Here is a 144,179-nt window from a genome sequence, read left to right as displayed (position 1 = left end):
CTGAGTGGGGCTGGGGGAGTCTGATCTGAGGCTGATAGGGTCTGATGATGGGGGCTGGGAGTCTGATAGGGGCTGATCTGAGGCTGATGGGGGCTGTGGGGTCCCATTTTCGGCTGATTGGGCTGTGGGTCCAATCTGAAGCTGATGGGGGCTGATCTGAAGCTAATGGAGGCTGGGGGGGCCTGATCTGAGGCTGATGGGAGGCTGATCTGAGGCAAATGGAGGCTGGAAGGTCTGATGGGGGCTGAAGGAGTCTGGGGAGGGTCTGATCTGTGGCTGATGGAGGTTGAGGGGTTTGATTTTGGGGTCTGATCTGAGGCCTGATGAAGAATGAGGGTCTGATCTGAGCTCTGATGAAGAATGAGGTCTGATTTAGGGGTCTGCTCTGATGTAGAGGTCTCATGGAATATATTTTCTTGCTTATTTTCCTCATCCAAATCCTAGGTACATTTTATAATCCGGTGCTTCTGATAGTCCAGAAAATACGGTAATTAGCTCAAGAGGATCTACTTTCTTAAAAATTGGGATGTTGACTGAAAATGATGACATTTTCAAGAAGGAAATAGATACCCCAGAATCAGAATAAATTGTTGGCATTTAACAGCACCAAAGCTTTATCTAACTGCTCAGGATGTCAGATGAGAAGCTGTGGAAAAAAACAGGATGAACCCTATTTTGGTGTAGAAGAACCTTGAGAATCTAGGTACAAATCAAGTATCCCTATTGACCCCACACAGCTCTATGTACATACAATTTTTATGATCAGTAATTACAGTTCAGCCCATTTCATGATAATAGCACCATTCCGCAAATGCCACTTAATGGCTTAGGGTTATCTGTTTCCTCCATTTATGCTTGGCGATGTAGTTACAGTAAGCGGTCCTACTCCATCTTAGGAGGATCCATACTGTAAGGCAAAGTGACCCCTGATGCAGAAGGCTTAAGGCAGAAACAAAACTGTGACTCAACCTGTAAATAAAAAGGTTTCTGGTGTGTCATGGTCACACCAGTGCACTTTTTATCCTGGTCAATAAAGGGTAAAGAGAGCAATAAAAACCAGTGAAGTTAAATTGTCAAAACCCAAGAATCTTCAGATTTAGAGGCTCAGCTATTGTCTGAATTTTACTTTCACACTGACGTTTCTGGGTCCGCTTGTGAGATCCGTTTCAGGGATCTCACAAGCGGCCCAAAACGGATCAGTTCAGCCCCAATGCATTCTGAATGGATAAGGATCCGTTCAGAATGCATCAGTTTGGCTCCGTTGCACCTCCATCCTGCTCTGGAGGCGGACACCAAAACGCTGCTTGCAGCATTTTGGTGTCCGCCTGACTATGCGGAGCCAAACGGATCCGTCCTGACTTACAATGTAAGTCAATGGGGACGGATCCGTTTTCACTGACACAATATGGTGCAATTAAAAACGGATCCGTCCCCCATTGACTTTCAATGTAAGTCAGGACGGATCCGTTTTGACTTAGACTTTTTTTTAAAAAAGAATAATGCAAACTGATCCATTCTGAACGGATACAAGCATTTGCATTATTGGTGCGGATCCGTCTGTGCAGATACAAGACGGATCTGCACCGAACACAGGTGTGAAAGTAGCCTAAGGGGCTATTCCCATGTCAGCATTTCATGGCTGAGATCAGAATAACCCTCATAAGCAATGGACACGGGTAGTGTGAGTTACCAAAACCAAGTGGGTTGTGCTACTCTGTTTCTGTAACTCTCATACACATGAACTGGAGCTATGCAGACAACTACAGGAGTTATGGAAACAATGTAGCACAGCCCTCTCTGCTGTTTCCATATCTCCAGCCACCCCGATGACTGATTATGAGGGTTATTCTGATGTCAGCTAAGGCTACTTTCACATTTGCGCTTTGGTTTCCGGTTTTAAGGATCTCAAAACCGGACCAAAATGGTTCTGTTTGATTTAACACATCAGGATGTTTCCGTTCCGTTAGGATGCGGTTGTGTTAAACCAAAATGGAACAAATGTAAGTCAATGGGTGATGGATACATTTTCTTTTAGGATCCCAAAAAAAACGGATCTGGCACCATTGACTTACATTGTTTTTAGTGACAGATCTGGTTTGTTCTGTTTCGATGACCAAATACAAAGCCGCAGCTTGCAGCGGCATGAGTATGGTCACAAAACTGAATGCTGCCAGAATGGAATGCATCCTGAATGGAGCATACCCGTTTCACAATACATTGGCCCTAAACGGAACCGTTTTTGCCCGGTTTTGAGATCCTCTGCCGGATATCAAAACTGGAATGCCAAAAGGCTGATGTGAAAGTAGCCTAAGATGGGAATAACCGTAGCCTAGGGTGGAAATGTAGGGCTGGCTTTAGGTGTATGTGAGCCATGGGCAACAGAGTAAAAGCAGGCCATCAATCTGCCTCACCTTCATGTAACTACATAAAACATGTTTCCTTATGGTTTCAAACAGTTGGCCCTGCCACCTCCTGAGGTTTGCCTAGTGTAGGGAAACAAAATATCTTACAAAAGAAACTGCAAATATGCATCTTTAAAGTTTCTTGATTGACAGGGCCAGGCAAGATGATTATATAGGAACTTGGCCTTGTCTGGGAGGGGCTGGCAGAAGAATAGGAGGAGCAAGGGTGCACAGAGTGGCTTGGGCCCACCATTAGTGCACTTAACTGCCTATTTGCATTCTCCAGAATGAAGCAACATATCGGGTATGATTACCTTCATTTAAGCTAGCCCTACAAGGTATTGTGTCTGGTTTAGCCGTTAATTTCCTGGTGACAGACTCCCAGTAAAAACCAACGGCCATGCATGAAGACTTATCTAATTAGTGGGTCTGACTCTAGGCACCGCCGCCCATTAGCTGAATAAAGGGACCAAGATGCTCACCTGGTTGGACTGTACCTGGTACTGCATCTCAAAACAGTTTAGTCCCATATAAGTCAATGGGACTGTGCTGTAGTACCAAGCACAGCCAAAACCAAATGTACAGTGTTGTGCCTGGCAAACAATGAAGAGCACCACACGCTCATCGAAGGGGATGCTGGAAGTTGGGATGGTCTACCTCCTAGACTATCACATAGACATTTGGAGTACATTTGTTCTCTGGGAGCAATTGGGTTTCCCAGGTCTTATACCTTGAATCGTATTATCTGATTGGAACAGAGCTGACAGTAGCTCTCCAGAGCAAGTGAGAACCAGTAGTAATAGAGAAGAATGAAAGCAATCATTAAGAAACAGGTAAAATAAAGACGATACAATTTCAGAAGGTGTTACTGAAATCAGGCAAATGTGGCACCTGTGGCCAACATACAGTCAGGTCCATAAATATTGGGACATCGACACAATTCTAAAATTTTTGGCTCTATACACCACCACAATGGTTTTGAAATGAAACAAACAAGATGTGCTTTAATTGCAGACTGTCGGCTTTAATTTGAGGGTATTTACATCCAAATCAGGTGAACAGTGTAGGAATTACAACAGTTTGCATATGTGCCTCCCACTTGTTAAGGAACCAAAAGTAATGGGACAATTGGCCTTTTCAGCTGTTCTGTGGCCAGGTGTGTGTTATTCCCACATTATCCCAATTACAATGAGCAGATAAAAGGTCCAGAGTTTATTTCAAGTGTGCTATTTGCATTTGGAATCGGTTGCTGTCAACTTTCAAGATGAGATCCAAAGAGCTGTCACTATCAGTGAAGCAAGCCATCATTAGGCTGAAAAAACACAACAAACCCATCAGAGAGATAGCAAAAACATTAGGCGTGGCCAAAACAACTGTTTGGAACAGTCTTAAAAAGAAGGAACGCACCGGTGAGCTCAGCAACACCAAAAGACCTGGAAGACCACGGAAAACAACTGTAGTGGATGACCAAAGAATTATTTCCCTGGTGAAGAAAACACCCTTCACAACAGTTGGCCAGATCAAGAACACTCTCCAGGAGGTAGGTGTATGTGTGTCAAAGTCAACAATCAAGAGAAGACTTCACCAGAGTGAATACAGAGGGTTCACCACAAGATGTAAACCATTGGTGAGCCTCAAAAACAGGAAGGCCAGATTAGAGTTTGCCAAACGACATCTAAAAAAGCCTTCACAGTTCTGGAACAACATCCTATGGACAGATGAGACCAAGATCAACTTGTACCAGAGTGATGAGAAGAGTATGGAGAAGGAAAGGAACTGCTCATGATCCTAAGCATACCACCTCATCAGTTAAGCATGGTGGTGGTAGTGTCATGGCGTGGGCATGTATGGCTGCCAATGGAACTGGTTCTCTTGTATTTATTGATGATGTGACTGCTGACAAAAGCAGCAGGATGAATTCTGAAGTGTTTCGGGCAATATTATCTGCTCATATTCAGCCAAATGCTTCAGAACTCATTGGACAATGCTTCACAGTGCAGATGGACAATGACCCAAAGCACACTGCAAAAGCAGCCAAATAGTTTTTTAAGGTAAAGAAGTGGAATGTTATGCAATGGCCAAGTCAATCACCTGACCTGAATCCGATTGAGCATGCATTTCACTTGCTGAAGACAAAACTGAAGGGAAAATGCCCCAAGAACAAGCAGGAACTGAAGACAGTTGCAGTAGAGGTCTGGCAGTGCATCACCAGGGATGAAACCCAGCGTCTGGTGATGTCTATGCGTTCCAGACTTCAGGCTGTAATTGACTGCAAAGGATTTGCAACCAAGTATTAAAAAGTGAAAGTTTGATTTATGATTATTATGTCCCATTACTTTTGGTCCCTTAACAAGTGGGATGCACATATGCAAACTGTTGTAATTCCTACACCGTTCACCTGATTTGGATGTAAATACCCTCAAATTAAAGCAGACAGTCTGCAGGTAAAGCACATCTTGTTCGTTTAATTTCAAATCCATTGTGGTGGTGTATAGAGCCAAAAATGTTAGAATTGTGTCGATGTCCCAATATTTATGGACCTGGCTGTAATTCCAAATCAGGAGGCAAAAAATAAACTAGGTTCAGACAGGCCTGGAGCATGCACAAATAAGTAGCATAGAAACAAGAAATGCAAAGATATAAGGCCAAAAGGTCAGGCACGTACAGAAAGCAGGTAATTATGCCATTCTGGTGCCACTGTGCCATTTAGATACAGCCATCCTCTGAGCATAAAGTCCACAGCATTTGAGCAACAGGAGCAATTTGGAAACCTTTTGTTATATACTTTCACTGTAAATGATGCAGGTACAGGTAGTACTGCCTCCCTGTCTCTCCTTGTAAATTATGAAGGCACAGATAATACTGTCTTCCTACTTGTAAATTATACAGGCACATATAATACTGCCTCCGTGCCTCTCCTTGTAAATGATGTAGGCACAGATAGTACTGCCTCCCTGTCTCACCTTGTAAATTATGTAGGCAGAAATAGTACCGCCTCCCTGTCTCTCCCTATAAATGATGCACACACAGGTAGTACTGCCTCCCTATCTCTCCTTCTAAATTATACAGGCACAGATAATTCCGCCTCCCTGCCTCTCCTTGTAAATGATGCAGGCATAGATAGTACTACCTCATTGTCTCTTGGTGTAAATGATGTAGGCACAGAGAGTACTACCTCCCTGTCTCTTGTAAATGATGCAGGCATATAAAGTACTGCCTCCCTGTCTCTTGGTGTAAATGATGTAGGCACAGATAGTACTGCCTCCCTGTCTCTCCCTATAAATGAAGAACACACAGGTAGTGCTGCCTCCCTGTCTCTCCTTGTAAATGATGCAGGCACAGATAGAACTGTCTTCCTATCTCTCCTTGTAAATGATACAGGCACAGATAATGACGCCTCCCTGCCTCTCCTTGTAAATGATGCAGCATAGATAGTATTGCCTCACTGTCTCTTGGTGTAAATGATATAGGCACAGAGCGTACTGCCCCCCTGTCTCTTGTAAATGATGCAGGCACATGTAGTACTGCCTCCCTGTCTCTTGGTGTAAATGATGTAGGCACAGATAGTACTGCCTCCCTGTCTCTTGTAAATGATGCAGGCACATGTAGTACTGCCTCCCTGTCTCTTGGTGTAAATTTTGTAGGCACAGATAGTACTGCCTCCCTGTCTCTCCCTATAAATGATGCAGGCACATATAGTACTGCCTCCTTGTTACCTCCCTATAAATGATGAAGGCATAAATAGCCGTGCCTTCCTCTTGTGTATGATGTAGGCAGAAGTACTACTGTCTCCGTATCTCTCCTTGTAAAAGATGCAGGCATAGCTAGTACCGTCTCACTCTCTCTCCTTGTAAATGATGTATGCACATATAATACTGCCTCCCTGTCTCCCATTGTAATTTGTCTAAGCAAAGAAAGTAGTGCTTTCCTTTTATCACCCTGTAGGCACTTATACTGCCCCCTCCCCCTCATGCCCCTTGACAATAATGTTGACTCTAATGGGGAGTCAGAAGTGCTTTCCCAGTGCTGTTGCCATCTCACCTTACTATTTGCTGGGGTCAAAGTGGTTGGACCCTCACAGATTGCATACTGATGGCAAATCCTAGCTTTGCACAAAAATGTGTCATGGGACACCCCATTAACATGATAAATTCTAGGTTGATATAAACCTGATGCAGATACATTGACAAAGGAACATAGGAAAAGTACACTATGTGCTACTACACAGCAAAAAAACCAAACTGGAAACCTATGCTGGTGCCAGTTAATGCCAACACCTTACCCCATACCAGCACAAAACCCCTCTATTAGCTAGGGTTGTCAGCTGCATACTACAGGGCTCAAGACTCTGGAAGACCTTTGATACCTACTGAAAACATGGACAACGAATTTGTACATCATACATCTGATCATGAAAACTCAGAGCATCAGCTTATATATATATATATATATATATTTTTTTTTTTTTTAAATAACGTATTCTCTGCAAATTTACAATGAATTATTTATAGAAATGAATAAGGCATGTATAACAATATTCAGAGCAGGAGAATCATATAGGAAATATGGCACAAATCAGTATAGACAAGGGTACAAGCCATAGGTTTCTTCTGAAGGGGACAGCAGCAAAGAAGGGGTTAAGGCGATGGCATTGTCTGCCTGCTTCTTTCTTGTTGATTCAGTGGCTGCCTCCGAGACAGCAATGGCAACTTTCAAACTGAAGGAAAGAAAAGCCTTTTGAGGAGACTCTTTTCCAGCACAGGACCAACTTAACAGCGGGTCACCCCTAGCAACCAATCAAGTTTTTTTTACTCAACTATGAGAAAACTTTTTTTATTCTTTGCCCCTTTTTTTTCTCCCCTTTCTGGTTACTTAAGATTTGTACCAACCAGTTCATCATACATTATTTCTATCTTTATGCTTGCCTCTGTTTAATTACATAAAGCGACCGAAACCAGAAGTTACATTTAGTAATTTTTCTCAGTTACATTTTTTAGATCTAATATATTTGGGATCCTGGGTTGGAATCCAACCAAGGACAACATCTGTATGGAGCTGGTATCTCCTCGCTGTGTTTGCGCGGGTTATCTCCGGGTACTCTGGTTTCCTCCCACACTCCAAAGACATACATATAGGGAACAGATTAGGAGCCCCATTGGGAACAGAGTGATGCTAATGTCTGTAAAGCTCTGCGGTCTGCGGAATGTAGTAGTGCTATATAAGCGAGTATAATAAATACATTTGGTGCAATCTCTTGGGGGTTAGGCTGATTGCAGGGGAGCAAAATTAGCAAATTGGGGGTGCACTCTCCTACCTAAGAAGACACCAGTATTCTAGATGACACACACTAGTGATACTGATACACATTTTGCACATGGACTCTAGTTCCACCTCTGGAGGACTTACAGGGTGGGTGGGGTGGTGCTCTCCCACTTTGCATGCTGTTGAGATTTATTTTACTCACCTACAGTATATAGCACTGACATTATGATCACTTGCTTTCCCCAATGGAGCTTACAATCTAAGGGCTCATTCACACGACCATATGGTTGCTATTCCCGTGTTGCGGGTACCGGCGGTGTGAACTCCGTGCTGCAGTTGAACGGGTCCGCTATCCGCAAAAGATAGGACACGTCCTTTGTCCTATCCATGTGGAAACACTCAGAAGCCCTTCTGTGGGCTTTCGGGTCTATGCCTCCGCACTGCAAAAGATAAGACATGTCCTATCTTTTGCTGTATCTTGCGAATCGTGGACCCATTCAAGTCAATTTGTCTGCACCGCAGCACGGAGTTCATGCGGCCGGTGCCCCTTTATTGCGAACCTGCTGTTTACGGTCACGTGAATGAGCCCTTAGTATGTCTTTGGCGTGTGGGAGGAAAGCAGAAGAAAAAGCCACACAAACACAGTCAGATTCAAACCTAGGACCCCAGCACTGCACGGCACCAGTGATAACCACTGAGCCTCCGTGCTGCCTAGAAGTCAGCAATATCAAAAGATGGAACAGCAAAACGGATGGTTGTCAGGACCTTGTAGTTCTGCAACAGCTGGAGAGCACACCTCTGGTAGCGGCTTAGGTCCTGGAGGAACAAAAGATCAGGGGTGTTGAAATCCAACATGCCCAATCCTTATTTTCTCTCACATCAGCTGTCGAGGGAGAGTCAGGATACCCCCGTACTATACATAGCTGTAATCAGCAGGATTGATAACGTTTCCTCTAATGTAATAGCCACCTTTAGTGCAACTACATAATGCTCACCTATAGGGTGCATTCACATGACTGTAGGTGTTTTGCGGTCCGTAAACTGCAGAACTCCTCAAAACGCGGATACTGGATGCATGCATGTCACAGTGCAAAACGCAGATACTGGATGCATGCATGTCACATCACGGTGCAAATGGTTCTGTGGTCTCCATGTTGCAATAAAGTATAGGACATCTACTATAATTTGCGGCGCTTCCATGTGCTACCACATCTGTGCGGCCTCTCTGCAAAAGATAGGACATGTCCTATACTTTGCCACTACATGTAGACCACAGACCCATTGAAGTCAGTGGATCCACATCATAATGCGGCATGCACATAGCAGGTATCTGTGTTTTGCAGATTTGCGGTTTCCAGACCGCAAAACACTTATGGTCATGTGAATGCATCCTTAATTTGAATTGTCCTGTTGACAGATTTCCCTTAATACAAGTAATATATTTTCACTATTATTAGATACGATGATATGTTTGTTGCTCTAGATATCATCATAGACCTCCATCTTGTGGTAGCTAGAAAGCATTACACCTCCCTCAAATCTGCAGGGAGACAATGGACATGAACTCATTAACTGCTGCTTAGTAAACTTTAGAGAATATCCATTTTTTGGCCACATGAAACCTAAAAAATCAGATCAAGTCGTGTGATGCCTCCTGTTCGATGATGTGACAGTTATTGCCATTTGTCTTAAACTGAGAGGGACACCTCCTTGAACAGAGAGACCCTAGTTTATCACTCCAGCAGTCCACTATGCACCTAGACCGTCAGCATTATTCAGCTTTGTCCTGGTGGTTGGGAGCACAACAATGAACTGGAATGACAACAAGAGGTGAACCTGTGCACGGACAGATTGTCTGATTAGAAGAAGGCGCGTAGTAGTCCACACGAACCATCAGAAGGTGTTTTCACAATGCTGGGCTACAAGCCAGATGTCCAGATACAGGTGTTCCATTGACCTCATGCCCCCTCGCTCAAAGGCTATCATGGTGCACTGCAAGACAGCAATGAAGGCTAGAATGGAGGTCTGTCCTCCAGCTATAAGTCCTGCTTTTGATATCTGGAGATTCATCTGGAGACCACAATAAAGAAGCCTTCACAATACCGGTCGTACTCCCAGGATTATGTTGTGAGGTGGCATAATGTATGGTAGCTGGACCCCTCTGCTTGTCATTTCAGGTACACTAACAGCTGGGCATTAAAGGAAATCTGTCACCTGGTTTGACCATATTAAGCTCTCACCATTGCCATGTTTGATAAAATACCTTATCTCCTGCAGTGGTTTTCTTTCTTATATTCATGCTTTCATTTTGCTAAAAAAGTGATCTTTGTGTTATGCAAATGAACCCTGAAGGTGCCCAGAGGGGCGTTATTCTTCACCCTCTGAGCCTAGTAACGCCCCTCTGCAGTGCCTAGCCCGCCTTTATTTAGAGCCCAAGCACACCTCCTCGCTATGTAGTATCATCCCACAGCCTAGTTTAACGGTGCCGCCCCCTCTGCTATGTCAGCTAATTCATTCAAGCCACGCACCTGGAATCTTCAGTTAGTCCGGCTGAAATCTCGCGCAGGCGCAGTACCGCCTACTGCCTGCACCTGTGCGATCTGACCGCTCCTGAGGGCAACAGACTCAAAAGTGTCACTGGGCATGCGCCAAGCCCAGTGACGTCTTCTTATCGCTGTTGCCCTCAGGAGCGGTCGGATCGCACAGGCGCAGGCAGTAGGCGGTACTGCGCCTGCGCGGGATTTCAGCCGGACTAACTGAAGATTCCAGGTGCGTGGCTTGAATGAATTAGCTGACATATCAGAGGGGGCGGCGCCGTTTAACTAGACTGTGGGACGATGCTACATAGCGAGGAGGTGTGCTTGGGCTCTAAATAAAGGCGGGCTAGGCACTGCAAGGGGGCGTTACTGGGCTCAGAGGGTGAAGGTCCGGATATTTCATCTGGACCTTTGGGGCCCACTATGGGCTGACCTGAGGAACCTCTAGTACTCTGGTGGGTCAGTCCGACCCTGCATGAAAGTCATGTGTTACATATACTCAAGTGAATGGGGCTGAGCTGCAATACCAAGCAGGGACCACGGACATATATTGGTTTACAGACAATAATTCCTTGTGGAAAGGGAAGCATATATAGACATACTGCTGTTCCCCGACTTCTTAAATTATCCATGATGGCATTGACAACTAAATGCATCAGCCATAAACTTTTCATCTCTGATGTGACTTGTTTGTGTCATATTCCAGGGCCTTCCTGCCTACATTAACATTGCATCAAGGACATAAACTGACAGACATGTCAATAATGGAGCATGGCTGTCTATTAATCAGGAAGAGAAGTTTGGCCGTTTTCCCTGCTCTACATTAGTGTACAAAGTAAGTGGCTCATTAAACATGATAAATCAATAACCACAAACTGTAAATTATCTAGATTGCAGGAGTTGTGCAGAAAGTTTAGAACAACTGACAGAACATTAAAGCAAAGTCACAATACATTGGCAGATTAATTAGTGCAGGAAGGTGAGCAGATTACATTTAGGTCAATGATAACAACTTGGAGCCGCATCCATCGGTTAATGCATCAGTAAATACAGCATCAATAAATAAGTCAGACCTTAAAATCGCACGGATATGAAATATGAATAAAAAGTTGAATCACTTTGTAAATCCATTACATTACTCATCCTGTACTGATCCTGAGTTACATCCTGTATTATACTCCAGAGCTGCACTCACTATTCTGCTGGTGGAGTCAGTTATATGCATTGAGATAGGGAACCTGTCGTCAACTTTATGCTAACTTCACTGAGGACAGCATAAATAGTGACAGAAATGCTGATTTCAGTGGTGTGTCACTCATGAACTTAAAGTAAGTGGTTGCTGAGAACCAGCATCATAATCATTGCAGCACAGGCCTTGAAAAGAGTCAAATCTAGAAGAGAACTAGAAATTGAGAAGAGTCCTGGTTATTATAATCTCCTGCTCTCTCACCCATCTGCTGATGATTGGCAGTTCTCTCCTAGAGAGAAAGGGAGAAAACTAGTTAGAAGACTATAAATCATCAGAAGGTGGGCAGGGAGAACAGGAATTCATGAATAACCATGACTCTTCTCAGGTGGCCGTGACTCTTTTCCAGGCCCATGATGGATGCCCAAAAAATAAAAAAATGAAAAAATAAAAAAATTGAGACAGCACGTCCAAAATGCGGAATTTTATTCCAGATGCAACGTTTCGGCTTAGTGATAGCCTTTGTCAAGCTATCACTAAGCCGAAACGTTGCATCTGGAATAAAATTCCGCCTTTTGGACGTGCCGTCTCCATTTTTTTTATTTTTTTGACATCCATCAGTTGCTTTTTGGGGGGCTTTTTACCACCCCCCCTGGAGACGAGCACCCGCAGCATTATTACTAAGGAGTGCTGTTCACCCGTGTTTGTGTCTTTTCCAGGCCCAGTCTGCAATGATTGTGATGTTGGTTCTCGACAACCATTTACTTTGAACTTTTAAATGACAGACCGCTGAAACCAACTCACCTGTCTTTACTTTATTCTGCTGTCAGTATGGGCAGCATACAGTTGATGACAGGTTCCCTTTAATTTTCTTAGGATACAGGGGTGTATGGCATCTGGACCTGGTGATTTGCCCTGTATTATACCCCAGAGCTGCACTCACTAATTTGCTGATGAAGTCTCTTTGTACATACATTCCTTATCCTGCACTGATCCTGAATTACAGTCTGGATTATACTTCAGAGCTGCACTCACTATTCTGCTGGTTGCTATTGGAAAGAGTCAAAAAGTTTGTCTTGACATCTTAGCTGAGCTCCTATAAGCTGGCAGTTTTTCTTACATCAGATTACTGTACAGGGGCTTAACAATACTTTCCAGAATGCAACTATAATTGCGCTATGTACAAAGTTGCCAGTATTAAAGGGGTATTACCATTCTCACCTTTCATGACTGAGATGGAAATAAAAACAGTAAGCCCAAAAGGCTCAACTCTGTAACTCCCATAGCAGTGAATGGGGGAGATGCAACCAGCGTAGCACAGCTAGCAATACTTTTTCCGTATTTCCCGAGTTACCAGAAACAGGGTAGGTTGCTGCGCTCCCATTTACACAGGTTATTCGCAACAACCATGAAAGGACAAAATGTAAATATCCCTTTAAGAGTTGGAAATATGATCCAAGACGGCACTATTGCTTACATAGTGCAGCTCTCAGGATGACCTAAGGACATTCATCTCTATATATTCAGCCTGTCCTTAAAGCAATGATGTTCCCTATCAACAAATCCAATGTACCACATTAAAGGTCATCTGTCAGCAGGTACCTATGAAACTGGCTGACCTGTTGCATTTGTGCTTGGCAGCTGAAGGCATCTGTGTTGGTCCCATGTTCATATGTGCCTGCATTGCTGAGAAAAAGGATGCTTTAATATATGAAAATGAGCCTCTAAGAGCAACAGGGGTGTTGACATTACTCCCAGAGGCTCTGCTCTCTCTGCAACTGCTGCGCCCTCTGCACTTTGATTACTACAAGAGAATTTAGACTAGAACCTTCAGAATCACAGGTGCATATTCATGAAGCAAACAAGATTATAAAAAAGAAAATGGCTGCACACCATTATACATACAAACAATAGAGCTAAGAAATGGGGGTCATTCTAAATAAAAGTGGTACAATACCGACTATAAATGAGTTAATGGAAGCTCTTAGCGCACATATTTGATCAAACGTGTGTCGGGCCCATCTACCAGGCATCAAGGTGGCTTCCACAGATGGGTCCCTAACACTAAATATACTGCCTCTCTTTGGACTTACCTAAGCCTACAATATTCAGGGCACTGTAGGAACCAGCTACATATGTACTCTGCTCAGAAGTCCCAGGTAGATGGGTGTGTTCAGTCTAAAAGAGGCGCTACCCTCAATATATACTACAAGAGAATTTAGACTAGAACCTTAAGAATCACAGGTGCATATCCAAGAAGTCCAAAGAGAGGCAATATATTTAGTGTTAGGGACCCCTCTGCGGAAGACACCTTGACGCCTGGTAGATGGGCCCGACACACGTTTGATCAAATATGTGCGCTAAGAGCTTCCATTGACTCATTTATAGTCGGTATTGTACCACTTTTATTTAGAATGAACCCCATTTCTTAGCTCTATTCTCTGCTCTTTGATTGACAGGGCCAGGTGTGGTGATATTTTCACTGTCTAGTCATGTCAATCAAAAGGCAGAGGGCGTGGCAGTTGCAGAGAGAGCTGAGCCTCTAGGAGTAATGTCAACGCCCCCGTTGCTCCCAGAGGCTCATTTGCATATATTAAAATAATTTTTTTCAGCAATGCCCACACCTATGAACATGGGACCAACACAGATGCCTTCAGCATCAGCCAGTTTCATAGGTACAAATCTGCTGATATATCGCATAGATATTGTATCATGACTTACAAAGTTAAGCCTCTGTGCACAGATTTTTTTAAATCTTGGTGCTGATACTGTATATAGGTGGTAAGCTTAGTTTAGTTACTGCACCTATCGAGTGAGATTGGTCCTGTTACAGGATGTGGTTCTTGATCCTGCTGTAGTTAGATAGTAAGCTTGGTTCTGTTACTCTATATCTACAGGGAGTGCAGAATTATTAGGCAAATGAGTATTTTGACCACATCATCCTCTTTATGCATGTTGTCTTACTCCAAGCTGTATAGGCTCGAAAGCCTACTACCAATTAAGCATATTAGGTGATGTGCATCTCTGTAATGAGAAGGGGTGTGGTCTAATGACATCAACACCCTATATTAGGTGTGCATAATTATTAGGCAACTTCCTTTCCTTTGGCAAAATGGGTCAAAAGAAGGACTTGACAGGCTCAGAAAAGTCAAAAATAGTGAGATATCTTGCAGAGGGATGCAGCACTCTTAAAATTGCAAAGCTTCTGAAGCGTGATCATCGAACAATCAAGCGTTTCATTCAAAATAGTCAACAGGGTCGCAAGAAGCGTGTGGAAAAACCAAGGCGCAAAATAACTGCCCATGAACTGAGAAAAGTCAAGCGTGCAGCTGCCAAGATGCCACTTGCCACCAGTTTGGCCATATTTCAGAGCTGCAACATCACTGGAGTGCCCAAAAGCACAAGGTGTGCAATACTCAGAGACATGGCCAAGGTAAGAAAGGCTGAAAGACGACCACCACTGAACAAGACACACAAGCTGAGCCAAGAAATATCTCAAGACTGATTTTTCTAAGGTTTTATGGACTGATGAAATGAGAGTGAGTCTTGATGGGCCAGATGGATGGGCCCGTGGCTGGATTGGTAAAGGGCAGAGAGCTCCAGTCCGACTCAGACGCCAGCAAGGTGGAGGTGGAGTACTGGTTTGGGCTGGTATCATCAAAGATGAGCTTGTGGGGCCTTTTCGGGTTGAGGATGGAGTCAAGCTCAACTCCCAGTCCTACTGCCAGTTTCTGGAAGACACCTTCTTCAAGCAGTGGTACAGGAAGAAGTCTGCATCCTTCAAGAAAAACATGATTTTCATGCAGGACAATGCTCCATCACACGCGTCCATGGATGGCAGGCTTTTGAGTGTCCTTGCAAAGAAAGGTGGCTATATTGGTCACTGATTTGTTTTTGTTTTGTTTTTGAATGTCAGAAATGTATATTTGTGAATGTTGAGATGTTATATTGATTTCACTGGTAAAAATAAATAATTGAAATGGGTATATATTTGTTTTTTGTTAAGTTGCCTAATAATTATGCACAGTAATAGTCACCTGCACACACAGATATCCCCCTAAAATAGCTAAAACTAAAAACAAACTAAAAACTACTTCCAAAAATATTCAGCTTTGATATTAATGAGTTTTTTGGGTTCATTGAGAACATGGTTGTTGTTCAATAATAAAATTAATCCTCAAAAATACAACTTGCCTAATAATTCTGCACTCCCTGTATGTGGTAAGCTTAGTTCTGTTACTCTACATCTATGTAATAAGCTTGGTTCTGTTATTCTATATCTATGTAGTAAGTTGTGTTCTGTTACTCTGTATCTATGTAGTAAGCTTGGTTCTGTTACTCAATATCTACAGTACATAACAAAAGTTTGGACACACCTTCTCATTCAGAGTTTTCTTTATTTTCATGACTATGAAGGCATCAAAACTATGAATTAACACACATAACAAACAAATGTGAAGCAACTGAAAATATGTCATATTCTAGGTTCTTCAAAGTAGCCACCTTTTGCTTTGATTACTGCTTTGCACACTCTTGGCATTCTTTTGATGAGCTTCAAGAGGTAGTCCCCTGAAATGGTCTTCCAACAGTCTTGAAAGAGTTCCCAGAGATGCTTAGCACTTGTTGGCCCTTTTGCCTTCATTCTGCGGTCCAGCTCACCCCAAACCATCTCGATTGGGTTCAGGTCCGGTGACTGTGGAGGCCAGGTCATCTGGCGCAGCACCCCATCACTCTCCTTCATGGTCAAATAGCCCTTACCTTCAATGTTTTCCCAATTTTTCGGCTGACTGACTGACCTTCATTTCTTAAAGTAATGATGGCCACTCGTTTTTCTTTACTTAGCTACTTTTTTCTTGCAATAATACAAGTTCTAACAATCTATTCAGTAGGACTATCAGCTGTGTATCCACCTGACTTCTCCTCAACGCAACTGATGGCCCCAACCCCATTTATAAGGCAAGAAATCCCACTTATTAAACCTGACAGGGCACACCTGTGAAGTGAAAACCATTTCAGGGGACTACCTCTTGAAGCTTATCAAGAGAATGCTAAGAGTGTGCAAAGCAGTAATCAAAGCAAAAGGTGGCTACTTTGAAGAACCTAGAATATGACATATTTTCAGTTGTTTCACACTTGTTTGTTATGTATATAATTCCACATGTGTTCATTCATAGTTTTGATGCCTTCAGTGTAAATCTACAATTTTCATAGTCATGAAAATAAAGAAAACTCTTTGAATAAGAAGGTGTGTCCAAACTTTTGGTCTGTACTGTATGTAATAAGGTTGGTTCTGTTACTCTACATCTATGTAGTAAGCTTGGTTCTGTTACTCTACATATATGTAATAAGCTTAGTTCTGTTACTCTACATATATGTAATAAGCTTGGTTCTGTTACTCTACATATATGTAGTAAGCTTGGTTCTGGTACTATATTGCGGAAATTGGAGATTGTATCTTGTATGTAATCATGTTTTCTATGTATCGGTACCTTAAGGTCTAGTTCACACGATTGTTTTTTTTGTGTTCCATATACGGTCCGTATACGGAACCATTCATTTCAATGGTTCCGCATTAAAAACGGAACGTGTTCCGTAAGCATTCAGTTTCCGTATTTCCGTTTTCCGTTGAAAGATAGAACATGTCCTATATTTGGCCGCAAATCACATTCCGTGTCTCCATTCAAGTCAATGGGTCCGCAAAAAAAACGGAACACATACGGAAATGCATCCGTATGTCTTCCGTATCCGTTCCGTTTTTGCTGAACCATCTATTGAAAATGTTATGCCCAGCTCAATTTTTTCTATGTAATTACTGTATACTGCATACGGAAAAACGGAAAGGAAATGGACACACAACGGAACTCAAAAACGGAACAACGGATCCGTGAAAAACGGACCGCATAAAACTATTAAAGCCATACGATCGTGTGAACTAGGCCTAAGGGGTGTAAAATGAAATCCAGTATACTAACACTTATTTTAAATAACATTTACTTAATGAAAATTTTGCATAGGGATTTGGTTTGTAATTATTTATGATTGATGATGTCACTACACATTGTATGTATATAATCCCGTGATTGTCAGTAAGATATTGCTTAAGAAAGGTCCTGTGATAGGACTGAAACATGATGTAACATGGGTGCATAAAGGAGTTCACCTCTATATCATATCCATTCCTGTGGAGTGCTGCAGAATTTTTTTAATCCTATTTAATTGGATCTTTTATCAAGATTCTATACGTGGGCACCTTGGGTTTTGCAATTTTTTGGGAGTGATTCTTTTCTTTTTGTTATATCCAGTAAGCTATGTAGTTAATTTATATAATTAGGGGGCAAAATCATTAGTGGTCTGCACACACAACATGTAAAAAAGGTCAGTTTTTGACACAGAAGCATAGAAGATTGATGTCAGAAGAAGACCACATGGTCCTTGATGTCTGCCCTTATATTATTTATTAATCTTAGGATAAGATGTTGCTCTTGACCTTGTAGCCAAAATGTGCTACATGCGAAGGCATTCCTTAGGCACACTGCTTGATGGGCATACAATTTTGCTTTTATGGTCTCTAATGGGCACACAAAGCTACTTTCACACTGGCGTTTCTGGGTTCGCTTGTGAGATCCGTTTCAGGGCTCTCGCAAGCGGCCCAAAACGGATCAGTTAAGCCCCAATGCATAATGCATAGATAAGGATCCGTTCAGAATGCATCAATTTGGCTGCGTTTGGTCTCCGTTACGTTTTTTAGACGGTCACTAAAATGCAGCTTGCAGCGTTTTGATGTCCGTCTGACTATGCGAAGCCAAACGGATCCGTCCTGACTTACAATGTAAGTCAATAGGGACGGATCCGTTTTTCACTGACACAATATGGTGCAATTAAAAACGGATCCGTCCCCCATTGACTTTCAATGTAAGTCAAGACGGATCCGTTTTGACTTAGACTTTTTTTTCAATGAATAATGCAAACGGATCCGTTATGAACGGATACAAGCGCTTGCATTATTGGTGCGGATCCGTCTGTGCAGATACAAGACGGATCTGCACCGAACGTGAGTGTGAAAGTAGCCGAACTTGGCAGTTATTGTTTCCACTGGGCACACAGCTTGGCAGTCAAAAGTAATGGCACACAACAGGATAGTTACAGTCTCTATGGGCATACAACTTGGCAGTACAGTCTGTTACACTCACAGAGCAACTCACAGTGCAAGTCCATGCAGGGTCTCTGTGGCCAGACACTGCCACGGTCTCTGTCCACAAGGGAGGCACGGCTAGCACCCGCCTTAGTACAGGAACACAATGGAAATGGTCTGTAACCACTTGCAGGATACACAGAACATTTTCTCTAGCAGACTTAACACAGCAACCCTGTGCAGGTCAAAGAACTGGAAGCAGTCCACAACCCCACAGCAGGATTCTCAGGGCCTCCATCTCTTTAGTGACATATGCTAGCAGGGATCAACTACTCTCCACAGATCTATTCCAGTTCTCTGCTACACTGTCAGACCAGTGCACAGTACAGCATCTGACAGGTTCTGTGTACACGCAATACACATTAGTGACTTACCGCTCCCAGAACACAAGGTGCACCTAACACTTCCTAATATACTCCTTCTCCACCCAGTTCCTGTGAGCAGTGTGGTATGACGTTTCTGCATCTGCACACATAACCTGAGACCATTAACAGCCCAACAAGCCTAAAATGTTAAAGGAACAGTGCCTATACAATTATAGCATGTTAACAGCACATAATATTATAGCTAAGTATACTTTTAGCAGATTGTAATAGAGAGCTGTAGAGGTATGGTCAGTATGCTCAGGAGATGTGACTATACTAAAAAAAAAAAAAAGTGGGCTACTATGTGCAACTAAACTGGTCTTCTTGCCCGATTAGATTAGATTCTGGTCTTGAGAGGGACCCACATTTTCTATAAAGTCCAGGGCCCATGATATCTTTAATCTGCCCCTGCTCCTTGTCAGAGAATAGTGGTGATGAATTAACTGACTGCCCCTATTAGGCAGCCCCCTTATATGGAAGAAGACTTGTCTGACCTGGAGGAAGTCCAGGAGATCTCCCTTTTTTTTGGTATAAATTCACTATAATCCAGGAGGTTTGACGCACATTTCCTATAATCTGCCCCTGCTTCTTCTCAGAGAATAGCGGTGATGAATTAACCGACTGCTCCTACCAGGCAGCCCTCTAATAGGGAGGGAGACTTGTCTGACCAGGCAGAAGTCCAGGAGATCTCCCTTTTTTTTATCAAAATTCAATACAATCCAGAAGGTTTCACAAATATTCAGAAGGGAAATTATTTAATTACAGACTGTTTAAATTTAGCATAGTACAGTATGCACTGTAGGTACGGTATTACCTACCTATTATTAAGTACTCCACTCCTACCTAGTGCTGCAGTATGGAATGGGCAGGCAAGCAATGCTGAATTACATCAGCAGCTTTTGCCAACCCCATCCATGGGGGAGACTATGCATCCGCACAGTCTCTGGAGGCAGTCTCAGACCTATGCCCCATGGGTGGTAGGAGTAGTCTGCAGTTATGGTGGCACCTGTTTCCATAATTATAATCATGGTAGGGATTTGTTAGGATTAAAGTTCTGAGATTATATGAAAAGTGATTGCCAAGGGGAAACCATTCCTAGTGCAACGGAAAAGTGGAAGAGCTGCCAGTGGCAACCAATGAAGTTACTGCTTTCATTTTTCAAACAGTGTCTGAGAATTACGAGCTGCAATCTGATAAGTTGTTATGGTCAACTATACATTAGATGTCGTCAATCTCTCCCCCCTTGTTTTCTTTTTATCTAATGGCCAACGTTAGACATATCATTTATTTAGCAACATGTGGCAGGAAGATCCCACCATATTTCTTGTCATTTAGTCATATTTTACATGTCCCATAGTATAAAACAAATATAAATCTGACTTTAATTAAAAGTGAACTTCCCCTTTAACATGCTCCGATCTACTAAACAAAGCTTTAATAAAAGTCAATGGTATTTTTTTTTTAAATCCCAAATTTTATACGGTGTGCCCAGAACTCCAGTACCCTCCCCCTCCTTTCTAAAGTTTGACCAACAACGTGAAGGTAGAAGGCTTTGAAAAAGAACAACATTCATCAAACAGCTCATTAGTGCCACATCATAAAAGAAAGGCCGCGGCAAGTTAAGGGTCTCCATGAAAGTAGTGTGAAAAAAGAACTGCGCTGTCTGCTCACTTCCAAGAAAAAAAAAATAATGAAAAAACGTCTAAATGCTCCCAACTAAAGGCCAGACTCTCCATTCAGCCCGGAGAGAAAGGACCCTCTCAATCCTCCTACTGTTGACCATATAATAAAATCAGAGGAAATGCTTTTGATGTCTCTTGGCACATACCGCATGTGAATTGAGGGGCAATGGACTGGTTAAATAGCTATTTACATTTCCAGCTGTTTTACCAGCAATTTCCCCAACTTAATGGCCATTTAAGCTTTTTAAACAAGAAAATAGCTATTCTGCGCTGTGGCTATTTTATCCTGTGCCTATTGTGGCTTCCTCCCATCCCCTCTCGCCGCTGACCCTTTTGACACTGTGTCCTCTCTTCTGCATTATGAGATCCCATAGCTGATTCACTAGGTCCTGCCTCCTGGACGGCTTAATCCATAATTATCCTGTTAAATATAACTAGGAAAGGAGCCAAAGAGAAAATAAAATACAATTTATTCCTGCTGGCTGAGTTTATAAAACGCTTTTCTCCTTTAAAATAAAAAAAAACATTGTTAACAGGAGTCCCTGAGTCACCCTATTCCTTTTCTTATTTGTGTCTGCCATGGCCCAGGAGGAGCAGAGAAGAGGATGGGAGTAGTAGTGGCTTTGGCTGTAATAGTTATTCACATAAATCACAGTGGCAGCCCTCACACCGACACTCCCTAGGGCCCGGGCAGTGACAGGAGGGTGCACCCTTTCTTTTCTCAGGGCACACCCTGATGTTGGGGCTCCTGCCTGATGGTAGTTGGGGGGCTCTTGGTGTTATGAGTTTGGTGTGGGAGCAAGACAGGAGATGTAGGTGCCGTGGCCGGAAAATGGTGCTGGAGTCAGTAACCAGGACAGTTGTAGAAAAGAGTTTTCTCTTTACTAAAGTGCAGAATGGAAGTTGTAGTACATCCAATGGTATCACAGTTCCAAACAATTTACAGTGCAAATCCTCCCTGATAGCAATGCATGGCTATGAACAATGATGGGGTTTGTACTCCCTCTCTTGATCTTTCCAAAGTCTTTCTCTGCAGAATCTAAGACTGGCAATAAGGTTCTTGCAAAACTTTTCTGTAATGCCCAGGTACAGAATTACCATACGGCTGGTCAGGACGTGTCAAAGTGGAAGGGTGTATTAGGAACGTTTCTCTCACTAAAATAAAGCTTTTATCAGCCTTAAAGAGGTATTCCCATCACAGACAATAGGGGCATATGCCCCCATTGTCTGATAGGTGCGACCTACAATGAGAACAGAGCAGGAAGAGCTGTGGCTGGAGGACACCGGATTTCCCGGGGTCCGTCCACCACAAAGCGCTGCTCCCATAGAAGTGAATGGGAGCGCACCGCGCACGTGCTACCCCTGCTCCCATTCATTTCTATGGGGCAGACGGAAATAGCCAGCAGCCCCATAGAAATCAATGGAGGGTGGCTACGCATGCGCAGTGCGCTCTACATTCATTTCCCGCACCTATCAGACAATGGGGGCATATCCTAGCAATATGCCCCCATTGTCTGTGATGGGAATACCCCTTTAAACAGTGAATACCTTACTGACAAGTGCTCGGCCCTGCCGATTCTGGACCTTCTACTTCTTTCTTTCTCTCTCTGGAGTACTGTACTGTAGATTAGAGATGGCTTTCTTTAAGCAAATATATCAGAGATAGTGATTCTCTGGAACTCATGCCTAGTCTTCTGAGGAGTGAGCACAGGTAGCTCCTCTCTTCCTCAGCTGACATTAGAATGAACTAGGGGTGGACCTAGGTCCATCTCCTAGCCTCTTACAAGTTAGTCAGGATTGTTAACTCTTGAATTTTGCTGCAAAAGAAACATACAGCAAAGTCCAAGATCTTTGTGTCCCTAAGTACAGCGCCAACAGAGTTCTGCCTCACCTCTTTTCTTCTATCCTGTATGAACTGTACGGATGCGAATCTGCGATCATTGGCAACAGGACAAGCGCAGCAGCACCAAGGAATCTTACAGAGAATGAACAGGGATAATCTAAGTCCCAATATGCCTACATAGCTGTTGGGACTTTCATAACAGTAATAAGTGAGTGCATTTCCAGTGCAATATATACATACTGCAGCTTTGCATTACGGAATTACACCAGAGGTGCTGCCTCTGCTTTTTCTTCAAATTCTAAATTAACTATAGACAAAAACTAAACAGCTATGCAGTGGCTTAATTACGTTAAAGTCCATTCCTTTTATATAGCAAATAAATGCAGAAAACTACCCAGAGAGATTAATAATAATCTTTATTTATATAGCGCCAACATGTTCTGCAGCGCTTTACAGTTCAGTCATAAATAACATAGCAACAGGCAAGTCAATAATTATAACAAGAGGAATGAGGACCCTGCTCGCAAGAGCTTACAATCTATGAGGAGATAGGGGTGACAAAAGGTAAAAAAGCTTGTTTTGTACAATGGTCCAGCCATCTTGGGAAAATAGGGGAGCAGATATAGAAACGTAGAATGTGTTGGCAAATAAGAACCATTTGGCCCATCTAGTCTGCCCAATATACTGAATACTATGGATAGCCCCTGGCCCTATCTTATATGATGGATGGCCTTATGCCTATCCCATGCATGCTTAAACTCCTTCACTGTATTTGCAGCTACCACTTCTGCAGGAAGGCTATTCCATGCATCCACTACTCTCTTAGTAATGTAATACTTCCTGATATTACTTTTAAACCTTTGCCTCTCTAATTTAAAACTATGTGCTCTTGTAGCAGTTTTTCTTCTTTTAAATATTCTCTCCTCTTTTACCTTGTTGATTCCCTTTATGTAGTTAAAGGTTTCCATCATATCCCCTCTGTCTCGTCTTTCTTCCAAACTATACATGTTAAGGTCCTTTTAATCTTTCCTGGTAAGTTTTATCCTGCAATCCATGTACTAGTTTAGTAGCTCTTCTCTGAACTCTCTCCAAAGTATCAATATCCTTCTGGAGATAGGGTCTCCAGTACTGCGCACAATACTGCATACAAATGAGGTCTCACTAGTGCTCTGTAGAGCGGCATGAGCACCTCCCTCTTTCTACTGGTAATGCCTCTCCCTATACACCCAAGCATTCTGCTAGCATTTCCTGCTGCTCTATGACATTGTCTGCCTACCTTTAAGTCTTCTGAAATAATGACCCCTAAATCCCTTTCCTCTGATACTGAGGTTAGGACTGTATCACTGATTTTATATTCTGCTCTTGGGTTTTTACGCCCCAGGTGCATTATCTTGCACTTATCAACATTAAATTTTAGTTGCCAGATTTTTGACCATTCCTCTAGTTTTCCTAAATCCTTTTCCATTTGGTGTATCCCTCCAGGAACATCAACCCCGTTACAAATCTTTGTGTCATCAGCAAAAATACACACCTTACCATCGAGGCCTTCTGCAATTTTGCTGATAAAGATATTAAACAATATGGGTCCCAGAACAGATCCCTGAGGTACCCCACTGGTAACAAGACCATGGTCTGAATATACTCCATTGACTACAACCCTCTGTTGTCTGTCCCTCAGCCACTGCCTAATCCATTCAACAATATGGGAGTCCAAGCACAAAGACTGCAATGTATTGATAAGCCTTCTGTGTGGGACAGTATCAAAAGCCTTACTAAAGTCTAGATAAGCGATGTCTACTGCACCTCCGCCATCTATTATTTTAGTCACCCAATCAAAAAAATCAATAAGATTAGTTTGACATGATCTCCCTGAAGTAAGTCCCATGTTGTTTTTCATCTTTCAATCCATGGGATTTTAGATGTTCCACAATCCTCTCCTTAAGTATGGTTTCCATGAATTTCCCCACTATTGATGTCAGGCTTACCTGCCTATAGTTGCCCGATTCCTCCCTACTACCTTTCTTGTGAATGGGCACTACATTTGCTAATTTTCAATCTTTTGGGATGACTCCTGTTACCAGTGATTGGTTAAATAAATCTTTTAATGGTTTTGCTAGTTCACCGCTAAGCTCTTTTAATAGCTTTGGGTGTATCCCATCAGGCTCCTGTGACTTATTTGCATAGGCGTCCGCAGAAATTTTTCCAGGGGGGGCATAATTTTATTGACATCCATGCTCTGCTTAGTAACATAGTAACATAGTACGTAAGGCCGAAAAAAGACATTTCGGCCTGTTATCCTGCAAGTTGATAACAGGCTGAGAATGTAATGAAGGGGAGGGGCATATTCATTATCACAAAATATAATAACGCATGAGCTGTGCAGTGGCGGATCCAGAGCCTGGTCTCGGGAGGGGCACTTCCAGATTATTTTCTGTCCGCCGCCACAAAACAATGGTGCTTATAGAACAGACTACACAGTATAGCGGCATACTGTATATTGTGTGGCACAGTGTAGGCTATATGTGTATAACATAAACATATTTCACATGAAAACTTACAATTACTTGGCTAGGCCCTTAGGGATCTCGGACACCACTTCAACACTTGTCTGGGGGGCTCGGCGGAGCCGATATTGTGTTTTATCCTAATGAGAAAGATTTCATAATAAGGATTTGGAGAAGGGGAAGAGGAATAGCAGAGCAGGGAGAGGATGGTGCTGCTACTAGGGGGTCATACCATGTAAGTGTAATAAAGCCCACCATAATGCCCCCCAGTAGAAATAATTCTCCTTATAATGTGACAGTGCAAAAAATACCCCCTTGTAATGCCCCCATAATTTGCAAGAATAAAATACCCCTTCTTAGTGCCCCCCGTAGATGACCCCATAGTACTCCTCTCCCCCCTTCCTCATAGTACCCACCATAATGTGTTCCAGTATAAAATTCTACTGTACAGAGCCCCCCATATAAAACACCCCTTCTTTGTGGCCTCAGTAGATGCCCCTATAGTGCCCCCAATAATGTGCCAGTAATAACAGCCCCCCCATCATGTGCCAGTAATAACAGCCCCCCCATCATGTGCCAGTAATAACAGCCCCCCCATCATGTGCCAGTAATAACAGCCCCCCCATCATGTGCCAGTAATAACAGCCCCCTGTCACCGCCAGTTCTGTAAGAAGGTCTGGCAGACGTCCTTCTCTACCTCTTGCATGATGTTCTATGTTTTGGTTTCACTTTGTCATCTCCTTTCCTTCTCCCAGGTGTCACCTATTTAGACTAATCGTCTCCCTTTAAATTCCCTCCCATACTGCCTCACTTTGCGGTTTATACTACTTCCTGGATGAAGTGTTCACTGCTGGAGGCTGCTGCTGCTGTTTACTCAGATAAGTCTTTTCATGTATTGTGTTTCCTTGCTGGCTTGATTCTAGGTGACCCTGACTCCGTCCGTATTAAGTGCAGGGAGCCTGTGGTCATGTCCCCTCACTATTATAGGGTTTTCAGGTGTCACACAGTCTTAGGTACGTGGGGCATGCAATAGTCTACCATTGAAACCCTTGCATGGGCAAAGCAGTCAGGGAGAGCTCTTAGGGTTTTATAGGGCTCACCTATATGCTCCTTAGTTTGGGATTAAGCCAGTCGGACGTTTATTCATAAGTTCCGGCTATCTGCAACATCATCCGTGACATTATAAACCGCCGTAACAGTCTTAAGCATGGATCCGGTTTCAGCCTTGATTGACCGCATGCAAGGTCTTTTGCTGGAGGTAGCAGATCTCCGTAAAACTGTGTCTCAGTTTCAGGTGACCGGTTCTGCTGGTGTTCATCGAGTTTGTTCTGAGCCTAAGATCTCGCTTCCGGATACGTTCTCTGGGGGTAGTGAGAATTTTGTTCGCTTTAGAGAGGCTTGCAAACTCTATTTTCGCCTACTTCCCCATTCCTCTGGTGATGAGCAGAGGGTGTGGATCATTATCTCGCTGCTCAGGGATAACGCTCAGTCTTGGGCCTTTTCACTGCCGGTGGGGGCACGGCCCCTCCGATCGGTGGATGAATTTTTTGTAGCCCTGGGGCAGATATATGATGACCCGGATTGTATTGCTCTGGCTAAATCTAAACTGCGTCTTTTATGCCAGGGTAAACAGTCCGCAGAGATATATTGTTCTGAATTTCGGAGATGGGCAGCTGATACTGGTTGGAATGATGCTGCACTCCGAAGTCAATTTTGCCGTGGTCTTTCGGAAAGATTGAAAGATGCATTTGCTTTTCATGAGAGACCAGCCTCGTTAGAATCTGCCATGTCTCTAGCTGTTCGTATTGACAGGCGTCTTAGAGAGAGAGAGGAGACTACTCCTTCCTGTCACAATGAATGGCGCTTTAATAATAAATAATAATAATAATAATAATAATAATATTCAGCCCAAGGACAGTGGGGCTGTCTCATTCAGTGCGCAGGGGTCTCAGTCTCTCTCAATCCCCTCTGAGGAGAAGGCCATGCAGCTGGGTTTGCTTGCCTCTGATAGTAGAGGATTCAGCTCTCAGAGGAGGGTTTGTTTCTGTTGTGGGGGTATAAATCATTTGGCTAATGTTTGCCCCTCTAGGAGATCCATGGAGTTTTCTGAGGTTAATAAAAAAAAAAGAAAGAAACCCTCTAAAAACTTTCCATTTGCTACTATTGGCAAGGTTGATGCTAAAAGTGAAGGTTTGCCATTTGCTTGTAGTTCCCGTTTTCTCCTACCTGCCAGGGTGGCGCTAGACATCAAGAACATTGTTTGTGAGATTTTTGTAGATAGTGGAGCAGCTGTCAATCTCATTGATAATCAATTTGCAATAACGCATGGTTTCTAGGTATGCATTTTGGAAAAGGATATACTTGTTTTTGCTATCGATTCCGCTCCACTTTCTCAAAGATCGTTAAAGGGCATAGTTCACAATATCCGTTTGACTGTGGGTGACGCTCATGTTGAGGATATGTCATGTTTCGTCCTAAGCGGATTACCTACTCCTCTAGTGTTGGGGCTACCCTGGCTCACTAAACATAATCCCACCATTGATTGGAAAGCAAGGCAAATAAATGGTTGGAGTGAGTTTTGCAGAGAGAATTGCCTCACGGCGTCTCTTTCAGAGTTTTCTACAAAGACTGTACCATCTTTTCTCTCTGAATTTTCTGATGTGTTTTCCGAGGGTGGTGTACAGGAGTTGCCCCCTCACCGGGAGTACGACTGCCCTATTAATCTCATCCCAGGCGCCAAGCTGCCAAAATCACGTTTATACAATCTCTCCCAACCTGAAAGAGTCGCTATGCGTACTTATATCTCTGAGAGCCTGAGAAAGGGACACATCCGAGCCTCGAAGTCACCTGTTGCCGCTGTTTTTTTTTTTGTTAAGAAAAAAGATGGTTCTTTAAGACCTTGTCTGGATTTCAGGGAGCTGAACCGTATCACAATTCGTGACCCATATCCGCTTCCTCTGATCCTGGACCTGTTTAACCAGATTGTTGGGGCTAAAGTTTTTTTAAGTTGGATTTAAGAGGGGCATACAACCTAGTCAGGGTCAGGGAAGGGGACAAATGGAAGACGGCCTTCAATACCCCTGAGGGTCATTTCGAGAATTTGGTTATGCCCTTTGGTTTGATGAATGCTCCGGCCGTCTTCCAACATTTTGTGAACAGCATTTTTTATCATTTAATGGGGAAATTTGTTCTGGTGTATCTAGATGACATTTTCATTTTTTCTCCTGATTTCAAGACTCATCGGGACCACCTACGTCAGGTCTTGCTGATTCTGCAGGAGAATAAATTGTACGCTAAACTGGAAAAATGTGTGTTTGCGGTTCCGGAGATTCAATTTCTTGGTTTTCTTCTCTCCGCATCTGGTTTTCGCATGGACCCTGAGAAGGTCCACGCTGTGCTTGATTGGACTCTTCCTGAGAATCAGAAGGCGCTGATGCGGTTTTTGGGTTTTGCCAATTATTACAGAAAGTTCATTTTGAATTATTCCTCTGTTGTTAAGCCACTCACTGATATAACTAAAAAGGGGATATATTTTTCCTCGTGGTCTTGTAGATGCGCTTAAAGCCTTTTCTAGTATTAAAGAGTTTTGCTTCCGCTCCCAGTTTGGTACAACCTGATGTCTCTCTACCTTTTATTGTTGAGGTGGACGCTTCTGAGGTGGGTGTGGGTGCGGTCTTATCTCAAGGTCCCTCTCCTGCCAAATGGCGACCGTGTGCCTTTTTCTCAAGGAAACTCTCCTCTGCAGAGAGAAATTACGATGTGGGTGATAGGGAGTTGTTGGCCATCAAATTAGCTTTTGAGGAATAGTGCCATTGGTTAGAGGGAGCCAGACACCCTATTACCGTGTTTACCGACCATAAGAATCTGGCCTACTTGGAATCGGCCAAGCATCTGAACCCGAGACAGGCCAGATGGTCTTTGTTCTTTTCTAGGTTTAATTTTGTTGTCAAGTTCCGCCCTGGGGTTAAAAATGTGAAGGCTGATGCCCTGTCACGTTGTTTTCCGGGAGGGGGGAACTTTGAAGACCCGGGTCCCATTTTGGCTGAAGGGGTGGTCGTCTCTGCTCTTTATCCTGATTTGGAGGCAGAGGTTCAGGCAGCCCAGGCAGAGGCTCCTGATCTTTGTCCTCCTGGGAGGTTGTTTGTGCCTCTCGCTTTACGACACAAGGTTTTTAAGGAGCACCACGATACTGTCCTTGCTGGGCACCCGGTGAGTAGAGCCACAGTGGATCTCATTGCTCGGAGATTCTGGTGGCCGGCTCTTCGTAAGACGGTTGAGGGTTTTGTGGCAGCCGGCGAGACCTGCGCTCGTGCCAAGGTCCCTCATTCACGGCCATCGGGTTCTCTCCTGCCGTTACCCATTCCTTCCCGTCCTTGGACGCATCTGTCCATGGACTTCATTACGGACCTGCCTCGTTCCTCGGGGAAGACTGTGATTCTGGTGGTAGTGGACCGTTTTAGCAAAATGGCGCATTTCATTCCCTTTCCTGGGTTACCCAATGCTAAGACGTTGGCGCAAGCGTTTGTGGATCACATTGTTAAATTGCATGGCATTCCTTCAGACATCGTTTCTGATAGGGGCACGCAATTTGTTTCCAGATTCTGGAAGGCCTTCTGTTCTCGCTTGGGGATTCGGTTGTCGTTCTCTTCTGCTTTTCACCCGCAGTTGAATGGTCAGACCGAACGCGGCAATCAGAATCTGGAGACATATATCTGCGCTGTTTTGTGGCGGAGAATCAGGAGGATTGGTATTCTTTTTTGTCCCTTGCTGAGTTTGCTTTAAATAACCGTCGCCAGGAGTCCTCTGATAAGTCACCATTTTTTGGTGCATATGGGTTTCATCCACAGTTTGGGACATTCTCTGGAGAGGGGTCTTCTGGTTTACCTGATGAGGAGAGATTTTCCTCGTCTTTGTCATTTATTTGGCAAAAGATTTACGGTAATCTGAAGAGGATGAGTGAGAGATATAAGCGTGTGGCGGATAAGAGACGTGTGCCTGGTCTGGACCTGAATGTGGGTCATCTGGTGTGGTTGTCTACAAAGAATATCAAACTGAAGGTTCCCTCCTGGAAGTTGGGTCCTAAGTTTATTGGGCCTTACAAGATCTTGTCCGTCATCAATACCGTTGCCTTCCATCTTGATCTTCCTCAGACTTGGAAGATCCATAATGTTTTTCACAGGTCCCTATTGAAACCTTATGTCCAACCCACTGTACCCTCCTCTTTGCCTCCTCCTCCGATTGTTGTTGATGGTAATCTTTAATTTCAGGTCGCTAGGATTGTGGATTCTCGCATTATCCGTGGTTCTCTCCAGTACCTCGTTCATTGGGAGGGTTATGGTCCTTAGGATGTGGGTCCCAGTGGCAGACATTAAGGCCACTCGTCTCATCAGGGCTTTCCATAGGTCTCATCCTGAGAAGGTGGGCTCTGAGTGTCCGGAGTCCACCCGTAGAGGGAGGGGTACTGTCACCGCCAGTTCTGTGAGAAGGTCTGGCAGACGTCCTTCTCTACCTCTTGCATGATGTTCTTTGTTTTGGTTTCACTTTGTCATCTCCTTTCCTTCTCCCAGGTGACTATTTAGACTAATCGTCTCCCTTTATATTCCCTCCCATACTGCCTCACTTTGCGGTTTATACTACTTCCTGGATGAAGTGTTCACTGCTGGAGGCTGCTGCTGCTGTTTACTCAGATAAGTTTTTCATGTATTGTGTTTCCTTGCTGGCTTGATTCTAGGTGACCCTGACTCCGTCCGTATTAAGTGTAGGGAGCCGGTGGTCGTGTCCCCTCACTATTATAGGGTTTTCAGGTGTCACACAGTCTTAGGTACGTGGGGCATGCAATCGTCTACCATTGAGACCCTTGCATGGGCATAGCAGTCAGGGAGAGCTCTTAGGGTTTTATAGGTCTCACCTATATGCTCCTTAGTTTGGGATCAAGCCAGTCGGACGGTTATTCATAAGTTCCAGCTATCTGCAACATCATCCGTGACACCCCCCATCATGTGCCAGTAATAACAACCCCCCATCATGTGCCAGTAATGACAGCCCCCCCCACCTTGTGCCAGTAATGACAGCCCCCCACCTTGTGCCAGTAATGTTGGCCCCCATTATGTGCCAGTAATGACAGCCCCCCATTATGTGCCAGTAATGACAGCCCCCCATTATGTGCCAGTAATGACAGCCCCCCCATTATGTGCCAGTAATGACAGCCCCCCCCCATTATGTGCCAGTAATGACAGCCCCCCCATTATGTGCCAGTAATGACAGCCCCCCCATTATGTGCCAGTAATGACAGCCCCCCATTATGTGCCAGTAATGACAGCCCCCCCATTATGTGCCAGTAATGACAGCCCCCCATTATGTGCCAGTAATGACAGCCCCCCATTATGTGCCAGTAGCCAGAGCCCCCCATTATGTGCCAGTAGCCAGAGCCCCCCATTATGTGCCAGTAGCCAGAGCCCCCCATTATGTGCCAGTAGCCAGAGACCCCCATTATTTGCCAGTAGCCAGAGACCCCCATTATTTGCCAGTAGCCAGAGCCCCCCATTATGTGCCAGTAGCCAGAGATCCCCATTATGTGGCAGTAGCCACCAGTATTGTACACAAAAAAAAAAAAAAACACTTATACTTACCTCCTTGGCACCGATGCGATGCAGGCCTCTTCCGGCCTCTGTCCCGCGCCACCTACGCCGGCCTCTTATAGGCTGCCGGCCTAGTGCCTGCAGCCTATCAGAGGAAGGGAAAGGGACACGCCTCTCCCTCCCCTGCCTCAGCACAGTCATCTGTATCGCTGTCCTGAGGATGGCGATACAGATGACTATGGAGATGAACGCTTCCACAATGGAAGCGTTCATCTCCCTGTGCCCCGCCGCCACCCCCCCCCCCCCCCCCCCCCTTCTGAGCAGCTCGGGGGGGGGGGGGGCAAGCCCATGCTTATTTGTATTAATTTTAGACAGCTGACTTAGAACCTCTTCCTCTGTAAAGACACATGCATCAAAAGATTCATTAGTCTTCCTTCCTAACTGAGGTCCTTTTCCTACATTTTCCTTTGTAAAAACTGAACAGAAGTATTCATTGAGGCAGTCAGCTAGTTCTTTATCTTCTTCCATATACCTTCCTTCTTTTGTTTTTAATTTGGTAATTCCTTGTTTTAGTTTCCTTTTTTCATTTATGTATCTGAAGAATGTCTTATCCCCTTTTTTCACTGACTGAGCTAATTTCTCTTCTGCCTGTGCTTTAGAAGCTCTTATAACTTGCTTGGCCTCTCACTGTGACTCAGTCACTGTACTTATAGTAAACCACACTGACTGGTGATCACTAGATCCCAAGCTTTCCCCTACAGTAATATTAGATACCAAATTCCCATTTGTGAATACTAAATCAAAAATGGCCTCCTTCCGGGTTGGCTCCTCCACTACTTGCTGTAGAGATAATCCCAGTAGGGAATTTAGAATATCTGTACTCCTGGCAAAACTAGCTATTTTGGTTTCCAGTTTACATCAGGAAGATTAAAGTCTCCCATAATGATAACTTCCCCTTTCAATGTCATTTTAGCTATTTCCTCAACTAGTAGATCATCTAATTCTTTGACTTGGCTAGGTGGTCTATATATCACACCTACACGAGTTACCTTATGATTATCAAGCTGCAACGTAACCCAAACTGACTCTAAATTGGTCTCGCTAACTTGTATTAAATTAGATTTTATGCTATCTATCACATATAGGGCCACCCCTCCCCTTTTCTTGCCTTCTCTGTCTTTCCTATATAGAGAGAACCCTTGTAATGTTATATCCCAGTCATTACTCCCATTGAACCATGTCTCAGCAACAGCCACTAAATCTATATTCTCAGATGCCATTATAGACTCAAGTTCATTGATCTTATTCCCTAAACTACAAGCATTTGTAGACAAGACTCTGAGCTTGTCATTTTTTAACCTATGTGCTACTGGCATCTTCTGGCATTGTTCCGGGGGGAAGTTGGACTGCTGGATTATCACTCTTCCCCCCCCCCCCCCCTTTCCTAGTTTAAATCCTCCTTAGCAAATACTTTGAACTGTTCACTGAGGACATTCGTTACATTGAGAGAAAGATGCAAACCATCTTTCTTGTACAGTTCTTTTATATTCCAATGGGAGCTAACATGAGACACAAAGCCAAACCCTTGGTTCAGACACCATTCACCAAGCCATACATTGAATTCCTTAATGCGCATCTTCCTGTCATGCTGAAGGTTATGCACAGTCAAAACTGCAGAGAATGAAACAGTCGATGCAACCTCTTGTATATTATTACCAAGTGTGTGAAAAGCTTCCTTCACCTTTGAAACCTCATTGCAAGCCAAATCATTTGTCCCAAGATGGATAATAACATCCACCTCCCTTTCCTGCTTTGCTTGCCTAACAATATTAAGGATATGTTGTCTGTCCCTATATAAAGCTGCATGAGCCAGTCATCAGCCAATATATGAAGTGCTTCTGGTTGCATGGGTGCGGTGGAGATATTTGTGGAGGATAAGGTTCAGGAAATGATAAATAGGCTATATATAGAGAGGAGTTAGATCAGGGGATGTGATAGGCCACCCTAAAAAGATGTGTTTTTAGGGAGCTCCTCAAACTGTGTATATTGTAATTTAACCTAATTTCTGGGGGTAGGGCTTTCCAGAGATTTGGTGCAGCTCTGGTGAAGTCTTGAAGCTGGGAGTGAGAGGTTCAGAATATGGCAGAATATGGCAGCGAAGAGCACGAGAAGGTTGGTAGACAGAGATAAGGTAGGAGATGTAGGGGATGCAGCACTGTGGATAGCTTTGTGGGTGAGAACAAGCAGTTTAAATTGGATTCTATACTGTATGGGTAACCAGTGCAATGACTGGCACAGGGCGGAGGCATTGGAGTAGCAGTTGGACAGATAGGTGACCCTGGCTGCTGCATTAAGGATGGATAGGAGAGGGAAACGTCTGGTGAGGGAAAGGCCAATTAATAGTGAGTTACAGTAATCGAGCCGGGAATGGATCAGGGCGACAATGAGAGTTTTTTGTTATTTCCATAGTGAGAAAAGGGCGGATTCTAGAGTTGTTTTTGAAGTGCAGGCGTAACACCGAGGCAGCGAGTGTGCTGCCTAGGAGTGATGATGGTGTCGCACACAGAGAGAGATATCTGGTTTGGGTAGGTTAGTAGATGGAGAAAACAGCTTAGCTATTTTAAAGTAAATTTCCTGACATAATATACAAATGTTGGGAACATTTTTGCATTGCGGTATGGCTCGGATACGTTAGAGTCTCTATCAATGCATTCCATTCTTAAAATTGCAAAAACTATTCTCAAATAGCTCAGGTTCATTTGAGTCCTTCTTTAGGCACAGCTCTAGTTCAGAGTTTTTTTTTTTGGGTGCATAGCCAAAATGTTGCAAACATCTTAGCTGTTGGGGTCTAACCTTAGAAGGAAAGGGTGGTGCAAGAGCACAACTTGGAGATAAATTGTTAACAGAGCCATGTGATAGAAAGAGTCTCTGGGGCATGCTCTATGGGGCCCAACAACACACACACAAACAGGGCCAGGCTGTTACCTCAGTCTCTCTGGTCAGATCTAAGGTTCACGGCTGGCTGAGAGGACATCTCAGTCCCAGTTAAATGGCACTGGATATGACGCTGGGCCTGCGCACTTTCGCCTCAAGTTTGTGCCAGTTTGCAAGCTCCCCAGTGCAGCAAGTTTCTCTTCTTAGGGTACATCTTCGAATAAGTAGGTTCAAAGGGGTACTCCGATCACAGACAATGGGGGCATATCGCTAGGATATGCCCCCATTGTCTTATAGGTGTGGGTCCCACCTCTAGGACCTACACTGAGAACGGAAGGGGAGAGTGGTGGCTGGAGGACCCCGGGTTTCTCGGATTCTGGCCACCGCCAAGCGCTCTCACCATACAAGTGAATGGAAGCACACTGCACTTGCGCGGCCACCGTTCCCGTTCATGTCTATTGGGCCGACGAAAATAGCCGAGCCAGTGCTCGGCTATTTTCTGCGGCCCCATAGAAATGAATAGAGGGTGGTGGTGCATGCGCAGTGCGCCCTCTGCCACCTTCCCTGCTACGTTCTCAGTGTAGGTGCCTGTTCCAGAGGTGGGACTCGCACCTATCAGACAATGGGGGCATATCCTAGCGATATGTCCCCATTGTCTGTGATGGGAATGCCCCTTTAAGTCCCAGAATCTGTGATGAGTCATCTCAGCTCAGTGCAGCGGAGTCTACTGATACAGTTTTGTGCTTTTTGGAAGATGGTTTCTTGTTTTCCCGGGCTGACATGGCAATGTCCTCTTTTGGCGGGTTCTGGCTATACAGCAATGCTAGTAGGCCCCAGGGCTTTGGCTGCAGTTACAATTTCTACGATTTGAGACTGGCATGCCTCCGGGTGAGCAGGTTTCTGTGTAGTGCGGAGGTAGACACAGAGGGAATAGTGATGATCGAGCATGTTGCTCGAGCACCATGCTCGAGTCTCCTCCCCGCACGTTTCTTGGCTGCTACGCAGCCAATAAACGTGCAGGTAAGTACTGCCCTCACTCTAATGCCAGTAGCCATGTTGGCTACTGGCATTAAAGTGATTGGCTGGCTGGAACGCGTCATCGGGTGCTATGTAGCACCCGATGACGCATGTTCGCCTCATTTGTAGTCAGGGAGAGCTGAGCATAGGAAGGGACAGAGAGTGTAATTGAATATTTTTTTGGTACCAAAACGTTTCAGAGACCCAAAAATCCTTGTAAGGACTATTGTGTGTGACAGCAGCAATATATATTTGTAGCGCAGTGTAGGGAGTGTAATAGGAAGAGTTTTATACAAAAAACTTTTCAGAGACCCAAAAGTCCTTTTAAGGACTATTGTGTGTGACAGCAGCAATATATATATACCATGTAATAGGCCACTGAGGACAGTTAAATCATTTGCGCCACATCTCCTGTTTAAAGTGTGCGCACCCCTAAAATATCAGTGGCATCCAGTGCACTTTTTCCGTAGACGGTGTCCGCTGTGGACACTTACGTTTTCCGGGGCCACATCTCCTGTTTAAAGTGTGCACATCCCTAAAATACAGTGACATCCAGTGTACCTTTTTCCGTAGACACTACGAACAGAGACATTACCTGTGGTACCTGTCCTGTATAACGTTTCCTAATCACAAATACCTTTGTAAAAAAGAATTGTGCATACACTTCCAAATCCTACGCTACTGACATACTTTCAAGCATTTATCACATTTAAAATGAAGAAGGCGAGCAGTAATGGACGGGGCAGTGGCCGTGATGCTGATGGTGCACGCAGAGGCCGTGGCTCTGGGCACGGAGAAACTGTGCCTGCTGCCAGAGCACAAGAAAAACAATCATCCACGATACTTAGCTTCATGTCCCAGTTTGCAGGGCGTCGCAGGACACCACTCTTGAAGTCAGACCAGTGCAACCAGGTGGTCGGTTGGATTGCAGCAGATAATGCTTTCAGTCGGTTAAGCACCACCCTGTCTTCCACCAAGTCCAGTCTTAGTAGCCAGGAGTCTGGTCAACACAATCCTGACTCTGATCCTCCTTCCTCCCACCATGTACAGTCTGGCCAAACAAGTGATCCCACACTCAGATATTCCGCGGACCTCTTTTCATCGCCATTACTTGATTTGGCCCTCTCACCGAGCACGCGTGAAGAGGCACATGAGATCTTGTGCCCTGATTCCCAACCTCTTGAGCATCCACAGTCACAAGAACATGACAGTGGGGAACAGCAATCAGTGTTTAAAGAGGTGGATGATGATGAGACACAGTTGCCAATTAGTCAACCGCAATTACTGTCTCAAGAGGTTGATGAAGAGGATAAGACACAGTTGTCAATCACTGAGGTTGTGGTTAGGTCAACAAATCAGGAGGATGATCAGAGTGAGGAAGTGGAAGAGGAGGTGGTGGACGATGAGATCACTGACCAAACCTGGGAAGGTGGAAAGTCGAGCGAGGACAGCAGTACAGAGGGGGAGGGATCTGCAGCACTGCAACAGGCTGGAAGAGGCAGTGGGGTGGCAAAAGGGAGAAGGTGGCCACACCAAACAGGCCCGCAACTGTTACACGGAGCACCCCCTTGTAGAAATCTCCCTTGCCAAGGGGTGGATGTTCCGCAGTATGGCGCTTTTTGAGGAAAGTGCGGACGACAAAAAAATAGTAGTTTGCAACCTGTGCCATACGAAACTGAGCCGGGGCGTGAACACTAGCAACCTCACCAATACCAGCATGATCCGCCACATGGCATCCAAGCACCGTAATAAGTGGGCCGAACGCCTGGGTCCACAATCTGTGTCTGCTAGTCACACCACTGCCTCCTCTTCCCCTATGTTACGTGCTGGCCAATCCCCTGTCGAAGGCGCAGGCCCGGATGCCTCCCACCCTTCACCCAGACCTTCGCAAGCACCATCAGCGACCACATCCACTTCCGTGTCCCAGCGCCGCGTCCAAATGTCCTTATCCCAGGCCTTTGAACGCAAGCGGAAATACCCAGCCATCCACAGGTCATAGCACTAAATGCGCAGCTTTCAAAATTACTGGCCCTGAAAATGTTGCCATTTAGGCTTGTGGACACTGAGGCCTTCCGCAGCCTGAAGTCAGTGGCCGTCCCGCGTTACGCAGTCCCCAGCCGCCACTATTTTACACGGTGTGCCATGCCCGCTTTACACCAACATGTGTCCCGTAACATCACACTTGCCCTGACCAATGCAGTTACTGGGAAGGTCCACTTAATCACGGACACATGGATAAGTGCATTCTGCCAGGGACGCTATATTTCCCTGACGGCACACTGGGTGAATGTTGTGGAGGGCGGGAGCGAGTCATACCCTGGGATGGCACAGGTGCTACCGACGCCAAGGATTGCAGGCCCTGCGTCGATCAGGGTTTCCGCCAGCACCTACATTAGTGGCTCCAAACCCCACTTCTCCTCCTCCGCCACTTCCACCTCCGATTTATCCGTGTGCAGCACCAGTCAGTCATCAGTCGGTAGCTGGAAGCAGTGTAGCACTGTAGAGGGGAAGCGGCAACAGGCCGTGCTGAAGCTGATATGCTTAGGGGACAAACAGCATACCGTCGCAGAGCTGTGGCTCTCGCCACTCAACCTAGAACCAGGCATGGTTGTGTCCGATAATGGCCATAACTTGGTGGAGGCTTTGGAGCTCGGCAAGCTCAGACACATCCCATGCCTAGCCCACATGTTCAACCTTGTGGTTCAGTGGTTTCTCAAAACCTACCCCAATTTGCCTGAGCTACTGGTAAAGGTCCGCCGCGAGTGTGCGCATTTGCGCAAGTCATCGACAGCTTTAGCCGGTCTGTCAACGCTGCAGCAGCGCTTGAAATTACCAACTCACCGGTTGCTGTGCGACGTGAGCACGCGCTGGAACTCGACGTTCCACATGTTGGCCAGGCTTTGTGAGCAGCAGAGGGCAGTAGTGGAATACCAGCTGCAACATGGTTGTTGCCTTTCCAGTCAGCTTCTGCTATTCACAAGCGAGGAGTGGGCATTGATGTCTGACCTCTGTGAGGTTTTAAGAAACTTTGAGGAATCAACACAGATGGTGAGCGGCTATAACGCTATTATCAGCGTTACCATCCCACTTCTGTGTCTACTCAAATGCTCACTACTCACAATTAAGGACGATGCTTTGCATGTGGAAGGGGTGGAAATGGGGTAAGACATTACACAGGGTGATAGCCAGACCACCTTCAGTTCGTCTTCTCAGCGTGAATTGAACGATGAAGAGGAGGAGCAGGAGAAGGTTGCCGCCTCTACACAGGGTAGTACCCATGGAAGTTTAATTCCATATGTTCAGCGTGGGTGGGCAGAAGAGGAGGAAGAGGATGAGGAGATTGAGAGTGGTCCTCCTGATGACGAAAGCGAAGTCTTGCCTGTTGATACTCTGGCACACATGGCTGATTTTATGTTAGGCTGCCTTTCCCGCAACCCGAGTGTTATACGCAGTTTAGACAACACGTATTACTGGTTGTTCATCCTTCTTGACCCCCGCTACAAAGAGAACTTCTCATTTCTCATTCCTCTGGTGGAGAGGACGAGCAAAACGGTGCAATACCAGAAGATCCTTGTTGAAAAATTGCTCCAAAAATTTGCATCTGACAATGCTGGCGGCAGAGTCTGTAGTTCCTTGGCCAACCGAGGAGGGGAGACAAGCAGTTCCAACAGAGGCAGGGCAACACTCTCCAAAGCCTGGGACAGTTTCATGACACCCCGCCAGCACCCTCACCCTGATGAGCGGCCTAGTGTCACAAGGAGGGAAACATTTTGAAAGATGGTGAAGGAGTACATAGCAGACCGTGTCAGCGTCCTCATTGATCCCTCAGTGCCTTACAACTACTGGGTGCCCAAGCTGGACACGTTGCACGAACTGGCGCTCTACGCCTTGGAGGTGCTGGCCTGCCCTGCCGCCAGCGTTTTGTCTGAGCGGGTATTTAGTGCTGCTGGTGGCATTATAATAGATAAGTGTATCCGCCTGTCAACTGAAAATGCTTACAGGATGACTCATGAAAATGAACAAGGCCTGGATTGACCATGACTTCTCGACTCCACCAGAGGACAGCTGATGAACATGAAGGCACTTTAATGTGTTGTTTATAATGTACTGAATACACTGTATTCTCATGCACTCCTTACACCATAAACAAGGGTATATGGTTGAATCTTCCTTTTCTCATCCTCCTTCTCCTCTTCCATCATATCAAAACATTCTTATTCGTCGCATATAATGCCCTCACATATATGCTCTTCGCACATAATTTTTTACAGGTCAGCTCAGCTGCAGGCCCTCGCATATAATTTTTTAGAGGGTCAGCTCACCAGCAGGCCTTCGCATATAATGTTTTACAGGGTCAGCTCACCATCAGGCCCTCACCTACAATGGTTTACAGGGTCAGCTCACCAGCAGGCCCTCGCATATAATGTTTTACAGCGTCAGATCATCAGCAGGCCTTCACCTACAATCTTTTACAGGGTCAGCTCACCAGCAGGCCCTCACATATAATGTTTTACAGGGTCAGCTCACCAGCAGGCCCTTGCATATAATTTTTTACAGGGTCAGCTCACCAGCAGGCCCTCGCATATAATGTTTTACAAGGTCAGCTCACTTGAAGGCCTTTGCATGTAATGTTTTAGAGGGTCAGCTCACCTGTAGGCCCTCACCTACAACCTTTTAGAGGGTCAGCTCACCAGCAGGCCCGCACCTAAAATCTTTAACAGGGTCAGCTCACCAGCAGGCCCGCACCTAAAATCTTTTACAGGGTCAGTTCACCAGCAGGCCCGCACCTAAAATCTTTTGCAGGGTCAGCTCACCTGAAGGCCCTCACATATAATGTTTTAGAGGGTCAGCTCACCTGCATGCCCTCACCTACAACCTTTTAGAGGGTCAGCTCACCAGCAGGCCCGCATCTAAAATCTTTTACAGGGTCAGCTCACCAGCAGACCCTTACATATAATTTTTTACAGGGTCAGCTCACCAGCAGGCCCTTGCATATAATTTTTTACAGGGTCAGCTCACCAGCAGGCCCTTGCATATAATTTTTTTACAGGGTCAACTCACCAGCAGGCCCTCACATATCATTTTTTACAGGGTCAGCTCACCAGCAGGCCTTCACCTACAAACTTTTACAGGGTCAGCTCACCTGCAGGCCCGCACCTAAAATCTTTTACAGGGTCAGATCACCTGCAGGCCCTCACCTAATTATACCTATAGGTAATTTGCGCGCATGCTTCCTTGCTTGGATGTGGTAGCCGTAGCTGTTTCTCAGGCTCCCTCTCCGGTATCGAACCCTGATTCCGTTACCCGTAGTCACCATGGTTTGCGCTGACAATAACATCGAAAGTTGATAGGCCAGACATCCGAATGGATCGTTGCCGTCATGGGGATGTGCAATCGGCCCCAGGTTATCTAGAGTCACCAAAGCAGCAGCAGGCCCTCACCCATAATGTTTTAGATGGTCAGATCAGCAGGCCCTTGCCCAAATTGTTTTTGAGGGTCACCAGCAGGCCATCAATCAGAATTTTTCAAGGCTGTGTATGATGCCCTCCTTTATGTGTAACTAAGGCCTCTTTCACACGGGCGTTGCGGGAAAATGTGCGGGTGCGTTACGGGAACACCCGTGATTTTTCTCCGCGAGTGCAAAACATTGTAATGCGTTTTGCACTCGCGTGAGAAAAATCGCGCATGTTTGGTACCCAAACCCGAACTTCTTCACAGAAGTTCGGGCTTGGGATCGGTGTTCTGTAGATTGTATTATTTCCGCTTATAACATAGTTATAAGGGAAAATAATAGCATTCTGAATACAGAATGCATAGTAAAATAGCGCTGGAGGGGTTAAAAAAATAATAATAATAATTTAACTCACCTTAGTCCACTTGATAGCGCAGCCCGGCATCTCCTTCTGTCTCCTTTGCTGAACAGGACCTGACCCTGCATTCATTACAGGTGAAGGACCTGTGGTGACGTCACTCCGGTCATCACATGATCCATCACCATGGTAAAAGATCATGTGATGACCGGAGTGACGTCACCACAGGTCCTTTACCTGTAATGAATGCTCACCACAGGTCCTGTTCAGCAAAGGAGACAGAAGGAGATGCCGGCATCGCGATCAAGTGGATTAAGGTGAGTTAAATTATTATTATTTTTTTTTAACCCCTCCAGCGCTATTTTACTATGCATTCTGTATTCAGAATGCTATTATTTTCCCTTATAATCATGTTATAAGGGAAAATAATAATGACCGGGTCTCCATCCCGATCGTCTCCTAGCAACCGTGCGTGAAAATCGCACCGCATCCGCACTTGCTTGCGGATGCTTGCGATTTTCACGCAACCCCATTCACTTCTATGGGGCCTGCATTGCGTGAAAAACGCAGAATATAGAGCATGCTTCGATTTTCATGCAACGCACAAGTGATGCGTGAAAATCACCGCTCATGTGAACAGCCCCATAGAAATGAATGGGTCGGTATTCAGTGCGGGTGCAATGCGTTCAACTCACGCATCGCATCCGCGCGGAATACTCGCCCGTGTGAAAGGGGCCTAAGGGTGTATTGTAGTGCCAGCTGATTGTAATTTTTGGAAGCCCTTTCACTTAGTGCATAGGCTTTATGAGTGTAAGAGTCCCACTACCTGAACAATTGTACCACAATGTGAATGAGGCCCTCCTTTATGTGATATACAGGTTGTATCGGGGTGCCTCTTCCTTGTAATTTTTGGCAGCACTTGCACTTTATATACAAGTAAATATACAGGAAAGAATGTTTCCTAACAATTTTTCCTCTAAAATCGATTTTATCTTCGGTTTTGTGCGTATTATTTTCAGTCTGTAAAAGTGGCGTAGTACTTGGACAACATTGTTCCCAGCAGCGACCTGGGAATCCAAGATGCATCCAGACATCCTCCCCATGCTGTTCCCGAACCATTTCAGTGGTGTTTCCATCAATTTCTGACCTTTTCCTATGAACCAGGCACCCTCCCCTCTTCAGAGCAGGGGGTACCTGGTTTAATGCTCGGGTTCTCCCATTGACTTCCATTATACTAGGGTGCTCTGTAGAGCACCCAAGCATCCCGATGTGTTCGGGCCGAGCCCCCGAGCACTATGGTGCTCGATCAACACTAAGAGGGGTATGCTGGCGGCCTGTGTCCGCTGCTCCACTGGATATTTCTGTCTGTCCAGTGTGTATGTGTGAACAGGAGCTTAGTTCAGTGTATCTCACCTCAGGTTCAGTACTGCAGGGGTTACACTCTCTCTCCTTCCCATGCACCCCTTCCACCACAAACAAGGGTATATGGTTGAATCTTCCTTTTCTCATCCTCCTTCTCCTCTTCCATCATATCAACATGCTTATTCGTCGCATATAATGCCCTCACATATATGCCCTTCGCATATAATTTTTTACAGGGTCAGCTCAGCTGAAGGCCCTCGCATATCATTTTTTAAAGGGTCAGCTTAGTTCAGTGTATCTCACCTCAGGTTCAGCACTGCAGGGGTTACACTCTTTCACAGCCAATACCGTGACTCTATTCCTTGACATCAAGCTTAGTGAGTGATGACACCGACGATTAGCCTTTGCAGTACAGCCATAAAATCCACAAAGCGGTCACTTTTAGCTCAATAAAGTCTCTTTAGGATTGGTAACACAGTAGTAGGGCCACTTGCTCTGTCGGCAATTTTCTCCTAGTCACATTGGGAGATACTGTTGAAGAAAATTAAGGACCAATGCACCTCTACTGGAGACCTATTAGGCGAAGTTCACATCATCGTTCAGCCTTTCCGTTCTTCTACTCCATTATAGGGGCAGAAAAAACGGAAAGGACGGATTTGGCACATAACTGAGCCGAACGGAGCCTACAGACCCCCATAGACTATAATGGGGTCCGTTAGGTTTCCGCCCAGAGGAAGATTTTTGAAGCGGAGATAAAAATCCTGCATGCACTTCTTTTGTCTCTGCTCCAAAATCATCTGATCCATAGGATCCGTTCGGCTCAGTTATGTGCCGAATCCGTCCTTTCCGTTTTTCCTGCCCCTATAACGGAGTAGGAGAATGGAAAGGCTGAACGCTGATGTGAACGAAGCCTTAGAGTGCTCTAAGCAAAACAGAGCTATGATACAACTGTATGTATGAGCCATTACTGACAGCTTTGTTGGGGTAACTTCACTGTAATCATGGGCTTAGTCACTGGAGTACATGGGGTCAGGGAGGCCCCATAGCCAAATGAAAATTGAAAGCCATGGTCTCTTCAAACAGGCTATCAGCAGGCGTAACGGGGGTGTCAGACCCCCACGATCAGATAATTATGAACTATCCTGAGGTCATCAATAGGAGTCCCTGAAAACCCCTTCAAAAAGGGACTGAGAGCTGCCTGGAATATGCTGCATCTATGGAATGGTAATAAACTGGGTCTCAGGCTGTTTCTGAACAACTGAATACCTAACCTGCTCTTCTTGACTGTTAAAGACACGGTCGTAAACTGTGCAGGTTTAAAGCCCAGAACCAAGTGCTGTACATTTATGGTGTGTAGTCATTAAAGAGGTTATCCGAGATGCAGATGCAATCTCGTGTAGCCTCCACTTCCGGGATCACATGCCATGGGATTACAACCTGAACCACATGCGCTGCAGGATGTAATCCCAGGCTGGGATCATGTACCGAATGTACAGCACGTGGTCCTGGAAGTGGCAGGCACATGGCATCGTAGCCACATCTCAGATAACCCCTTTAAAGGGAACCTGTAACCAGGATTTGATGTATAGAGTTGAGGACATGGGTTGCTAGATGGCCGCTAGCACATCTGCAATACCCAGTCCCCATAGCTCTGTGTGCTTTTATTGTGTAAAAATTAACCTGAGATGTGTCCTGTACGTGAGATGAGTCCAGCGTGAAGGAGCCCAGCACCGCCCGCATCCTCCGAATCTCCTCCTTGCTCCCTGTCAGAAAGCCAGAGCGCCGTAATCTCGCAATGCGTGAGCTAGCGCATGCGCAGTTCCTTCCCTGAGGCTGATGCCAGTACTCTTTATCCAGCCTCATATAGATGGCTCCCAAGTAGCTTCTGATCCTCGCACGCAGGGCCGGCTCCAGGTTCATGTGGGCCCCTGAGCGATAAAGCCTCAGAGGGCCCCCTTGTGGCATTAACTCTTACCCCAGTCTTCTAAATTCAGACCTCCAGACCATACATTATCTGGGGATCTGAATTTAAAAGACTGGGGTAAGAGTTAATTTAGGGGTTCTGGTCTAAGTTCCGAATTTAGGAGTCTAGTCTGGGGCTCTGATTTTATTTAGGATCTAGTCTGGGGCCTAAACTAATTTAGGGGTCTAATCTGGGGTCTGAATATAAGGGTCTGAATTTAGGGGTCTAATTTGGTGTTTCCATTTATTTAGGTAGTCTACAGGCAGAATTTATTTTCTGTAGAGGGTGGGGGCAACTACAGAATATAGATAAATTATTCGGACCCCAGACCAGATAAATATAAATTATTAGGACCCCAGACCAGACTCATACAGGAATTTGCAATGCATGGTGTGTGTATGCTACCAAATACCACGTACTAATGCTACATGGTGTGGTTTTTTGGGGGAGGGATCCCCCCAGCCTCCACTAATAGGAGAATAATGAGCAACAAACATCTTTGTGGGGAAATTCCTTAGACCCCCCCAGTATACCTCAGGCTACCACATACTATGTACATACATGTATATGGATAAGGAAAAGAAATGCACAGCAAGCAGTAAGCAAATATTCCTAAAGGCTCAGTCATTTTAGAAGGAATATTTGCTTTACCACTTGCTGTGCATTTATTTTCCTCATCCATATACATTACATTATAGTATGTGGTACGAGGTATACGGGGGGGGGGGGGGGGGGGTCTAAGGAATTCCCCCACAAAGAGGTTTGTTGCACAATTCATTATTCTCCTATTAGTGGAGGAGAGATCCCTCCCCAAAAACACCACACCATGCATGATGCATTTATTGCATTAGTAAGTGATAAGCCCCGCGTGGCCGGCCCCTCATGTTACTGGTCACAGACTCACACACGCCTACTCCTGCCCTGCTCCTGGTTTCGGCGCTCGGCTGCTATGCTGTCTTCTGCAGCAGCATGCTGTGATCACGTTCCGCAGCAGCAGTGAAGTAGGTCAAAATGTTTAAAGGGACCGCGCAAATGAGTGGGCCCCCTAAGGAACAGTGGGCCGCTTGTCCCCGTCGCGGCCTGCTACCAAAGGTGGCCGTGTGCCCATCAGGAGCAATGCAGGTGCTGGGGAGCAGGGTAATTATAAGCTACATGAGGGGGTCATTATATGGCTTGGCAGTGGCGTGCCAAGGGAGGGGGGCTGGTGCCACGCTCAGGGGTGCCAGAAGCAATGAGCGCTTCTATCAATACAGATGGAAGTACTCATTGCTGGAGCGCTGGGGAGCTGTGGTCATGTCACTCACTGTCCAGCTGCCCAAGCTCCGGCACTGAATGATGAAGCACAATGGGCATTATGATTATGACAGGGGCACAATGGGAATTATTACTATGAAGGTCGCACAATGGAATGGCCATTATTAATATGAAGGAGGCACAATGGGCATCACTACTGTGAAGGGGACACAGAGAAGGCATTACTACTGTGAAGGGGGCACAATGAAGGGATAAGTACTTTAAGGGGGGCCAATGTGGGCATAACTACTGTGAAGGTTGTACATTGAGGTCATAAATACTGTAAGGGGGCACAATATGAGCATAACTACCGTGAGGGGAGACAATGTGGATATTATTAGAGGGCACATACAGTCAGGTCCATAAATATTGGGACATCGACACAATTCTAACATTTTTTACTCTATAGACCACCACAATGGATTTGAAATGAAACGAACAAGATGTGCTTTAACTGCAGACTGTCAACTTTAATTTGAGGGTATTTACATCCAAATCAAATGAACGGTGTAGGAATTACAACAGTTTGCATATGTGCCTCCAACTTGTTAAGGAACCAAAAGTAATGGGACAATTGCCTTCTCAGCTGTTCCATGGCCAGGTGTGTGTTCTTCCCTCATTATCCCAATTATAATGAGCAGATAAAAGGTCCAGAGTTCATTTCAAGTGTGCTATTTGCATTTGGAATCTGTTGCTGTCAACTCTCAAGATGAAATCCAAAGAGCTGTCACTATCAGTGAAGCAAGCCATCATTAGGCTGAAAAAACACAACAAACCCATCAGAGAGATAGCAAAAACATTAGGCGTGGCCAAAACAACTGTTTGGAACATTCTTAAAAAGATGGATCGCACTGGTGAGCTCAGCAACACCAAAAGACCCGGAAGACCACGGAAAACAACTGTGGTGGATGACGAAGAATTCTTTCCCTGGTGAAGAAAACACCTTTCACAAGAGTTGGCCAGATCAAGAACACTCTCCAGGAGGTAGGTGTATGTGTTTCAAAGCCAACAATCAAGAGAAGACTTCACCAGAGTGAATACAGAGGGTTCACCACAAGATGTAAACCATTGGTGAGCCTCAAAAACAGGAAGGCCAGATTATAGTTTGCCAAACGACATCTAAAAAAGCCTTCACAGTTCTGGAACAACATCCTATGGACAGATGAGACCAAGATCAACTTGTACCAGAGTGATGGGAAGAGAAGAGTATGGAGAAGGAAAGGAACTGCTCATGATCCTAAGAATACCACCTCATCAGTGAAGCATGGTGGTGGTAGTATCATGTCGTGGGCATGTTGGCTGCCAATGGAACTGGTTCTCCTGTATTTATTGATGATGTGACTACTGACAAAAGCAGCAGGATGAATTCTGAAGTGTTTCGGGCAATATTATCTGCTCATATTCAGCCAAATGCTTCAGAACTCATTGGACTGCGCTTCACAGTGCAGATGGACAATGACCCAAAGCATACTGCAAAAGCAACCAAAGAGTTTTTTAAGGGAGAGAAGTGGAATGTTATGCAATGGCCAAGTCAATTACCTGACCTGAATCCGATTGAGCATGCATTTCACTTGCTGAAGACAAAACTGAAGGGAAAATGCCCCAAGAACAAGCAGGAACTGAAGACAGTTGCAGTAGAGGCCTGGCAGAGCATCACCAGGGATGAAACCCAGCGTCTGGTGATGTCTGAGCGTTCCAGACTTCAGGATGTAATTGACTGCAAAGAATTTGCAACAAAGTATTAAAAAGTGAAAGTTTGGTTTATGATTATTATTCTGTCCCATTACTTTTGGTCACTTAACAAGTGGGAGTCCCATATGCAAACTGTTGTAATTCCTGCACCGTTCACCTGATTTGGATGTAAATACCCTCAAATTAAAGCTGACAGTCTGCAGGTAAAGCACATCTTGTTTGTTTCATTTCAAATCCATTGTGGTGGCGTATAGAGCCAAAAATGTTAGAATTGTGTCGATGTCCCAATATTTATGGACCTGGCTGTATATGGACATAACTACTGTGAAGGTTGTACAATGAGGGCAATGCTACTGTGAGGTGACACAATTTTTTTAAAAGTATTACTCTGGCACAATAGAAAACGGATGTGTCCCCCATTGACTTTCAATGGTGTTCAAGACGGATCCGTCATGGCTATAGAAGACCTACTACAACCGGATTCGTTCATGAAGGATGCATGCGGTTGTATTATTGTAACGGAAGCGTTTTTGCAGATCCATGACGGACGTGCAAAAAACGCTTGTGTGAAAGTAGCCTTAATCTCCACTGGGCCACGGAGGTAGGAGAGGGCCACAAGTACCCCACCCCCGACATGAGTGGCGCATGGCACAGTACAGTTGCTGCATCATCTCAGCCAGCCTATGCGTCCATTTATTAACCAGTCTGGCCAGTAACTTCCCTCCTCAAGTTCCACCTGCTGGGAGTTGTAGTTTTCTCCACAGATGGCATTTAACTAGAAACCTTTTTAATGATGAGGTCAAAGTGCAACCACAAGGCATCCAGAATCTATGCTGTTGTGGGTTTACAGCAAATCAGTATGGTTTTCAAATGAATTGTTAATAGCCATGCGCTGTCACAACCGCTGTTTATCTGCAAAACCACACAACCATTAAAAATCTATAGAAAACTGCTAACCGGTGCAGTTTATGGCCATGCTGTGTCTCACCCATATATAGGATATGCCATGAAAGCCATCTGTGGAATCCTCACTAGGTGATCAGGAGTCCACTAGTCCCACACCTGCCACTTTGATGGCACATTCTAGTGATATGCCATCAAAGTCAGATACCTCTGAGACCCCCACCTATCTCCAGAACGAGCCCCTGAAAGTGAAGTGCGCTTTATACTTTTCATTCATTTCTACTGGGGTTCCGAAAATAGCTGAGCGAAATGGGACCCACGCCTATCTTAAATTGGTGGCACATCCTAGCAATATGCCATCGATGTCTCAGATGACATAACCCCTTTAAGTGGAAACATGGCTGCAACAAACGCCGCTACCTTTTCATTGACGTGTTTGGGGATCGCACAGAAATTTGAAAACGGTGATCAGATAATATTTGCAATGGGCCCCCAGAATAAGTTTTACTGGTGGGCTCTAGGCACTCCAGTCCAATACTGGGTTTATAGGTTAATACATTTTTATCCTTGATGGTCTTTTAGGGGAAAGGACTTAAAGGGGTTGTGCCATAAACTACTTTTCACTGTAAAGTGTATTTTCATCAATTATTCTAGCTTCGATTCCTCTTTGGATTGTTTTTTTTTTTTTAATTTACCTCATTTGCAGTTTTTTCTTAACTCCCATGCTTGAATCCTACTTCCTGGTTTGTCTTGTGTCTGCTGTCCATTATGTGTCCTGACATCAGCAGATCATGTGACACTAACCACGCCCTTGTTCTTACTAATGACGCATCCTACATTACAAGGCTCCGCTACAGGACATAACCTACAGCAACTGAAACAGATTAGCCACAGGGTCCAATGGTAGGCTAATAACTTTAGAATAACGCAGTTTTGGTATGTTGCGCGGGATGCATCTATAAGTGGCACAAACCCTTTAATGCCAACAACTGTGGTGGTCTTGGGTAGTGAAACAGTCCCCTAGAAATCTAGGTAGTGCCAGCATCAGTGGCATAGCTATAGAGGTCTCAGCGGTTTCAACTGAGATGAGGACCCTAAGCCACTGGGGCCCAGAGGGCCCCCCTTGCCAGTGGCACACTCCAAATTATGTATCGCTTCCACTGTCTTTAGGACGGTGATACAGTTAGGTGCTGCAGCAGGGCAAGGGAGCGATGCCTCCCTGCCCTATCTTTCCCTTCTGATAGGCTTCAGACCTAGTGTATGTAGCCTATCAGAGCCTGGCACTGACAGCACAATGATGTAATTATCACTATGTCGCCTGAACCGGGCAGTGTATAGCTCAGGAAACAGGCTGAAAGAGGCCTGCACCATGACGCTGACAGCCACATGGGGGTATTTGAGTTTATTGTTTTTTATTTGGCACCATGCTGTTGGCCCACCATGGGGGTGAGGAGTACTATGGGGGCAACTACTGATGGCACCAAATAGGGGCATTGTATACTGGCACACATAGGGGGGCATTTTCTTGTACTAGTAAGCATTATCGGGGCGCTATGGGAACATTGGCTCTACTGGGAGCACTAAGAGGGAACAATTTGTTACTGTACTTGCACACATTTTAAGGGGATATTGTTTGCACTGGCATGCATTATAAGGGCGCATTTTTTGCACTGGCACGCATTATAAGAGGGTATTTTTTGTGCTTGTGCACATTATAAGGGGATATTTTTTGTACTGGTGCACACTATAAAGGGGTATTTTTGTACTGGCAAACAGTATTAGGGGGTATTTTTTGCAGTGGCGCACAATATAAGGGGTATTTTTTTGTACTGCTGCACATTGTAAGGGGGTATTTTTTCTATTGGTACACATTAGAAGGGGGGATTTTTGTACTGGCACACATTATAAGGACCATTATTAGTACTGGGGGACTATGGGGAACATGATTACTTGTATGGGCACTATAGTGAAGTTATTACTTCTGGGGCACAATGTGGGACATTATTAGAATTGGGGACATTGTTAAAGGGGTTGTCCAGGCTTTTAATATTGATGACCTATCCTCGGGATAGGTCATCAGTATCAGATCGGCGGGGGTCTGCCGATCAGCTGTATGTAGAGACTGCGTGCACAGTGTGCGTGTGCCGTCTTCCTTCTCTCTTCCTGTTCTGCCGCTGTTTTGCCATAGACATAGCAGTAGGAAGAGAGAAGGGAGACTGCACTTGCAAACTCCGCGTGCCGTCTCCACGGACTTCCGCCGATCTGATATTGATGACCTATCCTGCCTTCACAAAGCCCTCATATGGCTTGCTGAATGGAAAAATAAAAAAAGTTATGGCTCTGGGAAGGCAGGGAGCAAAAAAGCGCGTGAGGCCTTACTATGGGTTCTGTCAGGTTTTGCTCCCCTCCTCATTCCAGCTGTCTCTTCTCCTGTGTATCTGGTTAATCTCCTGTGCATTGCAACAATCTGGTGCGCAGTGATGACATCGTCCTGCAGATAGCCGCCTGATTATTCATGGTGTTGCCGAAAAAATGTTTTTTTGCGGATCGATTGTAACAATGCCTATTCTTGTCTGCAAAACAGACAAGAATAGGACATGTTCTATTTTTTTGCGGAACAGACATGCAAATATACGGACAGGGAATGCACAGGAGTCATTTCCGTTTTTCTCAAGCCCCATTGAAATGAATGGTTCCGCATACGGACCTGTAAAAAAACAGAACGAAAACTAAAGAAAAATACGCTCGTGTGCATGAGCCGTTAGCAACATCCTTGGTCCTTTACCAAGCAGTGCTGCATTTACATTTCTGCTACATTATCACCTGTTTTTGCTCTTTCAGACAAGAGGCTTAGCAGACCCACCTCAGCAGGTAAGAACATAACAGGTGGGATTCCCATATATTTGTTGACAAAAGTAGCTCTGTAGACAGAATCAACAGAAACCCTTAGGGAAACCGCTTGTAACGGGGTTCCGAAGGTGCCCTCGGTCCCCCATTGCCCGCAGAACTGTTGCTTAGCTTTGGGAATGAGGATCTGTGTTTGACCTCATTCCCAGGGCGGCTTTACTGCTGGGTGGCTCCCTGCTCCTAAGTCTGCCCTTAGCTCCCACCTGACTACTCTCTTAGGACTCCTCTTGTACTTCTCTACTCTCCTGGTATTTGACCCCGGCTTCTCCTGACCATTCTTTGCTTAACCCTTTGTACTGCGTAGCTCTCTTGGTTCTGACCCGGTCCGTTCATGTTCCGTATTTTGTCTTGTTTGTTTTCCCTGCACGTATCCTAAGTTAGGGACTGTCGTCTAGTTGTCCCCTGTCATCAGGACTCATGAGGCAAGTAGGCAGGGCCAGGGGTGAGGGTGGAGCGCAGTGGTCACTATCCTTCCCCCTGGGTGTGTGTGGATGTGACCGTTACACCGCTAGAACACTCATGTGAACAAAGCCTTAGAGGAAACCATGTCATAACCCTACCCAAAGCACAACGTGCTATGGCCTGGGTCATATTATGATTTTAGCCTCCTAACAGGTCCCCTAAGCACATCCCAACAATTCAAATCACGTCGAGGAGTGAAGAAAACTACCGTATATATGGTTACAATATTTGTTTAAGCAGCCTGTAGGTCTGCAGTTGTTCCACAAGATGGTGCTGCAGTGGCAGTAAAATAAGATACCATTATGTAGGATTCTACTAAATTAGGTCACTCAAGCGCTTGTTCCTACTGATTTTTTATTTTAGGTATTATTCATGATTAACCTTCTTGAGTTCAAAGATGACATCTATGATCCAAGGCATTAGGCAGGGGTGTAATGAAAGGATTATGGGCTTCAGTGTAAAAGTTCAGCTCAGCTCCCCCAATGCTCTACAACTGCAGCTCCTCCATACAATTTTAGCAGCATCAATGGATCTCTTAAGTGACCCAGTGATGCAGCACTAACAGCCAGGTACCGGTATATTGCCAGACTCCAGACTAATATATATATTACATCTTCTCTGACTGGAATTGTCCACTTCCCAATAGTGTCCAAAGCATAAAAGGTGTTTCACAGAGGGAGTATCTTCACAACACATTGGGGGTCATTTACAAAGACTGGGTTTTTACGTCATTCTTTTACTCCTCTTTTGCACTGGCTTTGCTGCCGGAAGATGCGCCTAATTTACAACAAGGTATGCACCTCATAATAAATTAGGCGCACCTTCAGCAGTCCATGCGCCTGGTGGAAAAACTAGACCAGCTCACACACAGTAAATATTCCACCTTAGTGTCCTCACACAGTAGTTATGCCCCCTTTGTGGCCCCACACAGTATTTATGCCCCCTTACAATAATATTACCCCCTTACAGTAGGGAGGCACTTTTAATAAAATAAAAAAGAAATACACACCTAGGCCCATTCCACCAATGAACAGAGAACATCATTGTGCCTGCTTAGCTGAGTAGGAAAGCGCACAGGCCCATTCTCTGGCAATGAAATGATTCCCAGCCATAATGACCTCACTGTGGGGAGAGCACCACCCAGTGGATGGTGGAGCAGGCGTCTAAGGTCTCCATGTTTCACCATTGTATTCAACTGTATATGCATCCTCAGGCCACAGATACAGTTGAACAGTTGTCATCTCAGCCAGAGGCTAAATTCTGCCCCACCAGATTCAGGACAGTTGAGAGGTATCCATACTTCTAAGAAGAGTAACTTTAAAGGAGTTCTCTGGTTTCATAATGAGTTTTTATTCTGCCCAGAGTACCCCAAACTCTGCACATTTTTTGCCCCATAAACCTGTTTTTCATGTCAGCATTTCTTTTCCCTGTTTTCATCAGCTTCCTTTGATAACCAAACCCAGCATGCTTTGGTCTACACTGTTCCCTCTGCAGTAGTTATATCCCCTACACCTCCTTTCTCCATGTTAGGCCTGACGTACATGACTGTGTCCGTTTTGCGATCCGCATTTTGCAGAATGGAACGTCCAGCTATTTTCCCAACTGAAGGGAATGGGTCTGCATCCAATCCGCAAAAATTGTGGATGGGATGTGGACCCAAACTTTGGTCGTGTGCATGCGGCCTTAGACGGAGCAAGCCCTGTAAAACATTACAGAGCAAAGCATGCTGGGCTTCGCAAGAAAAGAAAGTTCTGCATGTAAGAATTCTGCCAGGATGCTTTGATGCAGACAACAGGGGAAGGAAAGTACTGACATGAAAAACTAGTATGTGGAACAAAAATATGCAGAGTTTGCAGTACTCTGGGGAGTATGAATATGAAATTGTAGAACCCCAACGACCATGTAAGTGCTGCCCAAGCGCCATTAATAAGTCTATGTCCTATGTAAGTACAGCCGCAGGAAATTATAGTATAGCGTCTCCAAGAACATCAGGACTAGGGGGCACTGGTTATTCAATGCACACTTTATTTGGGCTGAGTATGATATTATCTGTACACATTGGGGGACATTTATATACAGATGCAAGAAAAAGTATGTGAACCCTTTGGAATGATATGGATTTCTGCACAAATTGGTCATAAAATGTGATCTGATCTTCATCTAAGTCACAACAATAGACAATCACAGTCTGCTTAAACTAATAACACACAAAGAATTAAATGTTACCATGTTTTTATTGAACACACCATGTAAACATTTACAGTGCAGGTGGAAAAAGTATGAGAATCCCTAGACTAATGACATCTCCAAGAGCTAATTGGAGTGAGGTGTCAGCCAACTGGAGTCCAATCAATGAGATGAGATTGGAGGTGTTGGTTACAGCTGCCCTGCCCTATAAAAAAACACACACCAGTTCTGGGTTTGCTTTTCACAAGAAGCATTGCCTGATGTGATTGATGCCTCGCACAAAAGAGCTCTCAGAAGACCTACGATTAAGAATTGTTGACTTGCATGAAGCTGGAAAGGGTTATAAAAGTATCTCCAAAAGCCTTGCTGTTCATCAGTCCACGGTAAGACAAATTGTCTATAAATGGAGAAAGTTCAGCACTGCTGCTACTCTCCCTAGGAATGGCCGTCCTATAAAGATGACTGCAAGAGCACAGCGCAGACTGCTCAATGAGGTGAAGAAGAATCCTAGAGTGTCAGCTAAAGACTTACAAAAGTCTCTGGCATATGCTGGCATGTTAGCAAATCTACAATACATAAAACACTAAAAAAAAAATATTTCATGGGAGGATACCACAGAGGAAGCCACTGCTGCCCAAAAAAAAAACATTGCTGCACGTTTACAGTTTGCACAAGAGCACCTGGATGTTCCACAGCAGTACTGGCAAAATATTCTGTGGACAGATGAAACCAAAGTTGAGTTGTTTGGAAGAAACACACAACACTATGTGTGGAGAAAAAGAGGCACAGCACACCAACATCAAAACCTCATCCCAACTGTGAAGTATGGTGGTGGGGGCATCATGGTTTGGGGCTGCTTTGCTGCGTCAGGGCCTGGACGGATTGCTATCATCGAAGGAAAAATGAATTCCCAAGTTTATCAAGACATTTTGCCATCTGTCCAACAGCTGAAGCTCAACAGAAGATGGGTTTTGCAACAGGACAGCGACCAAAGCATAGAAGTGAATCAACAATAGAATGGCTTAAACAGAAGAAAATACGCCTTCTGGAGTGGCCCAGTCAGAGTGCTGACCTCAACCCGATTGAGATGCTGTGGCATGACCTCAAGAAAGCGATCCACACCAGACATCCCAAGAATATTGCTGAACTGAAACAGTTCTGTAAAGAGGAATGGTCAAGAATTACTCCTGACCGTTGTGCATGTCTGATCTGCAACTACAGGAAACGTTTAGTTGAAGTTATTGCTGCCAAATGAGGTTCAACCAGTTATTAAATCCAAGGGTTCACATACTTTTTCCACCTGCACTGTGAATGTTTACATGGTGTGTCTGTGAAGGTTCTCATTTATCCAGGTCATGGTATATCTGTAAAGAATAAATCAAGGCAACTGGACTTACTGTTTACATGGTGTGTTCGATAAAAACATGGTAACATCTAATTCTTTGTGTGTTATTAGTTTAAGCAGACTGTGATTGTCTATTGTTGTGAAGATAAGATCACATTTTATGACCAATTTGTGCAGAAATCCATATCATTCCAAAGGGTTCACATACTTTTTATTGCAACTGTAAGTAGAAAGGACACTGGAAGAAGATCCAAACTATTTATGAAGAGTTGCCCACTAGGAGCTGGAGTCAATGTCACTTATAATTTGTCAGCTTTCTAGGTGACACTATGAAGCACTGTATGGACTAGTTATCTGGGTACTAGGTGAAACTATGAAGCACTGTATGGACTAGTTATCTGGGTACTAGGTGAAACTATGAAGCATTGTATAGACTAGTTATCTGGGTACTAGGTGAAACTATGAAGCATTGTATAGACTAGTTATCTGGGTACTAGGTGAAACTATGAAGCATTGTATAGACTAGTTATCTGGGTACTAGGTGAAACTATGAAGCATTGTATAGACTAGTTATCTGGGTACTAGGTGAAACTATGAAGCATTGTATAGACTAGTTATCTGCACACTAGACATTACTATGAAGCATTTGATGGACTAGTTATCTGGACACTAGACAACACTATGAATGAGTCGACACTACAGGGAGTGCAGAATTATTAGGCAAATGAGTATTTTGACCACATCATCCTCTTTATGCATGTTGTCTTACTCCAAGCTGTATAGGCTCGAAAGCCTACTACCAATTAAGCATATTAGGTGATGTGCATCTCTGTAATGAGAAGGGGTGTGGTCTAATGACATCAACACCCTATATTAGGTGTGCATAATTATTAGGCAACTTCCTTTCCTTTGGCAAAATGGGTCAAAAGAAGAACTTGACAGGCTCAGAAAAGTCAAAAATAGTGAGATATCTTGCAGAGGGATGCAGCACTCTTAAAATTGCAAAGCTTCTGAAGCGTGATCATCGAACAATCAAGCATTTCATTCAAAATAGTCAACAGGGTCGAAAGAAGCGTGTGGAAAAACAAAGGCGCAAAATAACTGCCCATGAACTGAGAAAAGTCAAGCGTGCAGCTGCCAAGATGCCACTTGCCACCAGTTTGGCCATATTTCAGAGCTGCAACATCACTGGAGTGCCCAAAAGCACAAGGTGTGCAATACTCAGAGACATGGCCAAGGTAAGAAAGGCTGAAAGACGACCACCACTGAACAAGACACACAAGCTGTAACGTCAAGACTGGGCCAAGAAATATCTCAAGACTGATTTTTCTAAGGTTTTATGGACTGAAGAAATGAGAGTGAGTCTTGATGGGCCAGATGGATGGGCCCGTGGCTGGATTGGTAAAGGGCAGAGAGCTCCAGTCCGACTCAGACGCCAGCAAGGTGGAGTACTGGTTTGGGCTGGTATCATCAAAGATGAGCTTGTGGGGCCTTTTCGGGTTGAGGATGGAGTCAAGCTCAACTCCCAGTCCTACTGCCAGTTTCTGGAAGACACCTTCTTCAAGCAGTGGTACAGGAAGAAGTCTGCATCCTTCAAGAAAAACATGATTTTCATGCAGGACAATGCTCCATCACACGCGTCCAAGTACTCCACAGCGTGGCTGGCAAGAAAGGGTATAAAAGAAGAAAATCTAATGACATGGCCTCCTTGTTCACCTGATCTGAACCCCATTGAGAACCTGTGGTCCATCATCAAATGTGAGATTTACAAGGAGGGAAAACAGTACACCTCTCTGAACAGTGTCCGGGAGGCTGTGGTTGCTGCTGCACGCAATGTTGATGGTGAACAGATCAAAACACTGACAGAATCCATGGATGGCAGGCTTTTGAGTGTCCTTGCAAAGAAAGGTGGCTATATTGGTCACTGATTTGTTTTTGTTTTTGAATGTCAGAAATGTATATTTGTGAATGTTGAGATGTTATATTGGTTTCACTGGTAAAAATAAATAATTGAAATGGGTATATATTTGTTTTTTGTTAAGTTGCCTAATGATTATGCACAGTAATAGTCACCTGCACACACAGATATCCCCCTAAAATAGCTAAAACTAAAAACAACTTCCAAAAATATTCAGCTTTGATATTAATGAGTTTTTTGGGTTCATTGAGAACATGGTTGTTGTTCAATAATAAAATTAATCCTCAAAAATACAACTTGCCTAATAATTCTGCACTCCCTGTATGAAGCATTGTATACACTAGTTATCTGGACACTTGGTCACACTATGAAGCATTATATAGACAAGTTATCTGGGTACTGGGTGACACTATAAAGCATTGTATGGATTAGTTATCTGGGTCCTGGGTGACACAATGAAGCACTGTATGGACTAGTTATCTGAGAACTAGACGACACTATAAAGCATTGTATGGACTAGTTATCTAGACTAGAGTTGCATTGGGTATCGAAGTATTGATACCCAATCGATACTTTCAGACCCGGATCGATCCGATACCGGTTTTACTATTTAACAATACTAGGCTGCACTACTAGGCAGCCTAGTATCAGTTAGAGAACATGGCATGCACCGCTCTCAGCGCGCACCATGTTCTTCTCAGCAGCACAGTGGAGGAGGCAGTGACTCCCTCCCTCCCCACTGTGCCGCTGCCAATAAGAAAGAGAGACGGGAGGAGGAGGGGCTGTGGCCACTGCGCCACCAATGAATGTAATTAACACATTATTTCAAGCGTAGGCTGCGGGTGCCGGCGGACGTATCACATACCCGGCACCCCGCCTCAATAATACGGCACAGCGATCCTGAGAACCACGGCAATTAACCCCTCAGGTGCAGCACCTGTGGGATTAATTGACAGTGATTGCTGTGCCCTGTCAGAGGCCGGGTGCCGGGTATGTGATACCGCCAGCACCCGCAGCCTACACTTAAATTAATGGGTTAATTATGTTCATTGGTGGCGCAGTGAGCCCCCCCAACATTATAGGGTATAATCATTGGTGGCGCAGTGCGCCCCCCCCCCCCCAAACCCAGTATTATAAAGTATAATCATTGGTGGCGCAGTGTGCCCCCCCAACACCCCCAGTATTAAAGTAATTGGTGGCAGTGGCCACAGGGTCCCCCCCCTCTGCATTGGTGGTGCAGTGGCAGCTTCCGATCGGAGCCCCAGCAGTGAAATCGCAGGGCTCAAAATGGCTACCATGGCAGCCAGGACACTACTGAAGCCCTGGCTGCCATGGTAAGCTCCCTGCTGCCGTGAGCACAAAGCACGGGGCAGCAGGTAGAGTGTGAAGTCCTAGTCACCCTAATAGAGCTCTATTAGGCTCCATTTAGACGTCCGTATGAATGGTCTGGATCCGTTCAGCAATTATGCGGAACCGGTGCGGACCCATTCATTTTCAAAAGGGCTGGAAAAGATGTTCGGAGCCCGAACTTCCGGTCCGTGGCTCCGCAAAAAAATAGAACATGTCCTATTCTTGTCCGCAATAGAAGGAAGGCAAAGAATAGGCATTTTCTATTATAGTGCGGATCCGCAAAACACTTACAGACGTGTGAATGGACCCTTGGAGTGAATAGGACAAGGGATTAAAAGATCCCAGGTTCTAGCCCCTAAGGGGGATAATAGTTATTAAATAAAAAGTAAAAAAAAAAGTTTAAACCTCCCCCCCCCCCCAGATATTAAAAGTTTAAATCAACCCCTTTCCCAATTTTACATATAAAATATTTTTTTTAAAAATCTCCTATGCGGTGAACGCCGTAACAGAAAAAAAAATAAAAACAGCGCGATTCGCGATTTTTTTTGTCACCTTGTCCCACTAAAAAATAAAATAGGACTGTGCTATTATGGGCCGGACATTCCATAAAATGCAGAATGCATGCAGCTTTTTTGGTGTTTTATTTTTTTTGCGAGGTATCGAATGGTATAGAGCAGTGATGGTGAACCTTTTACAGACCGAGTGCCCAAACCGTAACCCCAAACCCACATATTTATCGCAAAGTGCCAACATGGCAATTTAAACTGAATTCTACAGACCAGTATAGCATATCTTCCGTGTACTAACAGCCTGATTACATTCAGTGCGCTGCCTGTGCTGTTCATAGTGTGCCCTGCGCTACTGGCAGGAAAAGTATTGACATATTGGTACACCTTAGGGCTCTTTCACACCTGCGTTCTTGTCTTCCGGCATAGAGTTCCGTCGTCGGGGCTCTATGCCGGAAGAATCCTGATCAGGATTATCCCAATGCATTCTGAATGGAGTGAATTCCGTTCAGGATGCATCAGGATGTCTTCAGTTCCGGAACGGAACGTTTTTTGGCCGGAGAAAATACTGCAGCATGCTGCGCTTTTTGCTCCGACCAAAAATCCGGAACACTTGCCGCAAGGCCGGATCCGGAATTAATGCCCATTGAAAGGCATTGATCCGGATCCGGCCTTAAGCTAAACGTCGTTTCGGCGCATTGCTGGACCCGACATTTAGCTTTTTCTGAATGGTTACCATGGCTGCCGGGACGCTAAAGTCCTGGCAGCCATGGTAAAGTGTAGTGGGGAGCGGGGGAGCAGTGTACTTACCGTCCGTGCGGCTCCCGGGGCGCTCCAGAGTGACGTCAGGGCGCCCCAAGCGCATGGATCATGTGATCGCATTGGATACGTCATCCATGCGCATGGGGCGCTCTGACGTCACTCTGGAGCGCCCCGGGAGCCGCACGGACTGTAAGTATACCGCTCCCACGCTCCCCGCTCCTACTATGGCAACCAGGACTTTAATAGCGTCCTGGGTGCCATAGTAACACTGAAAGCATTTTGAAGACTGTTCCGTCTTCAAATGCTTTCAGTACACTTGCGTTTTTCCGGATCCGGAGTGTAATTCCGGCAAGTGGAGTGCACGCCGGATCCGGACAACGCAAGTGTGAAAGAGGCCTTAGACTTATTCCAGGGCGTGGGTGCCCACAGAGAGGGCTCTGAGTGCCACCTCTGGCACCCGTGCCATAGGTTCGCCTCCACTGCACTAGACATATCTGCTGGTGATTGTGGGCAGCAGAGCAGTACACAGATGAGGGGCTGTACATATGAGGCATATCTGCTGGTGATGGGCAGAGCAGTATACAGATGAGGGCTGTACATACTATGGTGGTGGTGGGCAGAGCAGTATACAGATGAGGGCTGTACATACTATGCTGGTGATGGGCAGAGCAGTATACAGATGAGGGCTGTACATACTATGGTGGGCAGAGCAGTATACAGATGAGGGCTGTACATACTATGGTGGGCAGAGCAGTATACAGATGAGGGCTGTACATACTATGGTGGGCAGAGCAGTATACAGATGAGGGCTGTACATACTATGGTCGGCAGAGCAGTATACAGATGAGGGCTGTACATACTATGATGGGCAGAGCAGTATACAGATGAGGGCTGTACATACTATGATGGGCAGAGCAGTATACAGATGAGGGCTGTACATACTATGGTGGGCAGAGCAGTATACAGATGAGGGCTGTACATACTATGGTGGGCAGAGCAGTATACAGAAGAGGGCTGTACATACTATGCTGGTGGTGGGCAGAGCAGTATACAGATGAGGGCTGTACATACTATGCTGGTGGTGGGCAGAGCAGTATACAGATGAGGGCTGTACATACTATGGTGGTGGTGGGCAGAGCAGTATACAGATGAGGGCTGTACATACTATGGTGGGCAGAGCAGTTCACAGATGAGGGCTGTACATACTATGCTGGTGGTGGGCAGAGCAGTATACAGATGAGGGCTGTACATACTATGGTGGGCAGAGCAGTATACAGTTGAGGGCTGTAGATCCTATGGTGGGCAGAGCAGTATACAGATGAGGGCTGTACATACTATGGTGGGCAGAGCAGTATACAGATGAGGGCTGTATATACTATGCTGGTGGTGGGCAGAGCAGTACACAGATGAGGGCTGTACATACTATGGTGGTGGTGGGCAGAGCAGTATACAGATGAGGGCTGTACATACTATGGTGGTGGTGGGCAGAGCAGTATACAGATGAGGGCTGTACATACTATGCTGGTGGTGGGCAGAGCAGTATACAGATGAGGGCTGTACATACTATGGTGGGCAGAGCAGTATACAGATGAGGGCTGTACATACTATGCTGGTGGTGGGCAGAGCAGTACACAGATGAGGGCTGTACATACTATGCTGGTGGTGGGCAGAGCAGTATACAGATGAGGGCTGTACATACTATGCTGGTGGTGGGCAGAGCAGTATACAGATGAGGGCTGTACATACTATGCTGGTGGTGGGCAGAGCAGTATACAGATGAGGGCTGTACATACACTATGGTGAGCAGAGCAGTATACAGATGAGGGCTGTACATACTATGCTGGTGGTGGGCAGAGCAGTATACAGATGAGGGCTGTACATACTATGCTGGTGGTGGGCAGAGCAGTATACAGATGAGGGCTGTACATACTATGGTGGTGGTGGGCAGAGCAGTATACAGATGAGGGCTGTACATACTATGGTGGGCAGAGTAGTATACAGATGAGGGCTGTACATACTATGCTGGTGATGGGCAGAGCAGTATACAGATGAGGGCTGTACATACTATGGTGGTGGTGGGCAGAGCAGTATACAGATGAGGGCTGTACATACTATGGTGGGCAGAGCAGTATACAGTTGAGGGCTGTAGATCCTATGGTGGGCAGAGCAGTATACAGATGAGGGCTGTACATACTATGGTGGGCAGAGCAGTATACAGATGAGGGCTGTATATACTATGCTGGTGGTGGGCAGAGCAGTACACAGATGAGGGCTGTACATACTATGGTGGTGGTGGGCAGAGCAGTATACAGATGAGGGCTGTACATACTATGGTGGTGGTGGGCAGAGCAGTATACAGATGAGGGCTGTACATACTATGCTGGTGGTGGGCAGAGCAGTATACAGATGAGGGCTGTACATACTATGCTGGTGGTGGGCAGAGCAGTACACAGATGAGGGCTGTACATACTATGCTGGTGGTGGGCAGAGCAGTATACAGATGAGGGCTGTACATACTATGCTGGTGGTGGGCAGAGCAGTATACAGATGAGGGCTGTACATACTATGCTGGTGGTGGGCAGAGCAGTATACAGATGAGGGCTGTACATACACTATGGTGAGCAGAGCAGTATACAGATGAGGGCTGTACATACTATGCTGGTGGTGGGCAGAGCAGTATACAGATGAGGGCTGTACATACTATGCTGGTGGTGGGCAGAGCAGTATACAGATGAGGGCTGTACATACTATGGTGGTGGTGGGCAGAGCAGTATACAGATGAGGGCTGTACATACTATGGTGGGCAGAGTAGTATACAGATGAGGGCTGTACATACTATGCTGGTGATGGGCAGAGCAGTATACAGATGAGGGCTGTACATACTATGGTGGTGGTGGGCAGAGCAGTATACAGATGAGGGCTGTACATACTATGGTGGGCAGAGCAGTAAACAGATGAGGGCTGTATATACTATGCTGGTGGTGGGCAGAGCAGTATACAGATGAGGGCTGTACATACTATGGTGGGCAGAGCAGTATACAGATGAGGGCTGTACATACTATGGTGGGCAGAGCAGTATACAGATGAGGGCTGTACATCCTATGGTGGGCAGAGCAGTATACAGATGAGGGCTGTACATACTATGGTGGGCAGAGCAGTATACAGATGAGGGCTGTATATACTATGCTGGTGGTGGGCAGAGCAGTACACAGATGAGGGCTGTACATACTATGGTGGTGGTGGGCAGAGCAGTATACAGATGAGGGCTGTACATACTATGGTGGTGGTGGGCAGAGCAGTATACAGATGAGGGCTGTACATACTATGGTGGGCAGAGCAGTATACAGATGAGGGCTGTATATACTATGCTGGTGGTGGGCAGAGCAGTATACAGATGAGGGCTGTACATACTATGGTGGGCAGAGCAGTATACAGATAAGGGCTGTACATACTATGCTGGTGGTGGGCAGAGCAGTATACAGATGAGGGCTGTACATACTATGGTGGGCAGAGCAGTATACAGATGAGGGCTGTACATACTATGCTGGTGGTGGGCAGAGCAGTACACAGATGAGGGCTGTACATACTATGCTGGTGGTGGGCAGAGCAGTATACAGATGAGGGCTGTACATACTATGCTGGTGGTGGGCAGAGCAGTATACAGATGAGGGCTGTACATACTATGGTGGTGGTGGGCAGAGCAGTATACAGATGAGGGCTGTACATACTATGGTGGGCAGAGCAGTATACAGATGAGGGCTGTATATACTATGCTGGTGGTGGGCAGAGCAGTATACAGATGAGGGCTGTACATCCTATGGTGGGCAGAGCAGCATACAGATGAGGGCTGTACATACTATGATGGGCAGAGCAGTATACAAATGAGGGCTGTACATACTATGGTGGGCAGAGCAGTATACAGAAGAGGGCTGTACATACTATGCTGGTGGTGGGCAGAGCAGTATACAGATGAGGGCTGTACATACTATGCTGGTGGTGGGCAGAGCAGTATACAGATGAGGGCTGTACATACTATGGTGGTGGTGGGCAGAGCAGTATACAGATGAGGGCTGTACATACTATGGTGGTGGTGGGCAGAGCAGTATACAGATGAGGGCTGTACATACTATGGTGGTGGTGGGCAGAGCAGTATACAGATGAGGGCTGTACATACTATGGTGGGCAGAGCAGTTCACAGATGAGGGCTGTACATCCTATGGTGGGCAGAGCAGTATACAGATGAGGGCTGTACATACTATGGTGGGCAGAGCAGTATACAGATGAGGGCTGTATATACTATGCTGGTGGTGGGCAGAGCAGTACACAGATGAGGGCTGTACATACTATGGTGGTGGTGGGCAGAGCAGTATACAGATGAGGGCTGTACATACTATGGTGGTGGTGGGCAGAGCAGTATACAGATGAGGGCTGTACATACTATGCTGGTGGTGGGCAGAGCAGTATACAGATGAGGGCTGTACATACTATGGTGGGCAGAGCAGTATACAGATGAGGGCTGTACATACTATGCTGGTGGTGGGCAGAGCAGTACACAGATGAGGGCTGTACTTACTATGGTGGGCAGAGCAGTATACAGATGAGGGCTGTACATACTATGCTGGTGGTGGGCAGAGCAGTACACAGATGAGGGCTGTACATACTATGGTGGGCAGAGCAGTATACAGATGAGGGCTGTACATACTATGCTGGTGGTGGGCAGAGCAGTATACAGATGAGGGCTGTACATACTATGGTGGGCAGAGCAGTATACAGATGAGGGCTGTACATACTATGGTGGGCAGAGCAGTATACAGATGAGGGCTGTATATACTATGCTGGTGGTGGGCAGAGCAGTACACAGATGAGGGCTGTACATACTATGGTGGTGGTGGGCAGAGCAGTATACAGATGAGGGCTGTACATACTATGGTGGTGGTGGGCAGAGCAGTATACAGATGAGGGCTGTACATACTATGGTGGGCAGAGCAGTAAACAGATGAGGGCTGTACATACTATGCTGGTGGTGGGCAGAGCAGTATACAGATGAGGGCTGTACATACTATGGTGGACAGAGCAGTATACAGATGAGGGCTGTACATACTATGCTGGTGGTGGGCAGAGCAGTATACAGATGAGGGCTGTACATCCTATGGTGGGCAGAGCAGTATACAGATGAGGGCTGTACATACTATGCTGGTGGTGGGCAGAGCAGTATACAGATGAGGGCTGTACATACTATGCTGGTGGTGGGCAGAGCAGTATACAGATGAGGGCTGTACATCCTATGGTGGGCAGAGCAGTATACAGATGAGGGCTGTACATACTATGGTGGGCAGAGCAGTATACAGATGAGGGCTGTACATACTATGGTGGGCAGAGCAGTATACAGATGAGGGCTGTACATCCTATGGTGGGCAGAGCAGTATACAGATGAGGGCTGTACATACTATGGTGGGCAGAGCAGTATACAGATGAGGGCTGTATATACTATGCTGGTGGTGGGCAGAGCAGTACACAGATGAGGGCTGTACATACTATGGTGGGCAGAGCAGTATACAGATGAGGGCTGTACATACTATGGTGGGCAGAGCAGTATACAGATGAGGGCTGTACATACTATGCTGGTGGTGGGCAGAGCAGTATACAGATGAGGGCTGTACATCCTATGGTGGGCAGAGCAGTATACAGATGAGGGCTGTACATACTATGGTGGGCAGAGCAGTATACAGATGAGGGCTGTACATACTATGGTGGGCAGAGCAGTATACAGATGAGGGCTGTACATCCTATGGTGGGCAGAGCAGTATACAGATGAGGGCTGTACATACTATGGTGGGCAGAGCAGTATACAGATGAGGGCTGTATATACTATGCTGGTGGTGGGCAGAGCAGTATACAGATGAGGGCTGTACATCCTATGGTAGGCAGAGCAGTATACAGATGAGGGCTGTACATACTATGGTGGGCAGAGCAGTATACAGATGAGGGCTGTACATACTATGCTGGTGGTGGGCAGAGCAGTATACAGATGAGGGCTGTACATACTATGGTGGTGGTGGGCAGAGCAGTATACAGATGAGGGCTGTACATACTATGGTGGGCAGAGTAGTATACAGATGAGGGCTGTACATACTATGCTGGTGATGGGCAGAGCAGTATACAGATGAGGGCTGTACATACTATGGTGGTGGTGGGCAGAGCAGTATACAGATGAGGGCTGTACATACTATGGTGGGCAGAGCAGTAAACAGATGAGGGCTGTATATACTATGCTGGTGGTGGGCAGAGCAGTATACAGATGAGGGCTGTACATACTATGGTGGGCAGAGCAGTATACAGATGAGGGCTGTACATACTATGGTGGGCAGAGCAGTATACAGATGAGGGCTGTACATCCTATGGTGGGCAGAGCAGTATACAGATGAGGGCTGTACATACTATGGTGGGCAGAGCAGTATACAGATGAGGGCTGTATATACTATGCTGGTGGTGGGCAGAGCAGTACACAGATGAGGGCTGTACATACTATGGTGGTGGTGGGCAGAGCAGTATACAGATGAGGGCTGTACATACTATGGTGGTGGTGGGCAGAGCAGTATACAGATGAGGGCTGTACATACTATGGTGGGCAGAGCAGTATACAGATGAGGGCTGTATATACTATGCTGGTGGTGGGCAGAGCAGTATACAGATGAGGGCTGTACATACTATGGTGGGCAGAGCAGTATACAGATAAGGGCTGTACATACTATGCTGGTGGTGGGCAGAGCAGTATACAGATGAGGGCTGTACATACTATGGTGGGCAGAGCAGTATACAGATGAGGGCTGTACATACTATGCTGGTGGTGGGCAGAGCAGTACACAGATGAGGGCTGTACATACTATGCTGGTGGTGGGCAGAGCAGTATACAGATGAGGGCTGTACATACTATGCTGGTGGTGGGCAGAGCAGTATACAGATGAGGGCTGTACATACTATGGTGGTGGTGGGCAGAGCAGTATACAGATGAGGGCTGTACATACTATGGTGGGCAGAGCAGTATACAGATGAGGGCTGTATATACTATGCTGGTGGTGGGCAGAGCAGTATACAGATGAGGGCTGTACATCCTATGGTGGGCAGAGCAGCATACAGATGAGGGCTGTACATACTATGATGGGCAGAGCAGTATACAAATGAGGGCTGTACATACTATGGTGGGCAGAGCAGTATACAGAAGAGGGCTGTACATACTATGCTGGTGGTGGGCAGAGCAGTATACAGATGAGGGCTGTACATACTATGCTGGTGGTGGGCAGAGCAGTATACAGATGAGGGCTGTACATACTATGGTGGTGGTGGGCAGAGCAGTATACAGATGAGGGCTGTACATACTATGGTGGTGGTGGGCAGAGCAGTATACAGATGAGGGCTGTACATACTATGGTGGTGGTGGGCAGAGCAGTATACAGATGAGGGCTGTACATACTATGGTGGGCAGAGCAGTTCACAGATGAGGGCTGTACATCCTATGGTGGGCAGAGCAGTATACAGATGAGGGCTGTACATACTATGGTGGGCAGAGCAGTATACAGATGAGGGCTGTATATACTATGCTGGTGGTGGGCAGAGCAGTACACAGATGAGGGCTGTACATACTATGGTGGTGGTGGGCAGAGCAGTATACAGATGAGGGCTGTACATACTATGGTGGTGGTGGGCAGAGCAGTATACAGATGAGGGCTGTACATACTATGCTGGTGGTGGGCAGAGCAGTATACAGATGAGGGCTGTACATACTATGGTGGGCAGAGCAGTATACAGATGAGGGCTGTACATACTATGCTGGTGGTGGGCAGAGCAGTACACAGATGAGGGCTGTACTTACTATGGTGGGCAGAGCAGTATACAGATGAGGGCTGTACATACTATGCTGGTGGTGGGCAGAGCAGTACACAGATGAGGGCTGTACATACTATGGTGGGCAGAGCAGTATACAGATGAGGGCTGTACATACTATGCTGGTGGTGGGCAGAGCAGTATACAGATGAGGGCTGTACATACTATGGTGGGCAGAGCAGTATACAGATGAGGGCTGTACATACTATGGTGGGCAGAGCAGTATACAGATGAGGGCTGTATATACTATGCTGGTGGTGGGCAGAGCAGTACACAGATGAGGGCTGTACATACTATGGTGGTGGTGGGCAGAGCAGTATACAGATGAGGGCTGTACATACTATGGTGGTGGTGGGCAGAGCAGTATACAGATGAGGGCTGTACATACTATGGTGGGCAGAGCAGTAAACAGATGAGGGCTGTACATACTATGCTGGTGGTGGGCAGAGCAGTATACAGATGAGGGCTGTACATACTATGGTGGACAGAGCAGTATACAGATGAGGGCTGTACATACTATGCTGGTGGTGGGCAGAGCAGTATACAGATGAGGGCTGTACATCCTATGGTGGGCAGAGCAGTATACAGATGAGGGCTGTACATACTATGCTGGTGGTGGGCAGAGCAGTATACAGATGAGGGCTGTACATACTATGCTGGTGGTGGGCAGAGCAGTATACAGATGAGGGCTGTACATCCTATGGTGGGCAGAGCAGTATACAGATGAGGGCTGTACATACTATGGTGGGCAGAGCAGTATACAGATGAGGGCTGTACATACTATGGTGGGCAGAGCAGTATACAGATGAGGGCTGTACATCCTATGGTGGGCAGAGCAGTATACAGATGAGGGCTGTACATACTATGGTGGGCAGAGCAGTATACAGATGAGGGCTGTATATACTATGCTGGTGGTGGGCAGAGCAGTACACAGATGAGGGCTGTACATACTATGGTGGGCAGAGCAGTATACAGATGAGGGCTGTACATACTATGGTGGGCAGAGCAGTATACAGATGAGGGCTGTACATACTATGCTGGTGGTGGGCAGAGCAGTATACAGATGAGGGCTGTACATCCTATGGTGGGCAGAGCAGTATACAGATGAGGGCTGTACATACTATGGTGGGCAGAGCAGTATACAGATGAGGGCTGTACATACTATGGTGGGCAGAGCAGTATACAGATGAGGGCTGTACATCCTATGGTGGGCAGAGCAGTATACAGATGAGGGCTGTACATACTATGGTGGGCAGAGCAGTATACAGATGAGGGCTGTATATACTATGCTGGTGGTGGGCAGAGCAGTATACAGATGAGGGCTGTACATCCTATGGTAGGCAGAGCAGTATACAGATGAGGGCTGTACATACTATGGTGGGCAGAGCAGTATACAGATGAGGGCTGTACATACTATGCTGGTGGTGGGCAGAGCAGTATACAGATGAGGGCTGTACATCCTATGGTGGGCAGAGCAGTATACAGATGAGGGCTGTACATACTATGGTGGGCAGAGCAGTATACAGATGAGGGCTGTACATACTATGCTGGTGGTGGGCAGAGAAGTATACAGATGAGGGCTGTACATACTATGGTGGGCAGAGCAGTATACAGATGAGGGCTGTACATACTATGCTGGTGGTGGGCAGAGCAGTATACAGATGAGGGCTGTACATCCTATGGTGGGCAGAGCAGTATACAGATGAGGGCTGTACATACTATGGTGGGCAGAGCAGTATACAGATGAGGGCTGTACATACTATGGTGGGCAGAGCAGTATACAGATGAGGGCTGTACATCCTATGGTGGGCAGAGCAGTATACAGATGAGGGCTGTACATACTATGGTGGGCAGAGCAGTATACAGATGAGGGCTGTATATACTATGCTGGTGGTGGGCAGAGCAGTATACAGATGAGGGCTGTACATCCTATGGTGGGCAGAGCAGTATACAGATGAGGGCTGTACATACTATGGTGGGCAGAGCAGTATACAGATGAGGGCTGTACATCCTATGGTGGGCAGAGCAGTATACAGATGAGGGCTGTACATACTATGGTGGGCAGAGCAGTATACAGATGAGGGCTGTACATACTATGGTGGGCAGAGCAGTATACAGATGAGGGCTGTACATCCTATGGTGGGCAGAGCTGGGCACAGTTGGGGCGGCTGTGTGGGTTGCCCTGACATTGAGGGCAGAGCCTGGAGCCGCCTCCTAGAATCCGCTTCCCCTCCCGCATGCTCAGTGCTCCAGTGTCAGGCAGCATGGCCGAGCCCGGCTCCCAGCAGCAGGATGAGGGTTACTCTCAGTTCGTGGCCTTGCACCAGGCGGCTCTCCTGGCATCGGGGGTCCCGCAGTTTTACTGGCCGAGCCTGCACCGGAAGATAGAAGGAGAGGTAGGCGGCGGGGAGGGGTCCTCGTCTCTCCGGACACTTTGGGGTGTCACTGGGACTGCTCGTCTAGGGGTTGGGAGACAATACTGGGTATGCAGGTGACTGTGGAAGCGGGGTGTCACCGGATTAGGGGGTGACCCATGTAACAGGTGTCATCATGTGGAGCCTTGCGACAGCTGCACCTGGGGCTGGCGGTGACTGCACATTCTGACACTAATCTAAAGTCAAGCGGCAGGATTTGCAGAAGAATTTCATTTTAAGGGTTAAATTGCAGCGGGCATCACCTGCTACAAGCAAAGTTTCCTCATATTTGGCATTTCTGAACAAAATTAAGTAAAATGAAATCACCCCAAAAAGACGAAGACTGGTGACAGATTTGCATTCCATCATATTAGGGATACTGGTCATCTTCTGCGGTGGGAGCGCACCCTAGAAGACCACTGGTTGTCTCAAAGGGGTGTCCAGGGACTTGTCACACGTGCCCGCTTAGCGGTATAATGGCTAGGATAAGCCAAAACATCAGAATAGTGGGGACCCACTTCTCAGCATTGGAACAACACTGATGGTCATGCCTGAGATCAGGGATCAGCAACCTTCAGCACTCCAGCTGCTGTGAAACTACAACTCCCAGCATGCACACTTATGTTCCCACAGGAGTGAAAGGAGGATTCCAGAATAGCTGGAGTGCTGGAGGTGGCTGATCCCTCCCTTAGGACCTTGTTCAGTTTGATGCCCGTATTTTATCCATGAAGTATCCGTGCTTGGCCCATGTGTGCGCTTTTTGCCCCCTGTGTGTCATTCGTGTTCCACAGACACCGCTCAGCTGAAAATTCATTTCCAGAGCATCTCCTACCGATGGTCCTCTATCCATGTCTGTGGTTTTTCATGGACCCAGAGACTTCAAAGGGCGTGTTTGGCCCGCATCACAGACCGAAGTACTGCACGCTCCCAGGATTTTTCCACTGACTCATGGTCAGTGGAAAACCACTGATGTGTGAACAAACGCATTAAAATCAATGGGTCCATGGAGAAGACGGACAGGCCTTAGATGGTTTGAAGATTCCTCTGATAACTCGTATCTATGGCCATCTTTACAGCCAATGTGAAATCCTTCACATAACTCTTATGATCTACATGATTTTTCACGTTCCCTCCATACCCATCAGAAGAATGCCCAGGTTAGGTTTCCTGAGCGAGGGAATTGCTCTTCATGGAGTTTACCAATATGTTCTTCATACTGACGCCAGAGGTGGCCCTCTACCTCAGCAGGAACATCCTATGTTATGTTATTCCCCTGACCTTGAGGGCACGTAAAGAGCCAGTTATTAATGGGTATTGCAATCTCAGGAGGCAGAATGCCTGAGATGACCCTACAAAACGCTACCTCAGCACTGTAGGCAGAAAGTGCCAGAAAATTGAAACGGTGGAAACCTGTGGGTCTTTAAAACATTGGGAGCAAGGGCTTGGCCCCTGCTAATCCTGAACTAGGAGTGTGAGTCCTAGGAGTGTTTACAGATAAACCTTCTAGCTGTGCCAGGTCCCGGCATGTTACCTGAGCCCTCAGTCTTGGCAAGTGTTATTCTGTGCAGGTCATGTAAGTTTCGGTGGCACACATACATGAAGAGTTACGTAAATTTTGGCTTCGATTACAGCCCCTCCCATTGATTTGTTGAAGAGACAAGCCCTTTTTATAGTCAAGATGTTCTGCTGCAACCTGCCCGGTTTCTTTACCTTGTTCGGCCTCGTTCACGTTTCCATGTCCATTAGGTTTTCCACGAATGTCTATCTGTGTTTCATCCATGAAGCTTCTGTGTTTTTTTTCCCCCCTCCATGTGTCATCTGTGTTCCACAGACACTGCTAAACTGAAAATGTACACTGCCTGTCCTCCCCAAAAAAGTCGCCACCTGGAATTAACTAAGCAAATAGTTATGAGCCTCCTATTGGATAATTACGGCATGGGCGATTATCTTTCAGCTGGCAACAAGTTATTTAACCCCAACTGGTGCACTTGCTTCTCATTTCTTAACCACTTGCCGCAACTAACGCCGAAAGGAGTCATCGCGGCGGCTCCCCCAGGCTACGCTAACGCCGATTGGCGTCATCTCGCGTGAGCCGAGATTTCCTGTGAACGCGTGCACACAGGCGCGCGCGCTCACAGGAACGGAAGGTAAGAGAGTGGATCTCCAGCCTGTCAGCGGCGATCGTTCGCTGGCAGGCTGGAGATGTGTTTTTTTAAACCCCTAACAGGTATATTAGACGCTGTTTTGATAACCGCGTCTAATATACCTGCTACCTGGTCCTCTGGTGGTCCCCTTTGTTTGGATCGACCACCAGAGGACACAGGTAGCTCAGTAATATGTTGCACCAAGCACCACTACACTACACCCCCCCCCCTGTCACTTATTAACCCCTGATCACCCCATATAGACTCCCTGATCACCCCCCTGTCATTGATTACCCCCCTGTCATTGATCACCCCCCTGTAAAGCTCCGTTCAGACGTCCGCATGATTTTTACGGATCCACTGATAGATGGATCGGATCCGCAAAACGCATACGGACGTCTGAATGGAGCCTTACAGGGGCGTGATCAATGACTGTGGTGATCACCCCATATAGACTCCCTGATCACCCCCCTGTCATTGATCACCCCCCTGTAAAGCTCCGTTCAGACGTCCGCATGATTTTTACGGATCCACTGATAGATGGATCGGATCCGCAAAACGCATACGGACGTCTGAATGGAGCCTTACAGGGGCGTGATCAATGACTGTGGTGATCACCCCATATAGACTCCCTGATCACCCCCCTGTCATTGATTACCCCCCTGTCATTGATCACCCCCCTGTAAAGCTCCATTCAGACGTCCGCATGATTTTTACGGATCCACTGATAAATGGATCGGATCCGCAAAACACATACAGGCGTCTCCCTGGAGCCTTCCAGGGGGGGGTGATCACCCCATATAGACTCCCTGATCACCCCCCTGTCATTGATCACCCCCCCCTGTCATTGATCACCCCCCCCTGTCAGGCTGCATTAAGATGTCCGTATGATTTTTACGGATCCACGGATACATGGATCGGATCTGCAAAACACATACGGACATCTGAATGGAGCCTTATAGGGGGGGTGATCAATGACAGGGGGGTGATCACCCCATATAGACTCCCTGATCACCCCCCTGTCATTGATCACCCCCCTGTCATTGATCACCCCCCTGTCCTTACATTTTCACCCCTCTGTCCATTCAGACATTTTTTTGGCCCAAGTTAGCGGAAATTATTTTTTTTTCTTACAAAGTCTCATATTCCACTAACTTTTGTCAAAAAATTAAATCTCACATGAACTCACCATACCCCTCACGGAATCCAAATGCGTAACAATTTTTAGACATTTATATTCTAGACTTCTTCTCACGCTTTAGGGCCCCTAGAATGCCAGGGCAGTATAAATACCCCACATGTGACCCCATTTCGGAAAGAAGACACCCCCAGGTATTCCGTGAGGGGCATATTGAGTCCATGAAAGATTGAAATTTGTGTCCCAAGTTAGCGGAAAGGGAGACTTTGTGAGAAAAAAATAAATAAAATCAATTTCCGCTAACTTGTGCCAAAAAAAATTTTTTTCTATGAACTCGCCATGCCCCTCATTGAATACCTTGGGGTGTCTTCTTTCCAAAATGGGGTCACATGTGGGGTATTTATACTGCCCTGGCATTTTAGGGGCCCTAAAGCGTGAGAAGAAGTCTGGGATCCAAATGTCCAAAAATGCCCTCATAAAAGGAATGTGGGCCCCTTTGCGCATCTAGGCTGCAAAAAAGTGTCACACATCTGGTATCGCTGTACTCAGGAGAAGTTGGGCAATGTGTTTTGGGGTGTCATTTTACATATACCCATGCTGGGTGAGATAAATATCTTGGTCAAATGCCAACTTTGTATAAAAAAAATGGGAAAAGTTGTCTTTTGCCGAGATATTTCTCTCACCCAGCATGAGTATATGTAAAAAGACACCCCAAAATACATTGCCCAACTTCTCCTGAATACAGCGATACCACATGTGTGACACTTTTTTGCAGTTTAGGTGGGCAAAGGGGCCCACATTCCAAAGAGCACCTTTAGGATTTCACAGGTCATTTACCTACTTACCACACATTAGGGCCCCTGGAAAATGCCAGGGCAGTATAACTACCCCACAAGTGACCCCATTTTGGAAAGAAGACACCCCAAGGTATTCCGTGAGGGGCATGGCGAGTTCCTAGAATTTTATATTTTTTGTCACAAGTTAGCGGAAAATGATGATTTTTATTTTTTTTTCTCCCTTACAAAGTCTCATATTCCACTAACTTGTGACAAAAAATAAAAACTTCCATGAACTCACTATGCCCATCACGAAATACCTGGGGGTGTCTTCTTTCCAAAATGGGGTCACTTGTGGGGTAGTTATACTGCCCTGGCATTCTAGGGGCCCAAATGTGTGGTAAGAAGTTTGAAATCAAAATGTGTAAAAAATGACCAGTGAAATCCGAAAGGTGCTCTTTGGAATATGGGCCCCTTTGCCCACCTAGGCTGCAAAAAAGTGTCACACATGTGGTATCTCCGTACTCAGGAGAAGTTGGGGAATGTGTTTTGGGGTGTCATTTTACATATACCCATGCTGGGTGAGAGAAATATCTTGGCAAAAGACAACTTTTCCCATTTTTTTATACAAAGTTGGCATTTGACCAAGATATTTCTCTCACCCAGCATGGGTATATGTAAAATGACACCCCAAAACACATTCCCCAACTTCTCCTGAGTACGGCGATACCACATGTGTGGCACTTTTTTGCAGCCTAGGTGGGCAAAGGGGCCCACATTCCAAAGAGCACCTTTCGGATTTCACCGGTCATTTTTTACACATTTTGATTTCAAACTACTTACCACACATTTGGGCCCCTAGAATGCCAGGGCAGTATAACTACCCCACAAGTGACCCCATTTTGGAAAGAAGACACCCCAAGGTATTCGCTGATGGGCATAGTGAGTTCATAGAAGTTTTTATTTTTTGTCACAAGTTAGTGGAATATGAGACTTTGTAAGAAAAAAAATAAATAAAAAAAATCATCATTTTCCACTAACTTGTGACAAAAAATAAAAAGTTCTATGAACTCACTATGCCCATCAGCGAATACCTTAGGGTGTCTACTTTCCGAAATGGGTTCATTTGTGGGGTGTTTGTACTGTCTGGGCATTGTAGAACCTCAGGAAACATGACAGGTGCTCAGAAAGTCAAAGCTGCTTCAAAAAGCGGAAATTCACATTTTTGTACCATAGTTTGTAAACGCTATAACTTTTACCCAAACCATTTTTTTTTTACCCAAACATTTTTTTTTTATCAAAGACATGTAGAACAATAAATTTAGAGAAAAATTTATATATGGATGTCGTTTTTTTTGCAAGATTTTGCAACTGAAAGTGAAAAATGTAATTTTTTTGCAAAAAAGTCGTTAAATTTCGATTAATAACAAAAAAAGTAAAAATGTCAGCAGCAATGAAATACCACCAAATGAAAGCTCTATTAGTGAGAAGAAAAGGAGGTAAAATTCATTTGGTTGGTAATTTGCATGACCGAGCAATAAACCGCTAAAGTTGTGGAGTGCCGATTTGTAAAAAAGGGCCTGGTCTTTAGGGGGGTATAAACCTGTGGTCCTTAAGTGGTTAAACAACCATGTCAAAAGACACATTTCGTGGTCGTGGAAAAGATGTTAGTCTGTTTCAGAAGGGTCAAATCATTGGCATGCATCAAGCAGAGAAAACATTTAAGGAGATTGCAGAAACTACTAAAATTGGGTTAAAGGGCTTCTGTCAGCCCACTAAACCGTTTTTTTTTTTTGCTTAATAATAACCCCTACACTGCGATTTATCCATACATAAGTAAAATAATAATTTTGGTTCAGTAGAATTTGCTAAAACCCTATTTTTATAATATGTAAATTACCTTGCTACCAGCAAGTAGGGCGGCTACTTGCTGGTAGCAGCCGCATCCTCCGATGGTAATGACGCCCCCTCTGCTTGTTGATTGACAGGGCCAGCGGACGGGATCTTTCTCCGCTGGCCCTGCCTGTTTTCATTCAATATCTGGCGCCTGCGCCGTGGCCGTACCTATCTTCAATCGGCGCAGGCGCACTGAGAGACGGCCACTCACTTGGCCGCTTCATCCTCAATGCGCCTGCGCCGGGTGTAGATGTGACGTCATCGGCGCAGGCGCATTGAGGATGAAGCGGCCGAGTGAGTGGCCGCCTCTCAGTGCGCCTGCGCCGATTGAAGATAGGTACGGCCGCGGCGCAGGCGCCAGATATTGAATGAAAACAGGCAGGGCCAGCGGAGAAAGATCCCGTTCGCTGGCCCTGGCAATCAACAAGCAGAGGGGGCGTCATTACCATCGGAGGATGCGGCTGCTACCAGCAAGTAGCCGCCCTACTTGCTGGTAGCAAGGTAATTTACATATTATAAAAATAGGGTTTTAGCAAATTCTACTGAACCAAAATTATTATTTTACTTATGTATGGATAAATCGCAGTGTAGGGGTTATTATTAAGCAAAAAAAACCAAAAACGGTTTAGTGGGCTGACAGAAGCCCTTTAAGAACTGTCCAACGCATTATTAAAGGGCTTCTGTCACCCCCCAACCCCCAATTTTCAGTTTTTGACTTATTATATTTGTTAATGTAAGCAGATTCCATATATGCCCCTCTTACCTCGGGCTGTGCAGTAATTACAGTAAAAAACTTACTTTTATTATATGTAAATTTCTTCACTACCAGCAAGTTGGGCAGACTTGCTGGTAGCCGCCGCATCCTCTGTTTGAAAAAACGCCCCCTCCTCCACTTGATTGACAGGGCCAGCGAGCGCTCTCCTCCTCTCGCTGGCCCTGCCTGCAGCCTCAAATCCCGCGCCTGCGCCGTACCGGTTGTCATTCGGCGCAGGCGCTCAGAGAAGGACGGCCGCTCCTTCCTCAGTGTGCCTGCGCCGATGATGTCAGCCCTACACCCGGAAGAGAAGACCTCTCTTCCGGGTGAAGGGCTGACGTCATCGGCGCAGGTGCACTGAAGAAAGGAGCGGCCAAGCGAGCGTCCTTCTCTCAGAGTGCCTGCGCCGAATGACGACCGGTACGGCGCAGGCGCGGGATTTGAGGCTGCAGGCAGGGCCAGCGAGAGGAGGAGAGCGCTCGCTGGCCCTGTCAATCAAGTGGAGAAGGGGGCGTTTTTTCAAACAGAGGATGCGGCGGCTACCAGCAAGTCTGCCCAACTTGCTGGTAGTGGAGAAATTTACATATAATAAAAGTATGTTTTTTACTGTAATTACTGCACAGCCCGAGGTAAGAGGGGCATATATGGAATCTGCTTACATTAACAAATATAATAAGTCAAAAACTGAAAATTAGGGGTTGGGGGGTGACAGAAGCCCTTTAAAAACTAGAAGGATAGTGGGGACCCATTGTATTCGAGGAAGAAATGTGGCGGGAAAAAATCCTGAATGATCGTGATCGGCGATCACCTAAACGTTTGGTGAAATCAAATCGAAGAAAAACAACAGTAGAACTCAGGGCTATGTTTAATAGTGAAAGTAAGAGCATTTCCACACACACAATGCGAAGGGAACTCAAGGGATTGGGACTGAACAGCTGTGTAGCCGTAAGAAAACCACTAATCAGTGAGGCAAACCAGAAAAAAAGGCTTCAGTTTGCTAGGGAGCATAAAGATTGTACTCTGGAGCAATGGAAGAAGGTGGTCTGAGGAGTCCAGATTTACCCTGTTCCAGAGTGATGGGCGCATCAGGGTAAGAAGAGAGGCAGATGAAGTGATGCGCCCATCATGCCTAGTGCCTACTGTACAAGCCTAGGGGGCAGTACTATGATCTGGGGTTGCTGCAGTTAGTCAGGTCTACGTTCAGCAACAGTATGTGCTCCAAGAATGAGGTCAGCTGACTACCTGAACATACTGAATGACCAGGTTATTCCATCAATGGGTTTGTTCTTCCCTGATGGCACGGGCATATTCCAAGGTGACAATGACAGGATTCATCTGGCTCAAATTGTGAAAGAGTGGTTCAGGGAACATGAGACATCATTTTCACACATAGATTGGCCACCACAGAGTCCAGACCTTAACCCCATTGAGAATCTTTGAGATGTGCTGGAGAAGGCTTTGCGCAGCAGTCAGACTCTACCATCATCAATGCAAGATCTTGGTAAAAAATGAATGCAACACTGGATGGAAATAAATCTTGTGACATTACAGAAGCTTATCGAAACAATGCCACAGTGAATGCGTGTCGTAATCAAAGCTAAAAGTGGTCCAACAAAATATTTTTGGTGGCGACTTTTTTTTTTGGGGGACGGGCAGTGTATTTCCAGAGCATCTCCTAGCAATGTTCTGTGAAAAACCACTGGCAGAACACGGATGCCAGCATAGGCTCGGCCAGCACGCGGTCTTGTGCATGAGGCCTAAGTGTGATCTCCGTAGAGAACAAGGACAGTACAAGTCCATGATTCACTGAAGTGTGAATGAGGCCTAACATTGAATCAGATTGTTTATCTTGTACTGATCTTATGTTATACTCCAGAGCTGCACACACTATTCTGCTGGTGGAGTCACTGTGTACATACACTACTTATCCTGTACTGATCCTGAGTTACATCCTGTATTATGCCCCCCCATCATGCCTAGTGCCTACTGTACAAGCCTGTGGGGGGCAGTACTATGATCTGGGGTTGCTGCAATTGGTCAGGTCTAGGTTCAGTAACAGTATGTGCTCCAAGAATGAGGTCAGCTGACTACCTGAACATACTGAATGACCAGGTTATTCCATCAATGGGTTTGTTCTTCCCTGATGGCACGGGCATATTCCAAGATGACAATGACAGGATTCATCGGGCTCAAATTGTGAAAGACATTAATAAAAGCTGTTATAAGGTAATCATTGACAGACTGACTCAGGTATAGAGTCCTAGCTCTAATAAACTAGAAAAAAAGTACACTTTAAGGGTCCATTCACACTTCTGCAATTTTGTTCCGCATCTTGCGGAACGGAATTGCGGACCTATTCATTTCTATGGGGCAGCACGATGTGCTGCCCGGATCCGGAATTGCTCATCTGCAATTCCGTTCCCGAAAACAATAGAACATGCCCTATTCTTGTCCGCAATTGCGGACAAGAATAGGCATTTTCTATTAAGTGCCGGCGATGTGCAGTCCGCAAAATAAGGAACGCACATCGCCGATGTCCGTGTTTTGTGGATCCGCAAAACACACACAGACGTGTGAATGGACCCTAACATTTACATTGATATTCAAACTAGAGATGTATCTGAATAGTTAGGCACATTTACTGTTCAGGTCACTTGGAAAGCTGGGTGACAACCGCTGTGAGAGCTGTAATAGCATTTCTGTTGGTTGTCACCCAGCTTCCCCAAAAAAGATTCCTCTAACATGACTGAATTGAAATTCTAACAATTGTGAAAAGGCAAGGACTGAAAGATTTAATGCTGAATAACCCAAAATGTCTTGTTTTATCTTCCAGCTCTTTGATGCTGGGGAAATGTTTGGAATAATGCAGGTGGAAGAGGCTGAGGAGGAAGAGGAGGAGGAAGAACGGGCAGAAATTGAAAGAGAACTGAAAAAGAAACCAAACCCTGGAACAGAACCATCTTTTAAAGTAATTGTCACCAATGAGCACGGGCTGAGCGCCACTGACCCTAACTGGTGCGTTACTTCATTAGAATGTACTTCTTCGGGTTCTCTTAAAGGGGCTGACTCAACAAGACGACCACTGTTCATATAGGGGCACCTGATTGGGACCCTTCTGTTAGCCAGAGCAGGGGGCTGTTATGTAAGATCAGTTTCTGGTCTGAAGGACTCCCTCTGGCAATGGCCAGCATGTAATACTACATTTTCCGTGTAGCCGGACCCTCAACAACCAGCTGATGTCATGGGAGCTTTTTTTCAGCCCTAATCATGCCTACTAATAAAGATGGCAAAATCTTCATATTTTGTACTTGTACATGAGGTTTATGCTGGCTTATAGATTCCCTCTCAGTAAAGAATTCAAATGCATTTTATTAGTGCTTCAGTTATTTTACAATCAAGAGGTTCTCCCATGAATAATGTAACAAATGAAAATAAAACAGTAGTATATGACCATCTCTTTCTAACAAAGCTAGAATCAGCCCTGTACCGCACATGGATCCAGAGATCTCCACATTCACTCCTCTGCTAGATTTATATCAAGCTGACAGCTCAGGGGGAGTGTCTTTTCTGCTACAGCTAAGGGGGCGTGTCCATGCTCTCCCTATCACAGCTCAGAGGGCAGCTGAAGGATGAAACTGAGCATGTGCGGCCACCTCAGTGAGCAGGACAAAGAAATAAGAAAAAGAAGCAGGTGGAGCTATACAGATACATTATATTGAATAACTCAGTGGCTATGCAAAATGTTTAATTACATGTAATTACAAAAGTATTCAGGTGCTGGTTTTAAAACTGTAGAATATTTTTCGTGGGACAACCGCTTTAATTTTTCTAAACATTAATTTGTTAAATTTTCAAGAATTCGGGGTCAGATGCAAGAGTGTTATGGCAGGATATGACTGCGCAGAGTTTCTTTGCAGTTTGTAGATTGAAGGACACATAGCTCTGCACAGGAACTGTATACACAAAAAGACAGGATATTTTGCTCCCTTTTTGTAAAATTGGCAAGAGCAGTGTTAAATGCTAATTGCGACGAGAGAAATTGCAATTGCATTTAAAAGTCGCAAATCTCGGGGAGTAATGATTTTCCCTCATAAGCTTTAATGGACATCACTTTTTTTTTTTTTCCAGCATTTTTCTTATTGACCACGCATGGACATACCGTATGGAGCATGCTCGGCACCAGCTAATAGAAGTTCCTGGCCTCCTTCATCGTATGGCCAACCTCATGGGCATTGAGTTTCATGGAGAAGCTCCAGATGCGGACGTGGTGGAGTTTGTTCTGAAGGAAATGTGGAAATATAACCAGACGTATCGGCTTTCACATGGGGTAACTGCTTAAAGGGAATGTTTATGTTTGGTTCTCAAAAATGACTGAGGTACTTCTGAACAGTCCTGGTAGTAGGGAACAGCGATCACTGGCCAATAACGGGTGACTCATGAGGGTTGCTCCCTATTGCTCTCAGTACTGCTTCTAAGAAGAACTTCTCAGCATACATTTATTAATAGGACTGGATTAGAAAGATTGGATTTGCTTGCGTTTTTATTTTTTTCAGAAACAGCGCCACATCTGAGCTGAACCGCAGTACCTAGTACAGACTGCTAACAAAACTGGCGCTGCTTCTGTAAAAATGCAAACCTTTAAAATATCTGCCTCTATAGTGTGCCAACACGTTTAGGTATTGTGGTGCTATCGCTTCATGTTCTAGGTGTCTGGATGAATTTCCACCAGTGCAACCTTTAAACCCACACTTCTCTTCACAGACCGCAGAGGAGAAAGTTCCAGTCTGGTATATAATGGACGAATTTGGGTCTAGAATTCAGCACTCAGATGAGCCAACATTTGGAACTGCTCCATTTTACTACATCCCCCATCAGCTAGCATACACTATACTGTGGCCCCTCAGGGACATGAGCAATGGAGGTACACTTTCATTACATTACTTACTGTGTATTGTGTTGGGAAGCTCCACCTTCACAACCATTTTTGTATTGTTCCATTGCATCTGAAATGAAAAGTGAAACAATTTTGCAAATAGTTTTAATTAAAAAACTCCTGTCATTTAGTGTATGCAGCACCTGTGCACCCCTATGTGCCCCATGGTAACAGACTACATACAAATCCTGTGTAGTCTGATCCTGCAGTTACATTTCCATCAGCCTGCTGACTGCTTCTTGGTAAAGTTTGGTAGATCAACAAGAAATACGGGACAAATGGAAGGACACATGACTGCTGATCAGTCTGCTGGCCACACGGTTTGCAAAGTTGCTTAACGTTTTTATGACATTGGTTGAAAAAGTGGACCTTCACTTGTATAATGAAAATTCTGTAACTGTTTAAAAAGGGTGTTGCTTGAAAATAAAATTGTCAACTAACCAAAAGATATGTGATTGAATACCAGATCATGGGCGGTCTGACCATCGGGACCCTCAACGATCCTGAGAACAGGGGGTTCCTTAGTCCTCTCTGAATAGAGCAGTAGTGCACTTCCAGCGCCAACCCGCCATTCACTTCTGTGGAGTGTGGGGGGTTAGCTCTTCTCCGGGGGTGATTCACACAAGTATCGTCGCCAGACACCAAGTTTCAGGTCCAAACATCACTTTATTTGGCACCTCAGCAAACCAAACTTAAATGATACAAAATAAACACCTGCCCGGCTGGGCTCTAACTAAACATATAATAACCTGACTCACCTAAAGTCACAGTTCACACCCTGTGAACACAAGCGGCTTTCTCAGCCAATGTCCCACAGCCTCCTGGCTGTACAGAGCACAGTACGCCCACTGCCTCCAGTCCAGTGTCTCAGCACACATGGGGAATAGTGGTCTCTCAGCCCTTCTGGCTTGGACCACACAGAGCCTCCAGGCCTCTGTCCACAGGTAACACACTCCCCCAAAGTCCAGGCTATTGCCTAGCTGAGACCACACTGACAGAGCCTCACCAGGCCTCTGTCTGCACACTTTCCAGAGTGAGACACACACAAGATCCAGTAGCAGGATTAAATAGGATCCCTGGACATGAGCATGCCCTAAGTCCCGGACTGTAACCTGGGGAAACACCACCTCAATGTTCACATTGCCACAGGAGCTAACACAGAGCACTTAGTTCCATAGAATTGAATGGAGTGGTGGACTAACGGTAGAAACCCCCTCATTCTGCTATAGATTTTTTAATACTAAATTCTAAGCTTGGGATAACCCCTTTTATACTTTACATTCCTTACCGTTTTAAGGTCTCGTTGCTGACAAAAATTAGTACATTATTGTTTACATCCAGAGGCTGCGAATCTGTGCAAACATAATTCTTTTCACAGCTAACGGTTTGCTTTAAAGGGCACTGTATTACTGTGAATTCTTAGATTCGGGGAAAAATTTACTTAAAACGACTTAGGTGCTTAAAAAGTTTACCAAACTAAGATTTATATAAGATTTGTATATACAGTATACAATATACACTGCTCAAAAAAATAAAGGGAACACTTAAACAACACAATGTAACTCCAAGTCAATCACACTTCTGTGAAATCAAACTGTCCACTTAGGAAGCAACACTGAGTGACAATCAATTTCACATGCTGTTGTGCAAATGGGATAGACGACAGGTGGAAATTATAGGCAATTAGCAAGACACCCCCAATAAAGGAGTGGTTCTGCAGGTGGTGACCACAGACCACTTCTCAGTTCTTATGCTTCCTGGCTGATGTTTTGGTCACTTTTGAATGCTGGCGGTGCTTTCACTCTAGTGGTAGCATGAGACGGAGTCTACAACCCACACAAGTGGCTCAGGTAGAGGTATAAGCTGCAGCTTATCCAGGATGGCACATCAATGCGAGCTGTGGCAAGAAGGTTTACTGTGTCTGTCAGCGTAGTGTCCAGAGCATGGAGGCGCTACCAGGAGACAGGCCAGTACATCAGGAGACGTGGAGGAGGCCGTAGGAGGGCAACAACCCAGCAGCAGGACCGCTACCTCCACCTTTGTGCAAGGAGGAGCAGGAGGAGCACTGCCAGAGCCCTGCAAAATGACCTCCAGCACGCCACAAATGTGCATGTGTCTGCTCAAACGGTCAGAAACAGACTCCATGAGGGTGATATGAGGGCCCGACGTCCACAGGTGGGGGTTGTGCTTACAGCCCAACACCGTGCAGGACGTTTGGCATTTGCCAGAGAACACCAAGATTGGCAAATTCGCCACTGGCGCCCTGTGCACTTCACAGATGAAAGCAGGTTCACACTGAGCACATGTGACAGACGTGACAGAGTCTGGAGACGCCATGGAGAACGTTGTGCTGCCTGCAACATCCTCCAGCATGACCGGTTTGGCATTGGGTCAGTAATGGTGTGGGGTGGCATTTCTTTGGAGGGCCGCACAGCCCTCCATGTGCTCGCCAGAGGTAGCCTGACTGCCATTAGGTACCGAGATGAGATCCTCAGACCCCTTGTGAGACCATGTGCTGGTGCGGTTGGCCCTGGGTTCCTCCTAATGCAAGACAATGCTAGACCTCATGTGGCTGGAGTGTGTCAGCAGTTCCTGCAAGACGAAGGCATTGATGCTATGGACTGGTCCGCCCGTTCCCCAGACCTGAATCCAATTGAGCACATCTGGGACATCATGTCTCGCTCTATCCACCAATGTCACTTGCACCACAGACTGTCCAGGAGTTGGCAGATGCTTTAGTCCAGGTCTGGGAGGAGATCCCTCAGGAGACCGTCCGCCACCTCCTCAGGAGCATGCACAGGCGTTGTAGGGAGGTCATACAGGCACGTGGAGGCCACACACACTACTGAGCCTCATTTTGACTTGTTTTAAGGACATTACATCAAAGTTGGATCAGCCTGTAGTGTTTTTCCACTTTAACTTTGAGTGTGACTCCAAATCCAGACCTCCATGGGTTGAAAAATTTGATTTCCATTTTTTATTTTTGTGTGATTTTGTTGTCAGCACATTCAACTATGTAAAGAACAAAGTATTTCAGAAGAATATTTAATTAACTCAGATCTAGGATGTGTTATTTTTGTGTTCCCTTTATTTTGAGCAGTGTATATGTATGTATGTATGTATGTGATATATATATATATATATATATATATATATATATATATATATATACAGGGCTCCAGATGGCGACCAAAATGGTCGCCAATGCGACTTAGAACTGCTAAATGGCGACAAGACTTTGTAGTCTTGTCGCCATTTGCGCCTAGACCCTCCCCTCGCTGCTCTGCCTCTTAAAAAAAAAAAGGCTTTCATCCAGCAGACAGAGACACGCTGCAGCCGTCTGCTGAGTGAAGACCCGCCCCTCAGATTACTCGGCATAGAGGGTGGGCGTGGCTTGTGCTCCCGCTTCCAGCAGTCTGCCAAGTTTTGGAGTTGAGTCTGTGCTGTGGCGCTAAGCTGCTGGAGACACTTCAACTAGGGCCGCACAGTCCACGGCTGATAACACGAGGCGAGTCACCCGTATGCAGATTTATTAGTGTGTTTTATAGGGCTGGGTCCTTATGGGGTCACAAGGAGAAGGCAGAGATCCGTAAGAACAAGTATAAGCACCGGCTGTGCTGCTTTAACACTCGCTGTCCTGGTCTGCATAGCACTGCCGGGGTCGCATGGCATTTTATTGATTTATGATGCTATGTAACCCTTAGAGGTCTGGAATGTACTGGATAACACTGACCTAATGCGGTCAGTGTTATCCAATACATTCCAGAACTGTAAGGGTTACATAGCATCATAAATCAATATAATGCCATGCGACCCCGGCAGTGCAGAGCTCCTGCAGACAGACTCCGGTGTGAAACCAATTGACAAGGAGAGATTGCCGCCTATACTGCGCACGTTCTAGAAAAGGAGGGCGATATCCGTGCACGGCTCCTTACTGACACGGGGGTGATGGGCAGAGAGCCCTTAACTGCTCCTTTCTGTGCCAAAGACATGTGGTAGAGTTAAAAAGAGGGAAAATGGCACTGAAGCAGCCTATAAGGGGTTAAGCACAGGCTAGTTCAGCTGCCAGAGGAGGTCCCCTAGCTTTCCTACATCTCTGCTTGCTGGCAGTGAATGGAAACCTTTAAGGTTGACATTGACAGACTGAATGTCCAGCCACAGTTACACAGTGAGCAGCACTAGAATATGGGCGATCTTTCCTCAAGAAACAACAGCAAACAAGAGGTTTTCATTCACTGACCGGCAAGCAGAGGGGTTGAGAATAAAGAGTAAAGCTCGTGTAGTATTATATTTTTAGCTGTTATATTTTTTCTTAATGTAAAAAAATAAAAAAAAGCTGCCCTCCCCCCACCCCCACTGTCATGCTGGTCCCGTCAACACGTGATGCCTGCTGATGTGGTCACTGGTTGCAGTGGCGACTCTCAAGTGATTGGCCTTTTAAGGAGTGCAGTGGGGATAGTTTTTTTGAACCCATTCTGTGTCACATATTGAATAATACTGGTTTGAAACCCCTTAAAGAAAAATATAAAAATTACTCCTTAAAGGGTTTGGATACACTAATTTCTGGACCTCAGACTGGCAGGACCTTTGTTGGTGATCATACTTGCCTGATGCCCAGTGCTGGATCCCGGCTTATTTGCTCCCCAGCCTTTGTTGCTTGTCTTGAGTCCCTTCATGAAAACCTCCTATTTGACGGTGTTACAGACAATGACTGACCACTGCTTCCCATGCATTATGTTAAATGGTCATGTGATGCCAGGGGAGCAGATCTCCACCGTGGCCAGAGATTGTCTTGATGCCACTGCAGCCAAACGTTTTCATGGAGAAACCCAAGACAAGCAGCGGAGGCCGGGAAGCGAATGAGCCGGGACCCAGCACCTAGGGATTATCAACGCGAATCTGGCTAGTCTGACAGGTCATGGAAATGAGTGTACAACTCCTTTAACTGCGTGGGCTGTAGCTTAGAAAACCCCCTGCTCCTAAGCATCCCAGTTATATTATGTATTTTAAATTTGGCGACTAAAAATTTCATTTGGCTCCTAAATTTTTCAGGTTAGGAGCCAATGGCTCCTTGATATTTTTTTTAGTCTGGAGCCCTGATATATATATATATATATATATATATATATATATATATATATATATACATACAAAAGATAACAAATGAGCGAGCTCCCATCAACCTGGCTAACGCCCATATGATACAAAAAGAGGTAGTGCTTGTAAGATAGTAAGACACATCTTACCCTGATGATGTCTTCAGTGGAGCTAAGCTCTTTGTTACTTAGCTAGATGTTTTCTAGCTTACACTGGAAATCTGCACCAGGTCCTTGTTGGTGTAGATTTCATTTTCTGGTACATGAACCTCCCAGGATGCGCCAGAATTGATATGGGACATGAGCCTCGCAATTTTGGCAAATCTTTGGCACACAAAAGAAGTGCTAGTGGCACTACCCTTGCAGATATACTGTAACATTTAGGACGCAGAGAACTGACACAAAAATCTTCAGAGGTCTGTACACAAAGTATAGATAGATCCAATTCAAAAGAGGATGAACATAGCATTTATTCCATTAGGTTAAAGAGGACCTGTCACCTCTCCTGACATGTCTGTTTTAGTAACTTCTCGCATTCCCCTATGTAATAACAATTGTGAAGCATCTGTTCTTATGACTCTATGATGTGGCATTTCTTTATTATTCCTGCTAGAAGTTATGAGTGAATTACAAGCAGTTTGTACTATAGGTTCAGATGGGTGTTACCAGTTGGTGGCATGTCCCTGCACAGTCAGACACTGGCAACACTGATTTAATAGGGTAAGACTGTGCAGGCACTCAGCCCCAACTGGTAACACTTTGCCATAGACATAGCAACAGCGAGCAGGAAGAGAGAAGGGAGACGGCACGGACGCACTGCGCTCGCCTTCCCTTCATACAGCTGATCTGGGGTACCGGGTGTCGGACCCCCGCTGATTTGATATTGAATATTAAAACCCCCGAGAACCCCTTTCAATGTTTTAAAAATGCATTTTACTATCAAACTGGCATTGGGTGCATTTAAAGAGGACCTTTCACCAAATAAAAAAATGTGAGATATGTGTATACTTCTGTTGGCCATGCTGAGCATGGCACGCTTGCCCTCTGTGGAATTATGACCCCTGGGAATAGTGGTGCCACATATGTCAATCCAGAACAACTAGATCTCCATCACAGAGAATCAAGTTGCAGCGATCATGGTGGATCATATTACCAACAGGGCAGCATCTCACTCAGATGTAGCTGCTGAGTTATAGCTATGATGCAGCGTGGTCTCATTAGAACGCCCAGTTCTCTCGAAATCATGGCTGCAACTTAATCTTCTGTAACAGAGATTCTCGGGGAACATAACTCCACAACTGGGGGGATCCATATTCATAAAAGCAAGTATGCTGGTGACAGGTCTTCTTTGCAAGTGCAATTGTTGTTTCAGGTCATTTTTCAGAATACACTGTCCTGTGGGTGTACATGAGGAATAAACACTATTTATTTATATGGCTTGTATCTGGCATTATTAACATTTTTCCCCACTGCTGTCTGTCTGTAAGTCTAATTGTATTCTGAGCTGGTGGGTGGAGGCTAGCTGGTATCATGTCTGTCCATAGACTACACATGCGGAAACAGGATCCTGCTTCATAACTCACTGAAGCACACCTTCAGAACTAGCAGTAATGAAGGACATTATACATCAGCACTGATTAGTTTATATGTAAATCTAGCAGTGAAGTTAGACAGTAAATCACTTACAAACCATCAGCAGTCTCTGTGTCTCTGCCTGTGTGCGACAGTCCCTCCACCTGCTCCCTCCTCATAGAGTTCCATGTACTGGTAATCTATCCTTCAGTGAGCAGGCAGCCTGTCTTTACTGAAGATGGATTTGAACATTAAATAGAGTGATTTCGCCTTTTTTAAGTATGTGTGTATTCTTTTTACTAAAACTGGTGTAAGAAACTCTACTCTTAATACATTTATCCACAAAATATATTAGAAAGATGCAGAACTTTCATTATATATAATGGTATATATTTTTCACTGTGCCTTTTCAGAGGAAGTATCCCGTGATTATGCTTATGGAGAGACCAATCCTTTGATACGGAGCTGTCTGCTTTTACCTTGGCAGCCTGTGGATCTTGCCCACATTAATCACCAAACACCGGAACCCTCTGAGGCCCATTATCAGGTATGACATAGATGTAGGTGCTGTTAGGCATGGCAAATAATCTTTGGGTGGGGTTAACACTATATAATTGTGAGCCCGCGCTGACTGCATATGGCCTTTAGTAAAGTAATGTGTAATATGATGCCTCATAAAATATAGGATAATCTCGTATCGGAGCCCTAGATAGATCACTGTCAAACATAGGCAATATGGGATATAGTATATATGTAGTACAGAAGGTACTTGCCAATCTTGCTTTGCTGTGAGTCCTGCTGTGAGCTTCCTTACGCCCTTCCTCCGGTGACCTAATCTGCTGGAGAGTCTTCTGCTCCTTCGGCCGGCAGCTCACACACGTGGGGGGAGCTGCGCTGCTGTGTCCAAGGGAGCGAGAAGCTTCCGTGTGCCGTCACACTCTGTTAGCTACGGGTGCCTCCCAGGTACAAGATTCCCCAATGCGTTTCGGAATAGATGTATACCTTCCTTCTATTCCGAAACGCGTCGGAGGAATCTTTTACCTGGAGGCACCCGTAGCTAACAGACTGTGACATCTGATACAAGATTATCCTATATTTTATGAGGCATCATATTACACATTACTTTACTAAATGCCATTTGCAGTCAGCGCGGGCTCACAATTATATAGTGTCATCTGAAGCCACATTAAAGGGGTAGACAATTAACACCTTCGCAGCCCAGCAGCGACAGGATCCACATCACATACAGATAGTGTGGCTCCCTCTATAACGGCAGCGCTGGTATATTCCTTGCTTTCTTTTCTTTGGGTGGGGTTAGTTCAGCTCATTGCTATTGTTGACCCAGGGTGGTACAAATTGTTCTGTAATAAATCTGAGCTTTATTACTATGGTTAGAGAACTAATTTTTTTTTATTTTTTTTTACCAACTTAACTTTTTTTTTATAGGCTATTTTTTCAAAGAATAAAGAGTCTCTGCCTCTTCCTGTGGAGCCTCCATTACATGACAAGAGTAAAATTTTTAAGTAAGTTTCCTATTATATGATTGACTTTTCCATGTATAAGCAAATAGCAAGCATGTTTGACTTTGTGCTAATCCGATGGGTATTATCCTGGCAGTCCACTGGTATTTGGTCTTTAACCCCTATACAGGGATCTTGACTTCGCTGTAGGGGAGCCACCAGGATGCTACTTCTTTGAGTAGTCCCTGTGTGGTTGACAGCTGACCCACAGGTTTTCAAGACACTGCTGCGGAACACCAAGGGGTCAGGCAAAACCATAGTCAGGGCAGACAGAGTATTTGTGAATCCATTTAAAAAGTCAGAGGTAAGGGCAGGCAGCAAAGGGTCAGGCAGTGTTTGAGGAGGTCAGTACATGGGCAGACAAATGAAGCAGCACACCTTTTCAGGAACTAGCAAGCCAGATAGACCTATCGCTCAGACACCTTCGCCTGTGGAAAGGTGCCCTAAGTACCCAGAGGTGACCAGCCATTAAATTGATAAAATTAGGATGCATGCGCCCTATGGAAAGGACTTAGAGGTCTAGCTGGCATGTGCTGGTCATAGCCCTCAGAAAATCCTCATGGCCAGACCCGCAGCAAGAAGGCTGTGGGAGGTTGGCAGGTCTGGGCCACCGATGAAGATGGGGAAAGGTCAGTGGAGCAGCATTGGTGCCCACCTGGGGGAGCAGGAAAGCGACGGGCACATGCCACCGACATGACAGGAATGTCAATCAAGCAAGACTGGATTTCCTTTAAAAGATCATTCCAGTTTTCCTGCCACTTGTTTCCAGCACAGACCTTCCTCCAAGCTAGGGGTGCACAACTTTTTCTGGTTGGGGGCCACATTGGTTCAGTCTGGCAATCACGTGGGCCGAAAATAAAATTTAATGGGGTATTAAGAACTGAAAATTGTATTTATTGAATATTGTACATACTGTATATACTATAAATGTCTGGTTGCACATAACTCGGCCTATTTGGCGCTTGAACCCATTCTGGCTCACGTTGGTGGATACTGGAAGTGAAATCTCTGGGGCCATTGCTGACTATCTAGCTATTAATGTAGGCTCTGCATCTGTGGCGATAGTATGGGACGCCCTAAAAGCGTATGTTAGGGGGTTATATATTAAACAGATCAGTGTAAGGGAATCTAAGAGCCAAGATCTGTTTAGAGAGCTCTCGGATAGAGTTATGCATTTAGAAACTAAATATGTAGATCAGCCCACATCGATTAACGAGGCAAATTGGAAGGAAGCCCAAAATCTATTGAAAGAACACATACAAGTTAAAGCTGAGGACAAGAGTATTTTTACGGCTCAGAGATACTTTGCTGAAGGGGAAAGTGCGGGCCACTTATTGGCTACCGTGATTAAGGCACAATCTGGCCCTTCTTGTATAGCCTCGATTAGAGAGTCTGGGGGACAATTGGTAACAGGAGATGAAGGTATTCTGAGAGAGTTTTACGCTCATTTTAGGGAGGTGTACAGGTCCAGACTGGCCACCACTGCATCCGATAGATCCAATTATTTGGCAGGGATAGATATGCCAGTCCTATCAAAGGAAAATAAGCTGCTCCTAGATGAAGATATATCTTTGGAGGAGCTAGAAGTAGCGCTAAAATCTATCCCTAATGATAAGGCGCCGAGAGGGGATGGCCTACCTGGCGAATTTTATAAGAACCATGGGGAGCTGTTACTTCCGCAGCTTCTAGTGGTCTTTAAGGATGCCCTTCGGGAGGGTAAATTGCCCTGCTCCATGAGAGAGGCAATCGTAGTAGTACTGCCCAAACCGGGCAAGGACCCCACCCTTGTAGACTCCTATAGACCCATTTCGCTCCTGACAGTGGATGTAAAACTTCTTGCTAAAGTCTTGGCCAATCGGCTACTTAAGGTTATTCAAACTATTATCCATGATCATGATGATCAATCTGGATTTATGCCTGGAAAATCCACAGCTTTAAATCTCAGGCGTTTATTTTTGAATCTTCAGCTTGAGGGGGGAGATAGACAAGATGATGGAGCTGCTGTGGTCTCACTCGACGCTGCCAAAGCTTTTGACAGCGTCGAGTGGGAATATCTTTGGGCAGTTACGAATAGGATGGGCTTTGGCTTGGGATTTCTTAATTGGGTTAACCTTCTGTATTGTGAGCCCAGGGCTAGAATTAGAGTGAATTGTCAGCTGTCGCCTGCATTGGCTCTGGAGAGAGGGACGAGGCAAGGCTGCCCGTTGTCCCCTCTCTTGTTCGCACTGGCGTTAGAGCCGTTAGCATGTCTTCTAAGGTCCACACCATTGGTACGGGGATTCGAGAGGGGTGCCATGGAAGAATGCGTATCTCTCTATGCGGATGATATGCTAATGTATGTAGGTAATTTAGCTCACTCCCTAGATTCTATAATTTCCATAATTTCGGAGTTTGGTGGCCAGTCTGGACTTCTTATAAACTGGGATAAATCAGTGATCCTCCCAATATCTCTGCACTTCCAAACTTATGATGCCAGTTCCTCTGAGCTCAAAGTAGTGTATTCCTTTAAGTATCTTGGGGTGGTAGTTTCGATGAACCCCGGTGAATATATTTCTAATAACTTATTGCCTTTGATAGAGAAGTTCAAAAATAAGGTTGCCACCTGGCACAAGTTGCCATTATCGATGGTGGGGAGAGGTAACCTATTGAAGATGATTCTGATGCCCCAGTTGTTATATATTTTGCACAACTCTCCTGTATGGATTCCTACACATTATTTTTACAAGATTCAACAGCTGTTTCGTTTTTTTTCTCTGGAAAAATAATAGAGGTAGGATCAAATATGAGACCTTACAGAGAAATAAGAATGCGGGTGGTCTGGCACTACCTAATCCTATGTTATATTTTCTGTCTGCTCAATTACAACACTTCAAGGGCTAGGGTGTGATGGGTGAAATGGGAAGGAGTGGTCAGTTAATGGAGTGGGTCTCGGGTAGGTCTCCCCCCTTAGCAGCCACAGAGGGAGAAGTAAAAGGAGAAGCTGGGCGTATTCCAACTTTACAACTTATGAGAAAGATTTGGGTTAAGGCAAAGGACATTCTAGGAATATCGGGCTTGGTCAATATCTCGCCTTTATGAAACAACCTGGCGCTCCATGAACTGGTTGGCTTAAATGGGTATTCACAGTGGGAAAATAAAGGGATTTGGAATCTAGGTCATATCTACTCAAATGGAATCCTAAAGCAGTTCCAGCAGCTATGTTCTGAATTTAGCTTACCTTCCACACAGTTTTATAAGTATCTGCAGCTCAGACATGCTTTGGAAGCTCAGTCCAAAATAGCTACGGTGACGTTTGAATCTAGTCAGCTGCTGAACGCAACGGTTATGCAGGATCGGTAAAGGGAGCAATTTCCACGGTGTATCAGGCCTTGCTTGAAGACTTTTAAAAAAAATATCCTCTTAAAATTAGACAACACTGGGAAAGAGATGTGGGTAGCATTACAGATGCGCATGGGAGGAGGTATTAGACCTCACCCCAAATGTATCTCTGTGAGGCTATCCCACCTCTATCCCACCTATATTTAATCCATAGAGTCTATAAGACCCCAGTGCTTCTATTTAAAGTTGGCTATAGAGACAGTAGGAAATGTAGGAATGCTGAGGCAGACTTGTTCCATATTCTATGGGCATGTCCCTTATTGACAGCATATTGGAAGGCGGTGGTACACTTAGTAAACAAGGTGTATAGTGCCCATTTTTCTCCTGACCCTAAGTTGTGCTTATTGGGTATAATACCAGAGGATAATTTACAATCAGTAATAGCCACTGGAATAAATAGAATGTTGTACCAAGCAAGAAAAACGTTAGCGGCAAAATGGTTACAACCGATATCTCCGGATATCTCGGAATATGTCAGCAGACTGAATATGGTAGTTCGCCTGGAGAGAGGAGTATACCAAATTTGAGGCGATATGGGGAGCCTGGATTGATAATTCTGGATGTTGTAGTCCTTGGTTGGCTCTCACAAGAGGACTGTTGCGCTCTGTGTAAATGCACTGATCGAGGATAATAGATATGGGCCAGGAATAAGAGCGGGGGGAGGTTACTGTGGATATTGCTAGAGTGGTGTGTATGTCGAAGTTATTAGTATACCAACCAAAATGGATTTATGGTACAGTTCACAGTTTGCATGGATGCTTGCTTGGGATGCATTGTGTTTATATGCGCCTATGGGAAACAGTGCTGCGTGATGGTTCACAACTAAAGTTTGTGGTGCCGACACCCCGGAGGATGAAATGAAATAAAATAAGATTCTACTATTAGTGGAGGGCCTTGTGCTATCTACATTACACATCTCCAATTCTCATAGGAGGAATCTCAACGGGATTATTGTCACTCTGTCCTGCCCTGGTTTTGTTGGGGGGAGGGGGGAGGGAGTTACTTGCTGTTGGGAGGTTTTATTGACCGGTTTATGTGCTTGTAAATTGCAACACTGTATACTTGGATATATGACTTGAATATGTATCTACGTGTTCCATACTACAATTGCTGTATGTATTCTACAATGAATCTGCTTATTGTCTAAGCATAACATGATGATGCTAAAAAACGGAAAAGCAATAAAAATTATCTGAATTAAAAAAATAAATGTCTGGTTACACCTCTAGGATTCCCATCTAATGGGGGAATACATACAAAATACATGTGAGCAGCCACAAGACATAGACATTTCTGTTACCAGATGTTTGGGGGCTGCACAGAATGGTATCAAGGGCCACATGTGGCCCCCGAGCCGCAGCTTGTGCACCCCTGCTCAGAGATGCCTCTGGTACTAGGCCTAGCTAATTTAGGCCTACCAAAAACGATAAATTTATTTTGTAGCTGCATCAGTTGGGGTAATAGAATTTATTGATTAAAGTTTCCTCATTTGGGGCGAGGGGGAAAAATGAAAAACCATTGTTTGTTTGTTTTTAACACCATGCTAATGCAGATTACATAAAGTTATCTTTTCAATGGGTCATTGTTATTACAGCAGTACTGTGGATCTGTTTTATGGAACAATATTTCACTTGTTGAAATATGAACCTATCTTACTTCCTACCCCAAACCAATATTGCCTTACACTATTAATCCATGCCATTGGCAGACCTTTGTCAGGACTCCTGCTACTTTGAAGACCCACTGGCACCCCACAAGGCCTTGAATGGGTTGACAAAGAGAGCCCATAAGTTCTATTGCAATAAGTACACCACAATTAAAACGTAATGGTACATCCAGTTGTTGGAAGAAGTTAATGTACTAATGGCACCCCAGAGATATAAATCTTGTATTTGTCTTACAGAGTTTACACAGATATGCAGCAAGTGCTAAATGGCGTGAACCACCATCGATTTGCATTCACAGACAACGAGAAAGAAGCTGACATTCTCTTCAACTTCTCCCATTTCAAAGATTACAAGTAAGTGTGCAAAGTGATTTATTACAGAGGGATTTCCTTTACCCCAGGAATCCAGCTTGATTCTGTCCTGTGAATCTGATTTCTGCCCAGTCCTTGACCTTAAAGGGAACCTGTCACCGGGATTTTGAGTATAGAGCTGAGGACATGGGTTGCTAGTTGGCCACTAGCACATCTGCAATACCCAGTCCCCATAGCTCTGTGTGCTTTTATTGTGCAAAAAAAAACAATTTGATACATATGCAAATTAACATAAAAGAGTCATATCTTACTTGTGTGACCAGAGAAGAGTCATATTTTCAAGCTCTGACTCATCTCAGGTTAATTTGCATATGTATCAAATCGGTTTTTATACACAATAAAAGCACACAGAGCTATGGGGACTGGGTATTGCGGGTGTGCTAGCAGCGATCTAGCAACCCATGTCCTCAGCTCTATACACAAAATCCCGGTGACAGGTTCCCTTTAAAGGGAGCCTCTCAGCAGTTGTGACCATGCTGAACTGCTGACAGCAATAGGCAGGGCCTGAGGAGAGCAGTAAAAACATTCATTTTGTGGAGCTTTTATTATCAGCGGTAATGTGAACATGAATCTTTTGTTCTGCCAGATTCTGCTCCTTAAGTGCAGAGACTGCTGTAGCATTAAGCCAGGAGACCGCTACTGCTGTCTCTTAGGGCAGGGGCTGTGAGAGCACTTCACAGTGAGGCTCTGCTTCTAGTGCAAGAATAGAATCTGGCAGAATAAAAGGTCATATTCTCACTACTTCTGAAAATAAAGTTCCACCAAAGGTTTGTCCTTTTTCTCCTGGCCCCTACCTAGCGCTGTCAGCAGTTTAGCATGGTCAAAACAGCTGGTAGCCACTCTTGATATGTCTTTAAATACTTGCATCCCCTATAAAATAATTCTGGAGTATCTTGTCTTAAAACTTTGTGCTGTTCCTCTACTTTTTCTTCCTAAAACTGTATGAATAAATTGATAGTGTGAACACTGATTGGGCAGTGAAACTGAAAAATAATTTTAATCTAGACTATTTGCAAAGCAGCTTTATTTTTCATTTTATTTGCAATAGCTCATTACTCAGGTTCCATATACAGTTGTAAGAAAAAGTATGTGAACCCTTTGGAATGATATGGATTTCTGCACAAATTGGTCATAAAATGTGATCTGATCTTCATCTAAGTCACAACAATAGACAATCACAGTCTGCTTAAACTAATAACACACAAAGAATTAAATGTTACCATGTTTTTATTGAACACACCATGTAAACATTCACAGTGCAGATAGAAAAAGTATGTGAACCCCTAGACTAATGACATCTCCAAGAGCTAATTGGAGTGAGGTGTCAGCCAACTGGAGTCCAATCAATGAGATGAGATTGTAGGTGTTAGTTACAGCTGCCCTGCCCTATAAAAAAACACACCAGTTCTGGGTTTGCTTTTTACAAGAAACATTGCCTGATGTGAATGATGCCTCGCACAAAAGAGCTCTCAGAAGACCTACGATTAAGAATTGTTGACTTGCATAAAGCTGGAAAGGGTTATAAAAAGTATCTCCAAAAGCCTTGCTGTTCATCAGTCCACGGTAAGACAAATTGTCTATAAATTGAGAAAGTTCAGCACTGCTGCTACTCTCCTAGGAGTGGCCCGTCCTGTAAAGATGACTGCAAAAGCATAGCGCAGACTGCTCAATGAGGTGAAGAAGAATCCTAGAGTGTCAGCTAAAGACTTACAAAAAGTCTCTGGCATATGCTAATATCCCTGTTAGCAATCTACGATACGCAAAACACTAAACAAGAATGGATTTCATGGAGGATACCACAGAGGAAGCCACTGCTGTCCAATAAAACATTGCTGCACATTTACAGTTTGAACAAGAGCACCTGGATGTTTCCACAGCAGTACTGGCAAAATATTCTGTGGACAGATGAAAACCAAAGTTGAGTTGTTTGGAAGAAACACACAACACTGTGTGGAGAAAAAGAGGCACAGCACACCAACTATCAAAACCTCATCCCAACTGTGAAGTATGGTGGGGGGGCATCATGGTTTGGGGCTGCTTTGCTGCGTTAGTGCCTGGACGGATTGCTATCATCAAACGAAAAATGAATTCCTAAGGTTATCAAGACATTTTGCAGGAGAACTTAAGGCCATCTGTCCAACAGCTGAAGCTCAACAGAAGATGGGTGTTGCAACAGGTCCACGACCCAAAGCATAGAAGTAAATCAACAACAGAATGGCTTAAACAGAAGAAAATATGCCTTCTGGAGTGGCCCAGTCAGAGTCCTGACCTAAACCGATTGAGATGCTGTGGCATGACCTCAAGAAAGCGATTACACCCAGACATCCCAAGAATATTGCTGAACTGAAACAGTTCTGTAAAGAGGAATGGTCAAGAATTACTCCTGACCGTTGTGCAAGTCTGATCTGCAAACTATAGGAAACGTTTGGTTGATGTTATTGCTGCCAATGGAGGTTCAACCAGTTCTTAAATCCAAGGGTTCACATACTTTTTTCCACCTGCACTGTGAATGTTTACAGGGTGTGCTCAATAAAAAACAAGGTAACATTTAATTCTTTGTGTGTGTTAATAGTTTTAAGCAGACTGTGATTGTCTATTGTTGTGACTTAGATAAGATCAGATCACATTTTATGACCAATTTGTGCAGAAATCCATATAATTCCAAAGGGTTCACATAATTTTTCCACCTGCACTGTGAATGTTTACATGGTGTGTTCAATAAAAACATGGTAACATTTAATTCTTTGTGTGTTATAGTTTAAGCAGACTGTGATTGTCTATTGTTGTGACTTAGATGAAGATCAGATCACATTTTTATGACCAATTTGTGCAGAAATCCATATCATTCCAAAGGGTTCACATACTTTTCTTGCAACTGTAAGTAGCAGGCATTCGGGGTCATTCACAAAGACTGGCATTTACGGCAGAAAACGTGCATAATTTATTGAGAGGCTCAGGCATCGTCATAAATTAGGTGCACCGCCAGCAGTCTGTGCACCTGGATTAAAAATACTCCAGCCCCTGACTGGAGTAGTTTTCACTCCGCTTTTACTCCTGTTTCCAGACGTAAAAGGTAGTAAATGTGTCGGGGCTGATGGCCTGGCCCTGCTACGTGGTGAGCACATCGCAAAAACACTCATACAACAAAATATTGTCGCACTGGCAGATGAAAAGTTGCAAAACGGGATCTTGCAATTTTTGTTTTTAACACCAAAAACAGGCATAGCGCTCTTTGTAAATGACGCCCCCTTGAGTTTGGAAAATTTGCAACAATAGGGCCTCCTCCAGGAAGGGGGAGGCAGGTATTTTATTTTCAGATTCACATGCTGTGACAGATAAATGTGCATTATACTTCTGCTATTCTAGGACACTCAGCACAGAGAGACCTCATGTCCTACTCAATCAGTTCCCTTGTGAGAATCTTTTGACTGTAAAGGATTGCCTCGCGTCCATCTCTAGGAGGATTCGAGGACCAGAAGGTCCAAAATGGCTGCCACGTACCTTTAATCTGAAGACAGAGCTCCCGCACTTTATCAGCTACTTCAAACAGCGTGAGGAAAGGTGAGATTCAGTTGCTGTATAGGGAAGTTTTTGTAGCTGGCTATGGTTGGGGCTATGTACATCTCACATGCTTTGAGATTCAGTTGCTGTATAGGGAAGTTTTTGTAGCTGGCTATGGTTGGGGCTATGTACATCTCACATGCTTTGTTTCACATGATCAGGAGGTCTAAAGTTGACATCTTAACAACTTCCCACTGTTCTGACGATGGGTGGCACAGGTCCTGCATCTGCACCAACATCTTTTGGCTTTGCTGCTGTAAAGCTCCTGCCAGACTAAACTGTTTTATAATAATTTTCGTCTTCTGTTTTGCAGCATACACAGGTCTAAATGAGTGCAGTCAATAGAAGCAGCGGCAATTTCGCAGCCTCTGTTGGAGCCAGTGATCCCAGGCATGGGTAGCTGCTGGGTCTGCTCTGCAAGTAACTAGTGTCACCATAGAGGACTGTTTTCTCCCAGTGACTCCTAAGCATGTCCCAGTTAAAGCAGTAAAACTACTGTGAATGTCGCACAGAAATGTTTTATGATCCCTTGGGGGACATATGTAAGAAATATATACAAACTATATATGCATCACACAAAAAATGGCACAATTATTTTGTTGGTTGCCAAGGAAATAAAAAAGATTAGGGCTGTTAAATCCGCCAATTATGCAATATTGCTAAAAGGTACTTGATTATTTAGGACTGAAACACTCAGGTCATTAGGAGTTAATCATTTGCTTCTGAGGGAACGCCCATGTATTCCCAGCTTGTATACCTTTCTTACTTGAATGCTTCAGAATAAATCAATTGCATGATGATACAGGAGATCGGTTGCTTTACATTTCATGTTATTGTCTTTACAGAGGGGAAGACAATCACTGGATCTGTAAGCCGTGGAACCTTGCCCGTAGTCTGGACACGCATGTCACAACCAACCTGTCTTACATCATACGACAGAGGGAGAGCACTCCAAAGGTGGGTCTAAACCATTGTCTCTCAATCTCCTTCGTTTACTGGCCCTGGCCCAAGGAAAACAGTTACTTGGCATTCTGCCGCCTGCTGTGTGTGTCTAAGTGCTAAGATCTTAAAGGGAATATTTATGTTTGAACACAATCATACAGTTTGTGTAAATATAATGTGCATAAAACATTGAGTCACTTTGTAAATACAGTGCAATACTTATCTTGTACTGATCCAGCCACAGCTTGTAAAAGTGTACGTCCACAACGGATGACTCATGGAAATTCAGAACGAGCTTCTCTGAAACTCGCAATTAACGCAGAAAAGACCAAAATAAGTCAGCAGTATCTGATCGGGGGGGATCAGAGAGCCCCGCCAATCAATTTGAAGAGGCCGTGGTGCTCACTGCTTAGCTCATAGGTTACCAAGCACAGTGCCATACATTGATTAGTGGCTGCGCTTGGTATTGCAGCACAGGCCTATTTGTTTGAACAAGACTGAGCTGTGCCTAGGCCACGTTGCCGATGAACGTAACATCACGGGCCTAGGGTCAGCTGCGGGAAGGCAGCTCACAGCCTCCTCAAATAGCTGATCGGCGGGTATCCTGGGTGTCAGTCACTCACAATGAGATACTTGATGACCTATCAAGAGGGCTGAAAACTCCTTTAAGGGAAACATTAAAATGTTTCGGAATTGTGATATTCAAAGCCTAGATTACAATCGAATGGAGACTTGAAGACTCTTTAGAAAACAGTTTTGAGTGGCACTCCTATCTTTCCCCTTTCAATACTGGAAAACGTGACTATTAACGCACGGGGTGTGCTACCCGATGGTGCTCTGCCCACTGTGATATAATAACAACAAATGAAAGAATAATATTCAGGCGGCACTCACCATTCGGTGCAACAGGCTTTTTTAATTCTCAGATGGATCGCTGGGTACATCAGAAGCTGAATACATTGAAAGCTGTAGCTGAATACATCAGAAGCTGAATACATCAATGGCTGAATACATTAGAACGCGGAGTACATGTATAAAGCTGAGCACATAAGTGGCTCAAAATGCTTATGACGCGCAGTTATACCAAGGGCCAGATGAAGCGATGACGCGCGAAACGGCCATGGCCGAACCTCAATCACTGCTTGTATGGATGTAAGTCCGTCCCATGCCACACCATATTTGTATTCAGCTTTTGAATCCAGCCACTTATGTGCTCAGCTTTATACATGTACTCAGCGTTCTGATGTATTCAGCCATTGATATATTCAGCTTCTGATGTATTCAGCTACAACTTTCAATGTATTCAGCTTCTGATGTACCCAGCAATCCATCTGAGGATTAAGAAAGCCTGTTGCACCGAATGGTGAGTGCCGCTTGGAGACTTGAAGACTGCTGTACACCAATACAACCCATCTGACTTGAAGGTGATGGCTCTGTTTTACCTGGAAGAATGGACGAAAATCCCAGTGTCTAGATGTGCTAATCTAATAGAGACATACCCCAAGAAACTTGTATCTCTAACTTCAGCAAAAAGTGGCTCCACAAAGCATTGCCGTTCACGGGGATGTCACTAAGGGGCCTTAGACTGGGCTGCCGCCTTTTTTTTTTAAAGAGGCCCAGTCTAAGCGCAGATCTCACGTGCAACGGTGAGCTGGGTCTCAGCTCTAGAGCCACACTGCTGCTCTAACTGCCTGGACTGGCAGGATTGCTGATCCGGGCTGTTTAGCCCCTTACATGGTGCGGGCAAGAGCGCCCATGGCATGTAAACTATTACAGAGGGAGCGGACTTCCTCTGTCTCCCATCGGTACCCTACGAATGAGATGGCAGGTTGCTGATGTCGGTGGAGGCAGGCCTGGCCTAGTGAAGGCCCCAGGCATGCCTCCAGAGTGTCCCAGCAGGCCGTGCCTCTCTGGTAGAAAAAAAAATACACTGAAAAAAATAAAATCTCCTCCACATATTTGGTATTGCCACGTCTATAATGACCTACACTACACATTTTGCATGTAATTTATCCCATATGATGAACACCGTAAAAAAATAAAATAAAAAAAAATGCCAGAATTTCTGCTTTTTGCATATTTACTGGCAAAAAAACAATTAAAAAGCGATCAAAAGTGTTATGAACCCCAAAATGATACCAATGAAAACTACAAGTCATCCTGCAAAAATCAAGCCCTCACACAGCTCCGTAAAAAGAAAAAGAATGGATCTTGGGATGTGGCAATGCAAAAAACATTTTCTTCTTTAAAAAAATGATTTTTTTATTGTGCAAAAGTAGTGTATTTGGTATCACTGTAATTGTACTGACCCAGATAATAAAGTTATCATGCTATTTATGCCGAAAAATACACAAAAAAAAAAAACACTGCAAAATTTATAACAGTGGCAGTATTGTTTTCTCGTGCAGGGCATTGGGGGACACAGCACCATGGGTATATGTCCAACTACCACTAGGAGGCACTAGACACAAAAAGTGTTGGCTCCTCCCCGTTGGGCTATACCCTCTCCACAGGCACAAGGCTATTCAGTTTTTGTCTAGTGTCCGTAGGAGGCAGACCTGTCCTGCTTTTTTGCAGGTCCTGCTGTTTATTTTTTATTTTTTATTCTTTTTTTCTCTCTTCTGCAGGTCTCGGTGATCTCCACCGTTATACCTGCTGCAGGCTGGGGCTCCATCGTGTTCCACTTTAGTTGCCCCCCCCCCTGCGGGCGCGTACTTCTGTACCATCGTCGGTCACCCAGTCCCCACAGACTGCATCCGCAGTAGCTTGCCGGCATTCCCACGGTTCCCGTGTTGAGTCTGCCGAAGGGGTGACCCTGCGGCGCCCGAAGACATCAGATGGTGAGTATTTCCCCTGTCCCTGCCCCAGGGTTAGGTTCCCTCCTGTGGCCAGGGGGGTGGGATCCACCTTAGCTGGGGGTCCTGGGAAGCTAGAGGGCCTCCTTCCCATCTTCCTCCACCTTTCTCTTCCCCCTTGGTTGGTTTTTTCTCTCCTCCCTGGCCACACAGTCCAGGCGTCGCTTCTCCTGGGCCTTCCCCGCTACTTTAGTCCCCGGCTTTTGCAGGGACTAGGCCTCATCTTCCATGGCCCGTTCCCGGCTCCCAGGTGCTCTGTTTGCCCTGTTCCGCCCCCCCCCCGGCGTCGCCCCCCCCCCCCCCCCCCCCACCCTCCTTACCTAGTTTTGTGGGTCCGGAGGCCCCTCGGTCGGCCGCGATTCGTCCCGCCCCCCCCGCTCCATTCCCGGCCGCCTCATAAATCGAGGCCCCGGCTTTTGGGCCTGCTAGGCCGCGATCTTCCCGGTCCCTCCTCCTTGCTTCCCGGGCTTTTCTGACCCCGCCCGGCCCTCGGGAGGGGCTATCTCCTCCACCCTTTACTGGTCTAACGTGGGTTATCTATCCAGTGGATAGATCCTCAGTTTAAAAGAACTGCAGACCCCCTTTAGGTCATTGTCCTATGTAAAGGCAGCTAATGCTGTACATAGGGATCACTCAAGTCGTTCCCCCCCACCTCCTCCTCAATTGCTTCATTTCTCCTGCAGCCTCTATAGCTGCTGCAGCACCTCTTTGGGGAACATGGCATCTGGGTCCAGATATGACAGCCTCTGCTGGCTGCTCTATGAGGGTCTCCTCTCCCAGCCTCTCCTCGGATCGCCACGTCTTTTCACGTGCGTCCGCTGTCTACGAAGGCTGCCATGCGGTCGGCCTGTCCCTGCTTGTGTGCAGTACCTCTTTCCAGACCCCATTGTGTCCCCTGACCAAATCCTTTTGTGTAGGTCCCTTCTGAATGGTCTCCCTCTTTGTCAAAGCCATGGGAACCTTGTCCGACTCTCCCAATCCCTGGCGGAGTTGCTGGACCGCTACCTATCCAATTGCGGCCACCTATGCCCTCCCAGGGTCCTCCCTGCAGATGAGGCATGCTCAGATACCGGGTCCGGCAAGGGGTAGCTCACAGTACAACCTCGGGTGGTCTCAACAGGATTCCACCCCTCCTCGGCATCCTCGGGTCCTCCCCAGGACAGGCCTGAGGCTGGTGACGAATCCTTTCCCGTCACCCCATCCGTTGCTTCGGGGGACACCTCTGCACCGATTCCCTCGGAACAGAGCATCAGGCGGTCTTCCTCCATACAGAAGCCTCTGGGAGGTCAAGACTAACGTGCACGGAGGAACCTCTCCTACCCAGGGTTGGTATCCCCTCTAGTGGATTTTCGGATGGCGCTCCCCTGACTGCACAGGTATTCAACCGCACAGGTAAGGCAGCCATCCCCGTGTTTAGCATAATGAGTCACCTACTGGTGTCTCTGGTACGTACGCCTTCTCCTTAACAGGGGGGTACCTGCACCACTGCCATAGGCTGTACCTGACAAGCCTTCCTGGTTCCCCTATACCAGGGGCTATGCTCTACACATTTGAGAGTGTTTCCACCGGGCCCCCATCCTGGTGCTGGTGTTCGCCACTCTACCTCATAACAGTTGTTCTTGGCAAGCGCCTCCTGTTGGTTGGTAAGGAAAAGCAATTATATATGGCTGTTTCCATCCGCCTTGCTCCTTTTCATAGGTAGAGTACCTACACCTACTCCAGATGCTGAAGCCATTACTCCTGGCTGGCTCTATGGTGTTCCATGCGGCACTATTTCTCCCTTCCGGGCGAGATACACAGGCCGCCTTCAATTGCCTTGGCAATTGCACCTGTCTGTTCCCAGCCACTTTGCTCCTTTCATAGGTAGAGTACCTACACCATCTCCTGATGCTGTAGCCGATACCTCTGGCTGGCTCTATGGTGTTCCATGCGGCACTATTTTTCCCTTCCGGGCGGGATATACAGGCCGCCTTCAAATGCCGTTGCAATTGCTCCTGTCTGTTCCCAGACTTTTTTGCTCCCTTTCATAGGTAGAGTACCTACACCATCTCCGATGCTGTAGCCAATACCCCTGGCGGGCTCTATTGTGTTCCATGCGGCAACATTTCTCCCTACGGGCGAGATATAGAGGCCACTTTCAATTGCCGTAGAATTGCCTCTGTCTGGTTCTAGTCGGCACCAAGCTGCCACCTTGGTCCCTTCATAGGTAGAGTACCTGCACCATTTCCTGATGCTGTAGCTGTTGCTCCTGTCTGGCTTTATGGTGTACCATGTGGCATTTTCTCTCCCTTACCGGACGAGATATTGAGGCCTCCTCCAATTGCCGTGGTCATTGCACCTACCTCATCATAGTGTGCACCAAACAGCCATCTTACTCCCTTCATAGGTAGAGTTCCTGCACCGTCTCTGATGCTGCAGCCGTTACACCTGTCTGGCTCTATGGTGTACTATGCGGCCCTGTTTTCCTTTTTTTCAGGCGAAATAGAGGGCCTCCTTCAGTTGCCATTTCACCTACCTGATTGTAGTGTGCACCTGTCTTGTTCTTTGTGGTACCGTGCGGCCCTATTTTCCCCTTCCCGGGCGGAATATAGGTACCATTGCTAACGCGGTAGCTGTTGCACCTCTCTGGTTCTAGGGTGCACCATGTGGCCACATTGCTCCGATCTTAAAGGTAGTACCTCTACCATCTCCAGATGCTGTACCCATTACACCTTTCTGGTCGTTTTTTGCACTACGCAGCCATATTTCTACTTTACAGGTTGAGTACCTGTACCCTCCAAATGCAGTAGCATTCCCAGATTCTGTGGCTATGTTTCCACTCTCCTTAGACATGCAGCCACTTTCCCTATATTTTAGGCGTGTGGTTGTATTACTCAAGGTGCTGGGCCCTATGGTGCAATCTGTGGCCCATACAGTTTCTGTATTTCTGGGTGCTTTCTGCCCCCAGGTTCTAATCTGTGCTGCGGATGTTGGTTTCACCCTTTTGGTTCTTCCATACATCTCCACTCCGTTTCTGTCGTGCTCAATGGTCTTCTTGTACTTCTCAGGGCACTGTCTACAACAGGCCATCCTGGTTCTGCATGTGCATGGTTTCCATATCTGGCAGGGGTGGGCCAGCCCAACCCCCACCTTGTCGGTCTAGTGCTACTTATTGTAGCTCCAGTATATGGCTGATCTGATCTGGCGGGTGGTCCACATACAACCATGCTCCCTACACCATGGCCAGGTGGTTGTTGGCCTTTGTGCTAGGGTTGCTATTGCCATCTCTATAAGGTACTACGGTTTGCTGCGCTTCGCGTTACCCCATGTTATAGAGGAGTACTTGCGTTGTTTCCTATTACAGAGTGGCCTATTCCTGGTGGAGTACAGGGATCTCCACTGGATCTTCTACCTTGTTGGGGCACGTAGCTGGTGAGCATCGGCCGCTGCAGCAGTTTTCGGTCATCGCTGGATGTCCTCTGCCACATGGAATCCTTCTGGGGTCATCAGCATTTTTCATCGCTGGACGTCCTCCCTGACGGGTCAGGGACAGGACCACTGAGCGCCACACACCTGCCTGGTAGGTAATTTTTCAGCTGGTTGCTCTGGCATCGGACAGGGTCCCGTAGTTCCTTCTGGGTCCAGGTGTTCTCGGTATTCCCTTATATTCTCTGCTTAGTTGTACTACATGACAGAGGGGCAGTCCCCTTGGACCTTGCCGTCGTTTGCACCTGTCAGGTACTTCTCCCCCCTGGGAGTTTTCAGTACGCCGGTCGCGGCTGGTTTCTACATTTCTGTGTAGTCTCACCCGGCTTTTTCATGGCGACTTCTGCATTCCTTATGCATATGGATGTCTGTCAATTTAGTGGTACATCCCGAGCTGCTGTACTTGTCCTCTCTGGGACAATGTATACAGTTTGCTAGTCACTGTTCTTGGAATGGGTAGTTGTCCATGGCCAATGTCCCTTCCCCTATGGTAGTTTCATCTCTCCTTTCCTGGATATTCTGGCTTGCGTTGTCTTCTGGTGGTTCAGCTCCTGGTTCCTTGTGAGCCCATCCCGGGTACTCCTTCTGGAGTCCCTGGTCCCCGTTTATTTGACCACTCAGGTTCTGCATGGCAATCGTTTTTTTGGGGGGATCGGGGCCTGGGTTGATTGTTCCCTTTATGGGTTCCAATAACCTTGTGGTCTTCTTGGGATTAGTGTCTCTTTTCCCATCCTCCCACGTCAAGTACCTGGTATTGAGTGGTTTAGCACAACGGTTTGCAATTCCGCCGTATGGTCTCCTTCGGGAGGGACCTCCTCCTGTTGTAGAACCTTTCCTCCTTAGGCGGTTGGAGTACTCTCCTTCTACTTCCATGTCTTTCAGTCCAGTGTGTCCTGCTGAGATTTCCTGGGCCTGTATCTGGTTCCTTTTTTCCCTGATGCTTCACATGCCCAGAGTTTCCTCTGGTCTTACGCTTCACAGTGATATCTTGTTTTCCGAGGCTCGGGCCTCATCTCCTGTTTTTGGGACGCAGGTCTTACTCTTTTTTCCTGGCTTTTACCTACAACCCCCTCCTTCTCCAAGGGTTGGCGGTTTCCTCTAGCAGCCTTGGGTTTTCGCCTTTTAAATAGGGCGCATAACTTCATCATCTGCCTTGCGGTGAGGGGAGACCTGCTCCCTTCTCAGGTGAGCCTTGCTATTGCTTCACTCACTCGTTTGGCTTCCAGTACTTCCTTGTTTCCTTTCTCCCCTGGCCTGTCAGGGGTTGGCCACAGGTTTTTTCGCTCTTTGGGTCTGAGACAATTTAGAGCGTTAGGTAGTCCCAACACGCGGTGCTGTCCTAATTTTTTCTCCAGCCCTTGGCTGAGCTCGGTGTTCCCTTTTGCCTCCTTCTTGCATTTGGGATTTTCTTCCAGGCATTTTTCCTGGGGTGCTGACAGTCTTCTCTGATTCTTCCTTGAGGTTTCTTCCTTATAATGGAACCTCTTGCCCATTCCGTGTTTTCTACTGTTGGGTCACATGGTTCTCCTGCACCTGTATACCCAACCGGTGGCATGGCTGTTCTTTTCCCACCCTCGGGGACTGCTTTGGGACGTCCCATGGTGCTGTGTCCCCCAATGCCATGCACGAGAAAATTGGATTTTTTGTACTCACCGTAAAATCCTTTTCTCGTAGTAGGCATTGGGGGACACAGATCCCACCCTATGTTTTTACTTCCGATTTTCCGGGCTGGTCTCTTGATCTTTCCCGGTACGGGAGTTGTTGGTTCCTTGCTTTTTTTCTCTCTCCTACTGCTTTTTGTACAAACTGAATAGCCTTGTGCCTGTGGAGAGGGTATAGCCCAACGGGGAGGAGCCAACACTTTTTGTGTCTAGTGCCTCCTAGTGGTAGTTGGACATATACCCATGGTGCTGTGTCCCCCAATGCCTACTACGAGAAAAGGATTTTACGGTGAGTACAAAAAATCCAATTTTTCCCATTCTCCTCCCAGAAAGAGTTAATAAACGTTAATGAGTAAGTTATGTGAGACCCAAAATGGCACAATTTAAAAACTACAACTTGTTCCGCAAAAAAACAAGCCCTCCTATGGCAGTTTCTGTAGGAAAATAAAGAAAAAATGAAAGGAAAAAAATAATAAAAAAAAGCTTGGTTATTAAGGCCCAAAACAAGCTGGTCACTAAGGGGTTAAAGTTCTCCATTTTTTTTTGTCATAACTATTGATTTTTTCACAGTGAAAACTATTTTGCACTTTCAAAGTGGTAGGTGGTGGTTAAAACCTCCCAAAAATCCATTTGAATTCCAAGTTGTAAAGAGACAAAGCAGGAAAAGTGAACTTGCCTTTTAAGTTCATCCTATAAGATCTACTTGCCCAGAGATCCGATTCTTTGCATGTAAGCAGTGTTTTGGAGTCGAGGGAAGGCCTGGAGGGAAAAATCCTCTTTCAAGTGATTAAAATGAGGATTAATCTTGTAAGGGAAGGTCATTCTAAAATCATGACGGTGATATTTCAGAGGCTGTTATCCATGGAGGTGCGTGAGAGGTGTAAATTCTATAATTGAGGGGTCCCAGATAATCTATAGATAGAGGGTGGGTGCTGGCTAAACAGTGACTCTGCAGATGTGGCAGGATATCATTATTTATTCCTTTCCTCATTAATCAGGTTGTGTCCAAATACATAGAGAATCCAGTACTTTTTTATCGGGATGATGTTGGGATGGTGAAATTTGACATCCGTTATGTGGTACTTCTCCGTTCTGTACGACCCCTCAAGGTCTATGTCTACAATGTCTTCTGGCTTAGATTTGCTAACAGGTAAATCAATCTGTCTTTATCTTATATGTCTATCGATGTAACCTCCTATAATGCGTAACACATAATTGAATATGTATCTCCTAAATATCTATTCAAAAATGGTGACAGACTCTGTGCCTAAAGCATACCTGCACTTAAAAAAAAATAAAAAAGTTTAGATAAGTTATAGAGACCTATCAAAAGTCTTGATCAGTGGGTATTTGAGTGTTGAGACCCCCACCGATCGATCGAGTAAGGAGAGAGAAGTGCTTGCATAGAGAGCTCTCTCTGCTCACTGCAGGAGACAACGTGAGACGGGCCTTTAGACATTCTATTGAGTCTGTCTCGCTTCCTCTACTGCAGCAAGGAAAAAGAGTGCGCTATGTGAGCGCTTCTCTCTCTCTCCTCGTTCTAGTGATCGTGGGAGTCTTATCACTCGGACCCAACTGATCAACACTTTTGATATGTCTATATGAGATATTAAAAGTTTTTCAAAATTGCAGTGACACTTTAAGGCTCATCCCTACCCTGTTTAGCCAATCAGGTTGCCACCAGATAAACCATTTCTGGCACTGAACCAGTCACTTCCCCTTGCTGCAGTCATTGTGCTGGTGTCCCATTGTCTGAGGGGCCACCGCTCTATAGCTTTGATGTAAACCTGAGGCTCCCGGGCAGTGTGCATGTGCTTGGATCTTATCAGTGGAAGGCATGTGCAGATTGTACCATCACAGAGTCACCATGCATGTGCCAAGATCGAAGTTGTCCCAGGTGTACCAGTGCATGTGTGGGGAAACCGATGCTGATCCATTAGTTATTAAGATAGGACACTGGCATTACTAGAAACCTTTTCAGTATTAGTGTATTAATGTGGGCAGTAGAAGACTGATATTTAGGGACAATTCACACGTCCGCAAAATGGATCCACATCCGTTCCGCAATTTTGCGGAACGGGTGCAGACCCATTCATTTTCAATGGGGCCAGAATGTGCTGTCCGCATCCGCATTTGCGGATCCGGGACCGCACTTCCGCATCAGTGCTTCCGTTTGAGCAAAAAAATAGAACATGTCCTATTCTTGTCCACAATTGCGGACAAGATTAGGCATTTTCTATTATAGTGTTGGAGATGTGCGGTTCGCAAATTGCGGAATCCACATTGCCGGTGTCCGTGTTTTGCGCATCCGCAAAACACTTAAGGACGTGTGAATGGACCCTTAAAGTGTAATTCGGGACATATCTGTGCAGGTAGAAAGGTTCATGTTTGACCTTTTAATAAATGTCACGGTAGGTGAGGGAAGGGAAGCAAACCAAATACAACAAAAGCAACAAAACACCAGGCTAGGCCCCAAAGCTAGGGAACAGGGAAAGGTCACCACCTGACAATCCCTGAGCCTTTCCCTGACTGCTGACAACATGAGAAAATCCTTAGGGTGAAAGTGCTCATGCGCTGGAACCTAAGCCTAGCTGAAACTGAAACAAACCCTCAGCTACGGAGCTGGAGATAAGACAACTGGTTCCTAGCGCAAAGTGCAGGAACCAGCGTCTTCCTGAAGCCTAGCCAGAACACACAACAAAAGGGAAGGAGTAGGACTTAGCTTAAGACGGACGGGGAGCAGGAAATCCACCAAACACCAGCTGAGAACTCCAGAAGCAAATATAAACCGCAGGGGCTATAGTGAGAGGCGGGTATAAATAGCACCACTAAATAGCTAATGAGCAGAACCTGTGAGGAGGTGGGATCCTGCCCAAAACCACAACAAAGAGAAACAGAACAATCTGTCAGATAGACTCACGTGTAGCAAGTCTGTCAGATCTTCTCAGGCCTCTCACAGGGCAGTGCGTGACAGTACCCCCCCTTCTACAGGTGACCTCCGGGCACCTAGGACCAAACTTATCCGAGTGTGCCCTGTGAAAGGCCTTTACAAGGCGACTAGCATTGACATCGGTAGCCGGAACCCACATTCTTTCCTCAGGGCCGTATCCCCTTCAATGCACAATGTACTGAAGGGAGCCATGAAGAACACGCGAGTTGAGTATTCTGGAGATCTGAAACTCCAAATTACCATCTACCAAGACAGGAGGAGGTGGCAAAGATGGTTCAGCAGGTTCAACATACTTCTTCAACAAAGACCTGTGAAACACATTATGGATCTTCCAGGCCTGCGGAAGTTCCAGATGAAACGCAACTGGATTAACAATTGCCGAGATTTTGTAAGGACCAATAAATCTTGGGCCCAACTTCCAGGAAGGCACTTTCAACTTAATGTTCTTAGTGGACAACCACACCAAATCACCCACACACAGGTCCGGTCCAGTCATACGTCTCTTGTCAGCCATCCGTTTATATCTTTCACCCATTTTTTTAAAATTCGTTTGAATCTTCCTGCCAGATAGAAGACAACGAAGAAGAGAATCTCTCCTCTTCAGGTATACCAGAAGATTCAGTTCCAGGAAAAGTACCAAACTGAGGGTGAAAACCATATGAGCCAAAAAATGGTGACTTATTAGTGGACTCCTGTCTATGGTTATTCAAGGCAAACTCAGCCAAAGACAAAAACGAAGACCATTCTTCCTGATTTTCAGCGACAAAACACCTCAAATAAGTCTCCAGGTTTTGGTTAGTGCGGTCAGTTTGTCAATTCGACTGAGGATGGAAAGCCTAAGAGAAAGACAACTGAATACCCAGACGAGTACAAAACGCCTTCCAAAACCTGAAACAAATTGCGTCCCCCTATCGGACACAACATCAGAGGGGATGCCGTGTAATTTCACAATGTTATCAACAAACACCTGAGCGAGAGTTTTAGCATTGGGCAGACCTGACAAAGGTACAAAGTGAGCCATCTTACTGAAGTGGTCTACCATCCCCAAAATCACAGTTTTCCCAGAGGAACTCTGTAAATCAGTGATTTAGTCCATGGACAAATGCGTCCAAGGACGAGATGGGATGGACAAAGGAAGAAGACATCCTGAAGGCCGAGTGTGAGCCACCTTAGCACGTGCACAGGTCTCACAAGCTGCTACATAGCCCTCAACACATTTATGCAAACTTGGCCACCAGAATCTCCGGGAAATAAGATCCACTGTGGATCTACTCCCAGGGTGTCCCGCAAGGACAGTATCAAGATGTTCCTTAAACACCTTGTGTCGAAGTTCAGAAGGAACAAACCACTTCCCTGAAGGACAGAAATCAGGTGCCTCACCTTGAGCCTCCAACACTTCCGCCTCTAGTTCGGGATAAAGAGCGGATACAACCACCCCATCAGCCAAAATTGGAGCGGGATCCTCCGAATCCCCCCCCTACCCCCAGGAAAGCTACGTGACGAAGCATCCGCCTTGACGTTTTTGACCTGCCTAGGGTTCAGACGCTTTGCTGATTGCAGGTAAGCCAGATTCTTATGGTCAGTAATTACCGTAATCTGATGAATCGCTCCTTCTAGCCAATGATGCCACTCCTCAAAGGCCAATTTAATGGCCAGCAACTCTCTATTCCCAACATCATAATTTCTTTCAGCAGCAGAAAGTATCTTTGAAAAAAAAAAAACACACAGGCGCCATTTGCTAGGAGAGGGACCCTGCACAAAACTGCTCTGACTCCCACTTCTGACGTGTCAACCTCCACAATGAAGGCAGTAAGAGCAATATAAAACTGCTTCAAATGTACGTTGCCTTAGGTGCGTCGCAGGTCCCAATCGTGAAGTGGGTACAATTCACACATGCAGATATATTTCTAGGTTGGACTACGCTGCTTCAGGACTAACAGGAATTCCACACTCCTTCTCTCCCTTCCAGGCTTCTATGGAAAACCAAAGATGCAACAAATAGTGAAGTACCGTACATCAACTGGAGTAAAAGGGATTTATTATACTCACAATATAAAAGTAGAAAGCAAGCAATGTATACAAAGATCAATCACCCGACCCAGGTTTTGCTCACACGAGCTTCGTCAGGGGTATCTGTCCCGCCTATTCCAAGGCGGTCTTTTAAAGGGTTTCTATCACTTCGTATGACATAATTAGCTGTCAGACACTAGCGATCTGCTAGTGTCTGCTCTGGCCAACCATCCTACTATAATCGCTTGTGGGGCAGCGGTTTTGCTAAAAAACTAACTTTTATAAATATGCTAATGAGCCTCATTAGCATATTTATAAAAGTTAGTTTTTTAGCAAAACCGCTGCCCCACAAGTGATTATAGTAGGATGGTTGGCCAGAGCAGACACTAGCAGATCGCTAGTGTCTGACAGCTAATTATGTCATACCAAGTGATAGAAACCTTTTAAGCAGCCAGGTAGGCCTACACCCACCTCTCCGAGACGTCATGACCCAATCACATTTATTATAAATTACAACATTAAAATCCTTCAATAATAAAAATATTAAAGATCCAACAATAAAATTTCTGAAATACATAATGATCTAAAATCTTGTTAGTCTACAATAAAATACATAAAAACCACACCACATTTCTTAAACAAACTTCACACCTCCCTCATGTTTGTTTATAATCTTCCTTTAAACCAATCCTAGACCACACACACCGCAGCAGATCTGACTTCATTCAATATAATACTTCTACTTCACTAATCACATGGTTTCATTCATCCTATCCTGGCCCTTTCTCAGATGTTCATCCTGGCCAATCCCAAGTTACACCTTCCTTGGACCGCCCACCTTCATTCATAACTGACAAGTACCTCCCTCATCACATGATCCTATCCGATCTATTACGTCCCTTTCTCATTACTATCAAACGTCCTACATAGACGGGGTGGAATTCTCCAACTCAAGATCAGGTAAGACATGGTTTCAAATCAAATTCCACGTTCAAACCTCTTGGTTGTAGTGTTCCCATCCTATATATCCACTCAACCTCCCGCCTGTTTATCTGCTTTATTATATTACCTCCACGCCAATAGGGTTTTATCTGCTCAACACCCATAAATGATAAACCACAGGGATTTTTTGGGTGTACCGCTTTGAAGTGCTTTGAGACACTATGCGTCTCAAGCCCCTTCCTAATGTTTCTAACATGCTCTTGGATTCTCACTTTGAGCTTTCTCAACGTTCGACCCACATATTGGAGGCCACACGGGCACTCCAACACGTAGACAACCCCTACACTCTCACAACTAATTTGCCCTCTAATTTTCTAATTTGTATCTTTTTGATTAGAGTGTACATTTTGAGTGTCCTTTTTCTTGTCTTTTTTCAGATTTCTGCACGGAAAGCAAAACCCACACCAACTAAACTTATTCCCTTTCTTTCTTTTCTCTTGATAATTCGAACTATGCACTAATTTAGTACGGAGACAAGGGAGCCTTTTTGAAAATCACAACAGGTTGCTGTGGAATATATTTGCCTAACACTGGACCATTTTTCAAAGTGGCCCAGTTCTTTCTAATCGCATTTTTGATCAAACCCACTTCCGTATTGAATTGGGTAAGAAACGAAAAACGAAAATCTCTCTCGATCTTTACCCTTCCTCCCTTTTCTTTTTCTTCCTCTATTGCTTTACTACATTGGGCTAACTCCTCTACCTGATAACCCTTTTCCAGGAACCGCTCTTTAATGACTTCACTTTGTATCCTAAAATCCTCTATTTTAGTACAATTCCGAAAAACCTTTTTTATTTGCCCTTTGGGAATATTCTTCAGCTACGGGGTATAATGACAGCAGGTATCTATATACCCATTCACATCTGTATCCTTAAAAAAGGTCTTAGTTCTAAGCTGGTTATTCTCAACAAATAGTGTAAGGTCTAGGAAGTTAATAGAGCTATCACTGATAGTACTAGTGAAAGATAAATTCCATTGATTATCATTAAGCCCTTCGATAAACTCTAAAAGGCCCTGCTTATCCCCCTTCCAAAGAATCAGGCAATCATCAATGAATCTCCTCCAAGTAATCAGCTCTCCTACCTCAGTGATTTTATTTAGTACGGGCTTGATTGTCACACTTTCCCAGAACCCCATAAAAATATTCGCGAAACTGGGGGTGAATTCCGCCCCCATCGCCGTCCCAGTCCGCTACAGATAGTACTTCTCCTTGTACCAGAAATAATTATAGCTCAAACAGAAATGCACACAGTCGAGGATAAACCCTCTCCTGTTGTCCTTTCATCAAAGGGTCATCTCTCAGTACTTGTTCAATAGCTTTAAGCCCCAATTCCTTGGGAATTACAGTGTACAAGGATGCCACATCAATCGTGGCCAGCCACAAGTTCGCAGGGAAACTGCCAAATTCTAGGACGCTCCCGGAATCCTTCAAAAAGGATGGCATCAAGGTGACATATTTCTGAAGAAAAAAAATCTACATATTCACCTAACTGATTAGTAAGTGAATTAATGCCAGACACAATCGGCCTCCCAGGCGGATTGGTCAGGCTTTTGTGAATCTTCAGTAGGAAATATATAACCGGGGTGACTGGGAATTTATTGTTCAAATATTCAAACTCTTTTTTTTTTTTTTATGATCCCATCTTTAAAACCCCTAGTTAGGAGTTGATCTAACTTCACTTGGAACTCCAAAGAGGGATTCTTTTTAGGTACTTTATGTTTCCGTATCAGCCAGCAACCTGGACATCTCTGCCTCATACTTCTCAATATCCACGATCATCTTATTATTTTCTAGTTGTTTTAGAGCGGTCCTTTGTTCAAATGTCAGATTCTGTCTCCTGGGTTTAGTGCCTATTTCCTCAATCTCCTTAAGGACTCCCCTTTTGAAGGCCTCTATACACTCATTTTCTTTATTTTTTACGAAAAATTGGGATTTCTCCCTCAGTTGTGTGTGAACAATACTACCTTCCTCCTCATAATTTCTAAGGGGGGCCTGGTTGCTTTGATAACACTTGGCAATATTCAGTTTCCTTACAAACTTATGTACGTCCAAAAAAGCCTCAAATTTGTTAATCCCAATAGTGGGAGCAAACTTAAGGCCCTTACCCAGAACCTCTTTTTCGGGTTCTGTTGGGACGTGTGAACTGAGGTTAAAGATCCCCACTATGTCCCCCTGCTTTTTTGGGGGTTTGGGCTGGTGTTTCTTTCCCCCCTCGCTTTCCTCTAGTTGGCTTCTTTTTTGTGGAGTTCCCTGTTTCCCCATTCCGGTTCTTCGGACACCCTTCATTCCTGATGAGGAAAATGTTGTTTCTCTGAAGTCATACTTCCCTGCGCATCTGACGGTTCCCTATCTTCTATTCTATTCACTTGTTCGGATTGCTGTGGAGGCTTCCAAGGGTTATAAAGGTTTCTAGAATATGTCGGACTAGAATAATTTTTCCCACTATAATAGTTGTTCCGTATGGGAGGATAATAATTGTGTTGTGGGGAGTAGTAATTCCTATTTTGATTATAATTCCTATAGTGCTGTGGTCTAAATTGCCCGTAAGTGAGTCCATGGTGTTCATAAATATGTTTTCAGCCACTGTTTGGACCTATAGGTACCATAGCTATTTCTCTGGTCATAATTATAGCCTTCCCCTCTTCCTCTGTGTTCGCTATACTGGTTCTTATTTTCTATCACCCTTGTTTGCAAATTCCTTTGGTTACCCATGGTATATTCCTGACTTGGTGAACCCATATCCTTATCCTTTGGTTCCATTTTCGTGGTTTTCTGTTCCTCCTTTTACTCTTCACTTGTTAATTCTGTCATTTTTATAATCACTACATATTTTGAAAAACTTTTTCTGCTTTTTAATAATAACATCCTTTTCCACTTTCATTATAAGGCCTCATGCACACGACCGTTGTGTGCATCCGTGTCCGTTGTTCCGTTTTCCGTGATTTTCTGCGGAGCCATTGACTTTCAATGGGTCCGTGGAAAACTCGGAAAATGCACCGTTTGTAATCCGCGTCCGTGATCCGTGTTTCCAGTCCGTCAAAAAAATAGGACCTTGTCCTATTTTTTGGACGGACAACGGTTCGTCAATGGGTCCGTGAAAAAACACGGAGGCACACAAGATTGTCATCCATGTCCGTTTTTTTCCTATCATTTTCAAGGCAAACTTGACTTAGATTTTTTTTTCACTTTTCTTGTCTGGTGATCCTCCAAAAATCAAGGAAGACACACGGAAAAAAAAAAGGACACGGAACAACGGAACCCCGTTTTGCGGATCGTGAAAAAATACTGTCGTGTGCAAAAATACTGTTGTGTACACTCTCTTACACTTCTCACATAGCAGCATATACTATTAGCTTTTATCATTTGCAATTTGTTTTTCCTCTGAGAAATAATGAACCTCATGGCTCTAAAACCACAGTCATTCATTAATTGCTCCCACTCTCCTAGATCACCTGGATCGTCAGAGTTCAGCGGTAATTGCCACCTCAAACCCTCAGGAATTTTTTCTTCACAGAGGTATTTTTCAAGAGATACAATATCCCAGGTGGTTCGGAGTTCCTTAATTAGATCCCTCTCCAGATCAGAAAAAAGAGCCCCCAATGTGTTAATGGTTCCTGCCTCCTCTTTTGTGGAAAAGGCAGTTTCAATATCAAACCTCAGATTTGCTCTAAAATCGAATATATCTATCTTGCAGCGTACTTGAAGCAAAACCCACAATAAAAACAGTACAAGCAATATAAAACGGCTTCAAATGTACAATGAAGGGTTGAGACACCTTGTTGCATCAGAATGGGAGCGGAACCAAAACATTCCTTTATAGCAAAAAAAGCCTGTAATGCTTCTTCCGACCAGACTGAGAAGTCCACACCCTTCTTAGTCATATCAGTCAAAGGCTTGACAATAGTGGAATAATTCAGGATACATTTTCTGTAGTAATTAGAAAAACCCAAAAACCGAATCGGAGCTTTCAGATTTTTCCAGCTGATCCCATTCCAGTACCGCTCGGACTTTTTCAGGATCCATGCGAAAACCTGAGGCAGAAAGTAAGTAACCCAGAAACACCAGCTCCTGGACAGCAAACACACATTTCTCCAACTTAGCATACAATTTATTCTCCCGAAGGATCGATAATACTTGTCTTAAATGATCCTGATGAGTCTCCATATCGGGTGAGTAAATTAGTATGTCATCGAGGTAAATAACAACAAACCTCCCCACCAAATGGTGAAAAATGTCATTGATAAAGTGCTGGAAGACTGCCGGGGCATTAGTCAAACCAAAGGGCATGACCAGGTTCTCGAAGTGGCCCTCTTCCCTGATTCTTATCAGATTATAAGCCCCTCTTAAATCCCACTTAGAAAACACCTTGGCTCCGACAATCTGATCAAATAAATCCAGGATCAAGGGAAGAGGATAAGGATCAAGGACAGTAATGAGATTCAGTTCCCTGAAATCTAGACATGGTTTAAGGTCCCGTCTTTTTTTTTTTTAACAAAAAAGAAGCTAGCTGCCATAGGTGACTTAGACGGCCTAATATGCCCTTTTGTCAAACTCTCGGCAATATACTCCCGCATAGCTACTCTTTCGGGTTGGGAAACATTATATAGCAGAGATTGTGGCAATTTAGCTCCGGGAATAAGATTGATCGGACAATCATACTCTCGGTGAGAGGGCAACTCCTGATCTCCACCCTCAGAGAAAACGTCAGCAAAATCAGAAAGAAACGAAGGTAATGCCTTAGTGGAAACCACAGAAATTGATGCGCCGAGACAGTTGTCCATACAAAAATCACTCCAATTACTGATTTGTCTAGTTTGCCAATCAATGGTAGGGTTATGTTTGATCAACCATGGTAAACCCAGTTCCAGAGGAGCAGGCAAACCTTTCAGAACAAAACAAGAAATTGACTCAACATGAGAATCACCCACCCTCAAATGAATATCCTGCACAATATGTTAGATACTTTTGCGAGAGAGGAGCGGAATCAATAGCAAATACTGATACTCTGAACAAATTGATAATCAACAAGGTAACCCCTGCACCACTGTCCACAAATACTTCAATACTCAATATTTTTAGTCTAGCACCACCATGGCAGGCAGGAGAAATTGGGTACTGCAGGTAGAATACAAATATACCTTTTCTGACTCCCCATTCATGCTACCAAGGGTAATGGAACTCGTTTTATTGGAAAGAACCCCTTTTTTTTCCACTTTGAGGCTTCCTAAAAGGACACACATTGATGAAATGTCCTTCTTTACCACAGAAGAAACAGAATCTTCTCTGACCTCTAGAGTTCCTATTACCAATGCAAGAAGAGACCTGACCTAACTGCAAAGGTTCATCCCCAGGCACTGGTTCAAGTGTCACTGTGCCCCGAGGGACAGGAGGAACAGTTTCCCCACATGACAGTGCATCCTGGTTGAGGGGAACCTTGCACCTCTCCCTCAGGCGTCTATCAATCCGCACGGCCAGGGACATGGCCGCTTCCAAAGAATCTGGGTTTTCATGAAATGCAAGGGCGTCTTTTAGTCTCCCAGACAGCCCCTGACAGAACTGACTACGGAGAGCTGGGTTATTCCACTCCGAGTCAGTCGCCCATCTTCTAAATTCAGCACAATATGACTCAGCAGAACGTTCTCCCTAACTCAGCCTAAGCAGTTTAGATTCAGCCAGAGAGACCCGGTCTGGATCATCATAAATCATGCCCAGGGCTCTGAAAAATTCATCCACCGATCGGCAGAGAAAAGGCCCAAGACTGAGCATCACCTTTGATTTTCGTCTCCGGATTTCGTCTTCAGATGTCTCCGGATGAGAGCGGACGTAGACGGAAATACAATCTACAAGATTCCCTGAACCGAACAAAGTTATCACTTCCCCCAGAAAACCTATCTGGGAGAGCGACCTTAGGTTCAAGGCTGGCCTGGTTCCCACCAGCGGAGCCAGACGCCAGGAATCTTTGACACAAAACAACAGAATTACGGAGGTCAGCTACCTCCCAAGATAATTCCTGCATGCGATCCACCAGTGCATCAACAGCTTCCATTTTGCACAGAGCAAGGGAAAAAAATGACAGTATGCGCGGTTTATAATGTCACGAAAGGTGAGGGCAGGGAAGCAAACCAAATACAACAAAAGCAACAAAACACCAGGATAGGCCCCAATGCTAGAGAACAGGGAAAGGTCACCCCTGACAATCCCTTTCCCTGACTGCTGACAACATAAGCAAATCCTTAGGGTGGAAGTTCTCATGCGCTGGAACCTAAGCCTAGCTGAAACTGAAACAAACCCTCAGCTAGGGAGCTGGAGATAACACAACCGGTTCCTAGCGCAAAGTGCAGGAATCAGCGTCTCCCTGAGGCCTAGCCAGAACACACAAGAAAAGGGAAGGAGTAGGACATAGCTTAAGATGGACGGGGAGCATGAAAATTCACCAAACACCAGCTGAGAACTCCAGAAGCAAATATAAACCGCAAGGGCTATAGTGAGAGGCGGGTATAAATAGCACCACAAAATAGCTAATGAGCAGAACCTGTGAGGAGGTGGGATCCTGCCCAAAACCACAACAAAGAGAAACATAACAATCTGTCAGATAGACTCACGTGTAGAAAGTCTGTCAGATCTTCTCAGGCCTCTCAAAGGGCAGGGCGTGACAAAAAAAATTGTGTATGTGTTATGGAAACATGTCTGCAAACTGTCCCTATTACAAGTGTACTTAGTGATCAGCACAATAAGGTCAAATATACCAACAACACCAGCCCTATGGAAACACAAGAAATAGGTGGTATATCTACTGATAGGGACCTTACATTGTGAGCCCCATTGGGGAAAGTTGGATGCTAATGTCTGTAAAGCGCTGCGGAATATAGTAGCGCTATATAAGTGCATAAAATAAATATCTGTGCAATACACTAAAGGTAGGATTGCAATCAATCACATAAGGACATGCTATATATAAGTACCCTATCAGTATATCTTTGGAGTGTGGGAGGAAACCGGAGAACCCAGAGGAAACCCACGTAAACAGGGAGAACATACCTTCTCCATACACATGTTGTCCTTGGTCAGATTCGAACCGAGGACCCCAACGCTGAAAGGCACCAGTGCTAACCACTGAGCCACCGTGCTGCCTGGTTATATATGATACACCATATGGTTAGGGAGAGTGTATATTTAACATGGGGAGTTCATATAAGTACCCAGAGAAAGAGGGACAGAAGCTAGGACTTGTATATTAATAAATTCGAACAAACAGAAGAGAGAAAAATGGATTGAGCAAATATAGGGCCCCATTATTAAACTAGTAGATGACACAGACTAATTGAGGCAGACTCATTACTCAGTTGTGTATAGGGTCTGATCTCCAACACCCCTGACAATCCTGAGAATTCTCAGTGGAGAGTGCGTTCACTTGGTTTCACTGCTTATGCAGCCACGTCTTGGTCACCCATGTTCTTTAGATAGGTAGGATCTTGGTAGTCGGGTTCCAACAGTCAGACTTTTATGGCATAGTCTACTGAATATATGTTAAAGAACCCAGTTCAGAGGGTTGAGCACACATGGCCACTTAAGGATCCTGTCAGATTTTGGTGCTTGTTTGTTTTTCCATCAGTCTCATTTGGCCACATAACTTAAGATAGGCCATACACATTAGATTCATGTTAGTTGAACCCACTGATTTCGGCCAGCTGTCTGATGTGTATGGGGGCCTCCCTACTCTCCCCCACGAACTGTTGGATTTCAACTTGCTCAGTCCTTTTGTTCTTGGTGATATAAACTTCTATTAGAGATGAATGTGCATTTGAAGTGTTCATGTATATGGAGGGGGGGGAGGGAGAGAGCTGTCAACCAACAATTATGTCATATATATATAGCCAGCCTTAGGCAGAAGTGTGAAAAAGAAATATGGCGCATACTGCAGTGAGCAGGATAGGGGGTAACTCCGATCCTGGGCTTTTAATCACTCAGATGCCTTGGTCAATATAGATCGTGGCACCTAAGCGGTTTGACAGAGGGGAGGGGACTCCCTATGGCCCCCTACAATGAGATTGTGGGGTGCCAAGTGACTAGTGTGGCAACCTGGGACCTTGTGAGGCTTGCCATGTTGGTGTTCCTTTAACAAGACTGTTGAGAAAAAGACATGGATCGAACATCCATGTGCCATGCATTCATCTATTGCTTCTCATCAAAATTTATAAACCTCTCCATTGAGTCACTTACATTAAAGGGATTGTCCGGGTTCAGAGCTGAACCGTGACATAAGCTCCCCTTCACTCATTTAGCCTGTATGAGTGGAGCATCGGAGCATTCCTAGCTCTGCTGCTCTCCCTTGCCCTGCACTGCATAGCACAGGAGAAGGGCTATTTGTTTACTGCAGCTGATGTACCTGGCTTTTACTCAGTATGCTAGGCAGAGGCTTCCACCTATCAGTGATCCTGTTGATGTTACCAGCACTAATGGGCGGACTTTAGTGCTGCTCTCGCCTAGCATACCCATGAGAAGCCCTGTACGTCACCGGTAGTGAAGAAAAAGTCCTTGCCCTGCGGGATGCAGCGCAGGGCAAGGGAGAGCATCAGGACAAGAAATGCTCCTCTCATACAGGCTAAATAAATGAAGAGAAGAACCCGGGCAACACCTTTAAGATCAAAATGCATAGGCCTACTCACCACATCAAGGTGGCTTCTGATTAGTGGGTCTCTACTTTAGTTTGTCCTAGTGTCACATGACGACCACCGCAACACAGCATCTGCAAATGGCAAGACCTTTAAAAAACGAAAATTGCCTGTGTCTTCAAGGGGTTACAAGCTAACGTAATGAAGAGTTAATGAATAGATGTGGAGCCTTTCTCCTTTAATCATTACTTATTTGGGGTTCTCTTTATTCCCAATAGGCCATTCACACTCGATGACTTGGATGACTATGAGAAGCACTTCACTGTCATGAATTATGCTTCCAAAGTGCAACTGAAGCAGGTGACATTACTAAAGAGTGACTAAAGAGGGTAAAACGAACAGTGGCCTCAAATGTTTGGCCCTCTAGCTATGGTGAAACTACAACTCCCAGTGTGTAGAATCCCTCCTATGCTTAAAGTCCTGTTACATGGGCCAAGAATCAGTGCAATTACCAAGAAGACGTGTCCCTAGGAGCACTCTTTCTTGATAATTTCCCTGTGTAAATGTGCTGCCATTTACCTGGTGAACTGGCCCTTTCTGGAGATAAGTGTGGGTACCACCACTGGAACCCACTTCTGTCTGACATTGGTGGCATATTCTAGCGCAATGCCACCAATGTCTGAGATGGTAATACCACATTAAACGGCATCTGTCAGCAGATTTGTACCCAGAAAAATGAAGTTTTAATATATGCAAATGAAACTCTTATAGCAATGGGGTGTTGCCATTATACCTTGGGCTCTGCTTTCTCTGCAACTGCCGCTCCCTCTCTACTTTGATTGACAGGGCCAGGTGTGATGACGTCATCGCATCACTTTTCTCAGCAATGCAGACATACATGAACATGGGCCCAACACAGATGTCTTCAGCTGCCAAGCGCACATGTAAATCTGCTGACAGATGCCCTTTAACAATAATGTTTTCATTTGCTGACCACAAACAGAGAGCTTAAAAATAACGAGGAACTGAAAAGTATTACACAGGCCATTGAGTTCAGCAGGCATTGTGTAATGCTTCATTTTCCCTGTGGGGGCACTGCAGAAGAATTGAATACTTACTGCAAGGTTTCCCCAGAGATCACAACGGATATCTGGAGGTCCTAGCTGCAGGACATCATGTGATCAATTTATTGTTTTGAGGGACACTTCTAACTAAATGGATTGTCCAAACTGGAGACTCCCTTCAAATCTGAAATTATGTAATCTGTTCTTTGTTTCTTTGTGTTATAGATTCATTGTGATGAATTTATTACCATGTTCGAGAAGCAGTATCCTGAATATCCCTGGAAGTCTATTGAGGTATATAAGATGTACATGCGTGCCAATGCTTATTTTATAGTTGCCAACACAATCTGGGACATTTAACCCCTGTCCCAAAAGCCCACAGACATTTTACTTTGGGATAAATTTGCACAAGCCCCACCCCCTTGCAGTCGGCCCCACCCATTTCCTAGGACTTTTGGTACCTATGTTATTAGTTACTTGAGTCTCTTAACACACACAAAACATGGCTGCTTTCTGCCAAAAACTGTGCCATCCGTGTTCAAGGGTTGTGTGTGGTATTGCAGTGCTACCCCATGCACTTCAATTGAGCTGAGCTGCGGTACCAGACACAACCCGTAGACAGGTGCAGTGCTTTTTCTAGTATAAAGGAGCTATGTTTTTCTAATGCTTTACATTCCTTTTAAACCTTCTTAAATAACCTATTAAAGAATTACAGCTAATTTATCAACCCTGTGTAACAGAAGAACCCATGTCTTGTTATGCAAAGTGACAAATCACAGTGCAGCTCTTATTTCTCGTTAATGGCATTGTGGCTGGTATATGCCCAGCTGCCACTAGGAGGCTGACACTAGCAAAAGAAAAGTATGAAGGGTTTTGGAACCGCGCTGCTCTGAACCGAGTCTCCCGATAAACGTGGATAGCAGAGGATGAGCCCCTTTTTCCCAACACCCAAAGGATCCAATCTTCAAAAGATCTCCTCCTCTAAGGGTTCAAATGGGATAGGCAGAATAGTGAAGCACCCTTTGCAGTTTTTTCTTAAAAGGTTTTATTATACTCACAAGAGTTGGTAGACAAAAAGCATATAATGCAAATGTCAGAACGTCAGGTTCCTGCCCGACCCGGGTTTCGCTGCCTCGCTTCCTCAGGGGCATCTACTGCGCATGCTTGCACTCAGGCCCTTAAATAGCCCAGCTGCTCTTAATCAGTTAGCCGGTGTGGTTCCGGAACATGCAGCAGTTTATAAAACACAGTTGTACATCTCACATTATCATTTTGTCATTAACATTCCTTTATGCATTCACAAACACATTAGATGTAAAAATAAGGAAAAAATCACTTCCTCTTTTATAAAAGTCATAAATAAAAATCATACATAAAAAACACAGATAAAAACATAGATCAAAAATAGGGGACCAATTCCCTCTATTACAAAAATAAACCACATATATATCCTTTTGGTTGCCGCACCATTACATATTATGTTTCAGCCTTATTCACATTGTAATTATATCATCACATACCCAAAATCTACATTGCCGTTCCTTGTATCCACCCACTCCTAATGCATAATGCTGGTGTCCCCCACCCATTCTTGATAGCGTCATCCGGGTATCCCTTACCCCGCCTCCCTCCTCTGTCGTGCATAGCATGTGGCAGCACCGCCCAATTAAACGGTCCGGCCACCATGACGTCACCCACAGGTCCTTGAGAAGCCAAGCAAAAGAAGGACAGATACCACCATGGGTGCGGACAGACTCCTAAAGCATAAAATAAGCATATAACTGCCCACTCCTAGATCTTATATCCATACAATCTCCACCTAATTCCTCCTATAGCGTAATCCGGGTATCCTCAACCCCGCCTCCCTCCCCCGGCGTGCGTCTATTGGGGCATCATCACTCCACCCCCACGACGTCACCCACAGGTCCTTAGGAGGCGCGGTGGTGGAGAGCCAGACTACGCTAATTGGAACAAGTTACAGTATACAAGGTTTCAAATCAAATTCGATATTAAGCCCTCCTGGTTGTAGGGTCCCTAATTGATAGATCCACTCCACCTCTTTCTTATTAATCTGTGCCAAAGCATCCCCTCCTCGCCAATGATGTTTAACGCTTTCTACTCCCACAAATATTAATCCTCGCGGGTTTTTATCATGCTTTAATTTGAAATGTGCTGATACACTGTGGGTCATCAGGCCTTTTTTTATATTACGTAGATGTTCTTGTATTCTGACTTTCAGTTTCCTGACCGTCCTGCCCACGTACTGGAGCCCACAAGGGCACTCCAGCACGTATACCATACCCTCTTTTTCGCACGAGCAATCTCCTCTTATACGGAAATCAGCCCCATTCTTTTTTGATGTTATAGAATTGGTGTATCTCTGCCGTTCTTTCGAATTCCGGTTCTTACAACCTGCGCAAAATCCGCACCAGATGAATTTTCCTCCATTTTTTTGGGTCCTAATATTTATTGGGGGGATGGCACTGTGCACAAGTTTCGTTCTGATACTTGCTGCTTTTTTAAAAATAAAGGAGGGATTCGTTGGTATCGTTTTTCCTAATATCGGGTCATTCTTTAGAATTCCCCAATTCTTTTTTACCATTTTCTTAATGTTATCGGACATGGAGCAGAATTTGGTTACAAAGGAGAATCTGTAGTCCCTATCCACCTTTTTGTTAATCTCTTTAGTTTGTTCCTTCCCCCCCCCTTTTTCTAACTCCACGCTCTGTATACACTCATCCAAAACAGCCTCATTATAACCTCTCTCCAAAAACCTATCTTTTAGTACCCCACATTGTGTCTTATAGTCGCTCGTCACTGTACAATTACGGGCCATCCTCTTAAACTGACCTTTCGGTATGTTCTTGAGCCATGGGCCGTAATGACAGCTCTTGGTGTCAATGTAGGAGTTCACATCCGTTTCCTTAAAATAGGACTTAGTCATGTAACGGCCATCTTCTATCCGTATGCACAGGTCTAAAAAGTTAACACTCTCATTACTGATATCCCCCACAAATCGTAGGTTCCAATCATTATTGTTCAGTTGGTTCCAAAACCCTTCATATTGTATTCATCAGTGTGCACGACCTACCACACTACTCCGGGACCAGCAGCAGCGCAAGTAATCTGTCCCTGTTGGGATACAGGACTGACTTTTCATTTAGCAAAAGAAAAGTGTTGGCTCCGCCCAGGTGGGCTATACCCTCTCCACAGCCACTAGGCTAATCAGTTTTATTCTAGTGTCCGTAGGAAGCAGACATGACCTGCTCTTTTTTAGCAGGTCTTGCTGCTTTTTATTGTTTTATTTTTATTCCTTTTTCCTTCTTCTGCATATCTCGGCTCCATCGTGGATTACCACTTTAGTTGCACCCCCTGCGGGGCCGTACTCGGGTACCTCGCCGGTCACCCAGTCCCCATGACTGCATCTGCAGTGGCATGCCGGCATTCCCACATAAGTGTTGAGTCTGCCGAAGGGGTGAACCTGCGGCACCCAAAGACGTCGGACGCTGAGTATCTTCCCCTGCGTCCCTGCCCGGGTTCCCAAGGTGTCCCGGGTTAGTTCCCCTCTCGTGGCCAGGGAGTGGGATCCATTTTATTCGGGGGTCCTGGGTGGTCCCCTTCTTCCACCCTATTCTCTCTGGGGGGGGAGAGGATTATTTTTCCCCTCCTTTCTCTCCCCCCTCGGGTTCTTTCTCACCTCCCTGGCCACCTCGCTTCCTCCTCGGCCTTCCCCGCTCTATCCCTGCCCTTCCCCGCTACTTTAATCCCCAGCTTTTTCCGGGACTAGGCCGCGTTTTTCCCCGGCCCATCCCTGGGTCCCAGGTGCTCCGTTTGCCTCGATACGCCACTTCCCGGGCGTTGCTTCTCCCCCTCTGCCCTCCTAGTTTTTTCCTTCCGGAGTGCCCCTGGTCTCTTGCGATCCGCCCCGCCGACTGCGGTCCGTTTTTGGCCACCTCATAAATCGAGGCCCCGGCTTCTGAGCCTGCTAGGCCGCGTTCGCTCCTGCCCCCTCCTCTCTTCCCAGGCTTTTCCTTGGCCCCTCCCCGCTCCTCTCGGCTTCTGGGAGTGGTTCTCTTCCCCTCCTATCTCAGCAAAGCGCGGGCTTTAACCCTGTGGGCGGAGCTGGCTTCTACGAGAAAAGGGCATCCATCTTGCCAAGATCTCTTCTGCAGCCCCACATCCATCCCTTGGCTCTTCTGCGGCTGTTGCAGCACCTCCTTGGGGACACAGCACCTGGGGTGCAGTAGGACAGCCTATGGCTGGCTGTTTTTCCTTTTTTTCAGGCTCCCTCATGTTCTCTTCCGGAGTAGTCTCCCAGTCCGAGCCTCTCCTCGGGGTCACCACGTACTTTGTGCGCCCGTTGCAACATAGGTTGCCACGCGGTTAGCCTGACCTCTGTTTCCATGCATGACACCTGCTTCTTCTCCTTTAGGTTTTTCTTTTTCCCCTGCCTTTGGTCGAGCTGGGTGTTTCCCTTTGCCTTTTTTTTGCATTTTGGATTCTCTCCCAGGCATTTGTCCTGGGATTCTGGCAGTCTTCCACTGCTTATTCCCTGGGAATTTTCCTGGTCCTGGAGCCTCTCGGCCCATTCCTTGTTTTCCTATCTCCTGTTGGGTCACATGGTTCCCCTGCACCTGTACACCCAACAGTTTGCATGGCTGTTCTTTTCCCACCCTAGGGGACTGCTTTGGGACGTCCCATGGTGCTGTGTCCCCCAATGCCATTAACGAGAAAATTGGATTTTTGTACTTACCGTAAAATCCATTTCTCGTTCAGTGCATTAGGGGACACAGATCCCACCCTCTTTTTTTACTTTCTCTCCTTGTTCACCGGCCTGTTCTCTTGTTCTGTTTCTCTCTCCTACTGCTTTTGCTACAATCTGATTAGCCTAGTGGCTGTGGAGAGGGTATAGCCCACCTGGGCGGAGCCAACACTTCTCTTTTCCTAGTGTCAGCCTCCTAGTGGCAGCTGGGCATATACCCATGGTGCTGTGTCCCCCAATGCATTGAACGAGAAACGGATTTTACGGTAAGTACAAAAATCCAATTTATTCTATAGCAGTTTAAGAAACGAAAGCTGTGCTGTTATTGGTTGCTATGGTTAAAAGGGCACATTCTTTGAGCCTGTTGATATATGGTAAATTTTTCTGTTGTTGGTTCTGTTCACACTGGTCTGATGGCTTCCATTCAGACCATGCTAGGTGTATTTTCAGAATAATCCCAATGAGTCCTGATTAAGTAATTGAATTATAATGCTTTCCGTCAGAGTTCTAGTATTCTTGCTGTCCAATGTACTGGGCCTCTAGATGGAAAGCATAAAATGCAAATGTGAACAGGGCAGCATGGGTTTGCAGGCAGTGCAGGGGTCCTGGGTTTGAAGGCTAAAACCTCCCAGATGGCCGACCTGCGATGCATGGGCAGCTCAGAACCCCCGTTTTAGTGATTAGTGTGAGTCTCTGATCCGACATTTATCACCTTTATCATCAGTAGGTGACAAATGTCTTTTGTGGGAAAACCCCTTTAAAGCTGGCCATATACATTAGATGAATGTTGGCCAAACCCATTGATATTGAGAGGACCATCCACCTAATGTGAATGCGGGTGTTCTGACTGTCCCCAATGGCATACTGACATACATTGTGGTTCAGTTAAAGAGCCCCCTATTATTAATTAAATGTGACAGTATGTTTTATATTCTCATACATGTTACATTTACATTATCATCATTCGTTTCCATCTTTCATCCCCCATCAGAATGAATTATTTAAAACCTTTGGAGAACTATTTCAAGCAGCAACCTCCAAGCCTGCCCCACTTGGGATCTGTGATTACCAGTCATCCCGAGCCATCTATGCTATAGACCTGATGCTGAAGTGGGACACCGACAGTGACGGTATCAACACCTTTAGGCTTCATTCTTGCTATAAATGGTTATATTTAGTGATTTGCATAAAGTCTCATAGCTGTGAATGGGGAAGTTCCTACTAAATTCTGAGATCTGAAGATAAAGGGAATGAATACTTGGTGGCAGTGGCGTATTCAACATAGAAGGATACCACACCATTGCTATGTGGCCCGTTCACAGATGAGGGCCTTACTCTCAACTCCTCCTGCAGCCACCACTAGGGAGGAGCTCAGTGCATCAAGATTTTGCAGCTTACATTGAATTCAGTGCATTGAGCACCCACTACTGGTGGCTGCTAACAGCTAGTTTTATGTACAGTACAAAGGTAAGCAGAGGATTTAGAGGTTTATCAATTATCTGATGTAAATGCACAGTGCCATATTTAGGAACCAACTAACTTTTTCTATCATACAGTTTGAGTTAAAGTTACTTCAGAGGCTTCAGAGTTGTTTCAACCACAGCTCATCTATAACGGTACTTTCACACTAGCGTTTTTATTTTCCGGTATTGCGTTCCGTCCTAGGGGCTCAATGCCGGAAAAAAATGATCAGTTTTATCCTAATGCATTTTGAATGGAGAGCATTCCGTTCAGTATGCATCAGGATGTCTTCAATTCAGTCCTTCTTACGTTTTTTGGCTGGAGAAAATACTGTAGCATGCTGCATTTTTCTCTCCGGCCAAAAATCCTGAACACATGCCATTGAAATGTATTGCCGCATTGACGGATCCATTCTTCCGGCCTGCACATACGCAGACCTTTAAATCTGTGAGAGAAAAAAAAACCGGATCCGTTTTTACGGATGACACCGGAGAGACGGATCGGATTTTCAATGCATTTGTCAGACTGATCCGCATCCGGATCCGTCCTGCAAATGCATCCGTTTGCGTCCGGATTGCCGGATCCGACAGGCAGTTCCAGCAACGGAACTGTCTGCCGGAATCCTCTGAGGCAAGTGTAAAAGTAGCAATTATTCCCACCACTAGTCCCCTTAAAGGGAGCCAGTTAGCAGTTTTAACCATGCAAAACTGCTGACGGCACTAGGAAGGGGCGGGGGAGAGCAGGACAAACATATATTTTGTGGAGCTTTACTAATCAGTAGCGTGAATTTCATTCTGCCTGGTTCTACTCCTTACAAGGGGTCCTTTGGGAATGATTTTAAAAAGGTGACAATCAACCTGTTCTAGAGTGTGAGCAGGACTAGTTGCTACCACTTGCAGAGCTGCTTAGGGGTTCAGGAGTGAGAGGGAGAGCCTCACAACACATGGACACTGCTCTACTATAGATGGTAATTATGTGAACTGCCTGTGATATTGCCATCATGGCTGAGCAGCCTGACAGGAAAACACACTAATACATAGTATATGCAAGTGTCAGAGTGTAGATTGTAGTGAATTCTCCATATTGCATCCTTTTGCTGGCTTGATTAATTTTTCCATCACATTAAACACTGTTCGTATCGAGGGTTGTGACACCCGGCAATCCAGCAGTGGTGGCCATGCTTGCACACTATAGGAAAAGACACAGGCCTCTCTGGTGGCCGGGACCGTGGGAGTACACATAGGCACAGCAGCTCCCGTCCACCTCATATCTGTGCTGCAGCGGTGGTCGTAACCCCTGAAAATGAGCGATAGGAAAATGAAAATGAATCTGAAATGAAAATGGGCGATCGGAAAATGAATCCAGCCAGCAAAGGAAGCAATATGGACAATCACAATACATTAGTAACTGCCTGGTATTTACTTTCTCTACATGATAAATGCCATTTGCTGAAGTGAGACAAAGAATGAAAATGTTAAGGATTTTATCTCTGCAGTGATTAGTCAGAATATATTTTTTTACTGCCAATCTAACTTAAGACATATTTATTTATACCTTTGCAAATATATTTCATTGTGCCAATGCAAAATGAAAGTGTAAATGTTGTTTCGGTTTATTTTTAATATAATGTAAGGACAGGGATCGTAAACATTTTTGTTATGTACTTCATTAGGGAAAGTTGTTTCTTTCTACTAGAAAACAGGGTGTAAGGAGTCTTCCTAGCAAAGTTCTTACAGAATTGTTAAGGAGAATCTGTCTTCAGTGCAGGGGCGGACTGGGAACTTAAAATGCCCCTGGAAAAAATACTAAAAATACTAAAAGTGGCCCCATTTTATAGTGGGGTCTAAATTGATGGAAGGCAAGGACAGCAATATCATATTGTGGCACATTATACCACCCAACAGAGCCAAATACCACAGTCCATCACAAAATACATCCCTACAAACTTCCACTGGCCAGCCATGGGGAGGGCTCAAGCAGCCCCCTGGGCATCGGCCCACCGGGAAATTTCCCTGTAAGGTCTATGGCCAATCCACCCCTGCCTGTGTGTAACGTGCAGAGGCTCTTGTCACTACCCCGGTCCCAGACTATGGACTCGTGGCCTAATGATCACTGTCCATCACCCTGCCTATCTGTATTTACAGGCATCTTTGGTACTCGGGGAAAAAGCTGAAGACTCTCCTTAGTAATACTCAGTTGCAGCTTTGATAGAAGACTCTTTAAACGAAGCCAATTGATCCTAAGAATATTGTATCCTTCTAGGAAAGCGGGTGATGCAACCACAGATTCTAGAAGTGAACTTTAACCCCGACTGCACCAGGGCCTGCAAGTACCATCCAACTTTTTTCAATGATGTCTTCAGCACACTGTTCTTAGACGAAACAGGACAATTGCCATGTAACCCCATCCTTTAATGATGTTTGAGCTGCTAGATGCTTTAATTGGAAATTATATCCCCTATATATCGTAATATGCGTCACATATAATGCTATTGTATATATTCCTATACAGCTCATATGAATATCAAGATATTACTGCTTTTTTAAAGGGGTTGGCTTTTCTTTCCCTGATACAATGCAAATCTTGTCTATTAGACTGTGTCTGGTATTGTAGACCAGCCTAATTCACTGCAATACTAAACACAGCCTATGGACAATAGGGGCACTGTTTTAGGGTACTTTTACACTAGCGTTTTTGTTTTCCGGTATTGAGTTCCCGTCACAGGGCTCAATACCGGGAAAAAAACTGATCAGTTTTATCCTAATGCATTCTGAATGGAGAGCAATTCGTTCAGGATGCATCAGTTCAGTCCTTCTTACGTTTTTTGGACGCGAGAAAATACCGCAGCATGCTGCCAAATACCACAGTCTCCAGCCAAAAACTACTGATCACTTGTCGGAATGCCAAATCCGGCATTTAATTTACATGGAAGTGTATTAGTGCCGGATCCGGCATTAAGTGTTCGGCAAAACGGATCCGGCTTTCCGGTCTGCACATGCGCAGACCTTTAAAAATGCAAAAAAAAATAATACCAGATCCGTTTTTCCGGGTGACACCAGAGAGACGGATCCGGTATTTCAATGCATCTGTCAGACAGAACTGCCTGCCGGAATCTCTGCCGCAAGTGGAAAAGTACCCTTAATGGAAGGAATTAGTTTTTTAATCTCATAAAACCCTGTAAAGATTTTCTTCCTGTAGCAAATCGTAAAGAGCCATGCCATTGTTTTCAGCTGCCATAGCTAAAAGGGGGAGACCAAGCAAGATAAAAAACGCCCTTCCTCCTTTAGACCCAAACATGATCTAGAAGGGCATGTGAAATTAGGTTTTGTTTCTGTTCTTGGTTTTCTTATATGAGGTATAGTCATTGCATTTCTGATATTTTATGCAGTTTTTGTTCTGTCCTTTGATACGTTGAAGATTTTGAACTGTCATTTAGTTCCAGGCCAACGTTTATTGAACTCAAGAGCTGGAGACTTCACGGTTGCATGTCCCTGGCTTCAGAAAAAAGAGCTCTAATTGTTCAAGCAGTGTTTCATACACTGCACAAATATCTCTGCTTTTCATATTTACACATGCTTGTTACTTTGTTGTATTCCAGGAAAGTAAACTGTATTCATATAACTCATCACTGGTTTGTTTCTTATTCTAAATATTCCTTATCCATTTTTTCAAGCTATTAAAAATTCAATACAGTTGTCTTAAAATTACAGCTAATACCAGCAGTGTACCCCTGTGTATTGCTGCATGTATACGCAGACTTGCCATTAGGAATCTGGGAAAGCTGAATGACAGTCCCTGATGAGCTGGCGTTACACAACTTCCTGGCACTCTGCTAGTGTGTGCTTGGAGTCGGGTTCCACCCCCCGTACGTAGAATTGAAGAAAAACTCCAGCAATAAATCTTGCAAAAGGATAAGCTTTTATTGAAATGCGCTGAATATACAGTGACGTTTCGGCCAATAGAGGCCCTATTTCAAACTGTATCTCTTTTGGGAAAATCCCAGGAGCAATAGGCTGCGCTGAGTACATGGAGAAAAATGCAGTCGCACGGGATAGAAGACGCGCCCTTGATGAGCTGTAATAGCATGCATATTGTCACCTAGCTTTCCCAAAACCTCCATGAATGTTATACAATATGTTATTGATAAGGTTCCCTGTGATTACAGCAGCCTCTGCACTGATTTAAGCATCAGTGTCTGTAGCATGAGAGGTAGTAAGTGAATTGTGAAATAGTAAGCTTGTATGCTGGCCATAAACATTAAATATTTATCTCCAGACTGGCATATACAGCTAGTTTTGGAGAGATCTGCTGACAGTCTGATGTCTGTGGTGGTCATACACATAAGATTGAGAGCAGATACAAATATAATAAACTGTATTTGCTATTGATATGCAGATGAATATCTTTTGTGGCTAACTTTTCGTTTGTGGCTAGCTACAAAAACAGTGACCTGGCTGCCGCACCATTGTATCTGTAACCTTGCAGACTATGATAACGTCCTGCTAGTAAATTAGGAAATATATTTCGGTCTGAGTACCATAGACTGCAGTAGTTTACCACTGTAGTTGATAGACAGGGGCGTACATAGAAATCATTGGGCCCCATAGCAAGAATCTGAATTGGGCTCCTTAACCCCCGCCCACTACCTTGGCCCATCCACCTCCTACCCTGGCTCCTCCCCTGACACACCCCCCATTTGCCATAAAGAAACGTATACATGACCTACTGAGGACCTCCAGCATAACGGCAAACCGGACGGATCCGTTATGCAGGCCCTAGACATCTATTATGACAGAATGAATAATGGAATGCCTATAAAGCTGCCTATAAAGGCATTCAGTTATGCATTCCATCATGGAATTGCATTATGGTCCATGGTAACGGAATCCATAATGCAATTCACTATTTACCACCAAACGAAGCGTGAACGAATTTTAAAATATGAAATTTGCTCATCTCTAATTATGAACAGACTGGGGACGACTAATGCTGGCGGTTTTATTTGTGTTTTGAGGTGACAGGTTCCCTTTAACAGCAAGCAGAGTTCATGGGGGGGCGAGGGGGAGGGGACATTCCTGAGTCCTCTATGAGCCAACAGTACCGCCCACCCCCACAGGAACTCTGCTTGCTGCTGCCCTCAGAAAGTCCTATACATGAAGTTCTGGAACTGGAACGTTTTATACAGTCTCTATTAGCACTAGCGTAATTAGAAATGACTGGGCCCCACAGCAAATTTTTGAACGGGCCCCACAGGAAATTTTTGAATTGCCCCCCTCCCAGCTGTCCGGCACCTCTGACCAGCAGAGACACTTGACTTCCCTAATACAGTCCAATTATCGTCCAATAGACAAGTCATGGAAATATAGAAAGTATACTGTACTAACCAGAAGACCTTTATTCTTACCTTTACTGTCAAAATATCATACTACAGTATACATATATTTCCATGACTTGTCTTTTGGACGATAATTAGAATTTGGACTGTATTAGGGAGAAGTCAAGTGTCTCTGCCGGTCAGAGGTGCCAAACAGCTGGGGGGGGCCCGTTCAAAAATTTCCTGGGGGGCCCACTGCCCAGTCATTTCTAGTTACGCCAGTGCTAGGAGACTGTTATTAGTACAGACTGTATTAGTACACTACAGACATTTTTTTCATTAATGATCCCGGTTGTAAAGATAGTCCTACTGTGTGGACGACGGCTGGCAGTGGCACAGGTCCGGACTGGCTGTGAGATGATGGAAAAGGCACTGGCGTCTGTCGCGGCCGGGCAGCACAACTCACTCTAAAGTTCTTCCATGCTGGGTGCGCGCCTGCTGCCTGCACTGGCTGGGGCCAATCAGCAGCAGGATCTTAACACACTGCTAATGCTGATTGGCCCAGTATGTGAAGCAGTGCAGGCGCAGCAGACACACGAGCCAAGGGAGCGCGCTGGGTCCTAGGGAGCGCACAGTGTCAGGAGTCAATGAGAAGTCAGACGGGGGCGTGTATTATCGGCGGCGCTGGGACTCGGAGCCAATTATAAGTGTGCAGACCGCCTCTGAGCCGGCCCTGCAGTGAGCGCAGTTGCAGGGGGCGGGGCCTTCCGAGCGCTCCGGGCCCCCCGGTGCCGCGGGGCCCCATAGCAGTGGCGTACCCTGCCTCTATTGGCGGTACGCCACTGTTGATAGAACATTTGCTGTGGTCTTATGGAGCCCTGTCTCAGGGAAAGCTCAAGAGGAGCTTTAATATGGCAGGCCTGGAGTGTTCACAAGGCTACTGGCTGCCATGGAAATCAGATGGCTTCAACAATTGACCATGGCATCTAAGGGGTTAAATACCACTGCTCGGAATTGACTTAGATCAGGGACACTGGCGATAGGTGTCTGCTGTGTAAGACAGCAGGCATCCACTGGCTACGGCACCACTCGGCCTCCTGAGCAGGCACCATCTTTTAAGGACCCCAACGTCACATGTATACAGTCAGGTCCATAAATATTGGGACATCGACACAATTCTAACATTTTTGGCTCTATACACCACCACAATGGATTTGAAATGAAACAAACAAGATGTGCTTTAACTGCAGACTGCCAGCTTTAATTTGAGGGTATTTCCATCCAAGTCAGGTCAATGGTGTAGGAAATACAACAGTTTGCATATGTGCCTACCACTTGTTAAGGAACCAAAAGCAATGGGACAATTGGCTTCTCAGCTATTCCATGGCCAGGTGTGTGTTATTCCCTCATTATCCCAATTACAATGAGCAGATAAAAGGTCCAGAGTTCATTTCAAGTCTGCTATTTGCATTTGGAATCTGTTGCTGTCAACTCTTAAGATGAGATCCAAAGAGCTGTCACCATCAGTGAAACAAGCCATCATTAGGCTGAAAAAACAAAACAAATCCATCAGAGAGATAGCAAAAACATTAGGCGTGGCCAAAACAACTGTTTGGAACATTCTTAAAAGAAGGAACACAGCGGTGAGCTCAGCAACACTAAAAGACCCGGAAGACCACGGGAAACAACTGTGGTAGATGACCGAAGAATTATTTTCCTCGTGAAGAAAACACCCTTCACAACAGTTGGCCAGATCAAAAACACTCTCCAGGAGGTAGGTGTATGTGTGTCAAAGTCAACAATCAAGAGAAGACTTCACCAGAGTGAATACAGAGGGTTCACCACAAGATGTAAACCATTGGTGAGCCTCAAAAAACAGGAAGGCCAGATTATAGTTTGCCAGACAACATCTAAAAAAGCCTTCACAGTTCTGGAACAACATCCTATGGACAAATGAGACCAAGATTAACTTGTACCAGAGTGATGTGAAGAGAAGAGTATGAAGAAGGAAAGGAAATGCTCATGATCCTAAGCATACCACCTCATCAGTGAAGCATGGTGGTGGTAGTGTCATGGCGTGGGCATGTATGGCTGCCAATGGAACAGTTTCTCTTGTATTTATTGATGATGTGACTGCTGACAAAAGCAGCAGGATGAATTCTGAAGTGTTTCGGCCAATATTATCTGCTCATATTCAGCCAAATGCTTCAGAACTCATTGGACGGTGCTTCACAGTGCAGATGGACAATGACCCAAAGCATACTGCAAAAGCAACCATAGAGTTTTTTAAGGGAAAGAAGTGGAATGCTATGCAATGGCCAAGTCAATCACCTGACCTGAATCCGATTGAGCATGCATTTCACTTGCTGAAGACAAAACTGAAGGGAAAATGCCCAAGAACAAGCAGGAACTGAAGACAGTTGCAGTAGAGGCCTGGCAGAGCATCACCAGGGATGAAACCCAGCGTCTGGTGATGTCTATGCGTTCCAGACTTCAGGCTGTAATTGACTGCAAAGGATTGCACCAAGTATTGAAAAGTGAAATTTTGATTTATGATTATTATTCTGTCCCATTACTTTTGGCCCCGTAACAAGTGGGAGGCACATATGCAAACTGTTGTAACTCTCCACCGTTCACCTGATTTGGATGTAAATACCCTCAAATTAAAGCTGTCAGTCTGCAGTTAAAGCACATCTTGTTTGTTTCATTTCAAATCCATTGTGGTGGGGTATAGAGCCAAAAATGTTAGAATTGTGTTGATGTCCCAATATTTATGGACTTGACTGTATGTACAGCTGATATCAGGAAGGAGTTAAAGGGAAATTGTCTACAGGATAGAACAGTTATTAGATGTTTTATGGGAAACTGCTTAGTACCAGCACCCCAACTACTATTCTTTTTAAAATGTATAGTCACTGCAGATAACAGTAGGAAAGATTTATTAATTCTGCTTGAAGGGGTTGCCCATCTCCCTTGTTCACCTCCACAGCATCTCCAAAGCTCAGCACTTTCTGGTACACAGGCAAGCAGTGCTGTAATGCCATAATTGTGCCGCTTGCATGTGCATGCGTTTCCCCAATGCTGGGTTCACCCACTCTGACTTATCATAGCTGTATAGAACAGCTCCAGGGCTACTGCTCATCCCTTAGAGCTGTCCTATAGAAACGTTGGTATGCTGCAGAGGAGTGGATATGCATGCTCCTGTGATCCCGGCCACCACAGTAAGCAAAAGGACTTCATCCCACTGCGCAAGCATGGCCACCGCTGCAAGATCACACCCTAACGACGAGCAATAAACATGGCGGGAGAAGGCGAACAGGGGGGCCAGAACTTGGAAAGCAGGCACTTCTAATAAAGCATTGCAGTTGGTAAGTGCCTTCTATTGACTTTTGCTGTATGAGGGGACCCAAATAGCGAGATCTGTGGCTGATGCTGGATGATAAATCTGGTGCACCTTTAGACTGTCTAGTCTAACTCTATATCACCCATTGGTCACCTTACCTTGCAGCAGAATTTTATGCCAAAACTTAGATTCAAATTTGCAGATTAAGTCACGCCTCTTTTTTTGTGAAGCAGTGGATTATTGTTTTTGGCTTACTTCATAAATTAGTTTAAAATAAGATGCACCAAATTGCAGCAACAATGCACCAAATTTTGCCAAATAAAGGTAAAGCCACAATAGTGAATATGGGCAAGTGTCTCTTTGCCGATTTTGGTGAAGAGGCACCATATGAACACATTTATGGCATGAGCCTTGTGACTGGCCTTGGTAATCAGACTCCACCTTAAAGGTACCTGACACAGCAGTGCATGAGGCCACAAACTATGCTCAAAACCTCAGAAATGAATTGTAAAGTACCAGTTTAATTTTGGGGGCACCAAAAACTGACTCCAGGTCCCGTTCAGAGTCAGGCTGTGTAGCATAGACTCCTATATAGGTGCCACAGCATCGGTAAATCCAAAATATTTCCAACTCAGATAAGATCCATAGCTCAAGAAAAGACAAAAGATATAAGTAGAATGTTAAGACTGGCAAAAAGGAAGCAGCATGCTACCTGATCTCCGTGACACTTCCTTATGAGGAATTTTACCCTTTAAAGGAATTGTCTGGGTGAAAGCTATACACTATCTTCTAGTGTATAGCTTGAGGAAGAGGAGGTGCATAACACATGGACCTGTCTCTCTCTCTCTCTGAAGTTCATGCTTGTGTCACCACCACAACTGTTCTAGGAATAAAACAGTAGATCTGTTTTGCTTGAGTGTTTCTTTCAGATTCTGACTGCTCTGTATAAAATTACTGTTCCGATTACATGCATTGAAATGAATGATAAAACAGGAATAGTAAATTAGAGTAAACACATGGACACTACACCCCAAAAACTAAAACGATTGGATATTACAATGTTCCTATGGCTCTATCTGTGTAGCCCAGACTGGTGGAAGTCTAGAGGGCACCACGTCAGCATCTGCAGTTGTTACTGAAGCTGATGTATGTCTTATATGTCACTCAACAGATTTAGCTATGGGGTGTTAAGTGCCCCCCCCTTCCTTCTCTGGTCTTTACCCTTTAACACCTATGCAAGATCTGAACCCCGATGCAGCAGAACCACCAGGCTGCTGACTCACCGATGTCTCTCGACCCAAGGAAGCAGGCACCACAGTCAGAAAACAAGCTGAAGTCAGGACAGCATTCATGAAAAACAGTAAACAGTCATCAGGACAGGCAGCACAGGGTCCATCAGAATCAGGCGAAGGTCAGGTCAGGTAGCAAAAGGTCAAATCTAGTAACAAAAAAGAAAATTGGTTGGCACTCTGACTTTGCGATGTTGGTCTGGTGCTCAATGGTAGGGAAGTCTCCATTACCACGGTGCTCAGAATATTTTAAATGTAATGAAGAATAATTTTTTTGATCCATCCAGCAAATTAAAAGACAATGGCCAACGTTTCAGCCTTCTCCCAGAACCTTGTTCACGGCCTATATAGAATAAACGCATATAAATAAATGTCACACAGTACGGTTGATCACATCGTTTTTGCATACTAGGAAACATATAATAAGGTATTAGTCTATTGAGATCCGTCATAGGATTTCAATAGCGGGGGAGGAAACGCTTCAGTTTTGTCCCCATTCATTGGGGAAAAAACTGAACTGAATGAAACGGAGTGCACCAGAATGCATTCTGCTTCGTTTGGTTGCGTCCCCATCGCAGACAGAATAACGCTGCAAGCGGCGCTTTTCTGTCCGCGATGTGGTGCAGAGAAAGACAGTTCCGTCAAGACTCACAATGTAAGTCAATGGGGACGAATCAGATTTCTCTGACACAATAGAAAACTGATCCGTCCCCCATTGACTTTCAGTGGTGTTCATGACGTATCCGTCATGTTAAAGCTAATACAACCGGATCCATTCAGAATGGATGCAGACGGTTGTGAATTATCATGTATTATCATGCCGGAAGCGTTTTTTCTGATCCCTGCCCTGGATCAGGCAAAAACGCAAGTGTGAAAGTTGCCCTAAGGCTCCATTCACACGTCCGCAACGAACAGCGGCAATGTGCGTTCCGCATTTTGCGGACCGCACATTGCCGGCACTATAGAATATGCCTATTTTTGTCCACAATTTCGGACAAGAATAGGACATGTTCTATTTTTTTCGGGAACGGAATTGCGGACCCGGAAGTACGGGTCCGCAATTCCGTGTCCGGGCAGCACATCTTGCTGCCCCATAGGAATGAATGGGTCCGCTTTTGCGGAACGAAGTTGCGGACGTGTGAATGGACCCTAAGAGGCCCCATAGGAAAACCTAAAATGGGACTCTGCTCCATCAGGCCTTGAAAAACTTATGATTTTATTTTTTTTAACAATGTGTCATTTTACTTTCTTTCCTAATGATCTGCATTAATTTCCAAATTCTTGTATCAATAACTGCACCTCACTTCTGAGTGGAAACTGGGCACCTTTTGCTGGTGGACCATACCAGCTGCCATACCTGCTACCCTGGTAGTTATGCCCATTTTCAGGTTTATTCACACTGCAATTGCAGTGTACATTTGGCCTTATGCACCAGGAAAGCTCCCAACATATGTATCAAATGTGTCCATAGGCCCTTTGGGCCTGTGCATGTTTTTTTCCGTATAGAACAGTGTAGTCATCTGTTCTATAGATAGGCACAGTGTACTTTTTTTTTAACATGGGAGCTGCACATACAGCGTGACCCCACCCTTTACTGTATTTAAGGTAATGGATTTCTGTTGCCACCAGGTGGCGCAGTAGAGCCCATGTTGCATATCCTGTTGCTAGAACCTTGCATAACCAGAGCTAAGTGATCAAACGTATGCAAATGAGTGTGAATGTGAGAATGGAATACAAGCAGAATTAGAGAAAACAGATTTTTTTTTTAACTGCGTTACTCACAGTATATGACTTGTTATTGCTGACACACCGAGTGCACAAGTATGTCCTGTGTCTTCAAGATATAACAGAAAAAAAACATATACCGATAAACCAAAATAGCTCACAAGGTGTAGCAGTAAGTATGAGAGAAGTCAAATATTGATTAAAACCTGATTTATTCATACAGGTTGGTGTCAGGGAATGGGTCCTGTGTTTTTATGTCCACTAGGTAGTATGTTATTCTAGGATGAAATGGTAATTGTAAAGATTGCACTGATAGTATGACTTATTTCCATTCGGATGATTATTACCAACCAGAATGTGAATACATCAGTGATATAAAATATCAGCTATATTACCTTGATTGGCTGAGAGACTATAAAACTGAAGGCCCTTGCCGATATAAGAAAGTAATAGTGATGACTAGAATTCTACAGCATGCAGAGCTATTCCCTAGTCTGTAATTAGGCTCCGGTAAGGGTCCTTTTACATGGACCGAGATTACAGGCAGTTATCCGGAGAATGAACCTTCCTAATAATTATTTGTAAAATATGACTGAAGTGAGGTGGCTCCACCGTCTGGCTTTAGTGGTAGCGGTGCTCTTGCTATGCTACACCCAAGCTCAAATAGTATACAAATTTTAGCAGGCACTTGCTTTTCAACTGGGTACACGTATGTTTATTGATTAAAATGGTGAATTTAAATATAAAAATAAAAGGTTAAAAATCAATTGGTATATAGTAGCTCCTCAACTAGATGGTTGCAGTAGTGAACCACGAGGAACGCTGACTATTGCAACCATACACAGCGCAGCACCTACCTCCAGACACGAAACAGACAGAACATCACCGAAGAAGAATTTTCTACATAGGGAACTCTGTAAAGGGGAAGGCCTAAACCAGAGGTAAGACCAGTGCCACAGACCACGCGGGACGCCGCGTCTAGGCACATCCTCGGAACGATATTATCCCCCAGAAACGTGAGTTACCCTAATACTACTACTGTTCTGACGACATCTATTTGATTGTGGTATATGAAGCTATACAATAGGTGACAGCGTCTGTATAGTGGTTTGTGAAACCAATACCCTGACAGCGTGTATAATACGGGGACTTCTCATATAACCATTGGAACCACGAACTATGGAACCCAAAGCCGCTTTGATCTAGCGCCTCCAACATTGGGACTGCCTATACATTGTATTAACCTAACAAGTATACAGCCATAGCCAGCAATCGAGTCTAACCAGCTGCCTCATTTATTTATTTATACATTACACATATATTTTTTAGCTATCTAGTTGAGCTACTATATACCAATTGATTTTTAACCTTCCTAATAATTGCCTGATCGTCAGAGGAGGGGAGAGCTGATTTCCATGCAGCAATCATCTCCTCTGTATGGAGATGAGCGATCGCTGTAGAGAAGCATTGTTTCTAGGCAGCAGATCCCTCTTTGCACAGGGAGAATATGCTGCTCCTATAATTGGCCCAATTATCGGTCCATGTAATGGTTGCAATGTTTCACACTCTGGTCACTTATGGCCCTTTTACACTGCCTGATAATCCGGTGTAAAGGTGGCATGGATTACCTAATGAATGAGCGAAACGCAATATGATCATTCGCACGGTCACCAAAATAAATGTTTGACGGCAGTAGATTGTGACGTCTAAACAGCCTCTGCTGCCGGAAAATAATTATTCTGTATTGTGAGAAGCGATGGCATTAGCGATCACTCCTCTCCATACTGTGGAGGAGATCAATGCATGTACAGTAAATGCAGTGGACACCTGCACTGAAAATCAGGCAATTGTCAGGAAGGAACGCTTCCTCCCCGACAATCATCTGCTCAATTCAGCAGTGTAAATGGGCCTTTAGGCTACATTGACAACTTGCATTAGGTCATTCCAGTAGTCTGTTCTGGCAGAGGAGCAGAATACCCGAATTGCTGTATCTGGCATAGCCAGACACCGCCGGATGCCTATTCTCTATATTCTGTTTCATTAGGTTCCTTGCATGAATACCGGCTTTTTGCCCGAAATAAAGCACTGCATGATGCGGACGAAGCCTTAGTGATAGTGGTTCTGCAAAATTGCGGAACGGATGCAGACCCAGAAATATCGTTGTATGAATGGACCCTTATAGGAAGCAAAGTTTTACATTCTCTTAGTTGAGTTAAAGTTAAGTTAAAAGGATTTTCTGAGATTTAAATACCAATGACCTAGCCCCGCCGATAAGCTGTTTGAGAAGTGACCGGCGCACCTGTGAGCACCGCGGCCTACTCTGTGCTCACCTAGCACAGTGCCATACATTGTATAACAGCTGTGTCTGCGGGCTGAGCTGTGCCTAGGCCATGTGACCAATGAACGTGTTGTCATTTGGCCTCGGGAAAGCTGAGGAAGTTCGTGGTGCAACTGCGAGCGCCAGTGCCTTTTCAAACAGTTGATTGGCAGACCCTTACCATCCAGAGAATAGGTCATCAGCATTTGAATCTTGGAAAACCCCTTTAAGGTACTTTTACATGGACGGATAATCAGGACAGTTATCGCAGATGAGCATTTGTAGAAATTCTCTTTCCTGATGATTGGCCTGAGTAAAGGTGCCAGCAATCACTAGATGATCA

At 45.2% G+C, this 144,179-nt stretch overlaps 1 protein-coding gene across 3 annotated transcripts; it reads left to right on the top strand.

Annotated features, from left to right (window-relative positions):
- The first annotated feature begins 70,069 nt into the window (after positions 1–70,069).
- TTLL12 (tubulin tyrosine ligase like 12) lies at positions 70,070–133,471 on the top strand. Of its 3 annotated transcripts, XM_040439172.1 has the most exons (14): positions 70,071–70,239; positions 79,799–79,980; positions 81,094–81,292; positions 81,727–81,886; positions 88,980–89,113; positions 90,013–90,089; positions 95,368–95,484; positions 98,869–99,063; positions 99,909–100,020; positions 108,985–109,136; positions 122,840–122,921; positions 123,851–123,919; positions 129,379–129,517; positions 132,111–133,471. In XM_040439172.1, exons 1-14 carry the CDS (start codon positions 70,081–70,083, stop codon positions 132,260–132,262), a joined length of 1,929 nt encoding a protein of 642 aa, XP_040295106.1. In that variant the 5' UTR covers positions 70,071–70,080; the 3' UTR covers positions 132,263–133,471. The 3 variants fall into 3 exon arrangements, with proteins under 3 accessions (XP_040295107.1, XP_040295106.1, XP_040295108.1); XM_040439173.1 differs by lacking the exons at positions 123,851–123,919; positions 129,379–129,517; positions 132,111–133,471 and adding exons at positions 123,605–123,621; positions 123,663–123,833 and having other exon boundaries at positions 70,070–70,239; XM_040439174.1 differs by lacking the exon at positions 70,071–70,239 and having other exon boundaries at positions 79,797–79,933.
- The last annotated feature ends 10,708 nt before the right edge of the window (positions 133,472–144,179 follow it).

This window comes from Bufo bufo, chromosome 1 (assembly GCF_905171765.1).
Source record: "Bufo bufo chromosome 1, aBufBuf1.1, whole genome shotgun sequence".
Lineage (NCBI taxonomy): Eukaryota > Metazoa > Chordata > Amphibia > Anura > Bufonidae > Bufo > Bufo bufo.
Note: the sequence above shows the minus strand (reverse complement) of the source record. Positions and strands in the feature narration are given on the sequence as shown.

Bases quoted from the DNA above. Each gene is read 5' to 3' on its own strand.
- TTLL12 (XM_040439172.1), top strand. From the start codon at position 70,081: ATGCTCAGTGCTCCAGTGTCAGGCAGCATGGCCGAGCCCGGCTCCCAG. The intron at 81,293-81,726 runs GTAACTGCTTAA...TTCTCTTCACAG, and splicing joins CGTATCGGCTTTCACATGGG to ACCGCAGAGGAGAAAGTTCC. The intron at 109,137-122,839 runs GTAAATCAATCT...TATTCCCAATAG, and splicing joins TGGCTTAGATTTGCTAACAG to GCCATTCACACTCGATGACT.